The 121,689-nt window shown below is 29.7% G+C and overlaps 2 protein-coding genes and 1 long non-coding RNA gene across 7 annotated transcripts; 1 reads left to right on the top strand and 2 right to left on the bottom strand.

Annotated features, from left to right (window-relative positions):
- Window positions 1-31,116: 31,116 nt before the first annotated feature.
- LOC147806822 (uncharacterized) lies at window positions 31,117-74,545 on the top strand. 4 transcript variants are annotated; one of them, XM_087167279.1, is made up of 11 exons: window positions 31,135-31,832; window positions 35,204-35,310; window positions 36,227-36,431; window positions 43,569-43,647; window positions 46,236-46,316; window positions 50,369-50,551; window positions 55,475-55,537; window positions 59,077-59,153; window positions 66,114-66,215; window positions 68,921-69,001; window positions 74,075-74,545. In XM_087167279.1, the coding sequence occupies exons 3-6, from the start codon at window positions 36,330-36,332 to the stop codon at window positions 50,428-50,430; spliced, it is 324 nt and encodes a 107-aa protein (XP_087023405.1). In that variant the 5' UTR covers window positions 31,135-31,832; window positions 35,204-35,310; window positions 36,227-36,329; the 3' UTR covers window positions 50,431-50,551; window positions 55,475-55,537; window positions 59,077-59,153; window positions 66,114-66,215; window positions 68,921-69,001; window positions 74,075-74,545. The 4 variants fall into 4 exon arrangements, with proteins under 4 accessions (XP_087023406.1, XP_087023405.1, XP_087023407.1 ...); XM_087167280.1 differs by lacking the exon at window positions 35,204-35,310 and having other exon boundaries at window positions 31,117-31,832; XM_087167281.1 differs by lacking the exon at window positions 66,114-66,215.
- Window positions 74,546-79,681: 5,136 nt separating this feature from the next.
- Window positions 79,682-94,321, bottom strand: LOC147806820 (charged multivesicular body protein 7-like). Of its 2 annotated transcripts, XR_015435269.1 has the most exons (5): window positions 93,927-94,321; window positions 92,492-92,672; window positions 87,699-87,887; window positions 82,792-82,931; window positions 79,682-80,220 (listed from the first exon to the last, which is right to left on the bottom strand). XR_015435269.1 is itself a non-coding variant. In XM_087167264.1 (4 exons), exons 1-4 carry the CDS (start codon window positions 93,932-93,934, stop codon window positions 80,176-80,178), a joined length of 423 nt encoding a protein of 140 aa, XP_087023390.1. In that variant the 5' UTR covers window positions 93,935-94,321; the 3' UTR covers window positions 79,682-80,175. The 2 variants fall into 2 exon arrangements, 1 of the variants encoding a protein (XP_087023390.1); XM_087167264.1 differs by lacking the exon at window positions 82,792-82,931.
- Window positions 89,038-92,483, bottom strand: LOC147806821 (uncharacterized). The gene is made up of 2 exons (XR_015435270.1): window positions 92,208-92,483; window positions 89,038-89,435 (listed from the first exon to the last, which is right to left on the bottom strand). It is a non-coding gene; the product is annotated as an uncharacterized LOC147806821 (long non-coding RNA).
- Window positions 94,322-121,689: the final 27,368 nt, after the last annotated feature.

Genomic DNA, 121,689 nt, shown 5'->3' with positions numbered 1-121,689 from the left:
TTAAAACATATCAAAATTCCATTTTTTTTATCAACGGTTTATATGGCGGCTCTTAATGGGTTAAACGACGAGTATAAAATAAAATGAGATGAAATTGCTTCATCAAAATTCTAAAAATTAGGTTTCACATTAGGAAATTGAATTCATAGGTCTGAAGCGGCTTTTGGACTAATAGTTTTTTTTGTTGTTGTTGTTGTTTTTGCCGTATACGCAATTTAAATTGAATGGAATAATTTGAATTATGGTTACAAAAAGATTTCTTTTAACTGTTAGAATGGTGATCGGAGAGAAATAATTTCTTATTTTTAATTCTGTAATTTCATTTCGAATTTTAAAGTTCGATGAGAAATACTTATGAATGAATGAGAAATAATTATATTTCATAACCGTCGTTGAACAGCTGACCCAATTTTGAGTTTACGAACTTCAATGTTCAATTTTGTCACCTTGTAATTTTGAGCCCAATCCGGAAGACAAGTGAAATGCTAGATCAAGTATTTGGAGAAATTTGCCTTCGTGGAGGACTTTTTGATGGAACTAAAGCACATTTGCGTTTCATGGGGATCCTCCTGCACTAAGCTTGACAGCAAGAGGACTCCAATCCATAACCTTCTACCATTATCATCATCATAGTTGGCCAGACAACCCAATGTGAGCCAATGCCTTCCTCTGAAGATTTCTCCATGACGACTTCCGATTTACCTTTGATCTCCAATTCTTTTCATTAATTGCGCGAAAATCAGATTTCACTGAGTCAGCCCATCTTAACCGCGACCTTCTCCGCTTTCTTGTTCCAGAGGGTCTAAAAAGCAGTATCTTTTCTTCTTTATTGTATTGTCATCACTCATTCGAATCACATGAGCCATCGAATTCACTCTATTTAAACCTTCTACTACAGAAGATATTTTTGCGTCAGCACTGTGATCGGTGCGAACGGGTGCGGAATTCGCAACGACCCGCTGAGATTCTACCCCCCCCCCCCTTTTTTTTTTTCTTCTTCCAAAACAGTGTCATTTCTTTTCTTATTGAAACATTTCCCGAAACATTAAATAAATCAGGGTGATCTATCAAAGGTTTCATAAATAATTTCATTTTATAGCCGTCATTGCAGTGCCGATCCAATTTATTGTTTTACTACTACTAACGTTCAACTCAGTAGCTTTGCAATTTTGAACCCAGTCCGGAAGACAAGGGAACTTTTGCATCAATCTGGAGAAGTTTGCCTACGTGGAAGACTTTTTGATGGAACTAACCAGCATTTGCGTTACATGGTGAGGAAACCACGCATGAAAGTATCTCATGGTTAGCCACTGATGATATTTTACACCATTACTGTGGTTGGTGCAAGTCGGATGCTGAATTCGTATCAATCGTTTTTAATTTGGAATCATTTGCAAACTCACGCTTTTTTTTTAATTATTTATACAAACTTTTGTAGTTAAATTTGTTTTTCTAGATTTATTTTTTTTTAACCTGACACACAAGATTACTTGATTTCTAATAAATCTATTACCGTATATTCCGGCGTATAACGCGCTCTTTTAATACAAAAAATAACATTGGAATCTGCGGGTGCGCGGTATACGCCGAATATAAAAAATTAAGGATTAAAAAAATTTAAATATAGAAAAATACTTTTATTTTAAAGAAATAACATACCTTTACCTATATACTTCATTGATTTTCGTTATTACATAAATAGTTCATTATATTTGTCTTCCGCTATCAATTACAATTATTAAAATTTTTTTGTATTATAATTACAATTTTTTTTGTATTATCTGTAAGGTGAGACCTAAACATGTCTCACTCTAAAAGGCTTTGTGGTTTTCTAACGCAACCAGGACGGATTTGCCAGATGTTTTTTACCCACAATTTAACACCATTTTTGTCCATCCAGAATCACATTATTGCTCTTTCAATTCTACCCTCACATACATGTCAAATTCAGTTCTTTTATTTTTGCAAAAGATAGGGAAAAATACTTTTTATTTACGATCTTGAAAGACGAGATATTGCACATGTACAATCCAAATTTTCGTGCGCGTTATACGAAGAGTATATCTTAAAATTTAAAAAAAGCAATTAGAAATTACGGGTGCGCGTTATGCGCCGGAATATACGGTACATTAAAACTTGTTTAAGCCTAGCATGTTCCCCTTAGCTGTCGAATATTGATAAATATTTGTTTATTTATTTATATTTAAAAACAATTATAAAAACTTAAGATCTAATATTATTACTTGTGAAATTTATTGTTGTGTTTTTGTCGGAGAAAATAGTAACTTCGTTAAGTCATGAAAAATTCTTGGAATTAGTCATGAATTTGAAAATCTCTAAATGTAGCAGATACTTTGGAGTTACTAGTTTGTCCAACATATCTCATGTTCCAAAAACCACAGCGTAACCCATAAATAACATTATTAATTTTACAAACAGATTTATAACTATCATAATTTTGAATTTTATGTGTTTTGTCTATATTCTGGTACTGAATGAACCTTAATTAACCTCCCATCGTTAACAAGAATTTTCATGGTATTGATAAATTCATTGTAGTATGTGTAAGTAACTGATACCCATGTACAATTAATTTCTGTCAATATAAAGATAATGCAAACAATTTTATATTTTTAGGTGTAAGTAATAATTTGTTTCAAAATATTAGTTGACTTAATATTATGCAAAAAAATCTAAACCAAATCATGGTGCGTAGGCCCTTAGAGGTGCTTTTTTCATTAGGTGTGTTTAAAAAGTTTTAAGTTCCCCTTTTTGAAAATGAGATTTTTTCTTTACCGTCTTGATTTTCGCCTCGTATTATGCAAAAGCACGCTTTCACAATTCACTCAACCCTCATTTATTTCGTCTTACCCTCGGCGTATGAAAGCGACAATCATTATACATGTTTGATGAAAGACTTGCAAGTCCGTATGTGCGTCTGCTGACCTGAGTTTAGTGAGATTATTGCACTGTCATGTGCAATTCTGCTGCATTTTGCAAGATATTCTCCGTTTCAGACTTCATTTTCCAAGCTCTGAAATCGAATCAAAAAATCTCTCGAAAAATATTTTTATGGTGGTTAATATAATCAAGAAAAGAATTCTTTGTCAGAAACTAGTTGTTTTATCATGATCATGGAAAATCTTTGAAAATTAGATAGTATTTTGTTAATGTATATAGGGCTTAAAAAGTACTTAAAAGGGGCTTATTTTTCGTTGAAAGATTTGGCTACGCACCACAGTGGGCCAGCATCCAAGGTTTCGTGGTCAAAATTAGTATTTTGATAAAATTTGTTTCAAAATTTGGGGATTTTTAATTGCAGGTAAATTAAATTGAATTCATAGTTGAAATTTTGAAATACACTAAAAATACCCAAAAAAAAAAACAAAATGGCGGCTGAAGTATGGCGAGCAAAAATTTAAAAAAATAATATAGTACGTTTAAATAATTAAATATAGCAATGAAAATATAATAATTTTTGTAATTTTATATAAAAAATGAAAAGCAATTTATATTCCCGAAGTAATATTGCAAAATAACGCGAAAACATGAAGAAAAAAAACATAATTTTTGTTGCTCTGTATATTTAATCTATCTTTGCAATACGGGCAAAAATGGGGCAGGTTTTTTCGAAAGAAGAAACATCAAAGAAGACAACAAAAAAAAGTCTAGCTAATTACCTCTTGGAACTTTTTGGAACTAAGTTTCGAAAGTTGTAAAATGTCAAATGATAAGATATAAACTACACTAAGTTTGTCAAGAGTATTAACTAATCCAACAAATTGAAAAATTGTACTATAATTTCAGACTAATTACTCTCATAAAAATGTAACAGTAAGGTGAAATTTCTATATATATTTTTAAAATAAAAATTTAGAAGTTACATTTAAAAAAAAAAATTAACTTATTTTTCATTACATTGTACTCTCGAGGTCCAAAAAGTAAATTATAATCTTTGGAATGAATATGAATACTTAATTTGGGCTATATTAAAACTGCCTAAACAGATTTTAGTTGAAAATTTAATTTTTGACTTTTGACCAAAGATCATGGCCCACAGTCCGCACCCTGTAAATATATTTTTTGCAATTCTTACAGGCATGGAAAAGGTGGAATTGCTTAAGGAATTCCTTCGTTACAGAGACCAAACGGAGAATCATTCTGGTGATTCTCCGTTGTGGCAGAATCATTCTTGTGGCAGACATAGGAAGAAAAGACTTTTTAAATCTGCTTTTTCTGATATGCCAACAGGTTTAGTATTGAATACAATCTCCAACATTCCCAATGATGAAAAGAAATGGTTACTCTTCAGAAATGCCAGTTTCCTCCAAAGGAAAAAAAAAAGAAAGCAGGAGATGGACACTTTTGAAAGAACTCATAAAAGCAAAAAAAAAAAAAAAAAAAAAAAGGAAGATAGAGACTATCACTCTGAATGGAAATAAATTTCTGATTATAATTTCTTTGAAACTATATTATACACTTTAAAATTTTTACTAATATTTATTAACATTGATATGCATTCTTAAGATATTATCCATTTTTCAGAGAATATTCGACTAATGTTGCAAGTACATACTGTAAAACGCAAAATATTTTTTTATTAAAGAATTATGTATTTAAATCTGGTTTTTGTTTTCAATTCGTAATCTTTGGTACTTTTGCATACCTATGTCATTTTTGCCTTAATATACATGAATTAACTTCTAGTAGTTAGACTTATTAAAAATTAGTATAAAAATTAAAATCTATTTTACTATTTTTGTGTCTTAAGCAGATAAAGAATGTTGCTCAAGCTTTACTGCATAACAAAACTAAAAATTCCTGAATTTCAACACATAAAAATTGCATTAAGATAAAATATTTTCAAAACAGAGAATAAAAATAAAATGTTCTTATTTTGACTCGTTGAGAGTCATGACTATTTCTAAGAAAAAACTATTTACAGTTATCTTTTTATTTTCTGTTATTCTTATATTTTATCAAATGTGATTTGTTTTTATCAAATATGTTTTATTAGATAAATAAGTAAAATTAAAGTTTTTATTTTATATATTATCTTTTTTTACATAGAAAAATAGAAATTGCATTTGACACTTTCTACTTATTTCAGATTTTAACAATTAACTATTGTTTCTAAAAAAGTTTTAAATATCCCTGCTATCAACAGATGTTTACGCAACAAATTTTTTCTGTTATTTTTTATAATATCATGAGCATTATGAAAAAAATAAAAGGTTTTGAAAAGAAAGAATCTATCATGAAGTAATTTTTTACAGTGCTATTATCTTATATATAAAAAATAGAAATTATCTCCAAACACTTCCTGCTTATACCAAACTTTCCTAATTAACTGTTATAGCTGAAACATTATTAAATATTTTTGTTATCAACAAATTTTGAAATAAAAATATAAATTTTTACAAAAAAAATACCTATGATTAAACAATATTATTTTTTGTCAACAAATCAGAAATTTTTTATTAATATAGATTCAATTTTTAACGTATTACCCACTTTTTTTAAAGATAGTGAGAATATTTGACTATTAATGCATGTTTTTACTGTAAAATGCAGAATATTTCTTTTTATGAAAAAAATTAAGAAATTCGATTTGGTGTTTGCTCTTTATTCATAATAATTGGATTTCTTTTATATTTATGCTATTTTTTTAATATGTAGGAAATAAATTCTATTAAATAAAGACTTAAAAAATAGCTAAACAATGAAATAGCTGTATAACTCCTTTTTTTCGAGAGAATAAAATGAATTAATAAAGAATGTCATTCAAGATTGACTAAATAACATGAAAATTCAATCAATTACCTTTCAGAAAAAATCAATTACCTTTCTAAATAATAATGATCAAGTTTGGTATGCATGTTTATAAGCTGAGATATACTATGAACTGTGATAGCAAATACTAGTTTCTATTGGCTATTTTTATTATTTGAAAATAACCCTATCTAAAATATTACATATACTTGCCTTAAAATAGCTATTAGAATTTGGTCCCCAAATTTTATAACAGATGATCAAGAAAAAATATCTATGATCATGTGAGACAATATTCTTAGTTAATTTTAAATTTAATTATCCTTAGTTATTTACTATACAATTCTTCTAGCATATATATAATAATAAATAGATAATTATTATTTAACTCACCTTATGGTCACTCTAAGCTTTTCTTCTGGATGAATCGGACAACTGTTCCTGGAAGTGATTGAAGTCCCAATTGCATGCAACAATTCCCGAAATGTTTCTTTCAACATTCAATAAAATGTTTTAAATTTTGAAGCATGGTTTTTGTAACTCATTGTGCAGAGGTAATAATGGCCAAATATATAAAGGTACACCAACATAGAATAGAGTTAACATGTCTTATATACTAGGGAATTGGAATTGTATATTTATAGTGGTAGACACACTCACACTACAGTATACTCCCCAACCAGAATTATATCTGTAATAAAATTCGATGAACAGATACCACTAGTTGATTCATTGCTGTTTTGTGAGAAGCCGGGAGAGCTTTTTTTTTCTTTTTTTTCTTTCCTCCAAGCCCTGGGCATGTACCAAGGTTATGAAAAACCCTTAACCATATAGCCCAAGACTTGGCCACTAATCCAGCTCCACTCCAGCCTATATAACATGATATTTAAATTTTTTTTTTTTTTTTTTTTTTACTGAAAGTGTGGAATTTAAAAAGAAATAAGACGAATAAAAAAAATATACATGTGAAATGGGAAATTATTGAAAAGAAATGAATCAAATAAATTAATAAGAAAGAAAGAAAAAAAATAGCGTTAAAAAAAATAATAGAGATGAAAGTATTACTAGATATAGAGAAATCTTAATAAACAAATATATATATGTATTTTTAGTAGGGATGTGTATATACTTGATTGGATTGACGTAGCTCTCTTAGTTCGTGCAAGTAAGTTGGGCAGGAAGGTGAGGAGGCTCTGTGATTACAGTCCAGATTTAAATTGGAGTCTTGGTTGGATGAGTGACAGTTTATGCAGAATTCTTCTTTTTCTGTGCAATTTTCGATATTATGACCTTTGTATCAGCACTTCTCACAATAACAGTATGACTCAGTACATGTGTTTTGGTGATGACCTATTGTCTGGCACTTTCTGCATCTTAATAAAACCAGTCTTTTTTTAATTGTGCAACGTTGTAGACCAGCGTAGAAATAATTAAGATTCAAAAGCTTGATGGAGAGTTTTCTGTTAACTCTTATGATGATGTGTCTCTTAGAATTATCTCTTTTATGTGGGATTTCTTTGGTTAGTTTGATGATATCATAGGTAGGGTCGAAATCGCTATTAATTTTTATCAAGTTAATAATCTCAGTTTCTGTGAATGTGACAGGTGTGTTAAGAAGAATTAGAGAGAACAACTTTACGTCTTTGTCGTGATATTGGATGCCTGTCTTTTGTAAGGTTGAGAGGACCGTTTCTTTATGTTGATTGTTATGAAACTTTAGTTCTAGCATCTTGCTGCTTCTATAGACTTTTTTCACGGTCAGTTTAGGTTCTTCCTGAATCAGCCTTTCCACAATATCAGTTGTGGAGCAGTCTTCATGTGATTTTACTATTATTGGTTTTGGTGGAATTATTACTCGTGGAACATTAGCATTGATAGAGGTGGCATTTTCTAATTTTTCGAGTCTTGCGTTGATGGTCTTTAGATTCTCTTCAATTTGATTTAGTGGGTTTGAGGAGTGAACATTTAATGAAAAGTCATCAAGCTTTATTCGTATGTAGTCAATTTTCTTGTCCAAAGATGTTTGGAAGTTTCTAGAGTTTATCAAGTCATGAGTTTCGTGTTCCGAAGTTATCTTCCTTATTTGTTGAATTGCGTTGATACAAGCAGATCGTGGTTCTTGCGGAAGGAATATTTTCTTATGATTGCTGTAGTTGATGTTTTTCTCTATTATTTGCAGAAGGCGTTCTATATCCGTTTTAGTCTGTGACATGGAGGTATTTTTGTTGGTAGAAGTTGGAGTATCACTGATGATGCAGTCGTTGGTTACCGGAGAAGTATGTTCATAGACAGAAGTGAGATCAACGATTACTGAAGGTGATGTATTAGTATCAGGACATTGTATGGTTTTATTATCTTTTCGATGAGAATTTTTTGATCTGGAAGGAGTTTCTGTGAGTGAGATATTATATAATCAACTCTTTGAAAGTTTTGTGTAACTCTGCGTTGGGATCTTGTTGATCTTGCAGGATATTGAAAATTGTCTGTAACTTGTGAATTAGCCATGAAAGAAGGTAGTCAATATGTAAGCAGAAAGGGTAAATAGAGGGCTTTAAAAACGCTAGTTAATGTAAAAATACAAATTAAAAGGAGTGGCGATGGTGAGTCAAAACCTGGCCCCTGAGAAAACCTAGATTAGAAGTTAATTGAGAACCGATGCTCCATTGATAAGGTATGTCACCGCCAGAGAAAAGAGGTGTGGGAGGATAAATGCGTATTAGATGTGCTGAAAACCTGATAGAATGCAGGAAACAATGAAGGCGGCGCTAGGCAGAGTGAGGAAATTTGATTGGTTGAAGCAGAATAATCTTTCATTAATGGATACACTGGCGATGGCATACAAGTACTAAAAGTTGCTTAATGAAAATTTAACTAGAAACATATATAATAATTTAAGACAGTTAACTATATATCAAATTTAGTGCTTAATAGATAAGATGCAACAGTAGATAACAACTGGTACTACGCCGGGAAAAGTTATATCAATAAATGTACTAATAAAGAGAGGATAGGCCATTACTATGTTAACAAACAATTTCTAAGTGCTTGAAAATGGTGAGAGTAAACAAACCGAAGTATTAATAAGTACTACTGTTGATGAGTTGACCTGGGTATTCCATTGGTTGTTAATATCCAAAATCTTCTGGTAGGCTGATGCAAAATATTGCTGGATGTCCTTAAGCTATATATGAGAATGTAAATCTAACTTGAGCTTTGTTATTTGAGAAAAAAAACATTGTAAAAATGCAAAGAAAAATCAAAAATCAGCCGGGAGAGCTGTATTAAAATCACAGGATTTTGAGTGCTGATCGTGAGAGCTGAATTCAGTTCACGGTCGAGGTTTTTTTTGTGTTGCCATGAGCAGCCAAGAGTATGCAAGTCAACGTTGTGTGTGATCGAGACTAAGTTGCAACAGCGTGAGGAGGCGGATAATGTAATAGTCACAAGTCAACTGTTCAATGCGGACCATCCATTGAAGTAGGCATGTTCACATCACGCCCGGGTCACCAATGTGGGGATATATTTATCGACAATGTCAACCTCCATCTATCAAAAGGTACCCCCAACATAGCATGAAGTTAACATGTCTTATATACTAGAGAATTGGAATTGTATATTTGTAGTGGTGGGCGCACGCACACAAACACACACTACAGCCATTTAGATTTTTTAAAATTTCTCAAAATTAATTATTTTGTAAGGTTTTAAAAAGTTTGAAAATATCTGATTTTTTTCAAAAATGAATGCCGTTGCGAGCAGAGTTAGACACAAAAATCGTGAAAAATGTTTGAAACAACTCGCAATAGCAAAATAAATATCCCCTCTGCAGATTAAAGTAATCTTATAAAATTATATAAAAAAGAAATTTTTTTTTTAATTTTTAAACTTTGAAACTTAATTTTTTTTTACCAAATTATAACCCAAATGTTGTTCTATTCCCTAGATTTTACTTCACTTTAATAAAGCAATACCTTAATACCATACCAAATTTCATGACTCCAGCTGCAATAGAACTGAAAATATTTTGCGCGCAAGTTAAAAATATTGATTTTGAGAAAATCTAGTTGAAGTTAAGAGTTTAGTTAAAAGTTTTTTTTTTTTAGAAGCTGAGAAGTTAAAAGTTTAGATATTATATACTTTGATACAATTTAAGCATTGAATGTCAGTATGATGAAAATACCGTTAGTTATTATTACGAAAAATAACAATTTATATTTCCATTGTATGATTTTAACGCTATGAGAAGTAAATAAATAGGTAAATACAATTCAAAAGAAAAACAAATTTATAATGTTTTATTTTTCAAAAGTATTTGATTATTAAAAAAAAATGCTGTAATGTTTAAAATATATTACAACATAGATAGAATATGTATAAGATGAACAAATATTAAAAATTTCTATATAACTTTTGCACAGCTCATAAAAAAAAAACAGCGTATAAGAAAACTAAACATAAAAAATCCGAATTCATTGCTTGCGTTAAAACTTAAAGTGTAAAACTGATTTTTATACATAAAATTGACTGTTAAAATTCTCCCATTGCATAAACTACACCTTCATCTTTCAAATGTTTTTCATTTTCAACCACAAGTTTCATTCTTTAGGCTCTATGAGCCTTAAAAGAAGCTGCGGAAGCCCTCTTTACGGCAACAGTTATTCGCCTTTAGTCAATGTTCCTCAAATTGAAGCACAAGTCTTTATTTTAATCCCAAGTTTACTAAAAATAGCACCAAAACACTGATGTCCATCATTAAATACACAAGCTGCTAGATTTGCAGTTATCTCAGCAACGTTTAATCTGCAACCAATAGTTTTCGGGCAATATTTAAAAATAACTGAATTGATGCTTTCATTGTGATTTTGAGTTTTACCTCCCAAACAACATTTCAAAAGTTCCATTTTACACAGTTCAGCAAATACAGGTTTCACTACATCTTTCACTGCTTTAGCAATCACTTGCTTGTGTTTATACTTCACTGTTTCACCTTTGATTACTGCAGCATTATACTTACGCCAAATATTTTCTCCTTTGGGACAAAACCAATGCATTGGCTCATCATCTGTTGAAAAGGTATGGCCCCAAACTGCCCATATAGCCTCTCATGGAAACCACACTGTTTTTTTTTCCCACATAGCATTTCCGTAATATATAGTCAGTTTCTATATAAGAGAATCTGTCATGCGTCCTTTACTGCCAATAGTTTCACAATCAGACAAATTTTTTTTACCGGACAATGTGTTTAACCGGGATCCCATCCGCTTTTGAACATGCTCCACACATTCTTCCTCTTGAATAGGGAAGCTGTCACCATATGGATTATTTTTAGACAGTGCAATGTAAGTTTTAGAGTCACCATCCCCAATGTAGTTTGTATACTTGAGGCCATGAAGGATTTCAGAATGCTGGAAAATTTTTTATCAAACCATCCACTTCCATTTTTCCAGCACTACCGGAATGTTTTTTTTTCTTCTTCTTTTTGCAAAAGGGCAAGTGTTTTTGGGGACATCTCTTACAATTTATTCCAAATTTTGCACCTTAGTATGCATCACAAACTTTACAATACAAGGACATAACTTCTATGCGTAAAATCTTGCCCGTTTCCGTACCAATCAGAGAGTACAGGCCCCTATCAATGATGTTTTCCAGGTACCATCACCGCTGACAGTTGCTGTATCGGCACATGATTTTTCTGCAGAGACAGTATTAGCCATGCTTTCCTTCGCTACTTCACAGATAGCACTACATAATTTCGTATTTATATTGTCATAAGTCTTTTGTTCGACAGGACATGGCAAGCTCATCTGTGTACAAAACATTTGTAAATCATCCAGTCCTTTCCCAATTGATCTCATAGCTAAAACTGAACGCTGATTTATTTCTGATGCATTCCTTTTAGTACCTATTTTTTGACAGCTTGAAAAAGAGTCAACAGTTTTACACTTAACACAAAAGTGGAAGCCAAACCCCTTGTAGATTTCTCAACAATGTTACTGCCCATGGCAGACAGCACAACACGACAGACTTATAATTTTATTTAAAAATAAATTTAAACCAATAAGTCTGTGGCCAATAAAATTTGAGTCTAAATTTGACATATTAGACTCAAGTTTTTCTTTTCCCAAAGATAACTTTCTACTGGATGCATTAGGAATCACTTTCCTTTTCACAAAATGTTGTTTACCGGATTCTTCTTTAACATGTTTATTTCAAGAGAATTTTCTCTTTTTAGATCGTTGTCCAGATTTTCGCTTGCAAACAGAAGCATTCATTTTGAAAAATAAAAAATCAGCTTAGATGAAATTAAAATTCGAGCGCTTATAACCACGTTTGAATCAAAAGATATTAAAAACAATCAAAACAAATAGCAGTTGAGTCGAGTTGAGATACAACCTATTTTCACTTGGTTGTGATGAACAAAATAAATAAAAAAGCAGTACAACTAACAAAACACTGGAAAAAGGGAAATCGAAACTGTAGACTATATTGAGGTATTATTTGAATTCAGTAAATACATGCTTCAGAAAAAATATTATACCTCCTAAGGTTTTTAGTGTATCAGCAAACTTTTGGTATCAAATTCATCAGAATAAATTGATTAACAACATATATTTTTTTTTAAAAATTAAAAATTTTGAAGTGAAACACCCCTGAGACCTCTTAAGTTATTTAAAGTTATTGTTATTTTCTCTATGAGTTTAATTGTGCGTGCTAGACATCATACTATCTTTTTTCATCATCATATTTTAGCTCTTACGAGAATTAAATTATAAATGCTTTTGTTATATCACAAAAATGTCAGTAATTATACTTTTCTTATAAACAACCGTAAAAAAATTCGACTCCAGAGTAAAATTTAACATAGAAAGTCGAAATTAAGTTCCACATTGATGGAAGAATTGAGAAAAGATTTAATAACTCTCTTCTTGTCCACGCGAGTTATTCTGACTTGTTAGTACCAGTCGAGATGGGAACTTAAAACGTAAATTTAAAAGAGTGTTATTCTTTTCTTCAAATGTTTTAAGGTTTAAGAACCTGTTTACATTCAATTAAATTTAAAAAAAAACAAATAAAAGAAAAAAAAAAGTAAGTTGTTCAGTGCGCAAAATAAATGTATAAATAAGTAAAATAAAGTAAAAGTACATAACTATTTTTTCTTTATGAAATAGCGAATAATAGCTAATAAACGGATAAATCTTGGATAATTTTTACTTATTTATTTATTTTATTTTATATTATATTTTTAACTTCTTTTTCAATATTTTAAAGTGTTTATTTTAAGAGGTGTGCATGTGAAGCGTGGCGAAGCTATTAGGGCTTTGGCAAGTTAGATACGTAGTCCCGGAGACCCTGGGCTCGAGACCCTGAGAGGGTCGACTTTAAATTTTTTTATTTATTTTATATTATGTTTTTTAATATACTTTTCGACATTTTAACTTGAATCAAGTGTTCTGTTAATAGAAATAATTATTTTTCCTATGGGAAATAGCGAATAATAGCTAATAAACGGATAAATTTTGAATAATTTTTATTTATTTATTTATTTTATTTTATGTTATTTTTATAACTCCTTTTTCAATATTTTTAAGTGACTAAAGAGTTCCATATACGAAAAGAATTATTTTTCTTTGTTAAAGAGCGAATAATAGCTGAAAAAGGGAAATATGTCGTATCAGGACGCAAGCACACATCGCACCCCATAACTCCCTATAATATCAACCTATAAATTTCAAACTCCGCCCAATATTAGAATTTAATGTATCGAACAATTGTACCGAAGGATTTTTTTATATACCGATTAGTGGAACCACAATCTGCCAAAATAAGTTTTGTTTACTGAACGGGAGGCGGCGTTTTAAGCTAAATATTCGCGGGCAAGCATGTGAATCATGGCGCAGTTGGTAAAGCTCTGTGGCAAGTTAGATTTGGTGTCCCGGGGGCTATGGGTTCGAAACCCTGCGGCGGTCGACATTCAAATCTTTTCTTTTTTTATATATTATTTTTTTTAATATATTTTTTGATATTTTAATGTGAATCAAGTGTTCTGTATATAAAAAAAAAATTTTTTTTTCTTTGAGAAATAGCGAATAATAGCTAATAAACGGATAAATTTTATTTATTTATTTATTTTAATTTATATTATTATTTTAACTTCTTTTCAATATTTTAAAGCGAATAAAGTCTTCTATATGTAAAAAGAAATATTTTTCTTTGTTAAAGAGCGAATAAAAGCTTAATACGGGACAGAAGTCACATCAGGAGGCACGCACACATCACACGCCGTAACTCCCTATAATATTAACCTATAAATTTCAAACTCCGCCCAAGATTAGAATTTAATGTATCGAACAATTGTACCGAAGGATTTTTTTATATACTGATTAGTGGGCCCACAATCTGCCAAAATAAGTTTTGTTTACTGAACGGGAGGCGGTGTTTTAAGCTAAATATTCGCGGGCAAGCATGTGAATCATGGCGCAGTTGGTAAAGCTCTGTGGCAAGTTAGGTTTGGTGTCCCGGGGGCTATGGGTTCGAAACCCTGCAACGGTCGACATTCAAATCTTTTCTTTTCTGATATATTATTTTTTTTAATATATTTTTTGATATTTTAATGTGAATCAAGTGTTCTGTATATAAAAAAAAATTTTTTTTTTCTTTGGGAAATAGCGAATAATAGCTAATAAACGGATAAATTTTATATATTTATTTATTTTAATTTATATTATTATTTTAACTTCTTTTCAATATTTTAAAGCGAATAAAGTCTTCTATAGGTGAAAAGAAATATTTTTCTTTGTTAAAGAGCGAATAAAGTCTGAATACGGGACAGCAGTCACATCAGGAGGCACGCTCACATCACACCCCGTAACTCCCTATAATATTTACCTATAAATTTCAAACTCCGCCCAATATTAGAATTTAATGTATCGAACAATTGTACCGAAGGATTTTTTTATATACCGATTAGTGGGCCCACAATCTGCCAAAATAAGTTTTGTTTACTGAACGGGAGGCGGCGTTTTAAGCTAAATATTCGCGGGCAAGCATGTGAATCATGGCGCAATTGGTAAAGCTCTGTGGCAAGTTAGATTTGGGGTCCCGGGGGCTATGGGTACGAAACCGTGCGACGGTCGACATTCAAATCTTTTCTTTTTTCATATATTATTTTTTTAAATATATTTTTTGATATTTTATGTGAATCAAGTGTTCTGTATATAAAAAAAAAATTTTTTTTCTTTGGGAAATAGCGAATAATAGCTAATAAACGGTAAAATTTTATTTATTTATTTATTTTAATTTATATTATTATTTTAACTTCTTTTCAATATTTTAAAGCGAATAAAGTCTTCTATTTGTGGAAAGAAATATTTTTCTTTGTTAAAGAGCGAATAAAAGCTGAATACGGGACAGAAGTCACATCAGGAGGCACGCACACATCACACCCCGTAACTCCCTATAATATTAACCTATAAATTTCAAACTCCGCCCAATATTAGAATTTAATGTATCGAACAATTGTACCGAAGGATTTTTTTATATACTGATTAGTGGGCCCACAATCTGCCAAAATAAGTATTGTTTACTGAACGGGAGGCGGCGTTTTAAGCTAAATATTCGCGGGCAAGCATGTGAATCATGGCGCAGTTGGTAAAGCTCTGTGGCAAGTTAGATTTGGTGTCCCGGGGGCTATGGGTTCGAAACCCTGCGACGGTCGACATTCAAATCTTTTCTTTTTTTATATATTATTTTTTTTAATATATTTTTTGATATTTTAATGTGAATCAAGTGTTCTGTATATAAAAAAAAAAATTTTTTTTCTACTGGAAATAGCGAATAATAGCTAATAAACGGATAAATTTTATTTATTTATTTATTTTAATTTATATTATTATTTTAACTTCTTTTCATTTTTTTAAAGCAAATAAAGTCTTCTATATGTGAAAAGAAATATTTTTCTTTGTTAAAGAGTGAATAAAGGCTGAAAACGGGACAGAAGTCACATCAGGAGGCACGCACACATCACACCCCGTAACTCCCTATAATATTAACCCATAAATTTCAAACTCTGCCCAATATTAGAATTTAATGTATCGAACAATTGTACGGAAGGATTTTTTTATATACCGATTAGTGGGCCCACAATCTGCCAAAATAAGTTTTGTTTACTGAACGGGAGGCGGCGTTTTAAGCTAAATATTCGCGGGCAAGCATGTGAATCATGGCGCAGTTGGTAAAGCTCTGTGGCAAGTTAGATTTGGTGTCCCGGGGGCTATGGGTTCGAAACCCTGCGACGGTCGACATTCAAATCTTTTCTTTTTTTTATATTTTATTTATTTTTTAATATATTTTTTGATATTTTAATGTGAATCAAGTGTTCTGTATATAAAAAAAAAATTTTTTTTTCTATGGGAAATAGCGAATAATAGCTAATAAACGGATAAATTTTATTTATTTATTTATTTTAATTTATATTATTATTTTAACTTCTTTTCATTATTTTAAAGCGAATAAAGTCTTCTATATGTAAAAAGAAATATTTTTCTTTGTTAAAGAGTGAATAAAGGTTGAAAACGGGACAGAAGTCACATCAGGAGGCACGCACACATCACACCCCGTAACTCCCTATAATATTAACCCATAAATTTCAAACTCCGCCCAATATTGGAATTTAATGTATCGAACAATTGTACGGAAGGATTTTTTTATATACCGATTAGTGGGCCCACAATCTGCCAAAATAAGTTTTGTTCACTGAACGGGAGGCGGCGTTTTAAGCTAAATATTCGCGGGCAAGCATGTGAATCGTAGCGCAGTTGGTAAAGCTCTGTGGCAAGTTAGATTTGGTGTCCCGGGGGCTATGGGTTCGAAACCCTGCGACGGTCGGCATTCAAATCTTTTCTTTTTTTATATTTTATTTATTTTTTAATATATTTTTTGATATTTTAATGTGAATCAAGTGTTCTGTATATAAAAAAAAATTTTTTTCTTTGGGAAATAGCGAATAATAGCTAATAAACGGATAAATTTTATTTATTTATTTATTTTAATTTATACTATTATTTTAACTTCTTTTCAATATTTTAAAGCGAATAAAGTCTTCTATATGTGAAAAGAAATATTTTTCTTTGTTAAAGAGCGAATAAAAGCTGAATACGGGACAGAAGTCACATCAGGAGGCACGCACGCATCACACCCCGTAACTCCCTATAATATTAACCTATAAATTTCAAACTCTGCCCAATATTAGAATTTAATGTATCGAACAATTGTACCGAAGGATTTTTTTATATACCGATTAGTGGGCCCACAATCTGCCAAAATAAGTTTTGTTTACTGAACGGGAGGCGGCGTTTTAAGCTAAATATTCGCGGGCAAGCATGTGAATCATGGCGCAGTTGGTAAAGCTCTGTGGCAAGTTAGATTTGGTGTCCCGGGGGCTATGGGTTCGAAACCCTGCGACGGTCGACATTCAAATCTTTTCTTTTTTTATATTTTATTTATTTTTTAATATATTTTTTGATATTTTAATGTGAATCAAGTGTTCTGTATATAAAAAAAAATTTTTTTCTTTGGGAAATAGCGAATAATAGCTAATAAACGGATAAATTTTATTTATTTATTTATTTTAATTTATACTATTATTTTAACTTCTTTTCAATATTTTAAAGCGAATAAAGTCTTCTATATGTGAAAAGAAATATTTTTCTTTGTTAAAGAGCGAATAAAAGCTGAATACGGGACAGAAGTCACATCAGGAGGCACGCACACATCACACCCCGTAACTCCCTATAATATTAACCTATAAATTTCAAACTCCGCCCAATATTAGAATTTAATGTATCGAACAATTGTACCGAAGGATTTTTTTATATACCGATTAATGGGCCCCCAATCTGCCAAAATAAGTTTTGTTTACTGAACGGGAGGCGTCGTTTTAAGCTAAATATTCGCGGGCAAGCATGTGAATCATGGCGCAGTTGGTAAAGCTCTGTGGCAAGTTAGATTTGGTGTCCCGGGGGCTATGGGTTCGAAACCCTGCGACGGTCGACATTCAAATCTTTTCTTTTTTTATATATTATTTTTTTTTAATATATTTTTTGATATTTTAATGTGAATCAAGTGTTCTGTATATAAAAAAAAATTTTTTTTTTCTTTGGGAAATAGCGAATAATAGCTAATAAACGGATAAATTTTATTTATGTATTTATTTTAATTTATATTATTATTTTAACTTCTTTTCATTATTTTAAAGCGAATAAAGTCTTCTATATGTGAAAAGAAATATTTTTCTTTGTTAAAGAGTGAATAAAGGCTGAAAACGGGACAGAAGTCACATCAGGAGGCACGCACACATCACACCCCGTAACTCCCTATAATATTAATGTGCACCTACCGCCTTTATTTCCTTGACAAGCTGGTACCCGCTCTAAAGCTGGGTGGATTCAAAACCTAGACCCATAGCTTTTTTTCATCATATCTTTGGAGTGAATTTAAAAATATTTTTCTCCCTAAACTCGATGTATAGTGTGTAAAATAAAAAGCAGACCACCCTGAATAAATTTCGATTTAATGATCAAATTTTCACGTTTTATAACTCAATCTTAATGGTTCGAAGGGATGATCTCAAACATGCTAATTAATTAGTGTGGGCGGTATTTTAAGTTACTAAATTAAACACAAAAGTTTGTCACTACTGTAAACCATTTTCTCGAAAAAGTTTATGAGTAAGCAGGTATGTAAATGTCCAACCATTCCTGAAATTTTGCTGCAGTTTTTTCGTGCCAAAAATTTTTTCTACACATTATCGACAAAACACTGTTGAAAATAAAAATTTTAAATAAAAAAAAATGTAAAAGGAACTAATATAAAGAAAAACAAGTTTTTCCAAAAGGGAAGGGGAAGGCTAAAAGTCTGTTTAATCAAATTTTACTTAAGTCGTTCAAAAAAATCGGAAGATTATATTTTAAATCTCTTCTCTTTCTTTCAACGTTTTATTTGAGTTATCTAACAACTATATGTCTAAAAGACATAAAATGAAAATGGAAAAGCAATAAATGAAATTTTAAACAAAGTTCCTTTAAAAACTAGAAAAACTTCAATTAGCCTTATTGTACTGAAACTTTGAGGCAATGTTACAATTCAATTAAGAATTTTTTTCATTTCTTTGCGAATTAAAAGAAAACTATTTTGTGAATAGAGTGCAAAAGTAAATAATTTAGTCTACTCACTTGAACTCAAAGAAGAACGAGGAAAAAAGTTTCAGAAAGCTTTATTTCTTAGTTTTTTTATTTTTTTTATTTTATTTTTTTTAAATTTTTCAGCAAAAAAAAATCTTGCTACTACTCTTTTATTTATCTTAATAATTTGGGGTAGATTTACTTAGTAGAGTGGTATGACACGTTTTAGCAATAAATTAATTTTAAGAAAAATATTCTTTATTTTTAAAATTTGTGATCAGGTTTACTTCTCTGTACGTAATTGCAAGTTAACACACGAAATTAAAGGCAGTACGACTGCCAAATGTTTCTAAAAACGCAAACATTGGCAACATTCCATTTTTTATGGATATCTTAATTTATCTCTGTGGACCCCACATTAATAATAATAATTTTATGAAATTTCATTTGAGGGGTAGTTTTTGCACACTAAAATCGAATGCAAATGATATGTTTTTTCAGAAAATGCACGTTTTTTCATCAAAATAAGCCAATCCCGCAATGTATACAAATAACTGATGTATACAAATTAAAAGAATTTTTTGAGTTATTGCCATAACATTTTACAGAATGACAGTACAGTCACCCTTCAAAATTTTTCAAAATCATTTTTTTTATTGCTGATTTTGAATAAAAATACATACGCACACATTTACTGTATTTGCATAAGGTATAGAATCGTAATTATTTGTAGTCGTATACTTTAATTACAATAATCAAAATTACTTGTTACGATTACCTGGAATCACATTTTGATCCATTGTAATGTTAATTACACGCAATCATTCTTTTATTGTTATTCTTTGGACGCACAATAACTGTTGTAACTAAAATTATGGGGAATTGTAATCTAGATTTCATGTAATTTATTGCTGTAATCTACCATTGTAATCATGATTACATCTGTAAACAAAAATATGATAAGGTGATTACGAGTAATTGATTAGTAAAATTCTAAAAATGAAATCAATATATTTACATTTCGTAGATACATTTTATCTCTACCCTGGCTACTGGGACAGAAGTATAGTTTGACAGCTATATTTTATGTTGTACTTTGCGTGATTATTGTTTACGCCAATTAACCCATTTTTGGCTACTTTTAGGGCTTTCTTATTCTTATTCTGACAAACCCTAATTGTTTAGATTCGTCACGTGACTTAGATATCGTCAATAAAGCGACTCAAAAATTCCATCTTTTTTGATAAATTATAACTATTATTATTGAAATTAAACTTCAAAATTAATTATATCTGCATAGTTATTATTGTTATAACTATTTAAGTCCCGCAGTGGTCTGATCGTTAAGACACGGTTCCCAGCAGATCACCGAAGTCAAGCATCACTGGCTACGGTCAGTGTGCGGGTGGGTGACCACTTGGATCAGTCTGCGTAGGGACCGAGGATGTGCGGTATTGGTCCTCGTTAAACTGTTCTACCGTAAAGTGCTCGACTTGGCGTGCAGTTCGTCGAGCTACCGAAGCGGGGGTGCCATCCCATCTGCAGAGGATCAAAATTGTGATGGCATGTCTTCGGATCATCCTCAGGGATGTTTCCCAGACCGTCGCCAATAGCCCATTGTGCAGCTCTAGTGTGACGTAAATGAACTATAATAGAACTATAATAACTGAAATGATAACAATAAAAAATAGTGTTTCAAAAGCGTTTTTTTTTCTTCTAAAATTTATTTAGCACTTTGTTTTAATTAGAAGCTATGAAATATTTGAGGTCCACTTTTTTATTAGTACTCTGAGATCCACTTTTCTTCGAAGAAGAAAAAGATCTCGAAGTAAGTATCGAATTTTTTACGTTAAAAAAGTGAAGGTAAATTTCGCTTTTTCATAAGCTTCTTATACAGACGCGATTCAGTAGATCAGCTTGCGAAGGAACAGAGGGAGCACTGTTCTACCCTAAAGTGATCGACTTCAAATATAGGCTATCAAAAAGAGAGTCGTCTTTTCTGCATAGGATCAAAATTGTGGTTATTTTTCCTAGAATGTTGGCCATTGTGAAGCAACTGAATAAAGTTTTTTTTAACATTTAAACTTGGATAGTTGGCATGCGTTTCTACAAAAAATTTTAATAAAAGCCTTAAATGAGATTGCATTTAAATCGTGAATTTTCACTTCAATTGTGAAATTCCAGAATTGAAAACAGTTGAAATAATGAGAAAGCTTAAAAGAGACTCAAATGAATATGTTTCTCAAAGAATTGGAAAAATGGAATTACGGAAAAGCAAACTTTTAAACTGACCTCGCATTTTTATCACTTCTTACAGGAAAAAAGCTTGTAGAACTGTTTCATCGTAATGTTTGATTTCAGTGGTTTGTTTCAACGCAACCAAATTCATTCCCCTAAGTTAATTAAAAAAAGATAATGAAAATGAATAAAAAGTTTCATTTGTAATAATTTTCTTAATTCCAATATATTCACCAATGAATTCCTTTGAATATTTAGGTATATAATATGTTTAGGTAAACTCATACAAGAAGTTTAAATTTACTCTTTTTCTGCAACGGTTTTTCGTAATTTAAGTAAAATAATCTCTAAAGCACCTTGCTTGGAAATTTGATTAAAGTATAAAATCCAATCATGACTATATATATACATTCCATAAAATTGATTTTAGTTTTTATTTCTATGAAATCCTCATATAAATGAAGTGAACAACATGAGACGAGCCTTTTTAAATCCAGTAGCCCATAGTCAAGCACACGTGATTTTAATTTGGAAAGTTTTATTAAAATTTCCATAATGGCTGTTGAAGTTTCGTTTAATCTCTCACAGGCGTTGACATTCAATGTTTTGATTTATTACTATTCTATCCGGGTTACTTAAGCAAGAAAATATCTGCACGGTTTTGGCTTTTTTGACAGAATATCGCTGATGAATAACTGAGCTCTGGGGTTTTGTTTATGTATTTTGATGGAATGGAAACGAATGGGATGCTCATTGCTTTTTTGGGGTGTAGATTTGGGATTTGCTGAGTAGTATTTTGAGTTCGAATCCCAGTCGATACGAATTCCGCATCCGGATTGAACCGACCACAGTGCTTACGTAAAATATCCTCAGTGGTAGACGGATCATGGGTTAGAGTCCCCTTTCCGTCAGGCTAACCTTGGGAGGTTCTCATGGTCTTCCTCTCCATGTACCGCAAATGCGGGTTTGCTCCACCACAATGTCCTCTAAGAAGGCATATTTCTCCCAAAACTTGATCCAGGAGTTCCCTTGTCTTCTGGATTGGGTTTAAAAGGACAAGGCTACGGAGTTGCACATTAGTAGTCGTAAACCCATAAAATTGGATCAGCTGTTCAACGACGGTTATAAAAGTAGTATTTTGCATGTTTTGGGTCAGTATGGCAGTTTCGTTTTCTTTCTTTTGCGAACATTTTAATACAGTAGATGATTTCAGATGAATTTTTAAATGAAATTAGGTTTAACGTTTAAAAAAAAAGAAAACTAGATTTGTCAAGTATATTTTTCGAGTTTAGGCACCTTCTTTCTCCGTTCGCAAAGGAAAAATAGGAAATAAAATTTCAATTATTTCACAGAGTTCAATATTCATATCTTTTTGCTTAGTTTTTCTATTCTAGAAAAAAAAATTAAAATAACATGCTTTTAATATTTTTTTTTTGAAGAAACTTTATTATTTTTCAGAGAAATTTACTTTTTTATGATAATTTTTTCTCTCAAATCGATGAAGATAGTTTTGTTTTAATTTGATCAATTGAGAATTTTATAAAGTTCTGAAGATATTTAACCTCTATATAATAAACGTCGTAGAGTTGTACGAAACTAATGCTTTATGGAGAATTCATCATAACTCTTTAATATTTATAACCATCACTAATAAATACCATTGTTAAAGCTATTAGCTAAATAAACTAAATAACGAATAAGTTAATTAAGTTATATCTAGTAACTAAAAACATACAATAAAAATGCAGTAAATCAAATTCCTATTTAAGTTAGTACTATTTGTAAACTGAAATTGTTTTTACAAAAGAAATTTTAACAAAAATCGAGTAATTCAAGCAATAAGTAATATTAAAAAATAATGATAAATAAGAATTCATAATATTGTAGACAGAAAAAATAATTATTGAATGGATGAACCAGAAAAAAAAAAGAATTATAGTGAAAATCTTCTTGAATTAAACTCAGTGTTTCGATGATAAGTAAGTAATATACCTCTAGGAAGCAGTATCATTAACGATGATTTTACTACTATTCAAATTGTGCCTTCAATTCACAAAATTGGCTTTTATTATTTTAAGGGAAAAACATTCTTAAGGTGTACTTCTAATATATAAGTAGCCTTGTACTTTTGAACCCAATCCAGAAAGAAAGGAAACTCCTGGATCCTTCGAGGGGGACGTTTTGTTGAAATTAACTCACATTTGAATTACAGACTGGAAAACCACGAAAACCTCTCACGATTAGCCTGACTGCTAGGGGACTCTAACCCATGATCCGTCTACCACTGAGGGTATTTCACTTCAGCGCTGTGGTTTGTGTGAGCCGAATGCGTATCGACTTTTTTTTCTTCTTTCCTCCAAGCCCTGAGCATGTAGTACCTAGGTTATGAAAACCCTTAACCATATAGCCCAGGACTTGGCCGCTGGTTCAGCTCCACTCCAGCCTAAATAACATAATATTAAAAAAAAAATTTTAGAAATTAAAAAAAAAGAACGGATTTTACTGAAAGTGTGGAATCTAAGAAGAAATTAGACAAAAAAATATTATACATGTGAAATGGGAAGTTATTAAAATTTTAATAGATAGTCATTATCCGCTAAGAAGTTCATTACTGTTATTAATCTTTTGTTTAAAGTATTGTTTGTAATAAAAGTTTTCTGCCAAATTTCTAAATTTGTTGGGCTAGGTTGACGACTATGCCATGAGACAGTGTAGGAACAATAGTGAGATAATGTTCAGGTGAACCTTGTTGGCCGCAGGTGCAAAGATCAGTATCTGTTATATGCAGGTAATTAAAGAAGGTTGGAAATGGTCCATGACCCGTCAAGAACCAGATGACTTGTTTTGGAGGAATTGTTTTGAAAAAAGTAACATTGTTAATAATTTTGAATAGACGTCTGCCTCTGTCTGAATTATTCCATTGAGATTGCCATTTTGTTAGAAGAGAATCTTTAATACGTCGTTTAAGATATGAAACTGGAAGTGGGTATACATAATTTTTCGGTTGGATGCGTATCGACTAGCCGGTATTCGAATCACCTCATTTTGAGTCGAGCACTCTATCCTCTTATGTGCGGCAATTTTGTTTTATAATCATCGTTGAACAGCCGACCCAATTTTGATTTACGACTACTAATTTTCAACTCCAGAGAGTTGTAATTTTATATCTCGTCTCGAAGACACGGGAACTGCGGGATAAAATATTGGGAGGAATTCGCTTTAATGTAGGACTCATTGATGGAACTAATCCCGAATTTACTTTAGAAAAACTACCACTGTTTGCCCGATGGCAAAGGGACTCTAACCCACGAACCTTCTATCACTGAAGATACTCTAAGTTAGCACTGTGTTCGGTGCCAGCTGGGTGAGGAATTCGTATCGACCCGATATCGTGGGATTCGAACTCGTTTTACTTCATTGGAACGCATCGGGTCCATGAGGCAGCAATTGATGATTTCTCCTGATAATGTCTGTCGAGTACTTTCAATCAAGTCTTAAAGCGTTTGTACAGCAAGGAATGTGCCATCAACTATTATCAAAACTGATGGAATGTTTTAGAGACCTATCAAACCTCAAAATGAACCAAAACTGGAGAAGATCGAAGCAATTTTGTAACAAACTGTAAAAAAAAACGGCGAAGTAAATTCTGTAAAGTAACAAACTTCGTAGGGTTAAGTAACAAGCCTTGAAAATAGAAGCCTATTTCTGAAACATGTCGACTGTTATTTTCAGTCTGTATATTTTCTGAAGAGAATGAAGTTTTTTTAATCAAAAATCTTTCCGTTTTAGTTTATTTAATCATAATAAAGTTGTATTTATAGTTATTATAATGCATTATCTATAATATTTGTAGAAATGAATTTCATGAAGAAGATGGCTGCTTCCTGTCTGACAGGGTTCAGGTAAATGTTCGATTATAAATTTATTTATTTATTATTCATTCAATTCTTCAATAAATGTATTTATACAAATGGAATGCAGTAAAAGAAAGTAGCTCTACGAAGGAGGATTTAGAAGGGAAGAAATTTAATTTCTACAAACCTTTATAAAGCATTTAAGAAGCTAGTATATTATTTTTCAGATAAGAATATATATTTTTCATAGATGATAACAAAGGACAATTCTTTCTGTGTGTAAAATAATATGAAACAGTATTTAAAGATGAGGCAATTTGCGGCATAACGATAAAGTAAAAGTTCTTGTAAAAAGAGTTGTAAAAATGTATTAAAATTAATTTTTTTTAATGTGATGACGTTTTACTGAATATTTTTTTAAATCATTTTCCTTTCAATGTCGGTTTATATTCTTGGTTATGTTATGTATATAAGGGGCATTCAAATGAAACCTGGTGACTAGTGTAAAGTAGCGATTTTATTATCTCACAAATGTAGTTATGCACAGTACACATACTCAAAAATAGTCGCCAAAGCTGTTGGCACACATTTATCCCATTGCGACACTAGCTGGTCTATTCCATCTATGAAGAAGCTAGTAGGCTGCTGTCGGATCCAGGCCTGGACCCAGTCACACACCTCGTCGTCCGTTGTGAATTGATATCCTTGAATAGCTTGTTTTAGAGGTCCGAAAACATGAAAGACACACGGTGAAAGGTCTGGCTAGTACGGTGGATGTTCCAGCGTTTCCCACCGAAACTCGTTGTTCCTGCTTACTCGCCTGCATGTTCCGTAGCGCACGATAACTTGTTATAATATTGATTTTAGATAAATAATAAGCAGCCAATGTGTAAGCATCTAATAACTTGTTTCTAACAATTAAATTTTTGAGTAAAAGCTGAACACACTTAAAAACAATATTGAGTCTTCCCGATGAAATTATGAATCATATGAAAAGCTATGAAAGTAAAATTGGTTATTTAAATTCAATAAATAAGAAAAAAACTATAGAATATAAACTATTGATTTCATTTTATTTCTGGAGTGTTTTTTTAATGGAGACAGTTGTGTAGATGTTTTAATGCTAGATATTTTGTTATCTGAGCAATTTTAAAATATTGCTTATTTTTGCTATTTCAAATTTGTATCAAAACAGGGAAAACTACGTATTTTTAAATTCCAGTTTTTATCCTATTATTATCCTATTATTATACTCATTTGCTTTGTGATCTAAAAATCTTCTTTCTAAATAATAAGGAAAAGAGGAAGAAAAATTCTTTCGAAAATGTCATTTAAAGCATTTCAAAAAGTTGAAGTATTTTAAAAAGTTATATATATTAAAAAGAGGATCTGGAATTACAAACATCTCGATAAATTACGACTGCTTTTTTACGATATTTCTTCAATGCTTTATTTATTGTACAATTTCACAACTGTCTTCCCCTTTAGTAATAAATTTCTTGAAACTGGTAACTCAGTGTAATATTATATTATTCCATTGTAAAAGGTAAAGCTAGGAGAGAAAGAATATTAATACTATTCCAGTAGTTTTACAACAGAATTCTTTCATTTAATGAGCAAATTGATTGTTCAGATATAAAGCTATTTTAATTTATTTTACTAAAATATCTGACAGATCTACGAACTACTTTTAAATGAAACTATTTCTGAGAAGCTTCGCCAACAGACCTACGCTTTTTTCTCTCTCTAAAAACGATTAGTGTTTAAACAAAAAGACTACATAATCACAAAATAGGAGATAATCGTCTGTTACTTAGAAGACTATTTCATTTTAAGAGTTAATTTTTTCTGCTTTTTTGACTTTTTGTTAGAATAATTTTTTTACTCAAGTCTTACACTTCTATAATGTTTTAATTGCAATCAAAATTAAATCCTTTTCCAGCTTTATGCTGCTGAAATCCTTTTATAGCTTGCTCATAGCTTTACCTTACTCTTGAATTTAATTAGTTTTATACATAAAGTTCATGACAAACCGGATCATAAATAATTGTTATTCATTTAAATTTAAGTTTTGAATCCTGGGCTATTTTTAATTTCTTTTTATTTAGAAAATGAACTTTTTTGTTCAGCTGTTTTTATACACGATTGTATAATAAATTCTTACTGCTGATTGCACATGCTGGTGATTGTATGAACAGGTGATTGTATACAAGTGATATACTCAGAAGTGTCAAACATTTCGAGTTTTCCATGATTATTATTGTTTTATATTGGAAATTAAGTAGCAAAAATTGCAGTTTTTGACAATTTCGTAACAATCTCTTTCTGTATGACAGCACATAATGTTTTGCTAACTTACTATTATTTTTAATTAAATAATACTTTAATGATTTATAAAACCTTCAAAAGGATGATTTCATTCACTGATGTTGTAAATTGTTTCGTAATTTGATATCTTTACATAAGTGTTACTTATTTTATTCAATAGTAAATCAATGCATAATTTAATTTATTTTATATATCTATATCGAATTAAAGAATAAATACACTTTAAATGTGAGCAAATTTAAATTTCATAAAGGCTGACATGTATATATTTCTGTTATGGTTTTTCTGATAAATGATAGCGAGATTGGAAAGTTCATAAGTCTGTATACTGATGGTAACTGATTTTATAATGGAATTTAGATTATAAACTGTATTTTTGACTTGTAAATAACAAAAAAATTTTAATTTTCACTTTAGGCTACAGTAGACTCCCAATTGAAAATTATTCTTAGTTGATTCTGACTCATTTTAAATAAATATTAAATAAAAATTAAATTAATGATTTAAAATAGTTTAATTATTATATCCGTAAATACATCCATAGAGTTCTTTTTATATAAATAATATATTGCACAAATAAATTTCTTGATAAAACTTTAAAAAAGAATGCATTTAAAAAAAATTGTAAAAATTGAAAATTTTAATTACAGAAACATTTATTAATATATTTTAAGAGAAATGCTGACATCCTATTATGATTTTATTCAAATGTTTCAATTTTTATATTTAGTTCATAGTTAAAGATAATTATTTTGGATTGCCTGCTGTAGCCTGAATTTGTATGTTTTTCTAATATGTTTTTATACTTTAAAATTTGAAAATATCGAATTATTTTAATTTGTGTCAAAAGTTTTGTCATTGTCCATTTAATAAAATGATAATGTTTGATTAAAAAAATGATTCCTTCTTGTTTGTTATATAGTGCGGTGTCTTTATTTTCGAAGCTCAGTGGATTCATACTCAGAAACTATAGTAGACACTAGCCCGATTCAGAAATTAATGTAATGCCTAATTTAAATAACGACGTAAAATAACAATTGAGGAAACTTTAAGAAAATAACCGGAATATGCGTTACACGCAAAGGGAAACAACTAAGACGATGTGCTCTATGACTTTCAACTTTTGCTGGATGAAATACTCAATTAGACTCAATTTTTGAAATAAGGTAAAAAAAATACTTTTTTAATGGCTACACGAGTAATTAAAAGTAGAAGAATAACAAAAAGAGTCAAATAATGGGACAACTTTATGAAACCAATTATGAGTTACCTACGTACCAAAGTCTTTTTAAACAATGGACTGTTCCGTCATATCAGTTTTAGAATGTTTGCAAAAAATGATAAGAATAAAGGTGACAATCAATGTGAAAAATCTTTTGTGCCGAATTATTATCGAGAACAATTAAAGCAAAGGTGCCTTGAAATCAATAAAAAGCAATCGGGATGCAGCTGAAATACAATTACTCACACTGGGCAACGCTTTTCAGTCTCATTTGACAAACGAGTTTTCGGTGATTTATTCATACCTTTGCTCTAATCAATCTTCATAACGTTTTCCTCAGTTGTCATTTTGTATGTAAGTTCTAATATCCTGAACGCGTGCAATTTCCCAAAAAATAAATTTTAGAAATTTCATTTTAAATCAATGTAAAAGCAAAGTATTTTCTTGATATAGCATAGTGAAAGATATTAAGGACAAACTAATATCTCATTTATAAATACATCAACGTTACAATTGATAATAAATAAGTTGTTTTATGTAATACTAATTCTCACAGAACAGAATTACATCCCTAGTGACGATTTCCCCCCTGCTCCATGAAACCCAACTGCAGTTAGGTTAAATACTGGCTTAACTTGTGATCCCATGAAAACATGCAATATGGGTCCAAGAATGGCCTATATAGAACCTATATTGTCTGTTGTTGCCTTTAATTCAAGGGATGGGATTGTTCTTGTTTTCCATTTGACCCATTTATGGCCAAGAATTCGACTTCTGCAACACCCATACGTCACACCCATTTATAAGGTGGAACCATTCTTCCTTCCATCCAATCATTCATCGACTAATCGTAATTTTGACCTGAATCAGAGAACGATCAATCCCCAATTCAGTACCACCAGAGATATAATTTGCTATGGTAATGTGAAGGATTTTGTAAAACGATAGATTTAATGTGTACCAGTTACCATTTATTACACAGGGAGTCTTCGGCCGGTAGGATTCGAATTCCCGTTCCCACGAACGGAAGTCCAGCGCTCTGCCAACCAAGCTATCCCGGCCTGATGCCTATATTGGCTAAATAATGCATGCAAAATATTAGGTGAATCTGACAATTCTATATAGGCCGATATTCGTAGCAAGGTGGCTGAAAAAAAATCGAGTCAATCGGAGCCAAGATAATATTGGTTCAATAATTTCCAAGTTATTTTGCTACAAGGGATGGTCCAGTTAAAGTGTACCATTTTTATTTTGATAAGGAGTATTTTAGCACTGGTAGATAATTTTTAAAAATCTGCTACATCAACATTTAAAATATGCTTATGTAAGAATAAAACAATCTATATATATATTTCTCTTACACGGCGATAAAAATGTCACATGCCAAATGTCACATGAGGTGGCTCAACATATAGCGCTTCTAAAAACGGAAACTGAAATAACCAGAGTGTAAAATATGTGCTTATGCGCATCGTATTTTTTGTTAAATAATTTATTTATTATATATCAGTTTATAGATGGTAACGAGAAGAGTTTTGTGGTTGCTATGGTGACTAATTAGAATGTAAATTGCTTTTGTAAATTGTTGTTGAGTGAGTGTGAGGTTTGTTTTTTGGAACTGCGATGCTGTAATTTTATTGCTTAGTTAATAAATCTTCCTTTTATATTAAACGTGATAGTAGTTTCCTTAATTATTTGATTCGAAGTCCTTGGAGTTTTATTTGAGGTCAGTTTATTTTGTATTTTTTGACAAGAGATAGTATTCTCACCAAATGAGATTTCTTCCGAAATTCAATATTTTGCTTATGTAGGTTTTTCCATTGCAATTCACTTATTTCAAATTTTAATAGACTTAATTATAGCCAAAATTTTAACCTTTTTAAAGAGATATCAGTTTCAGAAATTCAGAACGGTAGTATCCCTTTTAACAGAGAAGGACGCCACTTAATAATATCCAGGGTTTTCGTGTTCACTGTATAATAAAAAATATATACCAAGTTGTTGTTGTAGTTAATTTTACGTCGCACAATGGGCTATTGGCGACTTCCTGAGGATGATCCGAAGACATGCCATCACAATTTCGATCCTCTGCAGAGGGGATGGCTCCCCGCTTCTGTAGCCCGATGACCTGCACTCAAAGTCGAGCACTTTACGGTTGAACAGTTTAACGAGAGGACCAATACCGCACACCCTCGGTCCCTACGCAGACTGATCCAAGTGGTCACCCACCCGCACACTGACCGCAACCAGTGATGCTTGACTTCTGTTATCTGTCTTTACGATCCGTTCATTGTGGGACTTATATATACCAGGAAATAGGAATATTTGGAATAAAATCCAGGGTAAAAGTGGAATTCGACAAGCTACTTCTTCGCTTAGAATGGAATAAAGCGATTTATTCTTATTTCTGCTCCCTTTTAAGATGTTTACTTAATAGTTTTCTGCGCGCTTTTATCTTACCCCTTATAAAATTTGAATTCCAAGGAAAACTAAAAACGTCATAGAAAACAAGTAAGCTAAAAGCGTAAAAATATTTTCGCACAATCTTTGGAAATTGGTTTTAAACCAGTACTTTATTTTTACCATTTAAATTTGCTATTAGTTTGGATTTTTAAATTAAAGAATTCAATTAAAATAGAAATGCATTTTTTTTAATAGTATCTACCTATTTCAGCGTGCACAATCTTTTTTAAATTCACGGCTACTTGTATTTCTGGTTAACTAATGAAAGTTCGCATGCTCGAGTATTTAGGCATGTTGACGACATTTATTGTAATTTTTATATAAATAATATTGTTTTTGGCACTAAATTCTTCACATGAGTTGACTTAGTTACATATTTGCATATTATTTGGCTGCCTCTTTTGCTTGATCTGTTGAATGTGCCTTGTGAATGAATAAATTTAACTGAATTGTAATTGCCCTGTTAATGTTAATTTGTGTGGAAGCTCTGTTGAATGTGCCTTTTGAATGAATCGTAACTGGTGTGAAAGCCCTTGTGCCTGTTCTGCTCGATGTTCCTTGTAGATGAATTGTTGAAGTTGAATTATTATTACCCCAATGAATTTATTTGCTTGTTTATGCAATTATGTAAACACGTCAATTAAATCCAACGAAATTAGTTTTAAGCGTTTTCGATTTAATATTAAATTTAATATATTATTATTTCGAGTAACCGTTGTAATTTAAAACATCATACTTACTGTTTGATTACTTTTAAGGAGGATTCTGTAGTAATAGGTATGTGTACAAAAATTGTATATGGATATCATCAGATAGATAAACTTATGGATTTTTGTTTTTTTTAGGTGGATTCTGCACTTGTTATTTTTGAGCTAGTTTTAGTTTCAAATTTGTTATAAATGTTCTCCTTTCTTTTGAAGTGATAAATAAGTAATTTGTTCTTCTGTAAGAAAGTAAACAAGAAATTTACTAAGGTAGAAATTATTAATATAAGAGATAAAAATTTAAATAATTCATTAAGTAGCTTAAGACAGTGGTTAATATTCAAGGACCTTGATCTTTTGTTTATTTATTTTCTTAATAAATTTGCGTTTATTGTGTAATACTTAAATTTTGTTAATCTGAATGTTCTGAGCATTGTTATTTCTCAGAATTCTGATTGCTATTTTTAATAGAAATTTTATCTTTAATTCTTTGTTTTGTAACTTTTATGCTAAGATATTAAGTTTGCAATGTTCATTCTAGACCAGTGTTTCTTAACCTTTTTGGTTTAATGGACCCTTTTTCAAATTTTTTAAGAAGTCACAGACCACCCCCTGTAGAAAAAATTATTGCAAAAACCATCAATTATTTTTACTTTACTTTATTTTCAATTGAAATAAAATTTGAAGGCTACTTTGTGTTTTTAAAAATTTTAAACTTTTATATGGTTTGCAAATGTGGCTCCTCATATTGTGGAGGATATCTGGCATATCTAAGAGAAAAGAGCAAAGGGACAGCTCATAAAAAATGAGGGGTTGATAGAGGACAGGGTTCCCACGGTCCTTGAGAGTCCTTGAAAGTCCTTGAATTATTTTTTGCTAAATTTAGGTCCTTGAAAGTGCTTGAAAAACGTCTTAGGTCCTTGAAAAACTTGATAGGTCCTTGAATTTGTCCAATACTGCCGACGGCCCTTTTTATAAAACACCCGCGGATCTTTCTCGTTCTTTCTGTTTTGTTCCCGAGCTCTCTCACGTGGTTTTTAACGCCACCGTTTCTAACCGGGCCTAGCGTCTTGGTGTCTGCCAAGCGCGCGGAGCACAGCAGACAATCGATGCGTTCGGGTCGAGACTCAACTTCATCTTCTGTCGCATATGCTTAGATCTTCTTTTTCTTATCGAAACTGGAATACTCTCGAATTTCGTAACAATATGTACCTTGTAGTTTTCAATAAATTTGCCGTTTTACCATCCACACTTGTTCTTACGTTTGCGTCATTTCAAAACTTTATTGTAAAGCGTATTCGCGAAGGCACGGCTTCGTATTTGTGTTATGTAGTTTAGACTAGTTATGCCTGGGAAGTGCTATTTTAATCCCCAATGGATGGATAATCAAGCTTATAAAGAATGGATTTTATCGATGCCCGAAAAGAAGTTCAGAGCCAAGTGCCGATTATGCATGAAGGAGATCGATATCGCAAAAATGGAAGAATCTGCTCTGAAATCACATATGAAAGAAAGGTAATACAAAAAAGCAGTCTCATGCCCTGAGTTCTCTTTTTCCAAAGACATCAACATCTAATTCATCTGGTGTAAATACTCCTTCAACATCGTGTGAAACAGAAACGTTACCCCATGTGAAACAGAAACTTTAGTGGCCGAGGTAACATTGTCTTCTTATCTGGTCAAAAGGAATGTGCTTGATGCTGAAATTCTCTGGAGTCTAAAGTGCATCACTAGTAATTATTCATGTAACTCCTGTGAAGGGATTAGTAAATTGTTCTCCAAAATGTTTGCTAATAGCTGTATAGCGAGACAATTTTTTGTAGTGCCACAAAGTGAGCCTATTTGGGCTCCTTTGGATTGGCACTATACTTCAAAGGGATTCTTATAAATGAGCTGAAGAATGTTGATTGCTACACTGTTCTCTTTGATGAGACGTTAAATCAGTCTCTACAATCTAAGCAGATGGACATTATGGTAAGGAATTGATAATAAAATTTGCACTAAGTATCTTATTTCCCAATTTATGGGTCATGGAACTGCAGAAAATATTTTGTCCTCTTTTTACAAATGCATGGATGATGGTTAAAAGCTCTCTAAAATACTTCAATTATCCATGGATGGACCCTATGTCATTTGGAAATTCTATTAGAAGCTTCAGTGTGAATTAAAAGAGAAATATTCCCACCAGGTCATATTCATTGGCAGTTGTGGATTACACATAACGAATAATGCTTTTGATCATGGTGAAAATGGGATATGTTCCTTCTAATTTTTATTTTCAGAAAGAATTGTTGCTGCATAACATTTAGAGAAGGTTGTGTAAATTATGGATGAATAATTTCAGAAACGATGTTTAATAGAGGAGAGGAGGGGGTTATGGAATAGTCATGGAATATGAAATACCTAAGATTTAGCTCTGTCTTTCCTGCAGCCTTCACATGGAAATACACAGAATTAAAGGATTTCACCATTAACACCTCATTACCATTTGTTATAGATTGTGCTGAAAATGATTTTGTGAATTAATATGTAAAACCAGTAGGGTTGTTTTTAAAAAAATATAAATTTTAGCCCATAATACATATACTTTCTTCTCTCTATATAGGCAAAGCATTTAGGTATTATATTTGAAATTAATTATTGCCACAACAAGCGTTGTTGCTTCTAGTAAAATAGAAGAGAATAATTTTTAAAATTGGTCTTAGATTAAGGTCCTTGAAAATTTTGTTGAGGTCCTTGAAAAGTCCTGGAAAGTCCTTGAATTTCAATCTCATCATAGAGTGGGAACCCTGGAGGATTATAAAAATAGCAAATCGGATGTAATCAGGGGATTGCCCCGGATGGTTCAAACGGAAAGCCGGTTGGTGCTGAATGTTAAAAATATGACAGGGATATTAGAGGGTCCGCACTGAATTCGGTGTATCTCAATCACCTAGTTTCAAATTTGTATGCATTTTCATCGTTTAGAAAAAAAGATCAATGTTATAATGTTTATTTAAATATTATTAATCCCATCGTCTTAAAAGTACTTGGCGTATCCCCAAAATATGACTCATGGACCCTTAAGGGGTCCATGAACCACAGGTTAAGAAACCCTGTTCTAGACCTCAAAACTACTCTAGTTTATTTTCCGTCTGGGGTCCTCATGATAGCAACAGTCCTTTTGTCTCCAGTCATTATTTCTAAAATAATAAATACAAGTAGTATTCAAATTCATTATTCATTTAAAGACAACTGCTAACTAAAAGCAGTGCAGCAAATTTGTAATACCAGTTTCTTCTAAATGATTGTAAAATCTCTAAAATTTACTTTTTCTAGAATGTTATATAAATGACTTGAGAATTGGTATGAAATTTACATTTTTATAAAATCCTCGGATTGTTATTTTCATGTTGGTAACTGTGCCTATTTATGCACTTAATTTAAAATGTTTTTTCTTTCCAGATGACAAAAATATTGAACATCTTTTTGGAGGCTGAGATTACAAATATAAAAAAATTGATGGTGGTATCACTGGTAGTCAAAAACAAATCAGATTAGCTGATTTGATGGTTAGTTATTATTTAAACTACCTTTCTATTTTTAAAATTTTCTATCTTTGCATTGCATTTAAAAAAAAAAAATTTTTCTTCACTTCCAAAATTACTTTGCTGTTACACATTGCTATTACACATTGCTAACCTTTTTACATTTCTTTTTTAGTGCAATAATGTATCATTTTATTTAACATTAATTTTATGCATTGTTTATCATTTTAATGCAGTATTGTTTCATGTGCTAAGTATTTATAGTTATTTAAAGTATTTATTCAGAAAATGATATATAAGTTTCAAGTTTATTTGTGAAAATTAAAAATAATATTATCCTCAGAACTATAAGTACAACAAATCTTGTTTAATAGAGTAGCATTTAAGTAGAGTAGCAGATAGCTCTTAGGGAACAGTTTTAGTAGTCATTTTTGTGGCGTGGTTTGTTACTCTAATTCATGTATTAACAATTTTAAAAAAATTACATAATATTACTTGTATTCCTAGCTGAAAAAATGCTATTTGTTTGCAATAAAGAGTGTTCTAAAAGTCACCCAATCTTTGAGTTTTATGTCATTGGATTAATAAAATGCGGATATTGAAAATAAAATACCAGTGTTGTGGAAAGTTCTGGGTTTAGACTATTAAAATTTCACACGGGCTATCACACATGCAATTCTAGGTTGTTTTTTTTTGTTGTTTTTTTTAAATCACAATTTTTGGTTTAAAACTTGTGTTTTCAATCAAAATTATTTCCTGCTTGAATTATGGAACACACTGTAGTAAAACAATATTACTCTTGTAATAGCAATAAATTCTGCATAAACGTGTAACTGACTAGAAGCATATCTGCTATACTTTAAATTCCAGACATTTTAAATTTTCTCTCCTTTTTAATTGTGTTTAGTTCTGAAAACTAAAGCTCCTTTGTTATTTGCAGTGATAGGGAGCGAACGGATTGGAGTTCATCAAGCGGTGGCTGTGATCGAGGTCCTGGACTCAAAGCTCTCCTGGTAATATAGGGATGACTGCTAGCACGTTCTATGGTTGTTGTACCTGACCTCTTGCAGCAGCATGCTTCAAACACATCGGATCATCAGTCTTCACCACAGCATAGGTTTCAAGACTCAACAATATCAGATGAGGTATTACTTGTGATTTTTATAACTGTTGTGTTACTAAAATTTTAGTAAGACTTATTTATTGTGAATGAGTTTGCTTTTTTTTCTTCACTTTTAGCTTTTTTAAGATAACTATGTTTGAGACCATCACAGCGAAAGCTATCAAAAACCTTAAGAATTGTTTTTATGTATTGGTATAACATTGATATTAATATTTTAAATAGCTAAACTTATGAGAAAAAGTGTATTGAAAAATTCCTCTTTTGTTACAGTTAAGAATTCAAATTATATAAAACAAAATTTTCACCATTATTATGCACTATTATCTAAAATAACCAGTGTATATATATAAACTTTAAGTATTGACTATAGTATAATAAACAAAAGTTCTTCTGAAAACTCTTTTTATAAAATTACTGACTAAAATTTATATTTTAACACAGATTTTTTAAATTAAAGTAGGAGTTAATTTTGAACTATAATCTCAATTTAAACATAATTGTTAACTATATTACTATATTTAAGTGTGTATATAATTTAAACTTTAAAATGCATGCATGAGTTAATATTTAATATAATATATATATGGTAACTAATAAAGCTCTTGCTGTCTTTGCTTTGCTATTGAGTGAAAAGTAAATTAGTGTGTAAAGTGGACAAAAATCCTGTCGGTTCAGAGTAGGAATATTAGTTGCTATAAAAGCAGGTACACCATACACTGCTTATCACTAGCTGCATGAAAACTCCGAATATGTCAAGTGTCAGGGGGTAGTGCTGTGAATAAGCATACTGTATGGCATTGGTTTCAAAAATTAAGGTCTATTTAGAAGAAATTTGGGTCCATTAACAAAATATTTTAACTTTAAAGTGGAGCCTTCACAGATTTGTTTATCTTCATTATTGTTTTGCTAATCGAATGAACCTTTCCCAGGAAGCGGGGGGGGGGGGGAGAAAGACAAATGCAAAGGAACTAAGTATAGACTAAATACCAAATATTTGTGTGTTGCATTTCTAATTTAGTAGCAGCAATAGCTGTTTATTTTTGAAAATTTAATTTGTTTTTATTATTATTTTACAGTGTTGAGCATAATCTTGTATCCATTTACAATTTAAAAACTCATTGTAAAGGATTTTTGCAATAACAGGACCCTATTTGCACAAATTCACAAAGGCAGGACCCTGGTTGAAAGAACGTTTATTTTTTATTCACAAGTTACGATGAATTTTTTCACAATTTTACAAAAACGGACCTTTTACAAAATGTCTGGACAGACCCCTGGAAACATCTAGTTGATTTGTTACTTGATACATTTATTGCACTTAAAATATTCTTATTTGTTTTTAAAGCATAATATTTTTTTTTTCCTTCTGTTTCCCCATTTCTTTAATGTCACCCCTGCAAAATATTAGTTAGAATTAAGAAATTCGTTTTTTCCTATTGTGACTTGTATAACTGGTTCATTCAATATATATTTTAAGTAAGATATTCTGGTGACTAAAACATTAATAATTTTTTAAAGTTAATTATCAGAAAATATACCCACATGTGCTATTAATATGTGATTTTTTTTAAAATAAAATATTCGCTTCTGAGTTAATAACATATAATAGATTTAAAAGTAACAAAAGTTTTCTCTTTGCTTTATTTAGGACTTGTTTTATTGATGTTAAATTTAGTTCTCAAGCATGTAGTTATCAAGACATCATTGAATTGTGTGTTTTTTGTCTTTGTTTTCTAAGTAGTTTATCTTATTCTTTTTCTGATGTAACTAGAGTAAAAGTATAGTTAAGTGAGTAAAGTTTGTACTCTTTTTGTTAGAGTACTAGACTACATGCTATTTTTACTAGACTAATAGTTTTAATATAATATTTAGCCACAGGAATCTGTTTCTGTGTTCTTGAAGATCACTTTAGTTCATATCTTGACATTTTGTGGCTGATTGTCATGATGTACATAATAACGTGGAAGATATTTATTATAAATTATACGAAATTAGTCTTAAAAACTTACAATAAGTGGCATACTGCAACACAAATATCCCTCACTCCATGGTTTGTTTGAAAATTTGTGCATAGTTTAAAATTACAGAGTTATAAGAGATAAGCTGACACACATGCTCTACAACTTTAATGCTTAGCAAAATATCAGTACCAGACTTTCAAATGAGTTTGAAAACTTTATTGCCTATAATATAATAACAAATTTTCAAAGTGAAGACCTTTGCATTTAATGCAGAGTTGTATGCAGGTCACTGAATTTTATATGTATGCATGGCGCAGTTGACCTAATATTTTGTCCCATTCCTTATGCAAGGATCTTTTTAGACATGCCAAAATTTTGAGGTGTCACACAAATTCTTATCACCAAGATAAATCATAGGAAAAATTCATTGGAGTTAATTTCGTGGGATTTGATGACAATTTTCAATCTGTAAGAGATTCAAGGAAATGTAAATTTTATGCATAAAGTTTTGTATTTTATTTTTGCTGATAGTTTGCACTTCAATAACTAAATTTTTATTTTACATAAAATTAAATTTTTTTAAATCTCTTATTTAGTTTACTTCAAAGCTCTTTTATTTAAATTAAATGATAGTTTTACATTTTAAAGGCCTTATAATCACTGTTAAACATTTTCTGCATCTATTTCCACTTCATTAGGCACCTTGATGATTTCTTAATTGAAGAATAATATTTTTGTTGATCTTTTTCTTGCGCTCCTTTTGGATAGTTTTGCAATTGGGTATGTTTTAAATTTGAATACATTATTTAGCTTTTAGTAGGCTTCATGCGCTCTGATCCTTATTTTTGATACAGATAAAAATATCATTGCTGCTTGCTTTTAATATATTTCTTCTCACGTTCATGAACTGGCCACCGCATTCTCCACATTTGACATGCTTGTATTTCTTCATGTGGGGTCAAATATAAAACAAGTAACCTGTACAATCAATAGTCTTGAAGCATCTAAAGATCTGGTTGCCACTGAAAATGTGCTGACTGTTTTTGCTCATGTACACCAATTCATGCGCCACTTCTTTGAATCTTGTTGATACTCGCTCTATCAAGTAATTCTATAATTTGATTCTAAACTGGTTGCAAACTATTAGGAACTGTTAATAAATCTGTTAATATTAGGAACTGTTAATAAATCTTTTATATAACTGGCTTTTCAATTACTTGGGAGTAATACTGCATTACATGCTAGCACTTTTAACAATGCATTTGAGCATATATTCTACATTCCTATACAAAATCAGTTTATTTAGGTTACCTCTAGCTGCCTTTACATTTTTGACGTATAGTTTTGAACCACCCTGTAATCTTATGACTTCCCCTAAATAAACTGATAATTTTCTGATCAAATACTAGTTTTCTTACCAAAAAGTTATTCTTGATAGAGAACTTTGCGAATTAGCTAAAAATAAACTTTAATTTTTATATTTAAAGAGCTGACTCAGTTATTCAATAATTTAAGCAACTTGGGGTGTAAATATGTATCCTTTGACTAAAAAGTAATGAAATGTGGATTTTGAAGCAGAATAAGAATGGAAACTTCATTAAGTGTTGCAATTTATTTTGCCACATTTTTCTACTACAACCCTAATCTATACAATTGTGAAGCTATTTGTTGTAAAATTCTTTAAGTATAAACCTCTAATATAGATAGTTCAGCTTTAACCTTTTTCTGGGGAAAGGGATGGCTGTGGGATGTGTTTTATTGTTTTATGCAACACTTTCTCATAAGGGTAGAAAATGTTTTCTACATTTCCCACTTACTTTCAAATATCAATTATAAGTTTGGGTATACATCTACTGTTTTCTTTCCTGCTTTTTTTGTAGATAATTTAAATTTTGTAAATTTTTTTGTTTAAAAAATTTTTTTAAAGTTATTTTTCAAAGATAATTTCTTTATTGCTATTTTAATTTAACGAATAGCAATTTTGATTATACATAAAAATATCAAGTAATCATAGCCGTCAAAGTAAATTATCTCAAATTGAAATAAATATCGAAGTAAAATATTTTAAATAAACTCAAGTAAATAATATTTTTTGGGTTTCTATTCTATTTTTGGTATAAATGTGGTGCTTATCGGTTTTTTAAAATTTTGATTGTAATTGTTGCAGAGAAGAAGAAAATATTTGTCTATGAATTTTAATAAAGATATTTATTTTGTAGGAAAAATTCATATATATGTTTACATTTTTTAGCTGTAACTTCATTCATGATTTTGGCTATATAAGGATTTCAAAGATTGCGGATTTTGAAATTGTAATTTATAATACTGTATTTTTTATGCTTTATTTGTAATGAAATCATAAATGGTATTTTTTTTTCTTCCTAATCTTTTTTCTTTTGTGACAATTTTCGTGTTCCTCCCCTCTCATTATGCTAGATACAATTTAATTTTAAGTTAGTTTTTATGAAGTCTAATAATATCTCGTTGGTTTATCTTTATAAGATCGAACTAAATTTTTGTGAACATTAAAATTTCATAAATCTATTACCTGAATTTAAAAATAAAAAAATTTCTATTATAGTTTCTACATAGTTTTTGTAAGATGCATTCATTTATGAAATTTGGTACAAAAAGAAAATGACATGATGTTTTGAATATGAATATTTTATACAAATCATTTGCAACTGAAGCACAATAATTGAAATATTCATGTATTACTTGTTGGGGAGCTATTTTAAAAGAAAATTCTTTGGAAATCAAAGTACATATTTGATTCGAACTAAGAGATTGGAGGAATAAGGTTCTGAGTGATATGTTATAAATAAATTTAGAAACTGGCTAAAGCATTTTTTGAGTTAGTGATTTAAATTACGATATATGCTATTTAGAAAATAAAATTAAATTAAAAGTGTTGTATTAACTTTTGTCAGTGATTAACCAAGTTATTGTAGTTAATAGTTTTTTTATGTATCACACAATTTATTTAATATATTGTAAATAAGATTAAGGGAATTTATTTGATTAAGTAATTTTCAATTGTAACGACCATTCTTACTGAAAAGAACAGATCAATCAAATTAGCCAGGAATTATAGTAGAATTGTCTTCGTTTCCCCCTCTTGTTTTTATTGTTATTATCATTAATAGTGAAAGCGTAAAACCGGCAAATAAAGTGGTAAAAACTATTTATCATTGATTGAAGTGACGTATTTTCATAAGTTGAAAAGATTTAACAATTCTAAAGATAAAAAATACATTCAAATAGTTATATTTGTAGTTAAATTGTCTTTTCGTGCATCAGAAATTATTTAAATTTCTTCTATTTTTACTCAGACTTATTGTAGAACAGAGACAAATTGTTTAAAATTTGTTTTAATATAAATATGTTAAAAAACAGCTTGTAAAATTTTTTTGATAGAAATTAAACGTGAAATGCTTAATAAACGTACTAAAATTACAAATATTAATTGTAATGTATTAAATAGTTATTATTATAGGTACTGATAATTATAGCTATTAAAACTTTTGTATGTTATTGTAAACTAAGACATGATTCTTTAAATTTTGCTTTTGCAGAAATTGTTGTGAATGAGGGATTGATATAAGCGAAAAAGAAAAAGCTGATAACAGCAAAAAAGAAAAAGCTGTTTCTATTATTTTTTCCATTCATTAATTTTTTTAAACATAAATGTACCTATAGACATTGAAATATTATTTATTGAGATTCTGCATTGATAAACTTCAAAACAAAAAGATTGACAAAGTGTTACATGGTGCAAATGAATGAATGCTTGAAGGTGCATAAGATATAATAACATAGGACAGGCGGATAATTTATTATAGAAAACGGTATGTGAAATGTTATTTGTGTAATTTTTTATGCTGAATCTAATAAAACAACTGAAAAAGGATTTCTGCACTCATAAAGTGATACAAAAGCACAAGAGTCCCTCTCTGGTGGCCCTTGTATTATCCCTAAATACGATAGTCAAAGAAGTAGTGAACCGTGTTTAAGAAAAACAGTGGGAGTATAAAATTGTTTCATTCTCCTCACCATTTTTTTACGAACAGAGACTACCTGTTACAATTTCCACCCCCAGTCGCAGAAAGATACCCCTACTGACCTAGATGTCTTGTCGATCCCTCTTGAAAAGGTTAATAAATAAGTATGATATGATAAGCAGTTAATGTTGTAGTAAACAATACACAAAAATCATAAGGAAGTTTGGAATTGAAGTCGCTCCCTGATTAAGTGTTTTCATGATTTGTATTTCATTGCAATTATGTTAAATAATCTGAAATGTTTGCTAGTGTGTATGTATGCATAGAGAATAATAAATGACAGTTAATATATACTTTTTAAAATTCTGGTTTTAATATACAAAGTTCCTATGTTTAATCCCTGTATTCTTGGGTTATTTAAGGTTTTATCAAACTTTATAAAATATAATTAAAATCTGTTTTATAATCAAAAATTGCATTCATAATGTTTTTTCTTCAAAAATTGTCTTTAAAAGCCCTTAAAATACTATAATGTCCTTGCCCTTAAAATACTAAGATTAAACACTAAATTTTAAAGCATTCTGCTGCAGTGGTAACAAAGAACTTTTTTTAACAGGAAATTGAAACTAATTTGGAATACATGTGTTTTTTCATATGAAATATATATTAAAATGAACTAATTTGGTTTTTTAAATGTGTGTGACAATTAAAAAGAATTGTTAGTATCATTGAAACATTTATTGGGTCCTAAATTAGAAAGGCATTTATACAAGTATTTTTTTTTATTATTATTATTCTATTTTTATATACTTGCTGCATCTTACATATTGGTATTGCATTATTGTTTTATTTTATATTTATTTATTTTTTGCTGATGGGCCTTTTTTTACACAATATATTTTCTGCTAGATTGTGCAGAATCTTTTTTTTTATGTGTATGATTTTTTTATAGATATTATTAATTGTTTTGTAATTTTATGTCAGAATTTCTCTTGTTTTAAGTACCTTTATATATATATATATATATATATATATATATATATATATATATATATATATATATATATATATATATATATATATATATATATATATATATATATATATATATATAGTCTGCTCCTTTGTTTATTTTATTTTAACCATTGTCCAAAGCATTTCAAAAGTTTTTAATGTTCATGTTTATATTTCTTTTAGTCTCAGGGCTCCATTACACCTCACACTATAGTCACTCTTCCCAATTCCAAAGGCTTGCAACTTCTTCTTTGTTATGATAGTGAGTATAATTTCAATGCTTAAAATTTATAACTGAACATAAATTGTTTTACATTTGATTCCAGCTATTTACTGCTCATTTTAAGAATTTATCAAATTTAAAAAAAAAAAAAAAGTATTTTCTAACTGTATAAACTGTAATTTATTGTTAGAGATTTATAATTACTGATTATAGTTTTATTGTAATTATTGCTAATCATATGTTGCATTATCAGTTTAAAAATGTACCCGAACAACTAGTTCTCCATTATTAAGAAGACTTTCTGTTTTCGATAATTTTTGTGTTGGTTAATTTGGTTAAAAATGATGGTTTTCTTAATTTTGATAATTTTTCACACAATGCGACAAAATGTGCTATGTTGAGCAGATACAAAAAAGTAACTGAATTATTAATATGTGTTTGAGTTTAATTTGTGCATTTTACAGCACACATATAAAAGTTTAGTATTTATTTAAAATATTTCATTGTACATTAAACTGTTCTGCGGTGTCTTCATTATTATAAAATCAGAACTTTTTGAAATTTGCAGTATCATTTCTTTGAATGTATTGAACCTGCTGTCAGCACAGTTTCAGCTGAAACTGAAGAAATGCAAGGCACTGCATTCCTTTAGGAAAACTTGAGAAAGATCCCACCATTAAATTCTGTATGCATGCCACATTTGTTGTATTTCGGTCAACCTGTATAGAATAAGTTGTTTGTGATGAATTATGAAAGTTTTTAACAATTTTGTATATATCTATACGTATATTGAGCCATTAATATTAACATTAAATGTACTTATACAAATATACTTATTACAAATATAAGTAAATGTTCTTATTCTTGTTTTTTATAAAGAGACAATTTTTATGTTCAGACTATTTTTTAAAAAAGGTCAATTTTTATTAAAACATATTTATTAACATACTCTTTCTTAAATATTTAATTAAAGTAATGAATTTCATGAAAAATTAAATAAACTGATAAAATTAAAATAAAGCTTTTTTTAATCTGCAATTTATTAAAAAGATTAAATTGTTGAGCTGTTTGTTTTGGATACAGCTAAAAAACATATGTAAGAAAATTAACATAATTTGATAGACATGTTTTACAAAATTGGATATTGCTCAAAATAAGTGTTAAACATTTTACAAAATAGGTGTTTAAGCACAATGATTCTTTTCAATATTAAAGATGGAACCGAAAATTCTGACATAAAACTAAACCAATTTGGATTACACTCAATTAATTTTAAACATTAACAGTGATGGAACATGTGCCAAAAAATGTAAAAAGTAGTGTTCAGTAAGAAAGTAAAAAAGAAACTTGAAGGGAATAAAAATTATTTTTATTTATTTATTTTAATTTATTATTTACTTTTAATGTTTATTAGTTTTTCATTTTAAATATATATCATTGATAATGTTAATATATTGTAGTAGTTATAAATGAAAAGTTAAATTGAGAATTTGTTTAATGCTTTAAGTTTCCATCATATTTTGGTATTATAGTCACATGTCTTATCACTTCACTAGGAATAATCCTTATGGATTAAGATTTTGGACTGCTAGGTTAGGTTGACTAGGATCGTTTGAAAAGTTGCAAATGTAACTTTTCAGATGATCTCAGTGAGTTAAAAAATAAAATCAAATATATTTTTTGAAAGCCTTCTAATTTCTCAAAGCTTGAAGTCTGAGGTTCGGAAAATCACTCAACTATTTTGAGAATTTGTAAAAGTCTGTTAAATAATTACTTACAATTAAAATTACATATGTGGAGATTTATGCATTATGAAATTATTTTAGTTCCAGGTAATTCTTTTGAAAAATAATTATAACAGTAGTATAAAAATCTGAATTAAATGCTTGTTTTCTTTGACACTCACATTAAGTTGTTTAAATGCCTATTTTCTTTGAAATATGTTGTCCATTTTTTTTTTGAAAATATCCATTTCGAGCTTTTTCTTCTTTGCTAGCAAAATTCCGCCTAACGGTTGATCAGAAAAATTTAGATTTCTCAAGATTTATTAGATTTATTTATTTCTATTTAAGAATTACAACTTTTTTAAGAGTTGAACAGAAAAAAAAGCTTTCTTTTCCAAACATCCTTAAAAATGTTAGTAGTTTATAATTAAACATCTTCTTTGCTTTCTAGCAATAAAAACATACAAATACAAAGTATTACATAAATTAGTTTGATTCTTAAATGTTTTAAGATGTTTAAAAAATTGTTGGAATGGAAAATTTACTCAGAACATTCAAGAAGGTGTTGATAGTTTTTATTGTTTTACAAAATTTTTTAAATAATTATATTTTAAAGTGGTATTAACTATATTTAGTAATTGTAACGAGATCAGTGCTTGTTTTCACTTTAACTTTTTTGTTATATTTAAAGAACTCAACATACTTATCTTTCAAAACTTAAGGCATCTCCATTTTTTTAAAAATTTGCTATGTATTTTTCTTTCTCTTATTTTTTACTGTATTTTGAAATAACTTTTAAGATAATAATTTTTAGCAGAATTTTTTCCATCTTATTTTTTGAGTAGTTTAGGTACTGAAATTATTTATTATGAGTAAAAATAATTTGTTTATTTTTATTTCCAGATAAAGGAGTTTATGTAAATTCTTGTCGGAAAGTTAATAAAAATGTTGTTCTTCAGTGGGGAGAGATGCCAACATCTGTAGGTAAGAAATATTTTTTTGTAATTTAGGATTTAAATGATACATTATTATACAAGGATTTAAATGTAACATTTTATTCAGTTATGATTGGAACAGTTACATATTATCCTGTGTAATTATATTTACAAATTTCAATCTTGAAAGCTATTTTAAAACAAATCTTTCAATTGTATTGTATTATCTGCAGAACAGTTTAAGCAGTGGGAAGTTAATGGCTATTTTATAAAGGTAAAAACATTGTAATAAAACTTGAACTGTTCTTGAATTTTATGTTAATGTTTTAGGCAATTGTAGACAAATAATCTATTTAAATAATTTGATTTCTTCACAAATGCCAAAGTTATTTAAAAAAAAAACATATCATTGATTTATAAAGAGCTGGATTATATGAATTCTTAATCAATTGAAGGAAATATTTTTGTATGATGCAAACGAAAAAGGAATGAAGCTATTATAATCAAAGATATGCTTGCTTTTTATTTAGATTATGCTTTTACAATGTTGTTAACTACCAAACAAGAGTAGTAGCTACAGTTTCTGAGTGTGAAATTTTAAAAATTGCTTTTTATTAGATTATACTTAAAATATGCAGCTCCTCAGGGCTTCAACTAAATTTAGTTGAAAAGTTTACAGATCAAGTCAATTGATTCCTCATAGTTTTATTATTTCCTCATAGTTTATGATTATTTCCTCATAGTTTTTAAAACTCCAATATTATTACGACACGCAAAATTTAAATCAAGCATTCAAGTAATAACTTTTTGATATGTTTGATTTGTGTGAATACTATCATAAGTACTGTGATACTATAACATCCATGCGGTACTTCAATCATTTTATCGGCTATTAATGCTGCAAATTTTCTCAATGCTTTTTTTTTTTAAATCCCTTTATTGTTTATACATTGTTATGATATGCAAAATTCTATTGGTGCATTTATTAGTCCCTTATACAATTTTTTCTAATGACTTTGTCATAGTTATTGCTACTGATTTCCATGTGTTTTTTTAATTCATATTATTAAATTTATATACAATACTATATAATTTTACATACAATATTATTTAGAACGTGCATTTGAGTAATTACTTTCAAACGCATTTGATTATCACTAAATCCAAGCAACCTTTTAATATTTTCTTCTTTTTTTTTAAATCAATGCTGTTGATTTTCGTGTTTTTTTTTTTAAATCACTACATTATTGTGGTATGAGAAATTTAAATCGCACATTTAAGTGTTTTTATTTATAATTGTATAATTTTTCAACTAGTTATTTGGCATTTATCACTATTTATTTTTTTATATTTTTTTAAAATTTCGATATTTTTAATACTTTTTTAAATATATCAAAAATATCGAGATAATGTCTGAATCTCAAAACATAAATTTAATTAACCCCTTTTTGTCGCTCTCGATTAGTTATAAATACACTCAGGTTAATCATTCTTTTTTCAGTTATTCCTGGAAATTTAAAGTTTTTTTTTTCATGCGTTGACGATTTGCAAAGTGCGAAAATGGAGTAATATGTCATTTTTCTCAATACATATATATTTTTTTTATGTATCAATAAAAATGATTTTCCTTTTTATCCTTGTACAAAAGGATAAAAAGAATTTAAATACAAAAAAAGAATATACATTGTGAATAAAAAATTTAAGATAATTTCTTCTATCAATCATATGTCTGTTAAACTTGTTACTTGATCACCTAAGTTTAAAATATTACATAGTCTAAGAATAGTAACTGAAATATTTTACTTCATTTATTTATTATATTTATTTTTTATTATTTTATTTATTATATTTATTCTAATTTTTTTTCCTGGTAAGCCTGCTAGATTTCATTAATAATTATTTTAAAGCCTAATGACTTCGGTTAAATTTTAAAAAATTATTTTTAATTATTTTGTTAATTTTGAAACTTGTTTAATTAAATGAGAAAAAAATTCAACATTTTCAAAAAATTACTGTGTAGTAATTTTGGAAAATGTTGCATTACTGTGTAAATTTTACTTTGAATGGAATGTGAAATGCATGGAAATGTTTCCTCTGGCTACAAAAAAAGCACTACAGTAAATTGTACCTCAATTCTAACTATTTAATTCTATTCTCTATTCTATATATTCCATATTTACTATGATTTCTGCTAAAACTGCAGTATATTTCGTTATAGTTTTAAACTTTTTATCTGTATGTTAATATCACTTTTTTTAGTTTTTATTAAAATATGGGATATAAAATTAATAATTAAATTAATTTATTAATAATTATTTAAAGTTATTAAAAAAAGGGAAATAAAATTAAAAAGGAATATAAAATTACATAAGTCTCCTGTTTTTTAACAAAGACTCCTATATTTTACAACTGTCTCCTGTTTACATGTATATTCTCAAATTTCTCCTTATTTGTTGAAGAAATTTTTAAAAAAGTTGGCAATGAAATATCCGCTGATATACTAAATGATATAATAAATTGACCACCCTCTTGATAAGTGAGCTGCAATAATTTTTTGAAATATTCTGTTTAACGGACTGTGTTAATTGGTCAAAAAATAAGTTCTGTCTTGAAAGTTTTTTAGAGTGGCACCCATGAATATTATTTATTACAATACTTCCCACTGCATACATTTAATTAACCCCTTCTTAAAGGGAATCGGTTCATGTGATTTTGTAGTAAATACAAATGAATGGCTATACCATCAATCTCAGTTACTTCCTTAAATTTCAGGGTTTTTAAAATCCTCTTTTTTTTTATCTTTCTTTTAATGCCATGAAGACTCATAAAGTATGAAAAAGGAGTAATTATATAATTTTTTCAATATCTATATTTTTTTCTGTGTTGATAAGAAAAAATATTGTATAAAAATTTTTATCTCTTTTAATTTTGTAAATGTCACTTTTGTGCATTAAAATTATCATCTTTTAAATACCTTCTATGTACAGGTGCGCAAAAAAAAAGATATCACGCTAAATAACTTTTGTTCTAATGATCAAATTTTCATTTTTTTAGTGTCAATCTAAATGTTTTCTAGGGGTAACCTCAAATATGCTAATTATTAAGTGCTAACCATTAATTTAGTTATGAATCAAACACAAAAATGTATTTTCTCTGCATTAACATATATGTTTTTTTGCATCTTTGGATTCTTAACCTTTCAAATATAGGAGGTAACCGGAATCTGGCAGGGTTGCCACTCCACAGGAAGAACAGGGAAAACCTGGAAAATACAGGAAATTTAAAAATCACCTAAAATAACAGGGTATTTTTATTTTTTCTTTATAAACTTGGAAAATACAGGGAATTTTTTTTTCTTATTTTTATCTTTTAAAAAATGGTGACCACTCAAAGTGTAATCTATGGGATATTTAACCATGATATTTCAGCTGTACTAAATTATTTCATATACTATAGCATTATTTAGGTATGCTCAGCTGTTTTGTCAGCAATTAAAACTAATAAATATAGTTTGCCTAATGTAGCTCACACAAGAGTGCAGTAATTGTTGTTTCCTCTTAATATATTGCGTATCTGTACAGGGAAAACACGTGGAATTTTTTTTCCTTCCAGATTTGAGTGGCAACCCTGTTTGAAAAATAGGGTCCCCATAGTCTGGCCAGGGGAGCGTTCCAAAGTTTGGACCCCTTAATGTTAATTTCACTTTTTGTGTTTTTAATCAATTTTCAAAAATACTAAGGAAATTTTTTAAAAATTCCACCCACTCATAAAGCCTGTTTACTCAAACATAATTTCACGCAAAAAAAATTTGTAATAGTTTATTATTTTTCTTATTTAATTGTAGATGAAAATTTTTTTATACCATATTAATCTATTTTTTTCAAGAAAAATAAAATAGAGATCAAATTATTAAAGTGAAAATTTTGATATCAATATTTTTAAATAGTAGTTCTATTCAAGCAATTTTCATAGAATCTTAAGAACAATTACAATTTACTAATGTTCTAAATTCAGAAAAAACATTCTGAAAATACTTATTTTGATATTCTCTGTAAGTTTTTATGATTCTGTTACAAATTAATGTTGTACCTAAATTTTCAGGCATGAGTTTGAATCATTCAAAAGCAATGAAAATGAATTATTATCTGCATCTTCAGAGGTAGTTAGTGTGATAGTGACTAGCAAGAGGCAAATTCGATTGCAAAGATGATGCTGGAAATCAGTATGACTTTATATCCCGTTACTTTGCACCCTGGTTGGGAGTAACTGAGGACCCAGTTACTGGTATTTATCTTATCTTAATTATTTGACGTTTAATTTACAATTATGCAAAATGAAATAAAAAGTTGAGATTTTGAAATTTTTGCTTTTTTGATGATATATAGCCAGGCCTCAGTTGATCTATTTTTCTTTTAAAATAAATAATCTCAAGAAACAGAAGCTAGAAAATATATTTCATAATGAAAAACAAAAAACTTTATTACCTTTAAATATGAAATAAGAAAAGTTGAAATTATTTTAGTACTCTTGTTACCAGCCTTCAGATAAATCAGATAAAGTCCCATATCTATCTGTTTTGTCTCTTGTCGACCGTAAATTTTTTTAGTCTTTCACTTTTATTTATGAATTTCTTTTTTGGACACTTAGCATTTATTCATTTAAAAAAAAATTTTTGTTTCCTCATTTAGTCTGGTGGGTCTTGAGAATGGGTGGCTATGTTTTGAGTGCTCAAAACATGTCACTTTTAATACTTAACAATTTTTAATTGTGTTATGAGTTAGTCACAACACACTGAATTAAATGTTTGAGAAAGTAAGAGAGTTAATGAGAGGATGACATATAAGGTTGGTTTTTTCTGTAATAGTGTCAATTATTCAATTTTTCGCTAATTTTGGCTGCTGAGGGCCATTGTTTTCATTTCCGGTCATTGTTATTTTTAGTTGTATAACATATATTATTGCTTCTATTACTACTTGGATTTATTATAAAATGAGTAGTCACAGAAGCTGTTAAAGTTTTTTCATTTCCTTTTTTATGTCTTTTGTTTGTTTGTTCCGTTTTTGTATGAGTATGCAATGCTGTTTAAGCTTAACCCAGTGTAGTTGATTTTTTCAAATTCCTTTTTTGAAATAATACAAATGTAAATGTTAAAAATATGCAGCTGACAAGTATTGGTTGCATTTACTGTATTTTGTATTTACTATCTGTATAATGATTTGCAACCACAAACCAACAAAGGGGAAGGTTTTGTTAAATGTTGGTTGTCATAAAGATGTAAGCATAGGAATTTTGTCTAGAGAAACATATTATGGGTAATGGAAATGGGTAATTTTTAGAACAGTTTGGATGCTGAAGGATTAAAAAGAATTCTTTTTGAAGTGAAGGATCTGAGGTCTGGTTATTTAAAGATAATAATTTTTAATATTTTATTTATTTGCTTGATCTTTTTATAAGAGAATTTATCTTTTCATCATAAATTTAAGAGTCCTATTTTTTTCCTGAAATTTTTTTTTAACCCTTGTTGAACAGCCTACTCAATTTTGGGTTTAGGACTACTAATGTTCAACTCTGTAGCCTTGTAATTTTGAACCCAACCCAGAAGACAAGGAAACTCTTGGATCAAATATTGGGAAAGATTTGCTTTTTTGGAGGACTTTTTGATGGAGCTAACCCATATTTGCGTTACATGGAGAGTAAAACCTCCCACGTTTAACCTGACGGCAAGGGGACTATATCCCATGATTCATCTGCCACTCAGTATATTTCGCGTCAGCATTGTGGTCGGTGCAAGCCGAATGCGGAATTTGAATCGACCAGCCATTGCCAGGGTGCGATCCTGGTGTACCTCATTGGAAGGCGAACGCTCTATCCCCTGAGCCATCACAGCTTGCTTGAAAAATTTTGAGATATTTTTTGTGAAATATGAATACATACTTCTATTTTGCATCTTTGGTATGTTTTATTACTAAAGAATTAAGATAATGTTGGTAGAAAAATAATATTAACTGAAAGGCAAATAATAATTAGTTTTCTTTTAAAAAAGATGCATGATTTTAGTTTCGTTAATTCTTTTTTTTTTTTTTTTTTTAACCCTGAAGTTTTACTTTCTTTTAGAATAATAATCATTTTTACGTTTATTCATTTTATCCATTGTTCTAGAGTTGGCTCCAGTTCCAACTTGTTCTGATTGATACTTTATTGCAATCATGGTTGGAAATTAAGGAAATATAATCACTGGTACAATGAAGAAGTAACTAAAATCAGGGATGAGATTCTTCCGCGGATCTCCGCTTTTTTTTAGATTTTTCCGTTTTTCCCGCTAATTTCCGTGGAAATTTTTTTGAACAAGTTAAAATATTTTATGAGGAATTTAATTTTCCGCAGAGCGAAAGCATTGAAGTCCTCATTCCTTCCTCTGAAGTTTCTCAAAAAATCATTTCCTTAGGATAAAACTGGTTGAACTTTATACAGAGATGAGATTTTTTCGCTTTTGCCTTTCGAATTTCAGTCTTTTTATCAAAAACTCGGATTCTCTAAAAGGTTCGTTTTTTTTTTAAAAAATAAATATCCCACTTTTTTTTTTTTTTTAAATTCAATCGTTAAAATAAAATAATCATATTTATTTACGATTTTCAAAGATGAACAAAAAATTCAAACTGCATCCTAGCTGCTAACCCTTCCGTATTTTTACTTATTTTAGCTATTTTCTCTTCACAGAAAATAAGATTTTCCGTATTTTTATTCGTCTGTCGGATAGCTCGTATTTTTGCAATTCAGACGTCATGACCCTGTTGTCTGGCGTGAAAGCAAACGAAAAAAATAAATAAATAAATAAAATATTAGAGGTGGATTTGGGATGAAAATATTTATTTGCTCATTCACTTAATCTTGTAAATTTTTATTTATTATGTCTAAACAAAAACAATACAAACAAGCCTTTTAGAAATCCCAAGTCCAGTCTCTCGCGATTTTAATATCTATCATCGATTTCGTATTTACCTGATTTAAAAGTTGCGCTATGCGATTCTTATTTACGCTATTCAAACATCGCACATTATGATTCTTAGTTACGAGATTTAAAAATCCAATATCGCGTTTTGCATTTATACATTTTTAAAATCGCTATTATATTATCAAACATCGATTTTCGTATTTGCCTGATTTAAAAGTTGAACGCTGCGAGTCTTATTCAGGCGATTTAAATATCGTTCGTTGCGATTCTTATTTACGAGATTTAAAAATCCAATATAGCGATTTGTATTTACGCGCTATTAAAACCCTATGTAGCGCTTCGTATTCACGCGAGCTTAAAATCCTATGTCGTGACTCGTTTTTGTGGTTGTAATATCAAACATCGATTTTCATATTTATACGAAATCCAATCCAATAAAGTAATTTGTTTTTGCGCTTTTTAAAACCCTATGTAGCGATTGGTATCTATGCGAGCTTAAAATTCTATGTCGTGATATGTTTTTGCGTTTGTAAAATCAAACATTGATTTTCGTACTTAAACGTGCTTTAAAAATTATCCCGTTTTTAAAACCCTATGTAGCGATTGGTATCTATGCGAGCTTAAAATTCTATGTCGTGATATGTTTTTGCGTTTGTAAAATCAAACATTGATTTTCGTACTTAAACGTGCTTTAAAAATTAGACATTGTGATTTGTATTTGCGCGGTTTGAAAATTATGCATCGTGATTCGTGTTTACGTGCTCTAAAAATTACGCATCATGATTTGTATTTCTGCATACTTTAAAATTCTATATAGAGTTTCATATTCACTCATATCATATCGGGATTCATATTGTCTCAATTTAAAAATAAGGCATGTGATTAATATTTATATATTCATGCAGTTTTAAAATTAATCATCAGGATTTATAATCACATGGTTTACAAGTTTAAAGATCTCACTATTTTTGTCAAATTTTTGTGTATATATACATATATATATATTCATTCTTGGATTTCCTCTTTTTTACTTTCTGACTACTCTCATCCCTGTAAAATATATTACTACCTAATTCATACACAGTTTCAATGGTCTATTTGCTTGTCTCTATTTGAATTTTTATTTTAAATTAATAGTGTGAATGTTAAATAGTGTTTTCATCATAGATAGGATAATATAGTGTTTTCATCATAGAAAAAAGAATGGGTGAGAATTTCTCACCCTTTCTCAAAAACAGGGTGAGATTTCTAAAAACTAAAAAAACACAAAAACTCTTGAAAAAAAATCATTTCTTTAATTATAATACATTTTTAACGTCTTCTATTTTTTAAAGCATTAAATATTTTTGGTGCATCATCATAGAAGATTTTGCTTTTACCATCTTACATAAGTGCATAAAAAATTACATGAAGTCTTACATGAAGAAACCTAACCTACGGTGAACACGTGGTTGCAGAGAAATGTGTTCTGGAAGGGGTTCCCTGGTTGTGTTCCGTTGTTCGAAAAGGTTCTGAACAATACTGGTAAATAGGGAAGCTAGATAACGGGGCAGATGTTGAAAATAATGAAAGATCCAGGAAGAAAAGTGAAATGGATTTTATTCTAAATGGTGTAATTCTGATCTTTTTCCAAAATGCGAGAAATTCGCGAATTTTGAAATTGATGTATAGAATGCGTGAATTTCTCGCGGTAGTAATTTTTTACCGCGAGAAAAGAAAAAAATATGCGAGATTCTCGCTTTGTAGTGGAAACACTGTAATGATATAATATAGAATATGGACAATAATAGAATATGGAATTGTCAAATGGAACTTCATTCCTAACAATGAAGAAATATTCTATTTTGCACTATATGCTATTTTTTATTATTTCAAATCATGTAACTAAAACAGCTTACCATTCGTTAACAATGATTGCTGGTCAGGGAGGCCATGGATTATTTATTTTATGATGGTTGGATTTATGATGATGGTCTCGGGCCATCATTAGTTTTGAGCCCTGGTTGTAATTTTTTCAATTAAATATATCTATCTGTTAATCTTAAATTGTTGACAATAACTTAGAATGTTAAAGATTTTTGCCTTGTATAATTGGAAACTCTGTTGCTTCTATTATGTTGTCTCCAGTTCAAGTTCAGATTAATTTAAATACTATGGTATTAATAGTTTTAATTAAAAATAAAAAATAAATTAATCATATTTTCTTGTTTTAATCAAATGTTTTGGCCTTTTATTAAAATTAAATTACTTTTCAGGTTCTGCTCATTCAGTGCTTGCGCCAAATTGGTCTAAAACTCTACAACAGAATTCTTTTTGTGGTATGTAAAATGTGTATTTGTAGAATTTTTTTTCTTTAGTCTAATTATTGGGGTGCACCACCTGCGATCCGCTGACTGTTGATGTGCAGCCTGCAAGAGCTTCTGAACGCAATAAAAAGTTTTTTTTAATTTGGTTTTTGCTTAAACGTTATGAATTTTCTTAAATTAAAATATTTAATTCAAATTTATATTACTCAATAAAATGCATATATTTTTGGATCTTTCATTCTTTAAGCTTCTTTTTGGTTAGAATTTGTATTTTCCCCTCCAATATTTATGTATGCATATTTATTTGATACATTAATTATTGTGAAAAATAGAAAAAGTTTTTTTAAAAAAAAGTATGTTTTTTTTTTTTTTAGTTTTAAATAAATTAAAATTGTTAAAAGTATTTAATTTTCTGCAAATATGTTATTAAGTTTACTGATAAAACTATTGAGTGCTTCATAATGCTTAGATTAAAATCATTATATTTGCAACTGACATGACTAAATATGAGTGCGGCCCTTTGTTATCTACCTGCCATGCAAGTGGTCCTTCACTTAAAAAGGTTGAGCACCCCTACCTTATTTTCCTGTTGAAGAAAAAAAAAATTGTGAAGTAAAATTTCTTTATATGTAACATAACTTTTATAAGGGTAAGCTAAGTAAGCAAGATCCAAGCTAGAGTACATCATGAATGTACAAAAATAGTGTTTTATCCCTGTTAGGATGTTTGTATGTTATTTATAAAAGTTTAACCCTGTTCATAATTGATACATTTGATTGCTTAATTTGATAAATTTCAGAAATGCTTCCAACAAATTTAAAAGGAAATCCTCAGGCAGGACTTTTAGCTTTCTACTTTACATTGTAGCATTTGATCAATGTAAGAAAAAATGCATCCTAGACATTAACATGTTAATATTATTTTCTCAGTTTTTGAAATTACTTACTACTAATTATTTTATGCCATTCTAAAGTCGCTTAAGGAAAATACTGCATATATATATATATATTTACATACTGATATAAATATATACATATCACCTGACACCCCATAAAAAGTAAAAAGTGCATCCACCACCCTCCAGGGTATCCCAGTCCATCCCTGCTTTCATAATTCTATAAACAAACATTGAAGGAAAACTTATCTTTAAAGACTCATTAAATTTTTAATATTGTCCATTACAATGTGTATTTTTATTACAAATCACAAAAGAGTTTAATTTAAAAAAATATTTAATTAAAACTTAATGTTGTAAATTTAATTAAAAACTCAGAGCAATATTAATAATCAATATTTCAGATAAAACAGGAAACAAAATACAAGATCTTAATAAATTTAACTCAATCAATCTTGATTATTTTTAAGCAATAGCTACCTCTTGTTTAATTGACTGAGTTATCTTGTATTCTTTAGGTTCAGTAGTGTTTTTGCTCATAATTAACAAAATAATTCATTAATACTGAAATTAAATTGCATAATTCACTGTTATTTGTGAAAATGAAATTTTAAAATTATACTAAAATATCGATGACTTTAAAAAAAAAATCATTTTTATTGTTTCTAATAAGATGCAAAAAGAAAAAGTATTTAAACAAATTGTAGAAGAATTTTAAACTTACATTTATGAAAAACTCATGTATTTTAAATAAAATAGTAATTTTTTTTTTAAAAATAGATATGAAATTTCTAGTTTTAGTTTTATCACTTATATAAAATGTATAGAATTAATAGACCCTCCCTATGAATAAGAAGAGCACTCATTCAACACCATAAAAATTTATCAAAATGTGTAATAATGGAATTTGATTCTCAACAATTTTTAAATTATTCTCTATTTTATGTGTATATTTCAGAAAATAATTCTCTTTCATTATCAGAATAAGAGAAAAATTTATAGTTTATAAAAATAATTAAAGGCAAGCTAATAGACAATCTGTAAGTTTATATTTTTTTAAAAAAAGTTATTAATTGATAGCAACTTGAAAGTAGTTAGAATACAAAAGGGAAAACAAAATATATTGATCTAACTTCCAATAAAAATTATGAAAACAAATGTACATTTAAGCTTTGAAAAAATATTGTTTTTTTTTTTAGTTTTTATAGTTTTTTTTTTTAAGCAAAATTATCTGTTTGACGCAAAACAAATTAACAGTAATAAATTTGTTCTTTCATTTTAAAATTTTGTTCTCTTATATTTACTGACTATGTTCTTATTGTTAAGCAATAGCATTCTTATTCCAATATTGTTTGAAATCTGACAAAATAGAAACAACATATGTAATTACATTATTAAAATTAAAAGTTCACATAAACTGTTCAAGCAGAATGAGCAAAAAAAAAAAAAAATGGAATTTTCTGATTGGTTAAGCTTATTGTTTTAAATTTAACTTTTGATAATTCAATTTTTCAAATATTTTAAAGATGACATCGGTTGTTGTTGTTGTTTCTAATCCCCAAGAGGTCCATCCCAATTAGACCAATTCCATAAGTCCAAAAATGTCCAGGAAGTCTAAAAACAGATGAGGTTTTAAAAAAACCTCGTCGATCTTAAAATCGATACAGTTTAGAATATGCTCGGGCGAAGCCTGAGCAGTCCTACATTTAGTGCAAAGTCCAAAAGTCTTTTGCCCCTGAACATACGAGAGACACCTCAAGTGTCCACTTGCAAAGCGAGATAAACAAGTCTGCTGGCTTCTAGGTCCCTCAAAAAGCAAGGCACTTCCAGGTCGTTTTCTGGACCTCCTCAAATCCTGCTAGCTGCCTCACCGTGGCGAGGGGGTGCCACTGGGCGGAATGGGCGAAGTACGTCGGGAGCGTAGCTCCTGGTAGGGCCACCCTAGGCGTGAAGGCCATTCCATTATGCCCAGCTAATGCTAGCAGGTGAAACTATGGAGCTAAATCAGTCTTCTACCTTTGGTGCTCCAGGTCACTTTAGGCCAACAGAAGCTGTAACACTTTCCCCTGTACCATGAGTCTAGTTCTAGTTCATGACATCGGTAGTGATATTTGTTAGCTTATTGGTTTAATAGTTAAAAAAAAAGAAAAGAAAATTAATTGCTCTCTCGCTAGTACATTAATATTTAATTATTTTTTTTAATTGCTTTGTCAGATAAATTCAATGATCATTAATGGTAGCATTTTATTTATTTTTTATTTTACAACTTGATAACTATTCCAATTTTATTGTTTCTTGATATGAGTTAAGTTTCTTTTTTTAAGGTAGAAAAAACACTATGACACATTTGAATACAAATTTATGTTAAATTTTATCTCCAAGGCCTGTAAACAGTTCTTTCTCAGTTTGAGTGCTGTGGGGAGCATTGGATAAAGCTTTGGTTTCTGATAAAAGGCCGGCAAATGGTTAAAATTTTGTAATTAAATTTTTATCAAAATTAGTCTTGCCAGACGCTGGAAAAATTTGACTAGCTGGTAATAAAACTAAAAAAGCATAAGATAGTGGGATTCTCGAGAAATATAAGGTTATATTTATATTTTTGTTTAAATTTGTATTTTTATGTATCTGTCATTCATTATCTTATGTTTCTCGGCAGGTGAGCGGAACTGATTCGCTTCCAGCATTTGAATCCCAGCCCTTCATCTTCTCTTCTGTCTTCTACCAGTTTCTCTTGTAAGTCAACGTTTTTTGCTAAAAGTTACTAATGCAGAAAGCCTTAACTTATAATGTTGTTAATTTGTATAACCGAAAAACTTAACTAATAGTTTATATTTTCTCAGAATTAGGAAGGAACTTTAAAGATATATTTTTTTCAAAATAGATTCAAATAAATGTAAAATTCACCTCATTGATTAATTATTTTTATTTTTTAAACTCTTAGGAAAGCATTTTTGTTCGTTATTTATTTCATTTGATTGCTTGATTATACAAAATATTTTTAGGCATCAAAATTTATTTTTTGAGTGATCAAAATGCAAGTAAATTTATTGACTTTATTGACTTTTGCAACCAGTGGTGTAGTTTTAATGTTTGTTTTTTTTGGGGGGGAGGAGGGGGTTATTTCCTATCTTCTTTTGACACACACAGATATATATATAAATGTCCATTATATTGAAATTAATAATGAAAACTTTTTTATATCAACATCTAACAGACCATGCATTAGTTTGTTAATCATGTGATGTGTAATTTTGGAGGGTGTTCCGTGACTTAAAGCTGTGCCACTGCTTGCAACTAGTTTCAACCCATTAATCACTTTTTAATTTTGACGAAATTTCTACAAAAAAATCACTGATTGTTTCAAAAGTGTTTTGATTTTTTTAAAACTATGTTAGTTGTAATACATACCATCACTTTTTTCTTTAAATTTAAGGAAATTAATTATTTTTGGAACATATAAAACTAGTTATTGACCTACCAAATTTTCCATTATTGTGGCCAATTTCTCTAAAATTCTTTGCAGAATAGAATATAAAAATTTTGACCATTTATTTATATCTAAATTGTATAGTTTTTACTATACATTGTATATATATACAATGAATACTCAAAATGCATATAATTTTCGAGCCTACTCTAAAATTCAGTACACACATTGTAAGACTTAAATTTATAAAAGTGAGTAATATTAAAGAAGTCTGTGATGGTGACAAGTTTTCTGCAAACAGTGTATACAATATGCATATCTGCCAATCAGAATCAAAAAAATTAGTTGCGTTTGAAATTTGCTTCCCCACTAACATTAAAAATACACTATTCAAAAGAATTAAGAGAGCAAGTATATAAAATTAATATTTCATGTGCTCCTTTAATTTTTGTGAACAGTGTATTTGTCATAAGTCGATACAAACTATTTTTTTTAGACCACTTTACTTTTTTTTAAAAAAAAGTGGCACATGACACTACAAATAAGTAGAAAAAAAAGGAGCAAGTACATTAGTTTCAATGCTTGGAGACTACTACTATTAACTATTATACATGCACAGGAATTATAGGTTTTTTTCCACATTACAGTAAAACCACGTAGGAAAAAAATAGATTTATGTCAACCCTAGTAGAAAAAATTAAAAAACTCTTTAAAAAAGAAATATCAAATATTTAAACAGATTATAATTGCAGAGTCCAGTGTTTTCACTACAGCGCGAGAACGCGAGAATCTCGCATATTTTTTTATTTTCTCGCATTAAAAAATGATTACCGCGAGAAATTCGCGCAGTCTATAGACCAATTTCAAAATTCGCGAATTTCTCGCATTTTGAAAAAAAATTCTCATTTGCGCCATTTAGAATAAAATCCGTTTCACTCTTCTTCCTGGATCTTTTATTATTTTTAACATCTGCCCCATTATCTAGCTTCCCTATTTACCAGTATTGTTCAGAGCCTTTAAGAACAACAGAACACCATCCTTCCGAACCACGGAACCTCTTTCAGAACGCATTTCTCTGCAACCACGTGTTTACCGTAGGTAAGGTTTCTTCATGTAAGACGTTCAAATTTTTTGCTCGTTAATGTAAGATGGACAAATACCTTGTAAAGCCAATATCTTCTACTCCGAAACGGACGAATGAAAATGAAACAAATGTGGGTAGAAACGATCAAAAAGAAACAAATACGCATTTGAGCAACCTAATGAGAATAGCTGATGAAAAAGTAGATGTAGAACATTTTCCATATGATGATGCAGCAAAAATATTCAATGCATTAAAAATTAGAAGATGTTAAAAATGCATTATAATGAAAGAAATTTTTTTTTCAAGTCTCTTAGTGTGTTTTTTTTTTTTTTTTTAATTTTTGAAATCTCACCTAACTTTTTAAAATCTCACTCTGTTTTTGAGAAAGGGTGAGAAATTCTCACCCATTTTTTTTCTGAAATGAAAACACTGCAGACTAAATGATAGAATTAATTTCTAACAATTCCTAAATAAGTGAAAACTAAAAAAAAAAAAAAAACAATTTGAAAAAAATAATCTCATGAATTTAAAAAATTCTGGTAAAGGAATATAAGAAACTATAACATATGTCTAAAACTATATAAACATATAATATATAACTGTTAGAATATATTAAACTTTCATTATTACATTTAAATTAACAGAAAATAGTTATTTTAGATTTAAAGATATAATGAAAACATTTTAGATTATTGGTAATGTTTTCAGATTCAATAACTATTTTTATATTAATGAACAGAACATATTTTCATACAATGCTGCAACATGTAAAGAATTTTTCATTTAAAATTTTATCCCTACTTATATGTGATATTATAGGTAATTTTTAACCTGTTCATCACCTGTAATACATCACTGAACACAGATAACCAGCAACATGTGAAAATAAAAAAAAATTTTAAGGCTACAGAAAATTCCATCAAGTTAACTTGTAATTTAGCTTTGTAAAATGAGTTACAAAGTTTTCATACCATGATAAATGAAATAAAAATATTTTTAGCAGATTCGAATACTTCAGCAGATTCTGAGTTTTTGAAAAATTGACTGTTACTTTAAAAACATCTGAAGTAAGTGCTTAGTCAAAATATACCAGGTCTGACGAGATACTCTCATTTGTTTACTTTTTTTCAAGAAGTTAATACACATCTTTACAATATTTAAAAAAAAAATGAATTTAATTTATTAAATAGATAAGAAAGTATAACCAAATCAAAAGTTTAATATAATTAATATCAGAACACATTAGTAATAGACAAGATATCAAAATAAAAATTTTAAATGAAAATAATCAATTATTGAAAATGAAATATAATAACACTAAATGATATATAAAATTAAAATAACTCAGTAGCTTTTATCATCAAATAAACTTTTTTTACATCAACTAAATTTCTGATAAATAATAATGATAAATTGAAGTACATATTTAATTCTTAATTAGAAAATATTCTTAATTGTTGAATATTTTTCCTTCCATGCATATATTAAGAGAAATGTCTCAGTTAAACAAAACAAAAATATATGATATAAATCAAATAGGTAGATTTTTTTTTCATAAGAATTTTTTAAATCAACAATTCTACTCATAAGTCATTATCACTTTAAGAAGATAGAGATTTTATTTATTTACATTGCGGACAATTTTAAATACAATTACGAGACATAATGTAATTTATATTTTTATCCAACTTCTTCTGGGCTAGATTATTCTTTCAGGATGATACCACTACAATTCATTTATCACAAAAAGAAGTAGGACAATTTATTACAGGTTTCCAGCCAACAATAGTTTTTATAAGTACTTCTTAGTATAAAACAGGAACCATAGATCACCTAGAATAACACAAAAATAAAACATATTAAGATATACATAATCCCATATATTTGATAAGCAGATTAAAACTACTACTAATCAATAAACACTATCTAAATTACTTTGATTTAAATTGCTCGATTTTAAATATTAATGGAATTTTTTACAAATAAGTAAGCTAGATAAAAAAAAAAGTCTTTTAAGGAATGAGAAAATAGATATCTAGGTTTTTTAATTGGGAGGAGGATTTTTTTAAAATCATTCATATACTTCAATATCGCATTATTTATCTTCGAAGGGATAGCATAGAACAATTTTAAACTATACCTATATCTGATAATGAATATCATAAAATATTTAATAGCAATTGGTGCAAAGCAACTCGTGAAACTAAAATATTAAATAGAAAGATCTAAGGAATGTTATATTCTTAAAAAAAAAGAAATCGAACTAAAAAAGCGAAAAACATGTCATAAAATTCCAAACACTAACTCAATAAAATGATCAACATGCATTTCAATGTTTTTATATTTATTACAGAATTCCATACCTTTTAATAACACCATAAAATCCGTGAATAACTGCATAAAATCTGTGGCAAAACAAATAAAGAATATTAATTTTTTAAAAATATGAAAGAAGTTCATCGGATTTTATGAATACAAGCATGTTTGGAAATGGCAGACAGCTGTCTGTTCGGAATTGTTCGTAAAATTCCACTACCGATTAAACTCGGAAGATTGCGCAATTTTTGAGGCCCTCACATCTCAGGATTACAAACACGTCCGTATTGAACTGAATGTTATTTTAGAACACTTGCGTGGAAGAATTTTTTTAAGCTTGTAGCTTACTTATCTGCAAAGTCTATTTTAGTTTTTGAAATTCAAATTTTATAGAGAGTTAGATGAAAACATGAAAGAAGTGCTTAGTAACTAATTTCAAAAAAGGCAGAAATGGGTGTAAACAAATACTTGAGTATGAAAAGCTAATTTTATATCATTACATTCAATCATCTTTTTTTTTTTTTAAGCTGCGACGAAGTTCTTTATTTTATAGTTTTAGTCATCTTTTACAGACATGAAAAAATGTATTACTTATTGCTTTAAAGGTTTAAAAAATTAAGTTTAATTATTACAAATCAAATTTATTACACATGACATCTTCGCTGCTCAAGCGTGAGCTCATAACGATTGGAGCAGTTTTTCTGTGGATTCTGTCTCGTGAAGCTAGTCTAAATAGTGCTATTGCCTGAATTTTAGCAATCTTTCTGTTGTTTATGTTTAAGTCATGTTATTAATTTAAAAAAAATACAATTATTTAAATAATACAGATTTGAAAAAAATATTTTAATCTTTAAAAATCTTTATCTTCTTTCTAATGGAGGGTGTTTTCAATAGAAATGTAAACAATAACAATCTCGAGCTCGGCACCTACTATAGTTCCGGTTAAAAAGCTTGCAGCTGCTTACTACATGTTATTCTGATAGGCGATGTTTTCAAACGGATAATTTTGTTTTCAATAAAAGAAGTAAACTAGATAATTTCTGAGCTCAAATCTGCCGTATTTCATGAGATATTAATGTTATTATGTAATTCTGGGGAGTTTGGAGTGAAAATTTGTTTTAGTTATTTTGTTATTTATTATTAAAAAATGTGACATGGTTGTTAGATTTTGAATAACTCGCTTTTTTGGCAGTCTTGATTTGGCCTCTTTCCATTTGTTTATTACTGTTTGTTCGTGTTGCAAGCTGTGCACCATCTTACGTTAGTGTTAGCACTTTTAGTATTGTAAACACAAGTATTGTTAGCATTGTAAACATAAGTAATAAGTAATCAAATGCATTGTTTGCAAGAATCTCAAAACACAATAATGCCAAATGGCTTTAAAATACAACTGAAACAGTAACCTGGAAATTTGGGCAGTCCCGAGCTTGCAGCGCTCCCTAGTGTAGAAAACACCATCCATATGCAAGTGCAAATTTTTTTTTTAATAATATAATATATTCGAGTTGATCTGTAATAAAATGTATTGACAGTTTCAGTAGTAACTCTATTTAATGTATAAAAATATAGTTTTTATTTTTGATATTAACAAATTAGTATATAAAGTTGTTTATATCGATTATTTGATTCAATTGCCCAATTATTCGTAACCAAAGTGTACATATTATTGGAAACTTTAATTTTGCTTGCTCAATCAGCTACTTCTTACCTTAAAATAGAAAGATGCTATTTCTTTTAATTTTCTGTTATTACCCTGCTCTTTACATGTAATCCTGATTATTGAATTTTTAAGCATGTTCCACTATTCAATAAGCAGTACATTTTCTATGAAATTGATTATAACTCTTCCAAAAGATATATTAATATTAAAAAGAGGCACTGATAAACTCAGTTTTCACAATTTTTGTAAAATTTAAGAAGTAGACAATGAATTTTTTTTATATGAATTACTAGTGTGCAATTACTAGTATAAATTGTTCTGCATGAGATTTCTAGCAGTTATATTGGATAACTATTAAATGTGCTCCTGAACTGGTTGTCTGAGTTAACGTTCTTTATGGCTGTACTCAAGGGGTGGAAAGTTAGGGTCCAATCAAAATTTCTCCTGAAAAATGTTTTTGTTAAATAGTTTTTTGAAAAAAAATTTGGGTTACTAATTATTTTCATAGTTTGAACTTTTCGTTTTACAATCAATTGAAATAACCATTGATGATATGAAACATAACTTTCAAGACTTATAAAAAGGTATAGTAACAACTTGAAACACATAGGTGTACTTATTTATTGCAGATAATGAATAAAAAGTGTATTTAAAATTATTTTACTTTAATAAGGCAACTTAAATCTCTTCCATTTTTCATTAATTATGAAATACTAAAAAAATTTGTAGACTTTCAATCTTACCATATAATATAGAATCTGTTACAAGAATTATGTTTTAACTATATTAAAGCACTGGCAATCTATGTAAAAAAGTAAGTTTTAACTCTTGCCTAATTATAGTGTTTTGTAACATTTAAATTCAAGGTTAACACAGATCATTATCCTAAAAAAATAATAAGAAGTAGATTTGTTGAGTTATGTTCGCTTACTCAATAAAGATCTAAGTCTGTGTCAAGGCTTTTCAAATGAAGGTATTTTTATTTTTTTAAATAATATGGCTTGTAATTTTCTTGTCATTCTTTCTATTCATTTTTACTTTAAGATGATATTTCAATAAAAAAAATTTTGCACAATCAAGAAATATTTATGCTCCTTACATAAGCTTTCTTTCTTGTACATTGTACAGTTTTGTACATTTTTTAGAAAGTAATCACTCATGTATCATTTAAAAGTATGTTTAACACTTAAAATTTTTCGATTTCAGTTTTGAGCTGCTCCTCTTAATAATACTATTTCTGATGCCATAAAATTGACTCTCCTTTTTATATTCCAAGCATTCTCTGATGTTCAAGTTGGTAGAGCAGAAGTAAATTATCTGAATAATATCTGAAGAATCTGAAGAAGCTAATAATCTGCTTTAAAATGAAAAAAAAGAGAGTTTTTTAAGCTTTTTTTGTTTATAATTTTCTTCTTTTGTTTATAATTTTCTTCTTTTGCTTATAATTTTCTTCTTTTGTTTATAATTTTCTTCTTTTGTTTATAATTCTTTCTATTTTATTGAGATTTTTATTTACATTGATTACTATTTTCATGAAGATCTAACCTGGTTTTAAATTAATATGTTAAGTGTACTAAAATGAAACAACTATTAAAAATTAATACAAAATTTTAAAATGTTTAAAGTTTCTTTAATTATGATTGGAATTTTATAATATTGTTTCATAATGGAAATTAGTATTCCTATTATATTGACAAAAATTTAGCTGTAAATTATTTATTTTTTAATATGAAGCTCATTAATTAATTTTTCCTTATTTGTGTATGGATCATATTCCTAATATTATTGTCCTCATTATTCAAATTCAAAACATGAAAAGTAGCTGTTGTAGTTTTTTATGATATTTCTACGTAATGTAACAAAATATTTATATTTATTCATTATTCCTAATTTCTTCTTATACTGGCATAATATTTATACACGATTAATGAAATTATGTAATGTGTATAATATACTATTTATACATAATTTTTTTTCTAGTGATATTCAATAATAAGCTTTTACAGGGTTAATAGTTGCGTAACTTTTCTTAAAAGTATATTTTACTGTAATATAATATGAATATAACACAATTTAGCCCATAATAAATCAAATTATAGATTATTGTTGATATATATTAATGTTTTAAGTTTACAATTCATTCATTGCATGGGCAAATATGGTTATCAATTAAGTTGTTATTAAATATAGTCAAACCTAGATCCATAATTTCTGCATCTTTCCTTTCCTCACATATATTGTATTGTTTTAACAGTTCCATCACAAATTCTATTCGTATAATATTTAAAGTACCCATTCAGAGGATTTTTGAAACTAGCAAATTCCTTCGTTTATTGTTAAAAATTTCTGCCAACATTTAACCATAATGTTGAAATTAATTTGTTTTGAGAAGCAGAACAGTATCTCTTGAATGGTGATGCTAATAACGAAAAAAGTGGATTATGTTACAGTTTGAGTAAAACACCTCAAACTACAGGTTTGATGTTTATGCATCAGTTGATAAATATATTGAAACTTGTGATATAGTTGAATCAAAAAGTAGTCGTAGAAGTGCAATATAATACCAATGAAGAGTGAACACAAACAATTAGAGCAAATATTTGCAGAAGGCCTGAAAATCTTTAAACCAATCAGGGGCTTTTTGTATTCACAGGAATTTTCAGACATGTGTAACAGCTACAATCTGTAACAGCTGCTGAATATTTATTGTTTTCCCCAAGAAACAAGAAAACCAAAATTTCCAAATATTATAAATATGTTAATGATTTTTATTTATCCTTTACTTTGCACCGTAAATATTTTTGCATAAATATTTTGAATAATTTTTTCAATTAAATGTTTTAAATGCATTACAAATGTATTAATTTTCATACATTTCCAAAATATTTTTGGTTAACTCTCATTCGTCGTTTTCCTGCACCTTTGATTTGTAATGAATAGTCCCTTATAAAAAGGATTAAATTGTAGATCGTTTGAATTGTAGCTTATAAAAACGAACTATAATAAACAAATTAAAAAAAATTTCTTATAAATTATAACTTAATAACCGAGGTTTCTAAAAACGTTTAGCTGCCACCTCACTGTGTATTTTAAGAAAAACTTGATTCTATTTTATTCTTAAAACTAGGGGTGCACAATGATTTTTATCTAAACATTAGTGTTCTAAGCACCAGATATTTTCATAAGTAAACTTAATAACATATTAGCAGAAAATTAAATACTTTTAATTATTTAAATTTATTTAAAACTAGAAACACTGATGTATTTTTTAAAAAAACTTTTTCCATTTTTCACAATAATTAATTTATTAATTATATATATATATATATATATAAATATTGCAAGACGTGATATATATTCTAACCAAAAGGAAGCTTGCAGAATGAAAGTGCAAAAACAAAAAGAAAAAAATACGTATTTTATAGAGTAATATAAATTTAAATTAAATAATTTAATAAAAGAAATTTTTACTATGATTAGAAGTTCCCATGAGCCGCATGTGGCCAGCAGGACATAGGTTGTGCACCCCTACTTAAAACTCTTATCTTGACTAATATTTTTTAATATGTAAACCATGTTTAAGGGGGAAAACACTAAAATCAAAACAAACTTTTAAGGATTCTGCTTATAGATTTTTATTGTTTTTACACTTTTACCTAAGTCATGATTGTAATGAAAGTTTCCCTATACTTGTTACTCTATAATATATAAAATGTAGAACAGAAATTTTTCTGAAAGTGGTTTAAATTTCATTATTTTAATGTTAATTCACTAGTTAGTTTTTCTACAGATAGCTTAATATATAAACAAGTTATATAAAGACCTTTTAACCTAATTTCTTTTCTATAAAAAGTTTTCTTTCCTTGTAACCATTTTTTTTCTGTTAAGAAATTGTCTCCATGCATTTTTTTATGTAGTTTTTAGTTCATAGTAATTGTAGTTCATAGTTATCAGAAATAGAATGCTAATTTTGTGTATTTTTCACTGTCCTTAATTGTTTTCTTTTCATTTAGTGGCAGAAACGTAAGGAATGGAATCCACAGCTGCTGCTCCATCATCATTTTTGCATACTTGCTGTTTCAGCTATGTGAAAAGTAATTCTTTTTTTTCTTCTTCTGATAAACGAAATATGATGTCAGTAATGAAAAAGTTTCTTTGTATTTCTTTTAACCTTTAATCAACATTATTATTTTTATACAAAAAATAGTATTGTAAATGTTACATTCAATCTTTTGTTTCTGAAACGGAAAGTATGACTGATTCATGAGAAAGTTTCACATTTATTAGCAATAAATATGAATTATGAATTTTTTTTAAATGGAAAATATTGTGTTAAAATTAATTTTGATTTTCGTGAAATACTCTTTGACACACTCTTTAAATTTGTTTGATAAAATAACTAGTTTTTTTCTTAAATCAGACCGGAAAAAATTTCTCTGTTCACTTCAGTATTTTTTATTATTTGTTAGATAAATTCTTTCAAAATAAAATTAATGGGGAGGGGCTGCAGTCAAGGGGAAGAAAGAATGTCCTTTTAATGATTGGTTCTGTCATTAATATATTCTGCTTTTGCCTAGAATGATACTCTATGAAAAGAGTAAAGCATTCTAAAAGAAAAGAATAGTATGGGATACTGCACATGGAAAAGATAGTGCTTTTTTGGGAGGAGGGAGGGCAATTTTAAGGTACCTAAGTAGAAAACCCAGAACAACCTTCAAAACTGACAGAATTCAAGAAATTTAGTTCTACTGTTCTTAGTTCTTATAGGAATTAAGTAAAACGTTAAGAAAAGAAGTATCAGAAAAAATTTTTGAACTGGAATCCATAACGAAAACTATTTCCTAAAATCTTGAAGAATTCAATAAATTTGTATAATATTTCAATGTGTAATAAGTAACTGTAAATTTATAGAAAGCATAACATTTTTAGAATTCATGATTGTGCTGAAAATTAAATAGATCTGTATTGGTTCAGGTTGGGATCTGTACAGGGTTGGGATCTGTACATTGGTTCTCATTGGTTGGGATCTGTACAGGGTTTGAAAAATCCCAGTGTACCTAGGTTTTTCATCAAAAACTTTAGGGTTTTGTTGAAAACCAATTTTTTTCCTGAGTACTAAATAAAGCATGATTTGCTACTGACAAGAAAGTTAAATATTTGGTAACTATTTATAATTTGTTTTCTTGCATTGTAAAATTATTTTAAAGTTTTAGATTGTTACACTATTATTTTTATTTCTTAAGGATAAGCAAATTGTTTCATAAAAATTTAAATCTAATCAACTAAAAGGTCCTTAGATTTTAATAATCATTTTATTCAGTTAACATTGCTACTTAATATACTGTTTTTAATTTTTGTTCAATTTTTGGTTGCTTTAAAATTAATTCATGTGTTTTGCCCGAATGTTTAGTAACATTATATAAAGTTAATTCCTAATAACAGGTTTAGCTGGAAATAATAATTTTGTTAAAGTTGATCATAAAAGCAAATATAGAACATTTGCTTGTCTAGTAGCGAAATATAAAAACTTGTTGAAACAATTTTTTCAATGTTTTTGTCAAATTTCTTTATTTACTCTTTTTTTTTAATAAAATGAAAAAATTGCAAATCTTAATTTCTGCACTTAATTTTACAATTCAATTTCTATGAAATCATTAAAAATGGAGTACAGATTAGTTTCATACGTTAATTTTTATAACCTGAATGATGTTAACTTTTAACAATCTGGAAACGTTTTTTAAAAAACCCAACCCAGGCTTGCGAAAATTGCATGGTACTTCATTGGCAGCCTCTGTTAATTAATATAATTATATCAGTGCTTACATTATAATTAAATTGTTTTTTTTAATTATTTCTTTTATTTATTGAATTTTTTAGAAAGATGTAATTGGCACTGTCACTATATATTCAATGATAAACAATCATACTGTTTTTAAAGTCCATAATTTTTCATAGAAGTACTTAATTTTTTCAAGAAAAAGTCCTTAAAAGTGCTTAATTTTTGCTTTGTTAAAATAGAAAAAGGCCTGAGTGAGGAACAGCAAAATGACAAGTTCCTTATGAGAACCAAACTGGTGACCAATGCTAATTATAGATATTTCTGATACATTGATTTTAGTGTTTTGATTATTTGTATTAAGTAAATAATTTACCAATTTTTTTAAATGTGACTTCTCAAAGTTTATTTTTCTTTAAAATTATTTTCTTTTAAAAAAAAAATCAGAAAAATCATTTATTTGTGACAATAAACTTGTAACACTCTAATAGTCACCCTATCATTAAAAGAAAGAATTAATGGCACAGTAGTGACAGGTATGTAAGTTGCAAGACATGGAAAAATAATATTTTGAGTTTATGTTTTAGAACCATATAATGTGTTTTTTCCCCTTTAAGATATATTATTAAAAGGTTTATCAATGATAAAATAAACAATTATTTATGTCATGACTATTAAATAAAAGCAAGATGGGAACAGTAGTGATGTGATGTGCAATACAAGTTTTCTTACTTTTAAGCTGATTTGGGTTCAAAATTCTGGAATCTATAGTCAAAAATTTACAATGTTTCACTTGTACAGAAAAAATAAGGAATCATACAATCATTCATTCCTATGTGATGAATGTGAATGTAGAATAAGCTGATTTGGGTTCAAAATTCTGGAATCTATAGTCAAAAATTTACAATGTTTCACTTGTACAGAAAAAATAAGGAATCATACAATCATTCATTCCTATGTGATTTAATATGTGGGTTTTTAATGTTCAATCTGATAATATTAATTGTAACAGACGATAACAGAAAATAAACTAGAGGAGCGCTTTTCTAATGACTTTCACAAATGTGAACAAATATTAAAAACTGCAATAAACATTTCTAACAAATTTGACATTTAGCAACCAAAGTTTTCACAATACATAATTAGCATGTTTAGTGCTTAGTTGGAAATTTACTTTAAATATCTGACTTTAAGTTTGGGGGATGGGAAACAGAAGTGAAACTTTACTCAATGAAATATTATACCTTTTAAATATGCAATTGTAAGAGAAAAAATTGAAACTTTTTTATGAAGAAAAGAGATTAAATAAAATCAAAAGGCACCAATTAAAACACTTTGAAAAGGTGTGAATGAAAAAGCCCATTTTCCCCATAAAAATTCACATATTAAAATAAAATTAAGAAATTCATGTGCTTTTACATTCTTACAATAAATTCTTTGTTATATGGTCTATAAGTGAAAAACATTAATGTATGACCCCTCCTAAATACAAATTACATAATTATGAAAACAAAATTTTTCGTTTAATGAAGAGAATTTTTCTTTCATATTACTTAGAAAATTCCTTGTGTTAACTTATCACAACTGAATTCTTAATAAGATATTGAGTATATATAAAATTATTAAATCTAAGTTTAGAAAGTGTGCAACTCTTTTAACTGAATTTTGTATAATGTCTTGACTTCAGATAGCCTTAAAAAATTGAAAAATAGCTTTGAAAAGTTTCTCAAAAAGCCTCTATAATGTAGCCTAAAAATATAAATTCTGTAATTCAAGAAATGTTACAAATATGTAGAAAATGTAATACTTATAATTTTAATTTTATTTACTATGAATTATTATTTTATTTCTATAAAATCTATTTTTATTTTTAAACTAAAAGGGGCATTTAAGTAACTCCTCTCACAAAATTGTATTTGCTTATTTTTCAGCAATTATAAGAAGCTTTTGAAATTGTTATTATATCTAAGTTTTAATTTCAATAAAATACTGTGTGAATGAATAACCTCTTTTTTTAAAAAATTATTTTATTTACTGGATATATTAAAATAGAGTTATGACTTTAATCATGTCTAACATTCTTTACTGTCACTATTTGTGATATTTACTTAATGTCATATATATATATATATATATATATATATATATATATATATATATATATATATATATATATATATATATATATATATATATATATATATATATATATATATATATATATATATAAATAATCAGCGATGTTAAAATTTTCATTATTGTTATTGTATTTTTTTTAAAAAAAAATTTGACTTAGGTTGGATTAAAATATTAATCACAACTTAAGGTTTATTTCTATGATAATAAATTAAATTGTTTTAAATTTTATTAACTGTAAATATGAATTTTATATACTTTTTTGCATTATTTGTATCATTTTGCCTTCTCTAACTAACAGTTACAAATTTGTTACGATTGTATAACATTATCATTCATGTTAATATTGTATAACGCAAAGTGATGCAGAACAAAATTTTTCCCATAATATTATGCTAAAAATGTTTACACTAGCTTTATATCTTTTGACAGAGTGGCAGATTTTATTTATAGCATTGTGATTTTTCCCTATTTTTGAGTATGTAATAGTGATTAAGTTTGGCTCAGTATAACCAATTCTGATTATTATGCATTAAATTTCATCACAAACCAAGCATCAAGTGGTTTTGGTGACTTATCTTGTTTAAAACAGCATTGTTAGCTGTTTTCAATTCTCCATTTCAATTTATCATCATTTTTGTGATCAGTATTGCAGTTTTAAAAAATTAACATGTAAAATAACTATCTATTTTAGCTAATCTTTCACATAATATTTTTACAATTTGTTTTAATTTGTACAAATTCATTATGATGACATTTTTAATGAAACATAATAATTTTTTTAAGCTTCTTGATAAAATCCATCTGTCTTAATATATATTATCTGAAATTTACAACAATGTCTGAGTGTCAATATCTGAAATTTACAACAAACTGAGGTATAATTATGAAGGATGGTGACAAGCCCACACACAGTTGCTGATTGATGGTTAAAAGCTTGTATGGGATTGAAAGGCAAAAATTGTGTGTAATGCTTACCACACTGAAACCATTATGCTGTTGGTCACAAAATTAAGGGACCTCCACCACCCATTGACCCACCATGAGTTGTTGCAGAAATGCTTTGATTTAACAATAAAGTGAAGGACATTTATTGTTGGATTTTGAAGTATTATTTTAACTTTTGATTTCTTCCTTAATTTGACATATCTGTTTATCTTAATTTCAATCATTGATTCTACAAAAGGAAAAAAAAATGTTTATTATCATTCAAAAATATTTTAAAGCTCATATTAATTTTTTTTTTCATTTTCAGTACTGTTATAAAGGCTCATTGGGGTGGAACTGTAAGGAAACTGTTATATAAGATTGAAAAAATGTCATAAGGAGTTTTGAAATTTAAGTTTTCAAGGAAAAGTTTTTAAAATAAAGGTTACATTTACAGTTTGATACATATACTTTTTATATGTTTGTGTTTTAAATAAACTGTGTGTGTGATATAATGTAATAAAAATAAAATGTGAAATTAATTACTCTTCAAGTTTATTTTTTTTACAATGTTTGAAAACATATTAAAAAAATGTTTTTTTCCCTTTGCATGTGGATATTTAATATGGTATTCTGGTTTTATAATACTTTATAATTTTATAATGCTGTGTTAACTTTTATGTTAACCTTTGTATATTGGTATAAACTCTGTACGTTAAATTATAATTTATAAGATATACGTGTTCATATCTGAAATTGCGTGTGCATGTGATTTATAAATAAAAAATTTTCTTCCTTCCTTATATTGCTATTTTTTCTCATATCTGTTTTCATAATTTTTCTTCTCAGAATTTCTACCCCACACTAGCACTTTTTTCTCACGCATTTTTTGTTGCATTAATTAATTAATGGGTAGTAAAACTAATAACAAAAAAAAATTTTATATAAAACAATTTGAATTCGATTTGCAGAATTCAAATATTAAATTATACTGGCACTTATATATCTCACTTATCATAGCATCATGCAAAACTATTAATATAGATAATATTTTATTAATGTCTAAGCTTCATTTTTTGACATTAAGAGTGCCATTATGTCAAAATAAATGGGAGTTTGTAAGAATAAAATTGAATTAGTTAGCAAAGTTTTGAGATGGTCACCCTCCCAAAAATTGACCACCCTCAATGATACATCAGTTCAGTTATCTGTTTTTTTCATTATATTTAACATTTTTATCATTTTTTTGTAAATTGCTCTATACATCAAATTAAAACATCCTTTTTTAAATAAGCATATTTTTAAATATGTGTATTTATAATTTAATACTTTATTTTTTATGGCTTTAATCGTTTATTTTTGAAACAGATATGTGATTATTTTTCAGTAATTTTTAGCAGTCTTCAATTTTGTGTGTGTGGGTGTGTGTAATTGTGCATTTCAAATTATGCTGACAAACACACATATTTTTCCCAAGTCATTATTTTTCATTCTAATTGTGTTACATGTCTGTAGAAATTTAATGTCTGTTTGCAATACATGCCCAAAGGTTTCCTTTAGGATTACATTAAGATCTGTAAATGAACAGTCTGATGCATTATATACAATTTGTGTATGTTCCAAATTGTGCTTAAAACTGATTGTTAACACTAAACAAACCGGTCAAATGACACTTGAACTTTGGCATCGAAAATGCGCTTAATATCTTATCGTTTTTGCACATTTGACTTCATGACTTTTTCTAACAATTGTGTACAGTTAATATTCTATTATTATTTTTGCATTTTGTTTGTTTCGAATAATACTTTTAGTATACGTATTTCTGCCACAACCAGTTAATTCTCCCATATCGTGAATAATTTTCATGTTCTACAGAGATTTTAAAATTTTTATGACAAAAAGTTTTATTTTTACATAAGGGGTTCGAGTTTATTTAGCTCTAGTATAAAACTGGAAAAATCACTCAACCGTAATTTAAATAACAGTTTAAAACAGTATCTTAATAAAGCTTACAGTATTTAAGTTTCTAACACATGAGAAAATACTCCCAAGAAGTTTTTAGCAATATTTTACCACAATTTCAAAATTAGCGAAGTTTCTCGGTTATGTTAACAATAAAAAATAAATAATTTAATAATTTTTAAAGTGACGACAAAATTATATTCCCTTAACATCTTAAGTAACTTTAAAATTTTTATTTAATTATGTAGCTGTCAGTAAAAAAAATAATAAATATCAGCTGCATGGTTTAGCATGAATTAGTTTTGCATAAAGATAACCAAAAGCTACGAAGTAAAAAATAATTGCTTGCACTATACGAACAGTTTTCGTAATTCGTTTCGTTGTTGTTTTTTTTTAAATTATCAGTTTAACTTGACATTATTTTCATGAATGTCTAAATTTCAGATGAGGCGAAGCACGTTATTCGCTTCCTTACTTTAATTTCAGAGGAAAATAAAGTTTTTTATTTAAAAAATCGCTTCAAAGTTGGAAACAAAGTTTTTTTTTTCTCTATTTCTAATTTTAGAAGGGGCGAAATACATCATTGGCCCTTTAAATTAAGTTTCAAAAAAAAAATAAAGTTTTTTTTTGTTGAAAATAACTTCAAAATTGAAAAGAAGAGCAGTTTTTATTTTCTAAAATTACCAATTTCACGTGCCTTTATTTTAGCAGCAAATGTTCAAATTTCAGGAGGGGCAAAACATCGCCCCCTCACTTGAATTTCTGAGAGTGCGCCTATTCCCCCAGCCCCTTGTAGGAAGTGGAGGTTATAGCAGACAAGTATTCTCCTTGTAATAATGATAGAGAGCGCATGCAGAGTGGTTCACAAATTGGGGGCGACTTTTACTCTCAATGAGTCGATGATAAGGAAATAAATTAAAATTATGATAAAAAAGCAAACGAATATTGAAATAGAAAATTTTTACGAAACCAGTCGCTCGGATGAAGAATTGTGAATTAAAAAAAGTTAATTAAAATTTCTAAACTTTCTCGTCATAATTTGGGTTAGACAAAGATCTGTCTGCCAGATCCCCTCAGAACTAAGAAATAGGTTGAATATTTTCTTGAAAGCGGAAATCTGACGAAAATTCATGATTTATCTGAAAGCACAAAGAATTCATTGTAATGATAAACAATAGAGTTTTCAAATTTTAATTGTCAACGCATCAAACTAAAAAAAAAATGTATTTCTTTAAAAAAAAACCTTATTTTATATATATATATATATATATATATATCCTAATTCAGGGTGCGTAGCGCTTTTAAAAAATGCTTAAAGGTGTTTATTTTTGTTTGTTAAGGTGTATTAATACAGATGGGAGGGATTTTTATCATAGTGGAAAATGGAAATGCTCTGTGTCGACGTTTCGAACGTAGTGTAATTTCTCGTTCAGGAAATACCTTTATCAGAAAGTAGTTTTTATCAAATGTTAATTATATTTATTACTTAAAAATTTGAGCAAAATGGGTCAAATATTTTCCAAAATATCAAATTTTGAAAAAATTCGTATTTTTAAAATTAAAATAATTATTCGATACATTTCGTTCAAAAAGATTCCAACTTTCAGACTGCCCTCCTGACCAATATATTCTGACCATAATTCCTAGATTGCAGCTACTCCTTATATTTGAACGATATTTATCCGAATGCGAAAAAGTGGAATGTTTATTCGGAGGAAATCTGTTTTCTTGTCTAATTTCGTAACTTAAGAAAATTGCTAAAAGTCTATTAATATTATAAGAAAAGACTTTTTATTTGGCTTTTCATCACGGAAACCGTTTTTTTAAAGGGTATATGGAGCCCAATTAAAATTTCAAAGATAAATTTAAAAATATATATACATATAGAATAAACAAAAACTTTTTTGTTAAAAAATTGGCATTATATTGAAGGTTGAATTATATATATTTTTAATAGACGCTGCAGATGCCATAAAGGATATAAAATCATAAGAAAACAAATTTTCCCTAGAGCTGCGTTTCCCAATTTTTTCCGGCTACAGAACTTTTAAGTGATTGATGTGGCGGAACACCGATTTAAAAAACAAAAAAATAGTTTTGAAGTAGTGAAGAATTGATTTTTGTTATCGTTCAAACAATAATAATTTTAAAATTATGCATAAACTAAAAATGAATAAAATAAGCTGAATTTCAGGAAAAAACAAACAAATAATACAAACATTGAAAATGGCTATTAGAGAAACACTTTTCTTTACAATTAAAAATTATTTATTTTCTTTTTAGTGTTAAAAGTTTATTGGAAAATATTATTGTGTTTATTATAAAAAAAAGAAGAAAAAAAAACGATTGCAGGAGACTGAGGTGGTATGATTATTATTTGATTAAAAAAACTTCATTGCTTTAAAATTATACTGATTTGAAATAACAGTAGACATGTTTCACTCACTCAAAATTGGAGCTCATTTTCAAGACTTGCCAGACGTAAATGATACGAAACAAAGGCGATTTGAATTATGAAACGTTATGGGTCTGACGTAATATGGAAAAATAAATGTGAGAAATGATAGTATGAACGTAGTATGTATTTATTTTTCTTCATAAATCTAAGAATGAAATCCTGAATTTAATTATGTTTAATTAATAATTATATATTAATAATATCTAATTATATCCTCTTATGGAACCCCGTGTTATCCCCAAAAGTGTTCTTTGCCTTTTGATGTAGAATTGTAAATTTTTTTTGAGAATTTTTCATTGTATTAAGGCTGAAACAGTGAAAATTAACATTTTAATTTACGGTTATGAAATACAGACACCAGTGTCTTTTTTTTTTCTGCCGTCATTTTCTTTATTGTCTACTGCTTACTTTATTGTCGGAATATTTTTTTCTGTATGTGTAACGTTCATTAGGTTGTATAGTTTTTGTTTTAAAATTCCTTTGGCATTCTATTGGAGGAATCTGATTTTTCTTAAGTGCGCCATTCTTTAAGAGAACAAAAATACCTCGGAACTCTTAAATGTCTTAACTGTTCAAAAATAAGCGGGGGAAATTTTTCATCCGCACTCTTCAAAAAACATTCACCGAAGAAAATGTGTACTGCAGCTATCATTTTTGTTTTCTTTATAGTTTCTGCAAAACTAACTAAAACTTTCACTTGTTTTTTTTAAGCTTTACAAGAATATCATTTCACTTAGACTAGAATAACATTTACCAAAGATTTATAAACATTCCTCTTGTACTAAAAATACGCAAACTCTGAAGGTGGAAGTGATAGAAAGGTAACCTAAATATCTTCACACATCACTAAACGAAAATTCTATGAAATAAGTTAAGAACGTTTCTAAATAGCGTTAAAATGAAGAATATTAAGCTTAATATACTGTATTCATACAGGCTCGTATATCTTCCCTCAATGTTGATCCATAATATTCAAACTAGGCCAGGTATTATATTACAGGGTTCTATAGTACCCCACCAAAGGAAATTATAGGCCAATTAGGGGCCCGCAATGGTAACTATGGTATACCTATAGGTAACTATGTATGTATACATATAATAGTGTGTTAAATAGTGCATCTCTCATATCCTGCTTCAATGACGTTATTTTTTCACGATGCATCCATTGCCAATAGCCCATAAGTGTATAGTTCGTTCACCAGGAGTTGCAACTTTTTTCCGCCTCCATCACGTTGTATTCGACGTTACCATTTCGTTACGTTTGGGAGAAGGATGTGAACAATACTGAGCAAGGTTGCTATTTGGCAATTGTATAACAAAAATATTTATTTCGCAATCCTTTTTAATATTAAATATTTCCTAAATTTGATATCTTTTAAGTGAATAGTTTGACCTTTATGAGACATGCTATCTATTTATTTAGCTAGAGTAACGAAAAGTATGATAAAGCGGTGACTGGAAAAGAATTCACTCGCATTAAGGGTAGTTTTATTAACATTATAACGAGGTAGGGTAGTTTTATAACGAGTTTTATTAACATTTTAGTCAAATTCAATAACTTTAATAATTTCTTCTACAAAAAGCTTTTTATAATCATAAGAGTAGCCACCATACTGTCTAGACACCAGCACTGGAACACTTCCAAGTTGTTGAGGAGTGTTGGCAACAGCAGCAACGGGGTAGGGAGCTGCAACAGAAGCTGCGAATTGTAGTGGTTGACTTCCGAAGGCAGGAGGTGCATAGTTGGGTTGGACAGAAGTCACTCCAGGAATGTTTGACTCGGAAACAGATGTTGCTTCTGTCCCAGGATACATCAGGAGGGTGGGAGTGTCTTCTTCGAAAACAATGGCGGAAGCTCTTTCGTCTACTCCTGGTTCCGTTGATTTGAGCTCAGCATGGAAGTCATTCTCGTCTGCGACGTAGTTGACGATTCTGATCAGACCCTCGTTGTTCGTGCAGATGTATGTGCCGAATTAGCGACGGAATGCATCACGCCTAAAAGTCCCGCCTTAATTGTGTCCCTCGTTGTACCCATAGTCGTAGTTGCCCTGGTTCTGCAAAGAAAATTAAGTTTCAATAGAATACATTGCGGTGATGGTTTATTGGAGAACAATGCAACAAAGAGGAAGAAATACAATTAAAAAAAACCTAAAACAAGTAACAAAACAAATCTAAATAGAATAGGCGTACTGAAGGGTACTCGATATCGTCACGTACTGCATTTTCCTCCCCATAACCATGATATCCAGAAATTATGCTTTTTCCTCACACCATTATAGTTTGTCTAAAGTAAGAGCTCCTCTAGCCATTGGTTTGGACCCGTGGCGGTAACGAGGCATAACTATTTCTAGTAGAGGTGTGGAATCATTGTTTAGGTCAGGTTTTGCCTCAGGTCGGCGAGAGAAAGGGAATCTTTTTCTTCGGTCTGAGGAGAAGTCTCTGAAATGTGCAATTCTTGTTTCTATAGTAGCAGATGGCTCAGGGGATAGAGCATTTGCCTTCCACTGAGGGGAACCGGGTTCGAATCCCTGTGATGACTGATTGATACAAATCCGGCTTCCACCGACCACAGTGCTGACGTGAAATGTCCTCAGCGGTAGACGGTATCATGAGTTAGAGTCCCTTTGCTGTCAGACTAACCATGGGTGGTTTTCATTGTCTTCCTCTCCATGTAACGCAAATGCGGGTTAGTTCCATTAAAAAGTCCTTCGCGAAGGAAAATTTCTCCCAGCACTTGATCCCGGAGTTCCCTTGTCTTTTGGATTGGGTTTAAAATTACAAGGCTATGAAGTTGAACATTAGTAGACTCAAAATATTGCGTCGGCTGTTCAACGACGGTTGTAAAATATAAAATAGAATAGCCCATTGTGCAGATCTAATGTGACTTAAATAAAATTTTGATATTCTGGACAACATTGAAGATATGACTTAACTAACTCCATTCTTATGTCTCGGGATCTTAATTTGGGAAACAAAATGATCAATTCACAAGAAAAAGGTTATATTGCTGGTTACATAGCATTTTGCCTTGAAAAACATATTGATTCAAAATTAGAAATAACATCTTCTCAGTACATCCAACAAGAGGGGAGCAATACGGAAGTATAAAAAATTACCATTACAACAGGATTAAAATCAGGATTCTAAATTTAAGTCGACTTTACAAATTATGGTTATCGAACAATATGTAGCTAAAAAAGAATCGATATATGCTTTAATTTCTTTTAATAAAAAATTAAAACTGAAAATTTTCAAATAAAGTATTTATAGCGGCACCTGCGACAACTAGTAAAGTATTTTTATTAGTTTAAAATGGTATTTATTTTAATATTACGGACAAGAAAATTTTTTGAACTATGTTTTTGAACTGAAATAATGTGTTGCTTGTGTAAAGTTTGAAAGCTAATATCAAGAACAGTCGAACTTATTTTTACAGAGAGAATTATGCAAAGTTTTTATAATATCTTTGCTTGCGATCTCCGAGATCTGTGTGAGGCGTGACGTCATAAGGAGGGAAATCGTAGCTTCAGCTCTAAGAGAGGAATGAACCAATCCTCTTCTCTTTAGCCCTGGATTTATGTAGTGTCTCTGCAATTCTAAATAAACGTTAGAATGAAATAAAATTTCAATTATCAGAAAAATTTTTATAAACTGAAAATATTCTGACTAAAACCGTTATTAACATGAGGGAAGAATTTGGATTTTTTAGTAATTTTTCTAATTGTTGTTCAATTTTTCACCAAAAGAAATAAAAAATCTACAACTATTACATTATTAAAAATAAATAAAAATCGATTGTCGTGTGTGCATTATTGTTATTACTAATTTTTAACTATACATTCCGAATATATCATAGCTGGCAATGAACACCAAGTAACTAACAGAATTTAACCTACGGTGATTACACGGTAAAAAGACAACATGAAAATTTAGTTTTGCTTCAGGATTTTCTGTGATTATATTCCCGTCTACTGACATTCGTAGAGAACTTACATAATATTGTTTTAAAGTTTTGGAGGTTCAAATAACAAGTAGTAAGAAGACCAAGTAAAGGAACAGCTCTTACCAGTGAATGAACATCCAGTAAAGGAACACTTAATTTTGGTTAATTTTTAATGCTCTTTATAAATTTATAAGCCATACAAATATTTAAAAATAAGCCGATTCTTGAAATTATAACATATAAATACTTGGAAAATGTTAAATTTTTTTTTGTAATCATGAATTGAAAATTAAAGTTTCAACATATTAACATATACTGTTCATTCACTGGGAAATCTATGCCTGTTCCCTCACTGGTAGAAGTTGTTTTTCGTTTTTTTAACATTACTTTTGATGCGGAACATCATTAAAGATACAAGAAAATTAAAATTTAGCTCTTATTTTCATTAACTTAGAAAAAAACCCAGTAAAGGAACACTTGTTCCATCACTGGTTTTTCATCGTTTGGTGATCCAGTGAATAAACATCCCTTTATCTCAGTGCTTTATTATGCTATGATGATTAAAAAAAAATCAAACGTAACTTCAATAACTATATTTTGAATTCTCTTTTTTCACAGTGAGAAAAATAAAACTATTACATGCAATTAATTCCTCTTCAAACGTATAAATACAAACACTCACCTTATAATTCTTTCAAAGAAACAAGGTGTTGCAGAGACAAATTCAAAAATGTTTCCAGAGAAGTCTATGTGACCAGGTAATCCAAAACATTGCTAGATGACTTCCTATTGTTTGGCAGTAAGCTATTGTTACCAATCAATCTAAAGAAAGGCTTTCAAATTCTTATTTTTAATCAATATATATGACATGTTCCTTCACTGGTTGGTTTACCCTATATAGAGAAAAAATTTCTGAATATTTTTTCAATTAGGACTTTTTAAAATGTGGGTACATGTGCCGATAGCAAGAAAAAAAAATAAAGTCTATAATTTCCTTCAGTTTCCATAACGCGATAAAAAAAACTTTTAGATTTGAAACTAAAAAATAATTTTCATTTTTATAATGGCTTTGTCTTGAAAAGACCTTCCTAACGATATAGTAACCGGATTCTAGAGAGTTATAAAATTGGTATTTTATTATTAGCATTATATTTAGAGGAAAAGACAGGAGTAGACAACATGAATAGCTATTTTCTCCCTAGTCGTATTTCCTCGGTGAGATGTCGTAAATTGGTAACATTTACGTACAGTGAACCAAAAAAGTACCACCCTGAATAACTTTTGATTTAATGATCGGATCTTCACGTTCTAGGACTTCATCTTAATAATTCGAGGGTGTGACATCAAATATGCAAATTAATTAGTGCACGATATCTTATTTAAGTTACGCAATCAGACACAAAAACATACTTTCTCTGAATAAACATAACTTTTGTTCAACAGATTCGATTTTCTAACCCCCGTAATATAGGAGGTAGCTGTAATCTGGGGAATATGGTCCCAATAGTTGGGTCGGGTGAGCTATCCAAAGTTTGGACCCCCAAATGTTAATTTAATTTTTTTGTATTTCACTACAGATCAAGAGCTTTTTAAGAGAATTAAAAAAATTTTGCACAAGATTATAAAATTCTGTTATCTAAAAATAATTCTATGCAAAAAATAACTTTTAGTAAATATTTATTATTTAATAATAGTCTGATGTTGATCATTTCAACTAGTGCTTCAAAATAGGCTATTGGCGACGGTCTGGGAAACATCCCTTGAGGTTTGATCCTTGGTAGAGGGGATGGAACTCCCGCTTCGGTAGCCCGGTGACCTGCACCCGAAGTCGAGCACGTTATCGTAGAACAGTTTAACGAGAACCAATACCGCACACCCTCGGTCCCTACGCAGACTGACCCAAGTGGTCACCCACCAGCACACTGACCGCAGCCAGTAATGCTTGACTTCGGTGATCTGCTAGAAACCGTGTCTTAACGATCAGTTCCCGTTGGGACAATAATAGTCTGAAAACTTTTGAATCGTAAGGTAATATTTTTTTTTTTTTGGTATCATTTTAAAGTATCTAATTCCACATGGAAAATGCAAATTTGAGCGAAACTAGTTGAATAGTGCATTAGTTCCTGAGAAATCGAGTTTTATAAGTACGACTTTTTTAAAATTCAATTTCTCAGGATTAATCGATTTCGCTGAAAATTTGCATTTTGTCATGTTTTGTAATCCAATTTATATGAGTACAAATAACTTGTTTTCATAAATATATTCACTAACACAATACATAAATAGCTAAAATGACGGTTAGAGATGGAGTACTGAAAGTTTTTGAAAGGGCCCCCGCCAAAAATGTTTGCCCCAGGGCCCCGAGGGGCGAAGTTACGGCACTGAGCCAAAACAAATTGAACTTCATTGAACTAGAGCTGTATGTGTTTTAAGATTCGTCAAACTGACTAATAGATTTTATTTTAGCAATTAGTCTATTGTTGAAAAAAAAGTCAGTACGTAATGGGTTCCTGTGTTGCGGTTAACTGCACAAATAGGACATCTAAGAAAATTCCCGGCATCACTTTTCACAGGTAAAATTTTGTTTTGTAAACTACGATCTTGTTTGTTCAATTTGAGACTTTGCAAAATCGTGTATATTTAACAACATTAAGGGTTCATTTATCCTTAATTTTTGTTGCTCACTAAATTAACTTTTAATGACAAGTGTTTTCGTTTTTTCTTGAATAAATACTGTATAACATGAAAGTTTCAGTACTTTTTTTTCGACAAAAGACGAAAATTCTCAATCCTTAACCTGTTGCTCTGAAACTGTAATAGAAATGCTGTAATATCATTCTTATATTGCAGAAAAAAAGAAAAAAAAATTGCAAAATTAATACTTGCTTTTGAATTTTTCATGCAAAATTCTATTAATATATACTCTATCTAGCATTCAAAAAGGTTTTCAGATTTGTATCGGAGAAAATGATGTGCATAGAGCAATTTAAATTGTTAACAACATTCAAAATTTCATATTAAGAAAATGCTTTCAACATAATATTTTACAAATATTAATAAACTGTTTTCAAAACATGAGTATATATAAGTTATTTAAGATAATATCACACTGGAAGTATATGTATATGCATTTCTTCTCACTAAATAAAAAAGGAAAATTGTGATTGAAAAAAATAACTGTTCAAAAATTATTTTTCAAATAATATTTTCTTTTGTTAAATACTTTTTCGTCATGTAGGCTATCTGTTCATAGAATTTTAATTTAAATGTCAAAGCAGATTTAGAAGAAAAAAAATATTTTACATCTGCAATTTTTTCATATTTTGTTTAATATGTTATAAAATAAATACATTTAAAACAGCATATCATCTATGAAATACTATAATTATTTACCCCATAGCTGATGCTCTCTATATAATATGTAGAAATATTATGAATGTTTTCAAAAAATGGATTGTTACAAAAGATATTTCATGTTAATAATCTGCTGCATATGCAATTTCTTAATATTAAAAATATTGTGTATATAAAAAAAACAACATTGTATTTGAGAAATAATTATTTCTTAATCAAAAACTGGTGATTTCTTAAAATGTATTCAAATATAAAAAAATAACTTTTAAAAAATGAGTACAAGATATTTTGTAAAACAATGGGTTAACCTGGAGTTTAGATCTTTCTTAATTGTTTTTACACTAATAGCAATATATTTTATTCTTTGTTTTCCTATTTAGTTTTCCAAAAGATGGAACAAGGCGAGTTTCCTGGATCAATACTGTTCGCCAAGAGAATTGGGTGCCAACCTCTGCCATAGAGTAATAAATAGGTTAACTTCAGTGGACAATAAATTTGATACTTGGCCATCTTGTTTTTTCTTTTGTGTTTACTGAAATGTTCTAGAAGAGATTGTGTGTGGTTTTTAACAATTTTATATAATTTAAACTATTGTATTTATTAAAAGTCATTTAAAATTTTTTTTAATATAATTCCTTTAACATAACTTTCTTTCCTAAAAAGCAGCAAGTAATTATATATTTACTCATTGTATTTTCAAAGTGTTGACATTTAAATCTTGTATTTTGCAGGATTTCTATGTACTATAAAAAGGCTTTAGTATTCATTTTATCTTTTAAAAATCCTTAAAAACCTTAAAATTTGTTTCATCTGAACCTCCACTTTCCTCTACTAACATCTCAATTGCTGTGTCAAATCTTTAATTTATTATAGAGCATTCATTACAGATAATAATGCCTGGGCATTTGTTATAGAGCATTTATTTGCTCACTACTTCATGTATTTTGTGAATGAGATAGAGCATTTCATGAGTTGAGTTTAAACCTCTATTGGAAAATAAATATTCCTTTTTATTAAATACCCTGGGTATTTAGCTTTAAAAATAAAAACACAGTTATTTTACATTGCTATTTGTAAATTACAGTTTTGTACACTTCATTTGATCAAGTGCTTCCCAAAAGAAAAATAAATTAGACTTCTCTGCTTAGTAATAAACAGTAGGTTATGGACTAGATTTATTACCCAAGTGTTTATTCAAATGGCTTAATGTTGATTATTGCTATTCTTTTAGCACAAACCAATATTTTCCCCTCTAAATATTCTAACTTTAAAGAAAAGTGCATTTCATATTATTTTGTTTGTATTCAAAATAGTGTGGTTTTAAAGTGATATTCTTTGAATAAATTTTTAATTGGAAAGCTGCCCCCTTAAATAACAGTAATATATTACTTTTAATGCCTAGATGAAATATAAAGGAACCTAAGTTCCCGAAAAAACTGCTGTAAAGTTCCTTTTTTTAATTCAGTAGTAAAATAGAGCTATTACGTTATTTTTCGGGAAGAAGAAAATAAAGTAATGTTGAAAAATTGAATGAAAAAAGGTGCTGCGTGTTAAAAACAAAACTATTTCAATCTCATTTTCGAAATTTTCCAATCATAAGAGAAAATGTCAAGAACAACCTAACTCTTCTTGAAACTTGAGCGGCTCCGCGAAGTTTCTGGTTATACCAACATGGCCGCAGCTCCTTGACAGTTACTTCACCCGCGCTAATAGGGAAGGGGATGAATGGCCACTCCTTCTTATTTATAACTCTATGGAACTAATCCCCATTTGAGTTACATGGAGATAATAACCACGAAAACCTCTCACAGTCAGCCTGACAGCAAGGGGACTCTAACCTGTGATCCGTCTGCCACTGAGGATATTTTACATCAGCACTGTGGTCAGTGCAGGCTGGATGTGGATTTCATATTGACCAGTCATCGCTGGAATTCAAACCTGGTCCACCTCATTGGAAAGTGAACGCTCTATCCCTTGAGCTATCACGGCTTGACTTAACACTTAACATGCAGCAGTACTGGCAGTAGCCATCAGTTGATATTTTATCCAAAATTTTCTTTTTAAATTTCTTAAAAAATACAGAGAAATTTGAGAATATACACGTAAACAGGAGATAGTGGTAAAATACAGGAGTCTCCGTTAAAAAACAGGAGACTTGGCAGGTATGTAATTTAGATATTTGTAAAAATAATACAGCAGCAATTTAAATTACATATAGAATGAATGAAATCACACCTTTTTTCCATCTTGTTCAAAGACTACAGCATTTCTATCATTTTGTGACTGAATTAAGGCTAAATTGAAGCTTTGCATTGGACAGATATCCTCACATTCCTCCCGAAAAGTATCAAGGAAAACAGCAGTATCAGTCCATTTTGTATCAACTGAATCTCTATATCGTTTTAAAAGCTTAGCAGCAAGGTCCTAAAACAAAAGAATTTTTTTCCCAGCTATATAAAATAGAAGTAAATAAATAGCATTTGGTTCTTTCCTTAAAGATGGATGGGTTTTCAAGGTGAGTGGTGTAAGAAATAAGACAACCTATTCAAAATAGTAGGAAAACTGTCTTCCGATAAACAAGGATGAAAAAGTCCAAGGGAAAAAATGGACTATATTTTTCTTCTATTAAAAAAAAAAATTTCCCGGCAATTCTAAGGAAAATTTCGTCACAAAATTTAACATTTATTTTTAGAGCGACGCATAAACGAACGATAATTATCATTATTTTCCCATATAAGGAGCATGGAACATTGAAAACTGTCATATAAATGAAAAAGGTACATAAAAGGGGTGGTGCATAAGTGAGAAGTCAATCATGACTTAAAAAAAAAATCACAGGGTGGTCACTCAAACTTCCCTGATTTTCCAAAAAAAATCTTAAAATTTCCAGATTTTTGTTTCCTTTTTCTTATAAAGTGTAGGATGTGTACAAGAAAAGTGTCTATATTATAAAATATTTTATTCAAAATGCTTTCTTTTAACATATCATCTGGAAAAAAAAAATTTATTTTGACAATTTGGCAAGATTTTTTTATTTTTATGTTTTGGTACGAAATTTTGAATCAAAAATCATATATTGATCAACAAAAAAGTAAAATTAAATAATGTATAGTTAGTTCTTAAAAAAAACTCTTTTATTTAAAATTAAAATATGTTATAAAAGGTTAAAATGAAATAGAAAAAATTATCATTAATGCAACAGTTGTAACAATTTGTCGGCAAACATTGCTGAAAATGTGTAATTGTAAAAAAATGTGTGATCGGTTGGTTTGCTGAGAAAAAATAATTCACTGATTTCTTTGAATGGGAATACAAAAGCATTATTATTAAATTATAATTCAGAGATGCCAACTGCTCCGGACACGCCAAAATAATTAAAAACACGGTAAATAACTACAAAGCAAACTTTGCAAATATTTGACTATTTTTGCTTGCTTTTTGAAAGGTATAGCATGAAATAAGTACTACAAAGTGGTGAATTATATAAGCCTATGAATTATTTAGAAATAGTGGTGGATAAAAATCCTCTAAATTGAATTTATTAAACCAAAAATCACAATTGATAAACTACCACTTTAAAATATATATTTGCTGTCCGGAGCAAGTTGGCATCTCTGATAATTAACTAATTTTTAGAGAATTTTATTAAGTTAAAAATACAAAAACATTTTGTCAACATGGAGAAAAAATTACCACAAATGCATTCAAGAAACTTGAGCCATGAATGGATTCAGCCTAAAGACAGAATTTAATAACAGAATTTAATATCTTAATCCCTTCTTCCACCTCCACCACAATCTTTCCTAAATTGCACAGTTCCATAGTGGTCAAAGATTTCTACATTCGTTCAGCAACCGTGGAAGAATTTTTTGTGGCATTTTAGTTTAAGAGAGCTGTAATGGAGCAAATTTTGATGCAAGCAAAGTATCGCTCAGTTGATGATAGTTCAACTGTTTGGAGATACATTTCCGTCTAAAAAAAGTGGGTATAATAGATGAAATAATTTAAATTAAGAAAATTAGTAAATAATTTTAATTAGTGAAATTAAAAAAATTATCAAAGAAAAAATTTCCAGCTTTTCTTTAAAATTCCCTGATTTTTCCATGTTTTTATCCAAATTTCCCAGATTTTTCCAGGTTTTTCAGTATAAAAAAAATTCCCTGATAATTCCAGGTTTTCCAGGTGGGTGGCCACCCTGAAAAAATAAATATATTATATAACGTCGTTGCCAAGTGGAAGGATTAAAACAGGTCTTAGGCAGGACAAAACTTATTTATTAATTCTTAGACAGCCGTCATAAAAGTGGTCACGAAAATTGTAATATGCTTCGTTTTAAGGAAATCTTAGTCCTCGTAATTGGCTTATCAAATAGGTCGAGCAATTCCCACAGAGAGCAAAGGGGGAAATATCTTGCTTTTAATTAAATGCATGCTTGAGCCAAAAATAGATTTAAGGACAGGATGTGAATTTAAAAGTGTGAGAAAGCATTTCGATTAGATTAATAAAGTAAAATAAAAGGATTTACAGAAAAGAACTAACATAAAAAGATTAATTAATTAAGCTTTTTATGTTACATATATATAGAGATATTTTTCAAAAAATACTTTTTTATCAAGATTCTGAATAGAAATGTTTTTTATAAACCTAGGAAGTAAAGAGTCTACCTCTTAAAATTTGTTGAAATGTCTTCTCCTACAATTTGACATGATAGAGAAAAATCGAATGTCAAAAAGTATCTTTTAGAAAGTACAAACTTACTAAAAATACAATAAAACCATGTATTAGTAAAATAATAACTAGATTTTCACATTAGCTAATAGCAATATGGGCAGGGGTCTGTCTAGATTTCTTTCCTTTTTTTTTTAAGGTATCTATTTGGTGAAAATTAAGAAATAATTTATGAAAATTAAAAAATCAACACAATATCATTTTAATTAGTATTTTACCAAGTACTCAGCACACATTTAGCATATTGAGATAAAAGAGCAGATTTTTAATATTAACATGCTCAGACAATTATTGACGTTGTACTCGGTTAATACTGAGTAGTTGTAAAAATTAAATATTTATAAGTATAAATAAGGATGAAGATTTTTAGTGATTTTTTTGAAAACAAGAAAAACATATTCAAACATAAATTTATAGCATGCAATCATTTACTACTACGACTGCTTTACTCATAAAAAAAGACAATTTTACTCTAAAGTTTTAAAAGGCATGAAGGAAAATCTTAAAATGTGCTTTTTTTTTTTAAAAAAAAAAAGTATTTTGTGAAACTACCCTTACATTAAAGTTGAATTTGTGAAGGTACCGCTAAACGGTAGTAAATTTACCCTAGACAGACCCCTGATGAGATGGGACTGTTACAAGCATGCACCGGTAAGAACAAATCCCCAACATCACTTTACACACACACTTTAAATGCTCTCGTATAAACTGTTTAACAAGCTATGAGCAGGCTTCTTTTAAATTCACATATGATGTTGCTGATACCACTACTGAATCTCTGGTGGAATCGTGAATGGTCGCATTTAATTTGTACATCCCTCATACAGTGTGTAAAAAAATTTGTACTTGTTTGAAAAATTTTGAATAATTTCATTAATTTAGAACCAGGGTTGCAAAAAAATCCACCTACCCAGTCAAATCCACCCTAAAGTGGGGTTTTCTAAAATTGATTTATTTTTTATCCTCTTTTATATTAAAGAGCTTTTCTATTGAAACATATTTGTAGTCTAACCTACAAAAATGAACCTATGGTGAAAAAACAAACTGTGTGTTGGAGACTGGAGAGCTAGATTTGACCGTAAGGCCATTGATTAGTCAGTGCCTTTGATTCGCTTTCAATGCAAAATTTTTCTCCCCCTTAAATATTTTCCAAGATTAAAATATAAGTAAAAAGTAATCTTGTGTTAAAATAAGTTTCAAATGTGTGATATATGTAAGTAGATATAACATTTTGCATCGTGATGTAAGAAGAAACTTTTCAGACTTTTGCACTCATTTATTTGTATTAATTACACTTTAACTACCTATATGCTAAGTCAATTCATAAAATTAAACTTATTATTAATATTAAAATAAGCTTTTTTAAAATAAAGTACTTATCCCTGCCCTCTCTTTTGAAAAACCCCCAATAAAACATGAAAAACCAGGAAAGCCCAATAAAACCAGGTTTTTTTTGCAACCCTGGTTAGAATTGTTATATTTTTTGTTTCTGTTATTCTAAATACCTAGAATTTTTATTTTTTATAATTGCTTCTTTGCTGTTATTATCTAAAATAATGTTTACAAGGAAATAAAAGAAATCATTGCTGCCAACATGGATAGGAAAAAAGATCTAGTAGATTTTACGAAATAACATAAATTTCGTGATGATTTTTGCATGATGTTCTAAATATTTTACGCATAGGAAATTTTAGGGATTTTTATAGTCATCACAATAGAGAAACTGAAATATTTCACAGTTATGATAAATATTAAACATACATAAAATGTTATGTATTATGCTAACTCATAATTTCGAATATTAAAACACATTTAATTCAAATATTTTTTTAAATTTAGAATGAGAGTTCAGAATAAAAATAAACTGAACATTTTAGAACAAAAAAAAAGTTTTGAACTGATTTCTATAGTAGAGGTTCAATTTCATTATGCATTAGTAATACTTATTTAAATATTCAAGCAATAATCTGCACACAAATTCTATTTCAATAAGGATTTTTTTTTTATCAAACTTACTCAATTTCAGGGAAATTTCTAAAATGTACAAAAACCAGGAGAATTTTAATTAAACCAGTAGATCAGGAGAAACTGGCAAGATCTAGTAGTCTATTGGAAAATCCTCTAGAGTTGGTAGCTATGATGAAATACTAGAAATTGTGTCTGAAGTAACTACATTAATACATTATATTGCCGACTCTGCAGTGAAAAATGTGTATTAACTCATAAATTGTCATGGTGGTAAGAATACATATAAATTAATATCAATAACCAATACAGTAATATAATAAACCTTCACGTACTTTCACTACAGAAAGCACAACATACGTTGCATCTTTTTTAGACCAACTCAGTAAGCTTTGAACAGAAAAAAAACCCCAGACAACAGGTTTTTGAACAAGAACGTTCAAGCCCCAACGAAGCCATCCTTGGTTCAGATTCGCTGCTTTGTTAAATTCATCAACACTAAAAATGAGTCCTTGCCTATAAAAATATAATAAAATTCAACATTATGGCATTACCTTTTATGCTGAACTCAAAGATTTAAATATCTTATTAAGTATAACAGAACCCTGATAATCCCAAAGTTCTTTAAACAGATTGTGAGCCCATGTTAAAATTCCGGAAAATTTCTTGAGTTAAAAAAAACAAACAGTTAAATTGAAAAATTAGAAAAAAATTTAAACAAGGTTTCTTTCCTTTTTCTCAATATTTCACCTATGATGACCTGGAGAAGTAATTAAAATTTACAAATATGCCTTTCTTTTTTGAGTTCACGATTATAATAACTATTCACTGATAAAAATGAATATAAGTTTATAAAGTATCTGGCTCTCACTTACAAACAAATAAAATAAATTGTGTTTTTAAGTTCCACCTTTGAAAATTTGATTTCCGGAAACTTCCGTAATCAATGAATTTTTGAAAAGCCTGGACCTTTGATTTCCGGATCACTGTTAGCGAAAAATCCAGATTTTTTCCGGAACACAAACCATTGACCATTTTCATGGATCATGTATGAATAGTGAGCGAAAAAATAAAACGGACTAACTTTTGGTCCAATGATCCAATCTTCACATTCTAGGACTCAATTTTAATGCATTTTTAGAAAAAGATTATTATTTATATAAAAAAAACCCAGAAACGTTTAGAGAATTGGAGTTTTTGATAAAAAGGCTGAAATTCGAGAGACAAAAGCGAGCTAAAAAGGGGAAAAATCTCATCCCTGACTTTTACAGGCTTATGCCCCCCCCCTCACATAAATGAGAGGTCACTGTATATGCTGGATAGCATAATTTTTTTTAAATCTAGGTTTGTGTACATACCTTGCCTTGTCTGGGTTTGAACCCGAGACAAGGCATGTATGTTCTTTCATTTCAAGGATATTTCTGTATTGTGATCTTTACCCCAACTACAACCACCAGAGTGCCAAATATACTTTAAACTTGTAATTTAAAAAAACAAAAAACATGCAGATGTTTGCCCAGGGTGAATATGAGTTACACTTTTCGAGTTGGTCCCTTTCTGTCAATTTTTTTCTTCAGTTTAACGCGGAACGCTGCCAGCAAGACTTGGCGATTATTCCGCTACAAATCACAATAAGGAAAACTGTCCCTTTCATTTTTCTGTACTATCAGTCCTTATTGTGGTAGCAAAGTGGGCCCACCTTATACAGAAAGAGTGGCCAACAAATCCGCCCTAATACACCTAAATTGACAAATGAAGAAAAAATAGTACCTGAACATATTATCCAGAACAACATCGAGACATTGCGGTTGTTTCCCTTTTCTGTGTAATGCAGCACATAAAGAAACTTGAGATATTAAAGGTGATTGACTTTTAATGCAAAGTTCTTGTATGGTAGTCGTCTAAAAATTCATTTTCCCATCCCAACCTTCTGGATTTATAAATCTTTCCCGAAAAGGAGCAAACAAAAAAATTCTTACGAATGTCATCTTTCTATGTGTTAGGAAAATCAGAAGAATTAAAATTCAATTCAGGTATCATGTTAACATCACTAGGAGGAACTCAAGTAAAACTTATTTGGTAGATATACTATGTAAACTGAGTATGTTGCAATCATTTCATTAAAGTCTTAAGTACTTATGGTTTCTGCTGTACCACAGAAGAAAACAACACTGAAATAAAAGCATAAGAATGATTTAAAATATTTTCATAATAAGATTGCCAGATTGCGAAATATGAAAACAGCAGAGCAAATGACGCTAAAAGCGTAAATAGAAGAATTTTTATATTTGACTAATCTGATAGGAATTGAAAGCAGGATGGAGTGAGCTTAGCGCTAGCTTTCGTAAAGAAGATTACTTCGAGTAAAAACCGTATTTGGCTTGTTTAAACAAAAGCATTTATTTATTTATTTTATTATCCTTCATAGCGTCCTCACTTTTCAACTACAATATTGATTGATTGATTGATTTGTTCATTTAATCGTAAGGACACAGTTCCCAGCAGATCACCGAAGTAAAGCATCACTGCCTGCGGTCAGTGTGCGGGTGGGTGACCACTTGGATCAGTCTGCATAGGGACCGAGGGTGTGCGGTATTGGTCTTTGTTAAATTGTTCTACAGCAAAGTGTTCGACTTCGCGTGCAGGTCGTCAGGCTACCGAAGAGTAGGTGCCATCCCCTCTGCAGAAGATCAGAGTTGCGATGGCATGTCTTCGGGTCATCCTCCGGGATGTTTCCCAGGCCGTCGCCAATAGCCCATTGTGCAGCTCTAGTGCGACGTAAATGAACTACAACAACAACAATCAATACTTATTTAGGTGAATATCGCAAATGAAGAGGGTCCAAACTGATTGACACAGTCCCCAAAGTTAGAGTTGAAGCAGGAATAAAAACGATGCCCAAGGCCAAAACTTACCGAGGCTGAAAAAGCCAAAGAACGTAGACGGGAACACCTTGCCTTAAACGTTACCTTATATATCGAAAAGCATTCTATATAAATAATGTATTAAAGATTTTAAAATAGTGTATTTTTTTCATTCCTCAAATAATTTTCAAAAATTATTCAAATTAAAACATTTTCCCCTCTGAAATTACTCATAAAAGGCCCCAAAATAAAGACAGGCCTGGGGCTCCTAAAAACATGAAAACGGCTCTGATTCTATACGAATGAATTGTGAAACTAAAGATGAACATAAACACTGCTAGTAGTGCCTGCTTTATGCTTGTGTCTATTTTAGTTTGTGGAATGTTTTCAGTATAATTATTTGTCTTTTAATTTGAAAATATTAAAATTAACGATAGTTCATGTCTTATTTTTTTCAGCTGCAACCTTAACACTGTTCAAAAATATTTTAATACCTGTAGTAGTTATTATTTTTTGAGTTCTTAGTGTTGTTGTGTAATATTTTAAATTACTAATTTTCAATGACTGAGTCTTGTCTATAGATCAAATATGTATTACAAATGCTAAAAAATAAGAATTTACATATGTGTAAAATAAGGTAATTTTAAAACAAACAGTTAAGTCTTTAATTTAGATTTATATATCATAGTTTGAGCTGAAAATAATCATTAATATTCACTTTTTACATTCCATCTACGATGCTCGAAAAGGGCCTATTTCACACTTCATCACTTAGCAAAAAAATTTCAATTCATAAAGCTTGCAAAATTTGGTCTGTTAAATGCTTAAAAGTAAGCCTTTCATATTAATTTGAATTGTAATAGCATATGTTTCTGTCACAATTAGTTAATGGGTTAGTATCGCCCGGTCACACTGGGTCCATGTCCGAGAGTTCGTGGGTTCGAACTCCGCCGGCCGAAGACTCCCCGTGTAGTAAATGGTGACTGATGCACGTTAAATCTGTCGAAGTCCTCGTTGAACTGTTCTACCGTAAAATGCACACATGAAGTTCGTGGGGCTATCGAAGTGGGAGTGTCCTCCCCTCTGCAGACGTTGCGATGGCATGTCTACGGATCATTCTTAGGCATGTCACCCAGACCGAAGCCAACAACACGAAGTAATAATGCTAAGCAAATAAAAAGTTAGCAAAAAAACGTAAGCACAAAAACGTATACTTCCTATGAATGAACGTAACTTTTTTGTGATAGATTTGGAACCTTAATCCTTAAATTATAGTGATAGTCGCGCCATCTTAAAAATATGGCCTTACTAGTTAAATCCGAAAAGTGACCAAAATTGTCTGCACTTTAATGTTAATTTCCAATTTTCGCTACTTCAGTTTATCTCTGCAAATAGTTAAGCAAATCAAACGATTTTTGTTCCTTATTATGAAATACATTTAGTCAAAAATAATTCAATGTAAAAATTAAATTATCAGTATCTAAGTCTAAAAATTTTAAATGACACCTAGACTAAAAGCGCGATTAGAAAATAAGAATGAAAATGCAGTTTTTGAGTAAAAAAGTTTTTTAAAAAATTTAATTTTTAAGTTTTAATCTTACGTCTTAAGAACTCATAAGTTTTAATCTCATTTCTTTATCATTTATAAACTTTAAATATTTTATTTAAACTTGTATTTATATAAACAATAAAAAAATAAGTACGACTTTAAATTTTAGTAAAATTCTTAAATTTATAATATAAAAATAATAATTATAAAAATTTTTTCAGCTTCAAATTATAATTCGAAAGACAATTTTCATAATTGTGTGGAAAAAAAATTCCCCTTAAATTGCAAATAAACAAAAAGAGAAATTAATATTAAGGGTCCTTATGGTTCAACCAGGCATCAGATTGAACTAGTGGAATTATATTTTCCAATTTGGGGTTAAACCCATATTTTTTTAGAGTCAAGAAAAGCAAATCGTTCGCATAATGGCTTAATAATAAGAAATTCGTTTTTGTCCCGAGTTTGTAACTTAAGAATATTTTCCGGGCTTATTAATTTCATTTTACATCCATCATTGAACAGATGACCCGACTTTGAGTTTACAACTACCAATGTTCAACTCTGTAGCCTAAAAATGTTTGACTCATTCCAGAAGACTGCATGATCAAGTATTAGGAGAAATTGAACCCTTGTGGAAGACTTTTTTTGATGAAATTAACTCGCATTTGCGTTACATGGAGAGGAAAACCACGAAACTTTCCCATGGTTAGTCTGATGGCAAGGGGACTCTAATTAATGATCTGACTACCACTGATGATATTTTACATCCGCAATGTGCTCCGTGAAAGCCGGGTGCGGAATTCCTATCGACCACCCATCTCTGAGATACGAACCTTGGTCCCCTCCTTGGGAGAGAAGCGCTCTATTCCCTGAGCCACCACAGTTCGCACTTATTTGTTAACATGTTAAAAGCTAGATTCTGGAAGCGTTAAGAATGAGTATTAGTACCTGGCAGTTTTGAAGTCGCTCCTTTTTTATTTCACGCTCTTGTATAATTTTTCTAAAAAATTAAATAAAAATTTTTCTATGGATCGCAAACTAATGTTTAAGTGAGGTAGAAAACAAGAAAGTTAGCAAAATGTTTCAAACCACAATCAAAGACAATAAATATGAAATCAAAACCAATTTATTTGCTTGGCCACCGCAGGTGGCCAGGCAACCCGCGAAGCGGGTTTACGTCCTTTCGTGGTCACTGCGTTAACAATATTCCCCACCAGGCTCCTCGGGCACAGAGCCCAGGCACTCGGGCTAAGGATCCAGGCTCCTCGGGCACAGAAGGTACACAGCTGTCACCCAGAAGACGCGTGTGCAGTCCCAGCACACCTCTTGCCCAATCCTACAACCTTACAGACCTTCAAGTCATACTATTTTTTTAAATTTTTTATTTTTTATATCCCTCATTAAACAGCCGACCCAATTTTAGATTTACTACCACTAATGTTCAACTTCGTAGCCTTGAAGCTTTGAACCAATCCAGAAGACAAGGAAACTCCTTGATCAGTTCCCCCAGAGGTATTGATTTGTTATGGGAACTTTTGCGACGTGATAGATTTAGCGTGCATTAGTCACCATATACGGCCGGCTGGGATCGAAGCCACAAACACTTGGACATGGGCCCAGTGCCCTACCAACCAGGCTATCCCGGCCCTCTACTATTTGTTTCGAAAATTGAAATGGTGGCACAGATAACTGTTTGGGTCATTTCGAGCTTTATCAGACAAATAAACTGGGTTTAATTATCTTAATGGCACTTATGCTTCATGATACTTATTCACCTGATATATGCTAGTTTTTCTTTTTCACTTAAATATTAATTTGAAACTCTAAATACATTCATTCTAATAGTGACCACTTAATATATATATAAAGGTAATGAATAATTTGCATTACAGGGTGGCTACGAAATACACTCAAAAAGATTGGAATTAATTTGAAACGTCTGTCTCACTATTACTGTGATCGCTTTCTATAAGTGCAAACGTTTTTTGCTTAGAGCAAAAACATTTAGAATAAATTTAAAGATGGTTAAACAGCTTTCCAATCCTTCTCCTTTAAGCACTTTGAATCTCTTCGGTTTAATAGAATATTTATAGAGTAGTTGTAGTTCATTTACGTCGCACTAGAGCTGAACAATGGGGAAACATCCCTGAGGGTAATCCAAAGACCTGCCATCACAATCCTCTTCAGAGGGGATGGCACGAATATTTATAGAGAGAGCTATGAATTGATTATTGGATTCTATTAGCTGTAACGATCGTCCCAAGTCTGGTCGTCCATGCTTAGTTCGTACCAAAGAGAGCATTAAAAGAATTTATGAAAAGATACGAAGAAATCTACCGCGCTCTGCTAATAAATTGAGAAGAGAACGTGATTTGTAGAACTATGAAGTTATATTAAATGAAGACCTGTGATTTCACTCTTATTGCAAATAAAGATATTACAAATGTAGGCTACACAGATAACCGGGTTCTGTATAATAGGTTTACGTACATCACCTACGACGTTTTATTTCTAAAATTTGCATACAAATAATCTTTCTACTGAATTGCGTGCATATTATACTGCTTATAATTTGTTGGGGAGCTGTGGCCGAAAAACCACTTGTTGCTTAAGTTTTGCACACCAGTGTACTTACTGACGATAGATTAGAAGAAACATCGGTGTAGGGTATAACGGGCAAATGTATACCAGGCAATGGCACTTGACCTTAAAAAAATATCAGTGTAGGGTATACCGGGTAAATGTATACTGAGCAGAGGCACTTAACTAGACCTAGTATGACTAGACCTTTGGTAAATGTCAGAAATATATACTAGGTCTAGTTAAGTGCCATTGCCCGGTTTATCCTACACTGAAACATTCTCTAACAGCAGATTGCCTTACTCCCCTCAAAACAAGTTCCCTTGCTTTTCCTGCAGTGTTCGAACATCCCATAGAGAGGGGAGGAGAACTTTCCTTCGGATATTCTTGGACTAAATTCCAAATTTGTGAAAACAAAATAGTTCCTCTTTGTTTTCATAACTATCAATTAATAGATAGTCAGATTTTGGAAAACTTTTTATATTTTTCAGCCAAGATTATGATCTATTTTGGTAAAATAAAATTTCCTCTCAAATATCGGATTGAAAAATAGTTTAGAACTACTTTTGAGACTTCAGCATACTCATTATTACTGTTTTTAAATATCTGTCAGGAAACAATATTTAGTAACAGTTCCTTTGTAAAAATAACTGTTACTAAAAAAAAAAGTATGAATGCTTCAAGTCCTTTATTTTTTCTATTTAATATAAAACTAGTGCAGGATCAAGTGTCAGTTTTATTTATATACAATATGCATTATGCTTTCAAGTACTAATTTATTTTCTTAATTACAATAGAATAGATAGCAAATTATTAAGACTTGTATATTTCATTCATAACATTCATAGCAGTGAAAACCATGTCTTGAACAAAATTTTAAATAACTTAATACATTCTTTTTATCAAAATAATTCTCAAATAATTTTTTTTCCTTACATTTAAAAAAAGTTTCTACCACCGACATTCAGAAAATGTCATCGACCTGACTTCGGATTGTCATAACTCAAAAACTATTTCATGAACACTATAAAACTTTGCATGTTTTTATAGTAACGTTTAGAAAACATTCTGATATCAAAATTTAATTGTTATTTTACGTCAAAGATTAGTTCTTTCCGACGCGTAATTCAGTTTGGGGAAAACTATTAACAGAAGAATCGGTCATTAAGGCAGAAGGGGTGCGACTGTTTTTGTTTGCTATCTATGTACAAGAATTTGACCTAACCACATCCGTGCACAGGGTGGATCCATTCATTCAACCACAGATCGCAATTTTGACATGAACCATGGAACGATCCGTCTCCAACTCAGTACCCCCAGAGGTTTAATTTGTTATGGGAACATGGTGGACATTGTGACCTGGCAGATTTAACGTGCACCAGTCACCATTTACTACACGGCGAGTGATTGAGAGGCGAACGTGAGTCCAGCGTCCCGCCAACCAGGCTATCCCGGCCTCAACAGGAGAATTGTGGTTATTATTTTCTTGAGGCCAAGTAGTCTTTTGTCTACAAATGTGTAGCTTGTTTCACTTTAAATTTCGAAACACTTTTGGAATAATAAAATAGTTTATATTTACGGTTTCTTAGATTTTTCAATGTAAAATAAAAACTAATCTTTGAAAACTGATAATCTTTTGCTGCCACGTAGTCTGAATATATATATATATATATATATATATATATATATATATATATATATATATATATATATATATATATATATATATATATATATATATATATATATATATATATATATATATATATATATATATATATATATATATATAACATATATATATATATATAACCTATATATATATATATATGTCACGGCGAAAGACCGAAATCGGTGGTTGTTGACTTTCACCGGTGAATGTCGACAAACACCAAATACGTCGGTGAAAGATCGAATATTTCATTACATTCTTGTACATTCGGACCCTCACCGGTGTATGTCGACAATCACAGATATGCTTTGGTGAATGTCCGAAATATTTATTACATTCGATTTGATACGAATTTAGTCGTGGATATAATTACATTTATTTGAAATTTTAACCCTACACTGATGTTTTTTTAAGGTTGGGTGCTACTGCCCGGTATATATTTGCCCGGTATACCCTACACTGATGTTTTTTTGAGGTTGAGTGCCATTGCCCGGTATATATTTGCCCGATACTTCAAACACTGATGTTTCTTCTAATCTATCGTCAGTAAGTATTAAAATATAGAATAAATATAAATATATCAAATAAATATAATAATATTAACGAATAAATTAATATAAAATTGGATATAACAAATATTTCGGACATTCACCAAAGCGACTATGTGATTGTTGACATTCACCGGTGAGAGTCAGAAATAAGGGTATTTAGCAAATATTTCGGGCATACACCAAGCAACTACGTGAATGTTGACATTCACCGGTGAATGTCGACATTCTCCAGATTTTGGTGTTTCACCGACACAAATATATATATATATATATATATATATATATATATATATATATATATATATATATATATTAATGGCGGACACTTGGGAGTTGTCCCACAGGAATGCCAGAACTGCTACTGTTCTCGTTACCCAGTGGGCATCTGTGGCGAAGCGGTGGAGCAGCGTCGCCCACGTCACACAACACGTTTATAGGGCGGGTCACATTCACACAATCACACACAAAGTAGAAAGAACATAGAACACAGAGAGAAAGAAATATCCATGCCCTGAACAGGATTCGAACCCGCGACCAGCGGCTCCGCAGGCACGCTGATCGCTCGGCCTCCAGGTCGGTATACATATATTTAAAAAAAAAAGCTTTTTCTCGTTTGATTTTTTAATCTTTTCGGAGGTTACTCAATTGTAAAAACATTTAAGCAAACTCGAAAATGTTAAAAACAAAATTCGCAAGAGTTTAATATATTATAACCAAATAATCTCTGCTCATTCAAGAAAAGTACCTTAATTAGTTGTTGGATGTTAATCTCTACATAGTATAAGAACCAAGCGAGTTCTTCGTTTCATTCTTTGTTTTCCTCTATCGTACATTCTTTTCCCGTCTCGCTCATTTAATTTGATTTCAAACTATCATTTTCTCTCTTTTTTTTTCCCGATGTTATTATTTATTTATTAAATGTAGAGATTTAATTTTTAATGTAGAGATCGAATTTGTAAACATACATACGTTACTTAAAATTAAATTTTATTTCAGGTTGAATTCGATAATTTTAACCTTTTCTTACCAGATAAAAGATTAAAAGGAATTTTCAAATTTAGTTACCATGCTTTCCAATTTTAATTTTTACTTTTCATTCTGAACTTTTAATTTTTTTAATTTTCTTTTCTTTCACGTAGCTTTTAGAAATTTTCACTTTATTAGTGCGTAAGAGAAAGTAAGAGAGAAAATAAATGAATAAGAAATCTTTTTAGTTGAATTTCAATTATCAGTTTCTTGCATTTAATAATTTTATTTTAAATTACTTAACAGAAACTGCGCAATCAGTTGATTAGTGACAGCGAGTAAGGAACGTAACATTCATTATACTTTAAATAAGAGAAAATAAGTTTCTGACTCATTTTAACTGATTTTTTTAACAAAAATTTTTATTAATACTTTTTTTTGTACCGTGTATTTTAATTAGTGGAAACTACAAGTGATTTTTAAAATCAGATGAAAGTTACTAACTCTGCAGGATTAATTGCTCGATTGGCTGAAAATAATTAATAAGTAAACAAACCCTGAATTCATCACTATAAAAAGTCCATAATTGTCAATGGAGATAAATGAATTATCAAATCAAATAGAAAACTGCTGGATTAAAAATCCTTGTTTACTCTTGAAAATAAAGATTTTGCTAGAATCACTTTTAGTTTGATTTATTTTTATTTTTAAGTCATTGAATTTTTTTTAATTTTATAAATTTCTTTGTTTTTATTTTATTTGTTTATTATTTTTTTTAAACGTCGTGGTGGGAGGCCGTATCTTGGTAATGTTCAGTAACTTCTTGCTCTATAACCGTTTTCTTTATGAATAGAAGAGGCTTTATTGCTTTTTGAGAGCGAAGAATTTATAATGAAATTGGTAGTAAAATAGGCAATGTTTTCTTTATTACTATCATTGTCCAATTTCATATAGCCATGCAAGCTTGAACCCAACCTAGAAGACAAGGGAGCTCCTTGATCAAACTCAGGGACAATCCAGTCTTCGTAGAGAACTTTTCGATGAAAATAATCAGCATTTGCGTTACATGGAGAGGAAAACCACGAAATCCTCCCACGGTTTGCCCGATTGTAAGGGAATTCTAATCCATGATCCGTCTATCGCTGAGCATATTTTACGTCTACACTGTAGTCGGTGCTTGTTAAGCTATTATTGACGCTACGTAATTATAACTAATACGTATTAATTTTAACTAATAATTAAATATTAACTAATTGCGGTAAAAGAGAAATATTACACTTATGTGGGAGTTCTAAAGCAAACAGGTTTTTATTTAAAGTCCACCGAAAATTATATGAATCAAAAGTTTCACAGGATGCTTTGTATTTATATTTATGCTTTATATTTTTAGAACTTTACAATTATTTTTTATTATTTTTAAAATGTACCACTATGCATTAGTTAGACAAGAAAGTTTTACTAAAATATTTTAGTATGAAGAAAACCTTTGGAAAGGAACTACAAAAGCTATTACGGGGATTATTATCTTTTACAACTTCTGCGAGAAATTATATAGAACTAGACTTTCATTTAAACTATCATTAGTCACTTGCCTCACTATGTTGTTTTAAAGAAAAAAAAATGCAAAAAATCAACATATTTTTTTATTTCATCAATATAAGGAACTAAAACAAAGCACAATACACAAGTACTAAGTTGAAATTTCTATTTTTTTGTGTGTCTCTCAAATTATCTCGAGCAAATGAAAAAATATTAGTCTTTGTGTATGCTCACATCTTCATAATCTGAAAAATCATCTGTATTACTTTCACTTTCGCTTGGGAACGCTCTTTTTTCTATATAAATTCATCAACCATAGTATATACAATTGTACAAAACACGTCTACAAACAGCAAAACTCCCAAACAAATATGTTCAAACTTCCTATCCCAGCAGATTATTTATATTTTTTGTTTTGCTTCCGGACATATAAAAAAGGGGATAAAACAAAACGTATTGACGAATTCTGCTATGCCCGAGTTTTCTCGGGATAATAAATCTTTGCAATGTATACATACCCGAGTTTTCTCGGGATAATAAGTCTTTGCAATCTATACATAACCGATTTTTCTCGGGATAATAAGTCTTTGCAATGTATACATATCCGAGTTTTCTCGGGATAATAAGTCTTTGCAATATATACATACCCGATTTTTCTCGGGATAATAAGTCTTTGCAATCTATACATAACCGATTTTTCTCGGGATAATAAGTCTTTGCAATCTATACATACCCGAGTTTTCTCGGGATAATAAGTCTTTGCAATCTATACATAACCGATTTTTCTCGGGATAATAAGTCTTTGCAATCTATACATAACCGATTTTTCTCGGGATAATAAGTCTTTGCAATCTATACATACCCGAGTTTTCTCGGGATAATAAATCTTTGCAATATTTTCATACCCGAGTTTTCTCGGGATAATAAATCCTTGCAATATTTTCATACCCGAGTTTTCTCGGGATAATAAATCTTTTCAATGTATACATACCCGAGTTTTCTCGGGAAAATAAATCTTTGCAATGTATACATACCCGAGTTTTCTCGGGATAATAAATCTTTGCAATGCATACATACCCGAGTTTTCTCTATACATACCCGAGTTTTCTCGGGATAATAAATCTTTGCAATGTATACATACCCGAGTTTTCTCGGGATAATAAATCTTTGCAATATTTTCATACCCGAGTTTTCTCGGGATAATAAATCCTTGCAATCTATACATACCCGAGTTTTCTCGGGATAATAAATCTTTTCAATGTATACATACCCGAGTTTTCTCGGGAAAATAAATCTTTGCAATGTATACATACCCGAGTTTTCTCGGGATAATAAATCTTTGCAATGCATACATACCCGAGTTTTCTCTATACATACCCGAGTTTTCTCGGGATAATAAATCCTTGCAATCTATACATACCCGAGTTTTCTCGGGATAATAAATCTTTTCAATGTATACATACCCGAGTTTTCTCGGGAAAATAAATCTTTGCAATGTATACATACCCGAGTTTTCTCGGGATAATAAATCTTTGCAATGCATACATACCCGAGTTTTCTCTATACATACCCGAGTTTTCTCGGGATAATAAATCTTTGCAATGTATACATACCCGAGTTTTCTCGGGATAATAAATCTTTGCAATCTATACATACCCGAGTTTTCTCGGGATAATAAATCTTTGCAATGTATACATACCCGAGTTTTCTCGGGATAATAAATCTTTGCAATGTATACATACCCGAGTTTTCTCGGGATAATAAATCTTTGCAATGTATACATACCCGAGTTTTCTCGGGATAATAAATCTTTGCAATGCATACATACCCGAGTTTTCTCGGGATAATAAATCTTTGCAATGTATACATACCCGAGTTTTCTCGGGATAATAAATCTTTGCAATGTATACATACCCGAGTTTTCTCGGCATAATATATCTTTGCAATGTATACATACCCGAGTTAACTCGGGATAATCAGGGAAGTAGTTAAAGGCATTATGACTCTGTTTAACTCGTTGAATGCCCTAGGAGTCACCGGTGACCGGCACAGAGCTTGTTCGTAGCGCTGCGGGGATTATTAGAAACACATAATTTGAGTAAATTTTTAATTTTTTTATTATTATTATCGTTATTAAAATGGTTTGAAGAAGTACAATACAGAACACACAAAAATAGTTTTATTTATATACATAGAGATGCCAACTTGCTCAGCGCAGCGAATAAATATTTTGAAGTGATAGTTCATTAATTGTGATTCTTTGTTTAATAAATTCACTTTAGTAAATTTTTAACCTCCACTTTTTTTAAACAATTCGTAGGCTTATATAATTCACGACTTTTTTCAGATATGTCATGCTAAACCTTTTAAAAAACTAACAAAATCTGTCGAATACGTATTTGCATACGTATTAGTTCGTAGTGATTTACTGTTTGGCCAGACGGTCAAGCCATGTAAAATTAGCGTGGCATTCAGCGTGTTACTATTTCTATCGGCAGCAAATATTGCATCGCTCACATCTAGAGCAGTTAATTTCTGCGCCACTCTAGAGAAAAATAAACAGAGAGAAATTAATAAGGACGATAATTTCTTTCAACTAGCCTTAAAATAATAGAAAGGGTTGTTCAACTAAAGTTCATTCGAATAAATATACACAGAATGAATATTATATTTGCCTGGCAATTTTGCATTAATGTAATTCGATATTTTTCAAAAGCAATTAATGAAAATTTGTTGTCGTAATTGATTTTGTATTCATATTTAATCGTCATTTTATTCGCGATTCATATTATTTATTTTTAATTTGCATATTTCCTACAACAAGTCATATTCTATATTGCAATTAATATTGAAACCTAATTTTGGATAAGTTAAAATGTTTGTTTCATTTCAATACATTAAAAAACCTTTTTGTTTTCAATGCCTACCTGGAGAAGGCCAAACAGGCATCTGATGGGCCACTCTTTCAGGGGCACCCTATTAGGTGGACCAACAGTAAAGACGGATAGTACAGAGAACATCCATGCCTTTCCCGGTATTCGAACCCAGAACCTTTCTGATGCAAGAGCAGTTCCCTACACATTAAAAAACTAAAAAGGTTGAAATCACGTAACCTGGAGACGTGATGGCTCAAGGGAGAGAGCGTTCTCAATTGGCTAGTCGATATGAATTCCGCATCCGGCTTGCACCGACAACAATGCTGACGTGAAATCTCCTCAGTGTTAGACTGGTTTGAGTCCCCTTGCTGTCAGGCTAACTGTGGGAGATTCTCTTCCTCTCCTTGTAAAGCAAGTGCGAGTTCGTTCCATCGAAAAGTCCTCCACGTGGGCAAATTTCGCCCAATATTTGATCCAGGAGTTCCCTTGTCTTATGGATTGGGTTCAAAATTACAAGGCTACGGATTTGCAGTCGTAAACCCAAAAAATTGCTGTTCAATGACGGACATAAAATTAAATAAAATTTGTAAAACACACATTTAGTGCATTCATCAGAATCAAAATTAGTTCTAAGTTTTGACTTTATGTAATTACAAAAAAAATTCTTCTTTATACATATCTGCCAACACAGGTAGAACGAAATCCTGATGATATAAATCAAAATGATATAAATTTAATGATAATTGTTGCAAAATTTACTAAATAATTTGCACATGGGGAATTTTAGGGATTTTTATAGTCATCAAAATGGAAAAACTGCAATATTTTCCAGTTATGATTTCACATTAAATGATCTTGAAATGTTATGCATTATTTTTAGTCATCTTTTTGAATAGGAATAAGCATTTAATTCAAAGATAGTTAACTGAACTTTGTTGATGAGGCTCAGTTTATTATGTATTAGTGACACTTATTTAAATATTCAAGCAAGCAATAATCTCAATAGGAATTTTTTTTAAGGAAACTTACTCAATATTAGAGACTTTTCTAAAATGTACAAAAACCAGGAGAAACTGGCAGGCAGCTATGCTTATATTATTTAAATATATTATATTAGTTGGCAGCTATGTTTATATTATTAAAATTTTTAGCTGCATTCTAATACATAATCAAAATTTTTAATCGCGCCTCGCGTTTTCAAATCAAATCGTCAGTTGACATCATTAAAATGTTCAGACATCAAACAGGGTGCGTAGCCAAATCTTTCAACAAAAAATAAACACCTTTTAAGTACTTTTTAGGCACTAAAAATATTTTTAAGCGCTACATATATTAACAAAATGCAAAATAATTTTCAAAGACTTCACATGATCGTGATAAAATATCCAGTTTCTGACAAAGAACTCTTTTCTTGTTTATATTAGCCATTATAAAAAGATGAAATTTTTCGGTTCGATATCAGAGGGTGAAAAATGAAGCTTGAAATTGAGAATATCTTGCAAAATGCAGCACATGAGAGTGCAATAATTTCACTGAACTCAGCTCAGTAGACGCACATGTGAACTCGCAAGTATTTCATCAAATTTGTAAAATGATTGGCACTTTCATACGCTACGGGCCGATCGTACGCTGATTGTGGTTGAATTAATTGTAAAAACGTTGAATAGAACAATGTGATAATACGCCAATATTTTTGCATAATACGGGACGAGAATTGACTTAATAAAGAAAAAAAAATCCTATTTTCGAAAAGGGAAAATTAAGCACTCTTTAAAAACACCCAATGAAAAAAAGCACCTTTAAGGGTTTTTAAAAAACGGAAATCAAACATAAGCACCTTTGATCTCTTTTTAAAAACGCTACGCACCATGCACTTTTTATATCGTTACATTTTTTTCTTTAGAAATGTAAAATCAAAGTCATATTAGTATAAAACAGAAATACATATTGTATGTTGCTAGATCTGACCCCCCCCCAATATTTCAGACTAGTTAAATAGCTAAATTAGTTCAAATTGAGTTTGTTCATTTCAAAAGCAAATAAGGTTTTCAAAATTTGGTAAAATATTTAGCTTCTTTCAATCTATACGCTATAATAAAAAAAATATTTTTTAATCAATACTAATTTAGTTAGGGAGCATTATAAAATTTTTTTTAAAAAATGAATTTTTTGTGCAAAAATTATTTTTAACTTTTTTATTAAATTATAATTTTCTTTTTATCTTAGGCCATTAAAAGACTGCAACCATTTTTGTTACGTCTGCTTTAAAATCATCGAACTAAACTTTCCATTATTAACTTTAAAAGAAAATGATAAACTTTTTTTTTAGCCTCTATTTCTTTGTCACAGCAGATGAAATTTCTTTGCTAGTGTAACCACGCCTTGTGTTTTTCTGTTTCAGTAATCAACTAATCAGGTTGCATCTACGTTACAGACAGCTGAAACTCCCATTTGTTTAATTTCACGCCTTCAAATAATTTTACGTTTTGATTGGTTATGAAAAATTAAGAAGTAATTGCAATTTTTGTCGCCAAAGGGTCGCCAATATTATTTCGATTTGTTTTCACTATTTTTGAAATCAGTTGGATTGTGAGATATATGTATTATCGTTTTGATCCAAGCTTATAATAATTTCTATTTTCGACTTCTGATTTTTGATCCTGGAGTTTATTCTGATTAGATTAGAAAGTAATTTTCTTGATTAAGGTATGTAAATCACTACAGTTATACTAATTTTAATTTAATTCGGGATTTGTAAAAAGTGCTTAATTTTCTATCTTTTAAAAAGAGATTTTTTCTTTGTCGTGTCGATTGTGGTTCTAAATTACAAAAAAATGCATGTTTTTCTCCAATATTTATCAAGGTATAATCTAAAAATCATGTGAAGTTTTTGAATTTTATTGATTTCATGTTTATAAATTAAGAACTTTAAACAACATAAAAATTTTTTATTACTGCATAGATCATAATTACAATTTTTCTTTTTGTTTTGGAAAGTGATTAAAAATATTTTTTGAGTGCTTAATATATATGTAGAATTTTTGAAACAAGATTTCCTTAAAAATTTAGTTATTCAAAAACCTGATTTTTATTATAAAATTAAATTTCCGGTTAAGTTGCGAGTTTTTCAACTCAGTCTCAATTCAGTCTATTCCCAATTATCGTTTTACTTTTATTCAAAAGGAGTTAACTCTTTACTTATTCTACTTGTGAAGCATGATTACTGTACAGTTAGTAATTATTTCATTAATAAAGCAGTATGAGCATTAAGACTCATAAACTTGTACTAGATACTTGAAACTTGTGCTTGTAAAAGGTCAGCCTGTATACACTCTACTACTAAAAGCAACACCGAAGTGATCTCGACAGTCATGAACTTAACACAGGTCTCATGTCAGTGCTCAAAGCTTGGTGATCTTAGCACAACTCCCCCGGTTTCTCACAGAATTTAATTAGACACTGACATTAAAATACTATTTGTGTTTGATTACAATTTTTAAACGTAATATTTGATCTTAGTTTCTTAACGGAAAATCAGTTTCTCAGATAATTGAGTTTCATTTTCTCTGTAAACATTATTGAAGAACTCTTTTTCTAAAAAAAAAGAAATTGAAGTATCTAATACCTAGAAAGGGTCATAAAGATATCTAACCCTACTTGGAGTTAAAAAAAATTACTTGGGGATCACTGTGGCCCCCTTCTAGTGGTGTAACTAAGCATCTTGAAGTTTGAATACAGAAATTTAAAAAGAAACCCCCTTACAAACAGATGATGTAAACGTTATAAGAGAGTTATAATAATATCACTTTTATTAAGTCGTTTTCGTTTTGGGGAGGGTGGGTTCAATCATGAACCGAAAACCCCAACTAACTAGCGAGCTCAAATATCACCAACAGCTTTGAGACTAGAGTTTTCAGATTTTAAATGGATCTTTGTGTCTGATTATAACATTCGTTTTATGATGGTAAAATACATCATTCACAAAAAAAAAAAAAGAATTTATGGTTAGTCGGAAATATGATTTTTTTCAGTATTGCTCTTGTTGACGATACAACTTTCAATCTTTCCCGAGTGTTTCAAACAGAATTTCTTTCCAAATAGTCATCAATCAATATTTCGAACACTGACAGAGTAGCCATTTCAAGTGACTAAATGACTACACAAATTATATTTGTTTATCGAAATTGCTATCATGTTATGACATAATAAAATTAGTACGCACAAATTTTAAAAACAGAAAATGAAAAACAAAAAAAATGTTTTAAAAACTATACTTTAGAAGTTGGTTAAAAAGGAGAAAATACTTATTAATTAGTCTACTTAGAACGTAGAGAGCGTCATCTTCATAATGAACCACCTAAAATTCAATGTTTTTTACGTTTAGTTTCAGTTTCATACATTGTGAATAAATAAAAAATATAAAATTACTTAGTGTTTTAGAAAGATGGAAATTTTTTTTGCTGTAAATACAGTAGATTGGGTTTCGTATCTGTGAAAAATTTCTGAACTATTTATATTTAGAACATTCCAATGAGTTTTTTCTGTAAACAAAATAGTTTTAAAGTGAAAAAAATACAATCGAAATTAATTAATTGTAAAAATTTTATAAATCTTTCGTAAGAAATACTTTTTATTATTGTTTGATTTGTTATTTATACCATTTTTAAAAACTATTTCCGCACTATATAATTTGGGAGGTTTTCGTGATCTTCCTCTCTATGTAACGTAAATGCGGGTTAGTTTCATCAAAAAGTCCTCCACGAAGGCAAATTTCTCTCAATACTTGATCTAAGAGTTCCCTTGTCTTCTGGAATGGGTTCAAAATTACAAGGCTACGGAATTGTACCGAGTAGTCGTGAACCCAAAAATTGGATCGGCTGTTCAACGACGGTTATAATATGAAATTAAATATTGTGCTCGAAATCATATGTATATATGAATAAATCTTGTCCTTGAGGATGCCTTCCATTTGCACTCATGCAAACAATACACTCACTGATTATATGTGTATATGTTATAGCTTTTGTAGGTCATTTCTAATGGTTTTCTTAAGAGTGAAATATTTGAGTTTGATTTTTAATTGAATGGTATATCAAAAAAAAGAAGAAAAAAGTTCTAAAAATATAAAACAACTGCATCCTGTGAAACTTTTGATTCATATAATTTTCGGCAGGGTTGGGTTTTTGACGTCAAAAAGTGGTTTTTGACATGACAAGGGTATAATACTGGTTTAAACCGTCAAAAACTGAAGTTTGCCAAGAAAATATATAAACTTCATAACTACCAACAGTTGCCATGCATTATACTGAAATTTAATTATACTATAGGTAATCAGCAGGTTTTAAAATATTTTTTAATTAAAATTAAGGCAAAATAACAAATTTAAAATCTCAGAAATTTATATTAAAATGCATGTGCAGAAAAATTTTGCACAAAAATTGTTTAAATATTTACATTTTGAAAAAAAAATTTTTTTTTGATATTTAAGAAAATTAAAAGTTTATTATTATGCATTTTTGACATATAAGGAACATATTACTAATATTTATAAGAAACTTACAAGTTATGTTGTATAAATACAAACTTGATACAAGTGTATAATTTTTTTTTTAATGTTATACCGAATATCTTTATTATCCAGTATGTTAATTTGAATTTAAAAGTAGTTATATTTATGAATAATGATAAATATAATTCATATTGTTGATTATATTTATTTATAATTATTACACTTATCATTTTAAAACAATTTTTATCTCTTAATTTTTTTTTCTCCACTTGTATTAAGAATACAAATAATGTATATCTTGAAAGCAAGAAGTAATTATTCAACAGCTCAATATTTAGATATTCAACAAAACTATATAGTATTCAGCAAAATGAAATTCACAAGTATTTGGATAAACTAAATTTTCAGCATAGTAAATGAGTAGGCTGAATATACTGTAAATCGACACTAACTACTCTGTGTATTTAACAGAAAGCACTTAAATTTGTATTGTCTTATGTTAACTATGAATTAAAAAAAAATTGAAGTTTTAAAATTCAGAATTAGTGATTTTTCTGAAAAACTAACAACCAATCACAAAAGTCAAACTAAACAGAAGAACATTACAGTCACTGATCCATGAAATGTTGCATGATTGTGAATGTTGCATGTGCCCAACCTGTTTAAAAGATTTTTCTTTAAAAGATCTCTAATGTACAAAACTGCTAATGTTTATCTTTAAAAATGTCTAACTTTTAGTATAATCCATACTATATACTAAATTTGGTTATAAATAAATTTCTTAATAATATCACCGCAGATTTTCAATAACACTTGAAAATGAATACATAATATTACAAAAGATGTGAGTTTTCAAAAGTACAAGATTTTGGTTACTATTCAAAATATAAGTGTTTCTTCAGAATTTAAAATTTATTTCTTCTAGAACATACTTAGGAACACTATCCTTTATAAAAAATATATAAATTTTATGTATTAATTAAATTTCATATATGAATATAAGTTTTTGACATTTTTGACAGTGAGGTTTTTGACGTGATGGTTTAAATAATGGTTCAAACCGTCAAAAACTGACACATGTCAAAAAACCTGCCAACCCTGGTTTTTTGTAGGTTTTAAATAAAAACGTGTTTGCTTTAGAACCCCCACATAAGTTTCCCTTTTACCACAATTAGTTAAGCATCCCTAGCTTCAATAACAGCTTAACAAGCACCGACCACAGTGTTGACGTAGAATAATATTCAGCGGTAGACGGATTAGAATCCCCTCGCTATCGGGCTAACCATGAGAGGATTTCGTGGTTTCTCCATGTAACGCAAATGTGTATTATTTTCATCAAAAGGTTCTCCACGAAGGCTAGATTGTCCCTGTGTTTGATCCAGGAGCTCCCTTGTCTTCTGAGTTGGGCTTAAACTTGCATGGCTATGGAGTTGACGCAATGATAGTAATAAAAAAACATTGCCTATTTTACTACCAATTTTATTATAAAATTCTTCTCTCTTAGAAAGCAATAAAACCTTTTGGAATTGTATTCGTAAAGAAAATCATTGTAGAGCAAGGATTTATAAAGTTAATGAACATTATCAAAATAATTCCCACTGCCTCCCACCTGACGTATCAAAGGTAAAAATAAAAATAAATAAAAATAAAAATAACGATTCATTACAAAATGAAGAAATTGCGATCACAGGTTACCCATTAGCATAATGGTTGTTGTCTAATTATTAGAATTTTTTTTTTTTTGGAAAAGTTGTTTGTTTTCATCTTGGACATCCTTAACTGTTAACTGCTCGGTACACAATTTCGCAGACATATTTAAATGCAGATCAGACACATTCTGTGTAAATTCTTCTGATCACTGAATAGACATAGAACAGCCAATGAAGATCAATGCAGGGGTCTGTCCAGACATTTTGAGAAGGGTCCGGTTTTCGTGAAATTGTGAAAAAATTACATTCAACCGGGGTCCGCTTTTACGAATTTGTGCAAATAGGATCCGGTTATTTCAAAAAATATTTTCATAGAGTTTTTAAACTGTAAATAGATACAAGATTATGCTCGGCACTGTAAAATTGTAATTAAAAAAAATAAATTTCCAAAAATAAACAGCAATTACTGCTTCTAAGTTAGAGATGCAACATACAAATATTTGGTATTCAGTCTATACTGCTGAACGCAGAATATTCATTTCGGACGAATAATGGAAGAATCGTCTGCAGAAGACAAAACTTAATTCTTTTACATCCATCTTTCTTGTTTTCTGTCCTGGGAAGGGTTTATTCGATTAACAAAACAATAATGAAGATGAACAAGTTTGTGAAGGGTCCGATTAAAAGAAAAATCATTTTGTGAAGGGTCCGTTTTTAAGTTGAAATATTTTGTGAAGGGTCCGTTTTTAAGAAAAGATATTTTGTGAAGGGTCCGTTAACGGACCCAAGTTTCTTCTAAACAGACCCCTGGATCAATGTTAACATTTTCGGATTGATATAATGGTGTTTGAGGGAGATTGTAAGGTGCAACATACATCCGTTTCGGATTCACAAGTTCCTACATGAACTATGATTTGAAAGCTAGGCTTTTTTTTTAAATTTTACATGGTTAGTAAATGAATCATTTAGATTGCGTGGAAGACAATCTACGGGTTCAAATCCCAGCGATGGCAGGCTGTTACGAATTCCGGATCCGACTTGCACCTTATGAAAAATATCCTCAATGGTAGACGGATCATGGGTTTGAGTTTCCTTGACGTCAGGTTAACCGTGAAAGGTTTCCGTGGTTTTCCTCTCCATGTAATACAAATGCGGGTTTGTTCCATCAAAAAAGTCTCCATGAAGGCAAACTTTCTCCCAGTACTTGATCCAGGATATCCCTCGTCTTCTCGATTGAGTTCAAAATTACAAGGCTGAAGAGTTGAACATAAATAATCGTAAATCGTAAAAATTGGGTCGGCAGTTCAACGACGGTTATCATTTACAGTTGTTATCAACTGTAATTTATTGTTTATCATCTTCGAAAATATTCTTTCGAAACAGCAGTGCTTCAAATAATCAATGGCAGCATAAATGCCACTCTTCAATCCTGAAGACTGAAATAAGTCTTGAGTAAAGATCTGTGAGTTGATTTTCCGTTCTAAGAATAAATATTTATTTTCAATTTGTTTTTCACATCAAACTTTTACACACAAATTAACTTGTTCTTTATAAACTATTCAAGCACACCATGAAATATGATTCAATAGAGGATACGACACCAACCAACCAACTTGTTCGTTAAAAATTGTGTTATTTTATGTTAAATTGAAAAAAAATTATTACCTTTTAGGAAAAGGATTATTGGAAAATGATCAAGTATATTTAATTATCTCACGCAATGGTAGAATAAAATTTGACTGAATTTCAACATTTGCTTGAGTAACAAAAAAATTGTTAAATTTGAATTTGTATCTCCTCCCCAACTGAAGACCAACTTTAGAGATCCCCAACTTTAGAGATACTGTAAATATGTGGAAATATAAATAGCTTCAAGAAAAAGTCAGTGGTGTAATTCAGCGATTGTTGTATAGAAATATAATAAGATAGCTTTTTTTTTCTATTGGTGTGTGAAATAAACCATTAAATTGAAAAAAATTATAGATTTTTTGGAAAAACGATCGTATAGCATGCGGACTATTCTCATGGAAAGTGAGCCGTAAATTTCTGAAAATTATTCTAAATACAGTCTCTGGCCATTTTGTTAGACGCACTTTAAGATTCTATGTAAAATCTTAATTATTAGGTGACACAGCAGCATTGTTTTGACGCTGCTGAAATCGGTTTGTACACTTGTTCGTGTAGCAATTAGTTAACATTGTAATGCAATACGCAAAATAATATGCAAATAGTATCTGCATTTAAATAATGACTTATTGATGCTCTCAATTTACGCCAATAGTATTGTAAATCAATGTAATGTTTCGATTGTATTTTCGGCAGATTTTCTCGTGGATTTTAAATATCCCAGTATATATCAAACAATGTGAGAAATTCGAATCGTGCATTTGTGTATTTACTTTTTAAGGCAATAGTTTTTTGGCAGTTACTGTTATTGGTTTCTCCATAGTTTTTAAATCCGATACTTTTTATGCGATATAATTTATTACAACAACGAAACACGCATTTGAAGATTTGCGCGATTTCGTCGTTGATCTTTTTTTCTTCTTTCGGCAGTTTACTACTATGGATTTTATAATTTTTAATTACATTTTTAATTGTAATAATTATTTGTAAAATGCGAAGAAGGAACAATAAGTTGTGTTCCCCCACCCCCACAAAATGCGAGAATATCATAATAAGTGTTTTAAAATATTTTTTAGAGCTTAAAAAGTACTTAAAATGTGCTTATTTTTGTTGAAAGATTTGGCTACGCAGCCTGTTAGTTACAAAAACTACTTTTAATCCATCTTATTTTATTATTAGTTCACTAAAGATTCATATCTTAACCAGGGCTTCCCTAAACACTTGAAAAATGCGGCCCACCCTGCTTGTCCTTTGATCCCTATAAATGTGCCCTCATTGCTTTTTTTGAAGAAAAAAAAAGTTGTCATCCCATAAAAACACTTGTCTTTTTATTCTTCCATTTCTAAGAAAAATTAATTTATAATTACCGTTAAAATAATAATTACACAGAAAAATTATTTGTGTTGATAGATATAATTCTGATTGCTATTTCAAATATTTGCATTGTTAATATTATTCTCAAATGGTTAAATTTTTATAATATTCTTCTTCTTTCTCTCATATCGGTATATTAATAAATTTTTTAAGTGATTTTAAATTGTTTTAAAAATAAATACCTGTTTTTTTAATTTTTAATTTCACCTGTTAGTGTTCATTTCCCAATTTTTAGCATAAAATATAGAAATAATTTTTTAAGCTGTTTATAAGAGATAATTTTTTTTTAGTTTTCTTTTGAGAAAAAAATGCGTGCGTTGAAATTGTCTGATAGCATGCCTTCAATTAATATTTATGAATAACAAATTTTTCTCATATTTAAGTAATAGGTGAAATTTGCTTTTTGAAATATACTCATGAAATACAATGACGATAATTTAAAAATTGATGTTAAAAACCTTGCACAGATTTAATTATATACATATATATATTTTGTATTATATATATTATATCTAATTATATTATATATATTATATCTAATTATATTATATATATTATATACGATATATATATATATGTAAATAAATAATTAGAAATTATCCCCATAATATGAATTCAGACGCAAACCTACATGAGGTATAATCGTATTATATGATATTTTAAATAAAGTTAAATTAGATTTCTACTTGAACTCTCATATAACTCTGAAAGCGTTCATAATTATTATGGCTCTTTCTTAGTTGAATATATACAGGGGTCTGTCCAGACATTTTGTGAAAGGTCCGTTTTTCGTGAAATTGTGAAAAAATTACTCACATTCTTTCAACCAGGGTCCGCTTTTATGAATTTGTGCAAATGGGGTCCGTTATTTCCAAAAAAAGTTTTTCAAGGAGTTTTTAAATTTTATAGACATACAAGATTATGCTCAACACTGTAAAATTGTAATTAAAAAAATTAAATTTTCAAAAATAAACAACAATTGCTCCTTCTAAATTAGAGATGCAACATACAAATATTTTGTATTTAGCCTATACTGCTGAACGCAGAATATTAATTTCGGACGAATAAAGGAAGAAACGTCTGCCGAAGACAAAATTTAGTTCGTTTACATCTGTCTCCCCCCCCCTTCCTGGGAAGGGTTTATTCGATTAACAAAACAATAATGAAGATAAACAAATTTGAGAAGGGTCCGATTAAAAGATAAATTCTTCTTAACAGACCCCTGATATTTCCTGAGAAATCGAATGTTAAAATATAAAAAGAAATTTACTGTGTAAATCACACCACTACATTTTTTAAACGAAAAAAAATATTATTTAAAAAGAATACATTAAAATTGTTTAAGGAATCTGACAATGTTGTTTATAAATTTTTGACAAATGAAAGAAACTCTTAAGTTTATGTAAATGGAAAATTACTGGACAAAATCTACTGAAAATCGTAGTACGACATTGCAGGATTTTAACAAGTTTAGTGCTAAAAATGGTGTTTTAACAGAAACAAATAATATTTTACAATAAGTAAAATTTACTTAAATAAAATAATTTATTTTTAGACATAGTCAGGGGTCTGTTTAGAAGAAATTTGGGTCCGGTAACTGGCCCTTCACAAAATAATTCATCTCTTAATCGGACCCTTCGCAAATTTGTTTATCTTCATTATTCTTATGTTAATCCAATAACACTTCCCAGGAAGGGGGGGGGGGAGAAAAACAGATATAAACGAACTAAGTTTTGTCTTCAGCAGACGCTTCTTCCTTTATTCGTCCGAAATAAATGTTCTGCTGCAGCAGTTCAGGCTAAATACCAAATATTTGTATGTTGCATCTCTAATTTAGTAGCAATTTACTTTTTAAAATTTAATTTTTTTAAATTATAATTTTTCAGTACTGAGCATAATCTTGTATCTATTAACAATTTAAAAACTTCCTGAAAAAGCTTTTTGCGATAATTGCACAAATTCAGAAAAGCAGGACCAGGACCCTGGTTGAAAGAATGTGACTTAACTTTTATTTTATATTCACAAATAGCGAGTCATTTTTTCACAATTTTACAAAAACGGACCTTTAACAAAATGTCAGACTGTGAAACTTGAAAATACTTTAACACAGTGTGTTTTGTTTTTGAGAATAAGTAGTTGTTACCCCCTTGGGACATTTTTAAAATGTTCTTATATTTTTTTTTCTTTTTTTTTAGTTAGTTAAAATATCAAATTCATTTAAATAAGCAAAATCCTAATTTTGAGTAATAAATATATTTTCTACATTTTTTTTTTAAATTCTAGGTTCCTGAAAACAGTTATCTTACCAAGATGCCAGAGAAAATCCAGCTTAGAAGATCTGCCCGCGTAGCAGCGAAGCGTGCAGTAGAAGTTGACCTTGATGCGGTTGCAGCATCAAGGAAACGTAGGCGACCATCACCTACTGAAGTTGTGCCCTCAACTTCCACCAAAAGGAAGCGCGGAGCAGATGTGATGGAAGCTCCAAAAAAAAAAATGTATGTAAATCTCTATAATTATACTGCATGGTGCGTAGAGTTTTTGAAAAGTACTTAAAGGTGCTTATTTTTGATTTTTAAAAGCCCTACAAGGTGCTTTCTTCTTAGGGTGTTTTTTTTTTTTTTAAGAGCTTAATTTTTCCTTTTTGAAAATGAGATTTTTTCCTTTACCGTATCGATTTTCTCTGCGTTCTATGCAAAAGCATGGTTTTTCAAGGTGCGTAGAGTTTTTGAAAAGTGCTTAAAGATGCTTATTTTTGATTTTTCGTTTTTTAAAAGTCCTACAAGGTGCTTTTTTCAGTGGGTGTTTCTAAAAAGTACTTAATTTTCTTTTTCTCAAAATGAGATTTTTTCCTTTACTGTGTTGATTTTCGCTACGAACTGTGCAAAAAGAAATAGTTCACATTGTTCTATTCAACGTTTTCACATTTAATTCAAACTCAATCAATCTACTTCGTATTGTCAGTCCGTAGCGTATGAAAACGCCAATGGTTTTATCTGTTGGCAGTCCGCATGTGCGTCTACTGAGCTGGGTTCGGTAAGATTCATGCACTCTCATGTGCAACTCTACTGCATGTTGCAAGATATTCTGAATGTCAGGCTTCATTTTCCACCTTCTGATTTCGAACCGAAAAATCTATTGACAGGGGTCTGTTTAGAAGAAATTTGGGTCCGTTAACAGACCCTTCACAAAATATTTTAACTTAAAAAACGGACTCTTCGCAAAATAATTTTTCTTTTAATCGGACTCTTCACAAATTTGTTTATCTTCATTATTGTTTAGTTAATCGAATAAACCCTTCCCAGGGGAGTGGGGGGGGAGAAAGAAAGACAGATGTAAACAATACTAAGTTTTGTCTTCAGCAGACGCTTCTTCCTTTATTCGTCCGAAATTAATATATTGTGCAATCAGCAGCATAGGCTAAATACCGAATATTTGTATGTTGCATCTCTAATTTAGTAGCAGCAATTGCTGCTTATTTTTTGAAATTAAAATTTTTTTATTATAATTTGACAGTCTTGATCTTGTATCTCATTACAATTTAAAAAACTCCTTCAAAAGATTTTTTGCAATAACAGGACCCTATTTTCACAAAAGCAGGACCCTGGTTGAAAAAATTTGACTTGACGTTTATTTTACATTCGCAAATTACGAGTAATTTTTTCACGATTTTACAAAAACGGACCTTTCACAAAATGTCTGGACAAACCCCTGATGGATCATTTAATAATGGCTAATACAATCAATAATTCAAGAAAAGAATTCTTTGTCAGGAACTAGTTATAGTTATTTTATCATGTGAAAACTATTTTACATTTTGTTAATGTATATAGTGCTTAAAAATATTTTTGAGTACTTAAAAAGTACTTTAAAGGTGCTTATTTTTTTGTTGAGCGATTTGGCTACGCACCCTGTAATACTATTTCAAATGCTTATTAAGGACGGGGTGCGTAGCGTTTTTGAAAAGTGATTAAAGGTGCCTATTTTCGTTTTTTTAAAAGCCTTTAAAGGTGCTTTTTTCATGGGGTGTTTTTAAAAAGTGTTTAATTTCACCTATTCCAAAATGGGATTTTTTTCTTTACCCTGTTGATTTTCGCTGCGAATAATGCAGAAAGGCACTGTTCACATTGTTCTGTTCAACGTTTTCACAATTAATTCAAAAACTTTCCAACCGTGCCTAATTATGATATTTTTTTAAAGTGCTTAAAAATATTGTTTGAGTGCTTGAAAAGTGCTTATTTTTTGTTGAATAATTTGACAACGCACCCTGAAATAAAGAAATGTTTCATATTTAAGTACTTATTTTGTTTCAGATGTAACAACGAAGGTGGACGGGATCTCCGCAGGTCAACACGCAAAAGATTCCCGCCACTGGAGCACTGGCGCAATCAGCGGTTGGTTTACACCTACCAAAACGGGTTGGTGACCGACGTGAGGGTGGACGAAGGGAACCAGCCCGACACTGTGGATTCCCTCAGAATCCGGAGAGATCAAGATAGATATCTTCGGAGGAAGAGGAATATTAACAGGAGGAAAAGACCAACTGCAGTGGTTGATCCTTGCACTGGTGGACAGGAAGTCGTCCACCTAGGACTTCCGTCTGACCCCCCTCAGTGGTCAGTGGTTAAAACTTCAGACGACCAGGAGTTTAAATTCGCCACCCATTTGAGCAGCCCGTTGATATCATTTGGGGTACTCAAACTAAAGAAAGGAATGAAAACGGGGGAACAGCAGCCTCCTCCTCAAAACATCAATTTTGTTGTGGCGAAGGGGGACCACAT

The sequence above is a fragment of the Parasteatoda tepidariorum genome, chromosome 7, assembly GCF_982258835.1.
Source record: "Parasteatoda tepidariorum strain Cologne lab strain chromosome 7, Ptep-v5.0, whole genome shotgun sequence".
NCBI classification, from domain to species: Eukaryota; Metazoa; Arthropoda; class Arachnida; order Araneae; family Theridiidae; genus Parasteatoda; species Parasteatoda tepidariorum.
Note: the sequence above shows the minus strand (reverse complement) of the source record. Positions and strands in the feature narration are given on the sequence as shown.

Coding starts and splice junctions, on each gene's coding strand:
- LOC147806820 (XM_087167264.1), bottom strand. Junction 87,888..92,491: donor TTGTGCTTTCTGTAGTGAAA/GTACGTGAAGGT, acceptor CTTTTGTTTTAG/GACCTTGCTGCTAAGCTTTT. Junction 80,221..87,698: donor TTGAACAAGATGGAAAAAAG/GTGTGATTTCAT, acceptor TTTTCTTTGCAG/AACCAGGGCAACTACGACTA.
- LOC147806822 (XM_087167280.1), top strand. CDS start 36,330: ATGGTTGTTGTACCTGACCTCTTGCAGCAGCATGCTTCAAACACATCG. Junction 43,648..46,235: donor ACTTCTTCTTTGTTATGATA/GTGAGTATAATT, acceptor TTTTATTTCCAG/ATAAAGGAGTTTATGTAAAT. Junction 46,317..50,368: donor AGAGATGCCAACATCTGTAG/GTAAGAAATATT, acceptor CTAAATTTTCAG/GCATGAGTTTGAATCATTCA.